Raw genomic sequence first — 137,901 nt, 5'->3', positions numbered from 1 at the left:
TAATCTCAGAAGTTGACGGGGAAAAAAATGGCATGGAAGCATTTCAGTGTAACATTAAAAATGGATTGCTGGAGGATCTGCTGTAACTTTTTCCACCTCCAATCATACTAATCAATATCTTTTTATTAAAATAAAGATTAGTCAATTCATTTGGGTAGAATTTGACGATCATGTTGGGGAAGACATCACACCATGTCAGCATCAACATGGTAATGCTAAGCAATGATGAACCATTTTTTCCCTCATATTCAGCAATATAACTGAAATACTTGTTGATTTTATCTTTTTTAATATTTATTTTTTTTTAGTTCTAGGTGGACACAATATCTTTATTTTACTTTTATGTGGTGCTGAGGATCGAACTCAGTGCCTCATGCATGCCAGGCAAGCACTCTACCACTGAGCCACAACCCCAGCCCCTGACTTTATATTCTTTAAAGTGATACTACTTTTCTGAATATAAAAGAATAAGAAACAAACAAAAGTGGGATGCTAATATCTTGAGCAACCTAAAGAAACCATGAGATAGTGCAGGTTGGGAGGCAGCCAGAACTAGATCTGGTGGGCACCAAAAATCAACAGATAGCAGTATTGATATCTGAGTCTTTTGAACAACAGGGTAGTGATTCAGATGATTTATGACTTTGGACTAACTAGTCCCCACCAAGTTTGATCTCATTAACATTTTTTTTTTTTTGCATTGGGATTGAACCCAGAGGCACTCGATCACTGAGCCATGCCCTTTTTATTTATTTGAGACAGGGTCTCGCTAACTTGCTCAGGGCTTTGCTGAGTTGCTGAGGCTGGCTTTGAACTCATGATTCTCCCACCTCAGCCTCCTGAATCACTAGGATTATAGGCATGTGCCACTGTGCCTGGCTGGTCTCATTAACTTTTTTTTTTTTTAATTTTTTTTAGTTGTAGTTGGACACAATACCTTTATTTTATTTATTTTTATGTGGTGCTGAGGATCGAACCCAGAGCTCGCATGTGCTAGGTGAGTGCTCTACCACTGAGCCACAACCCCAGCCCCTCATTAACTTTTTTAAAAAAACTTTTAAATAAAATATAAAAAGTTGCTACATGATTATGTCTGTGTGAACCTTGTCCTGGGCAGGCAAATGTTCACTGTATCTAAGTAGTCTATTTTCCCCTCCACATAACATACATTACCTTGTTTACAAAAAAACCTCAGATCTATATTTTTTCCATCTGGTTTAAATGTGAGCACTAGCATCTTGATGGCAGGGACCTTTTCTTTTCAAAAGTCCATGGACTTGATTTTACATTAATCAATTATCACTGAACAAACACAGGATAAGAACACGAAAGTGATTCCAGAAAGAATTCATGCAATCTTTCTAGAAACCATCTGATAAGTACCCTTTTAGTCAGTAATTCTACTTCTATATTTTTCCCCTAAATAAGAGCATGTTTAAAAATGTACAGGACATGATGACACAATAATGTAACCATTTAAAATCATACTTATAGAGAATACTTAATGACATGGGGAAATAGTCATATAATATTAGGTGAAAAAAAATCAGGATGTATAACTAAATAGACAAATGATTAAACACTGAGGTACATTATGATCCAGCAGATCTACCCAAGAGAAATGAAAATGTCCATGCACACAAAAATTGTATCAAAATGGTCACAACAGCATTATTCATAATAATGAATAATTATTAAAGATGAGAAAACCCTAAATGCCCATCAACTCATGCATGAATAAATAAAATGCAGTACATCCATATTATAGAATTTTTTAGTCATAAAAAGCATTAAAGCACAGATTCATGCTACAGTATGAAATCAACCTTGAGGACATTAGGCTAAGTGACAGAAGCCAGACCAAAAATCCACATATTAATTTATATGAGATGTCCAAAATAAGCAAATCTAGAGAGACATAAAATAGATTAGCTAGGTGGGACTGGGGCAGAAGGGTAGTCGAGTAAAAGAGAAAGGGGAGTGGTTGCTAATGGGCAATGGGTTTTCCCTGCAGGGTCGGTAGCAAAAATCTTCTAAAGTTGACTGTGGCAATGGTTTCTATAACTGAATATACCAAGAAGCACTGAGCTATATACACTTTCATTAGGTGAATAATACAGTATATGAATTATACCTGAATAAATCTGTTATCAAAAAACAGTCAGATCTAAATTTTATGTAAAAATTACATATAAAAAGAAAGAAAAGGGATACACAAAATTTTAAAGAGTGACATTTTGTGAGTGGTCAGATTTTAGGTGATTTTTATGCATTTATCCTTTTCTGTATCTTCTGTGATAAGCATGTATTGTTTTCATAATCAGAAAAGTTCCTACTCTAGTATTATTTCACAATAACCTATATACATGTAAGATATATACCTACTGAAAAATGACATGGGAAGTCAATCAGTCAACTTTCATCTTTCTTTGGGTAGGAGAAGATTATCTCTTAAACGTGGTTGTATTGGCTGGGCATGGTGGTAGCACATGCCTGTAATCCTAGGGACTCAGGAGGCTGAGGCAGAAGGATCACAAGTTCAAGGCCAACCTCAGCAACTTAATGAGACCCTAAGCAACTCAGTGAGACCCTGTCTCAAAATAAAAAATAAAAGTGGCTGTATCATCTGTGGCTTTGCATTCAGATGAGGGCTCACAGTTTCCTCAGAAGTTGATCACTGAATTGTAAACAGTTCTATATTCCCTTAAGCTTTGTCCCCCAATATGAAGAGGTAAGTTTCCACTGGTGTTTCCCAACTCACAGATGACCAAAAAGTCTGAATCTTGCCAATTTTACCACAAGAGAGAGAGCAGCAAGGTAGAAAACCTGGGCACTGGGTCTTTTTTGTTGTTGTTCTCATTGTTTTTTTTGTGTGTGTGTGTGTGTGGTCCTGGGGGTTGAACCCATAGCCTTGTGCATGCAAGGCAAGCACCAACTGACCAACTGAGCTAAATCCCCAGCTGTTGTTATTCCTTAGAGTCAGTTTAACAGTCACTCAGTGGGCCATCAATTTAGGATCTTAAAACAATTTTCCTAATTACTTAGAACTAGTACTCAAAGACAATTCTTTTTTCCTTTAAAAAAAAAATCAACTTTTCAAGACTGAAACCAGTAACAGAGATCTTCCTAAGAATCAAAGGCTCAATAAACAGAGAATAGGTATAGCACAGAGAAATAGCAAATACACACCCTCAATTGCTGAACACTTCTCTTGGCTTGTGTGCTTTAGATCTTGAGGAAGTCAAGCAGTTGAGTCACAGTAGTAAGGCTTCAAGCTGCTCAACACACCTGAACCCTGCCCCACTTGTTAGAAAGTTCCTTCACAAAGAGAAATATCCATTCTGCTTGTATTCTCAGCACACTTCTAGATTTTCCAGATGTTCAGAAAGGTGGCTAGTAAGAAAGAGACAGGCTTACATTGCCCACAAGTTGAGCAATATTTGACTCAGGTCAGAGTTTCCAAAGGGGAATTTGACCACAATCAGGGTTTCAGTGGTATGAAAGCAGTTGTTTGCTTTGCCAGCAAAATGTTTTTACCACTTGTATAAATCTACAAAAGTTAATGCATTCGTGTGTATAAAACCAAACAATTCTCTGCTCTTCATTTCAGTCCTTTTGTTTGCTACTATGAACATGAGTGTACAACTATCTCTTCAACTCCCTGCTTTTGATTCTTTTGAGTATGTGGTTTCCTTCCATACTATGCTGTCAATTCTTTCAGTACAGAGACCATCTCTTTAGGCTCAGCATCTAGCACATAATAAATTTTGTTGAGTGAACTAAGCAGAAATAAAATGGACACATACCTTATTTTTTTATGGAAACTCAAGTTGTGTGCCCTATTGCTTTCCATATTATGAAGTCCTGGGGCAAAAAATGCTTTAACCCATGTGATTGTCTCATAGGGAGAATAGAAAGTTTGACAGCATTGAAATGCTATTAAAAATACAAAGGTGGGCCATTCGTACTGGTGCACAACTGTATCCTAACGTATCCTAAGGCTAAGGCAGAAGGATCACCAGTTTGAGGACAGTCTTGGCAATTTAGCAAGGCCCTGTCTCAAATTAAAAAATTTAAAAGATCTGGGGATGTAGCTTAGGGTACTGTACACCTGGATTAAATCCCAATTCCTGGTTCCAAAAACAAAAATAGGGAGAATAATGGGAAAACAGTATGGGAGTTTCTTTGTTTTGAAATTTTTTTAGTTGTAGATGGACACAAATCTTCATTTTTATTTATTTATTTTCATGTGGTGTGGGAGATTGAACCCAGGGCAAGTGCTCTACCACTGAGCTACAGCCCCAGCACCAGTATGGGAGTTGCTTTAAAAATTAAAAACAGGCCAGGTGCAGTGTCATACACCTATAATCCCAGTGATTCGAGAGGCTAAGGCAGGAGGATTGCACATTCAAGAACATCTTCAGAAACTTAGTGAGGTCCTGCCTCAAAATAAAACATAAAAATGAGCTGGGTTTGTGGCTCAGTGGTTAAACACCCCTGGATTTAATCCCCAGTACAAAAAAAAAAAAATTAAAACAGAATTGCCATATGATCCAGCAATTCCACTTCTGGGCACATACTCAAAAGAATCAAAAGCAGGGAGTTGAAGAGATAGTTGTACACTCATGTTCATAGTAGCAAACAAAAGGACATAAAATGAAGAGCAGAGAATTGTTTGGTTTTATACACACGAATGCATTAACTTCTGTAGATTTATACAAGTGGTAAAAACATTTTGCTGGCAAAGCAAACAACTGCTTTCATACCACTGAAACCCTGATTGTGGTCAAATTCCCCTTTGGAAACTCTGACCTGAGTCAAATATTGCTCACCTTGTGGGCAATGTAGGCCTGTCTCTTACTAGTCACCTTTCTGAACATCTGGAAAATCTAGAAGTGTGCGGAGACAAGACATTGACAAGAAACTGGCCAATTATGTGTAGTGAGTCCATAAGGACAGATACAGGCCACTAGAAGAAACACAGAAGGATGGATACCAAACTCCATTTGGGTTCTCTATCAAATGGACAGATGCAATTTACTCTTGATTCATGGCACCTTGTTAGAGGGATCATCCTCTAGTACAGAACTCGGAAAGATATTCCTTCATTTTCCTGTTTACAGCTCTCCAGAGGTTCTCCTCTGCTCTCAAGATGTCACCCAACATCTTAAGGGCAAGGTGATGAAAAGAGACACTCTGGGCCTCCCTCTTGACTACTCTCAAACCAGAGATGGGTACTGCCCATTTCACAGCTATGGGCCCTGGCTCCAGCAGCTCCCTGAGCCTGGCCTCTTTCTTACCACAAGCGGTTCTCAGCCCTGATTGTATATTAGAATCATATAGGGAAATTAATAATGAAAACTAAAACAATGCCAGGGCCTTAACCCAGACAGAATGAATTAGAGTCTCTGAGCGCAGGGCCTAGATACTTATTTGTTCAGTTCTCCAGCTGGTTTTAATTTAAACCATACACAGACACAACCTCATTCCTTCCCCCACATCATTCCCCTCCCCCCACCAACAGCAGTAGGACTGCCATTAACCCCAAAGATATCTGCTCCTGGACCAATGCACAGTACCTCTCTGACTTCAGATTTTGCTAGATGAGTCCTATTAAATCAGAAAATACTGAAAACACTACTATGTACAAATCACCTGAGAACATTTACCAACTACAACAGGTGATTATAATGTTGTAAGCGTTATGATGTACACAATGCCTGATATTCACTTCCTCACTTACCTTTTAACAGAAGACAATGTACATTTACTGAGCAATTCTATGTGCCATGCAAATTCATGTCATCTCAATCCGAACAATAAGCCTGATATTCAAATACAGTTTATCTCCATCTTGCAAGTGAGAAAACCTGTTAAAACATCAAATAATTGCAGTGTTTTTTCATAGTGATTACTACATTTAAAAAAACATTTTTCTGTCTGCCTTCCCCACAAGACCATAAGAACTAGATCTGTTTTATTTACCTATAAATACCTTCCCAGTGCTTACTATTACTCGAGAAATATTTTGTTTTGTTAAACAAGTGAAAAGCAAGCATCCAGGAAGAGCTTCATTTCTTTTCACTGCAAACCAACTTGCTTGTACTCACTGTACCTAAGCCCAGTGCTCCTCAGCTTCTTCTCTGGGAGACAAATGCCATCTCAATTCTAGTTCAAAAATCATTCAAGAAATTCTAATTTAAAAACAAAAACAACAACAAAGAGTGGAGCATGTTGGCACACACCTGTAATCCCAATGAGTCAGAAGGGAAAGGCAAGAGGATTGCAAGTTTGAGGCCAGCCTCAGCAACTTAGCTGGGGATGTAGCTCAGTGGCAAAGCACCCCTGGGTTCAATCCCTAGTAAAAAAGAAAGAAAGAAAGAAAAAAATCCACACAACCACAAAGCAACAACAAAACAAAACCCCCAAAGAAACCACTGTGGGCTAATCAAATGGGTCTGAGAAGCAGGTCTTTTGGATTTGGAGGGTCAAAAAAGTATAATTGCCAGAAGTGAGGGGTGTTGAGCAAGTTGACTAAGATTCTTGGTCATCTTGTGTCTCAGTTTCTTCATCTATAAAAGGGGGAAATCCAATATTCTAAGATTAATATGAAAATTAAATTAGATGGTTTTTATAAAGTGCTTAGAATTATGCCTGTGGGTCTACAATTAAAAGTCTTATATCTACCATACCATGTATTGTTCCAGAGCAAAAGTTAGACACATATTTTATATTCTTCAGGCCTTATACTGTGTAGACTCCTCAACTCTACTACTCTTGTAGCAGGAAGAGTCGACACAGAAATACACATATGCATGGGCATGACTTGGTTCTGATATGACTTGTTTACAAAAGTAGGCAGATTGGATTTAGCCACAGGCCCTAGTCTGTTAACTCCTTTCTAGAGAAGTGCTGTCCCATAAAAATATAATTCAAGCCACAAATAAAATTTAAAAATTTCTAGCTGCATGCAGTGACCCATACCTATAATTCCAGTGACTCAGGAGGCTAAGGCAGGGGGACTGCAAGTTGAAGCCTCTGCAACTTAGCAAGACCCTGTCTCAAAAAAAAAAAAAAAAAAAAAAAAAAAGGTCTGGGGGTTTATGCCTGTAATTCCAGCAGCTTGGGAGGCTGAGGCAGGAGCACAGCAGGTTCCAAGCCAGCCTCAGTGAGTTAGCAAGGCTGTAAGCAACCTAGTGAGACCCTGTCTCAAACAAACAAACAAACAAACAAACAAAAAAGGATGGCTGGGGATGTAGCTCAGTGGTTGAGCGCCCCCTGGATTCAATTCTGAATATCAAATGAAAAAATTTTTAAATAAAATTAGGTGAAATCAATTATAATACATTTTATTTAGCCCAGTGTATAGAAAATATTTTCTTTCTTTTTCTGTTCTTTTAAAATGTGGTGCTGGGGATGGAACCAGGAACTGAGTTACACTCCCAACTACCCCAATATTTTCCAATATATAAACAAATTGGGGTACTTTAATTAAAAAGAATCCCCCCAAATTTGCCATTTAAATTCTGACTCATCACTGCAAGTTCTCAAGCCTTAATTAGTATCTACCTATTGGACAGCCAATTCTAGACCATATGCTAATATGAATAATGCTTAGATATACACCTGCACCTCTAGCTTCTGAATACACACCCAAAATAATTTTTTATGGTGCCAGCAAGAATGGACCCTAAATATTTGTTGAGTGAATGCATATAAAAGCTTCTAAATATTAATATTACATATTGGCAAGTTGCCCATATCTACACTAAAATTGCCTAAACCCTGAGAAGTACCAGATGAAAGCTCACAGTGAAAATTTCCGAGAGCTGGTAACAATCAACAGTAATTTAGATCTGGTTAAGTTTTCAGATTTTTTTTTTCAGACCTAAAGAGAAAATTTAACTTTCTAGCCCTAACCCATATACAACTCCAGCTTCAAGAGGAGCCCCTCCCTCAACCGAAGGAAAACGATACCAAATGTTGGCAGGGGTGTTGCATTTTCTGAACAGCCAACGCGACGCTACACTAGGACTCTTTTCCATAATGAAATTTCTAATAAAGGAGTAACGAGGGGAAGGGACCAGTCCTAGAACCAGGGTTCCGGTGGGTGGGGTCGAGCACTCAAGCAAAGCCTGCAGCTAAACATCCCAAAGTGAATGGCCTGGCAGTCGGCACAGGAGCAGACGCGGCCCCGAAGGTTCCGCCCACCCCGGCGACCTCAGACGAAGGGGAGGGGGCAGGACAGGGCCTACCCAGCCCGAGGCGCACAGGAGAGCCTCCCGAGCATGGCGGCATTCCGCTGGAAAAAGGGCTCGCCTTGCTGAAGGGCAGACGCGGGGGCGTTCCCGGAGCGTAGGCCAGTGAAATGCGCAGGCGCAGCCCCGGAGGCCTCAGCGCTTCCGCGTCCAGAGAGAACATCCGGTTCCCAGGACTGTATGACAGAAGCTCAGCCAATCTAAGTCCACGGACCGGAGAACGCGGGCGTGGGACCTAGCGCGTGCGTGCTGGGGAAATGGCGCCTGCGCGGAGCGGTTTGTGGCTGTGGGCTGACCTTCCGCGGTTCTCTGAGGGAGGAGCCAGCACACGCCAGGGCTTGAATTGAAACTAACTTGGCTGCTGGTTTTTTTTTTTTTTTTTTTAGTAGCGAGGTTTGTTGAAGTACTCTGCAACTTACCCTTTCTGCTTTCTATCAAAAGATAATTAAAGACAGTGCTCAGCTAGATGCTGATATAACGGTGGACATAAATGTGAATAGTTTGTTTAACAGTAATTAATCCAACACATATTTATTGCACAGTAGTAGACGTTCTTTAAATAGGTGCATCCTGAACTTCTTATCTGTACACATGTTTTGCCTGCAAGGATTCACTAAAACCATCCTTTGCTGATCCCCTACTGCAAGATAATTTGAGGCAAAGTTAAAGGAAGCAAAGGTGGATTGAATGTTGTTCAGAAAGCAGGGTGACTGTGATTGAATAATGTAATAAATACTTGGTCATTTTTTGTCTTTGGATAATGTTTATGTTTTGTTACTATTAAGACATGATAACAAAGGAGTCTTGTTTTTGTTGTGATCCATCACTGTCAGAGAATAGCCTCATCAGATGTTAATGTTCTGTGAAATTATTTATGTTCCATAGGCTCAGCCAATTTGGTGCTGTCAGGAGTTGCTTTTCTCTTTCTCTCCAGTCTTTAAACTACTACAGGGATAAACTGCTGCTTTCAACTTTAATGCAATTTGCATTTGAAGATTATTTTGCTAAAGAAAAAAATTATAATTTGACACTTGTTAAAACATGGTAAGGAAGACTGTTTTCCAGGACCATCTCTAGATATAGGGCTACTGCAACCAGGTCCCTGTGCCCCAAATACAGCATGGATAAGTGAGAGTTTATAGCCAAGGAAAGCAAGGGAACAGTGGCTGAAAAACTACCAAGAGGAAACATTAGGGGTAAGGGAGATTCTGGCTAAATTGACCTAATAGGATTTTTTCTGGAGATAGGCCAAGACCAGACATAACCTAGGGGAGGGGTTGAGGAGAATGAGGAACTAGATCAGATACTGAATGTGATCAGACATTGGGGGTAGGAGGGTCTTGCAAAACTGACTTAGCAAGGCTCTTTGCTCAAACTAGGTCTTAGAAGGAAATCACAGTTTGGCCTAGGAGAAGTTTCAGTAGCCTGATTATATTTTGGCCAACAAAAAATCTTTGTCAATCTTTACTTTGGCCCATTAAAAGAAAAACTGTAGATAATTTAAATTTAACATATTTCATTTGAGCAAGAACTTGTGATTCATGAATTGGGCAATGCTGAGATCCAGAAAAGGGTGAGAGAACTCCATGAGCAGTATCTATTAGAGAATGGAAGTAAAGTACAGAAATAGGTTGATTGGTTATAGCTTCACATTTGTCTTCTTTCTCCATTGTTACTTTTTTGAGTTCATTTTCCGAGTACTCTTAGTTCCCTTTGGAAATACCTGGTTAAATATTTGGAGCACTATAGGTCTCCAGAACAATAACCTTTGGTTTTGAACAGTGACCTAGAAGAAACCTTCCTTCATGATTGGATTTGTAACATTCAATCTTAAAATATTTGTCAAAACAATTGTACTGGGCTGAGGATGTGATTCAGTGGTAGAGCACTTTCCTTAACATATACAAGGCCCTGAGTTTGATCCCCAGCACCAAACAAGACAAAAAGTCCAATTTCATTCAAACTATGAAGACTAAAAATAAAGGGGTTAGTTTAGAAACTAGAAGTCACTTTAAAACTATCAGTGGAACCTTGTGGAATACAATAACCATTTTCTCATGAATTCTGAATTTAGGGAGGAAAAGAAATTAGGCAAGATTCTAAAAGACAAGAATAAAAATGACCCAGGCTTTCCTCTGGTGTGAAGAAAAAAAACATTATGTCATTTAAGAGGCAAATTAGTTATTGTGTAGTCCTGCCTTGCCCACTACAGTTTTCCACATGTGGCTAATTACATTTAGATACAATATAAAAATCAGTTCCTCAGTAGCACTAGCCAAATGTCAAGTTCTTAGTAGTACTAGTGTGGACCATATTAGATAGCACAGATTGAGAACATGTCCAATTGCTACAGAAAGTCCTGTTAAAATAGTGCTCGTTGGAATACAAAAAGGTTGCTAAGAAGTTCTTTTGGGCAATTTTAAGTAGACTATAAAAGTATTTCTATGATAATTTATCATACATACATATAAGTTTTTCAGACCTTTGTTTTAAAATAATCTTTTAGCTGTTCTGATACTCTAGAATTCTCTTTGATAAATTTCCTCTGGTAGAGCAGAAACCACTTTTCAATTCTTATTAAGTCTCAGAGTGGTGATGTTGATATTTTGAGCTCACATAAACAGCCCTTTCCTGAAAATTCCCTAGGAACAGAGGCAAAATCCCTTTATGGGTCCTCTCCAGAATCTAATGTTACACATTACTCAGGGAACAGTTACAGATGTTTTCCATGGAATGAAGTCAGAGAAACTACATCTTTCTGGGTTCTAAGTTGATGACTGATAAACACCAGACACAGCACCAGACATAGGACTTAACTGGGGATGTTCTTATAGGTCACAAAATATAATATGTGGGATAAAAAATGAACAGTTTCTATCAAATCACAGGAGTTACAGAATGTCAGGAAACATAATGAAAAAGCATAGAGTGTAGAAACAGAAATAATGTTTAAGTTCTGAAACATATACTTCAGACTTATATAGGTACAATGGCAGAAAAGTAGTGAACACACCTAGAATAAAGAAACTCAAGGGAAGAGTTAGTTTCTGCATAGATGAGGCAAAGATCAGCTGGGGGGGGCAGGGATTAATTAAATGAATGATTCTTCACCAGGAGCAGGGGAGGGAGGGTGTATACTAAGCATCTAGGAGAGCTTTTGTTAAACACAGAATCCAGCCTTTCTTCAAGCTGGGCAGGATTGGTGGGGGTAGGGTAGGGAGGGAGACTGGATTTCTGATTTAAAACCATTTTTTCCCTCCTAGATTAAGGATTCTTCACTTTAAAAAATTGTGTAGGAACTTCCTTCATTGGTATAGCCTTTTACATTTAATTATCATAGATAGATGCTTAAGTTGTGTTTTAGTTCACCTTTGTTGAGGAATAACTTAAACATAGTAAAGCACACAAATCCATGTTACATCTTGGTAAAATTAGATATATATCCAGTTATTCATCACCTAGATTACGATATAAACATATCCTCTACAGGGCTTCCTCTGTCTTCCCCTCCTACCACCCAAGGCAACTTCCATCTGACCTCTTTCTCCATAGCTTAGTTTTATCTCTTTGGGATAGATCAGTATGGACTCTTAGTGTATGTACCAGTTTGTATTTAGCTTCTTTCACTCAATATTATGTCAATGGAATTCACTCCGTTGTGACTTTTTATTCTGTGTAGTATTGGTCTGTATACATCTTCCATAATATATCCATTTTACTGTTAATGGAAATTTGAGTTGTTTTCAGTGGACTATTATGGAGAAAGCTGCTATGAACATTTTTATTCTATCATTTGGTGGATATATACACTTATTCTCGATTATATACCTTGGGATGGAATTGTTGAGTGATAGGGTAGGTGTATGTTTATTTTAGCCAACATTACCAAACAGTTTTCCAAAGTGGTGGTTCCAGTTGATACTCTAATCAGCGAGGTATTAGTTTTAATTGCTTTATATGCCCACTAATATTTGGATTGTCAGTCCTTTTAATTTTATCCATTGTAGGGTGACCTACCTATGTTAGTGTTTCTCAACCTTTTCTACATATTAGAGTCATCAGGTGAACTTCTAAAACTCCCAGTGGCCAGGCTGGATGTTTGCTGGGGGCCCCATCCTCATCCATTTGTTGGTTCAGATGATGCTCTGTCTGGTTGACAGGATAGTTGTCCTGCTTTGGTGGCAAGTGTCACATAGACTTTCTCTGCTGGGTCACCTCACCCACAGGGCAGGGTCTTTCCAAGACAACTGATGCCTACCTACGTGCTTGATATGTATGTAGGCCATGGGAAAAACCTAGCAGCTCTGCTCCCACGTAAGCCCCAGAAGAAGGGGTTGCTCCCTCTGCAGCCTGTCCCATTGCCATTATAGGCAGTCTTTTACAGCTGTAGCTGGCTTCTTGATTATTGAGTTTTCCAGGAAGAGTCAGGCACCATTCCAGACAGAGTGACCTGTCCATCTTTCTAAATGGTTCTCTCAATGTCCTCCTCCACTGCCTTGAGGAGGGGCAGGAAGAAATTTCTAGAACTCTAATAACATTCTTCCACTCTTGCCTACATAAGCTGAAGAGGGGTGAGGAACCATGGATGGCAGAAGTAGTTTTGGGTTCATCCTTGTGTTAATGGTCTAGCATGTCTCTTTAGAACCAGTGGACACTTAACATTGTATTCAGCTTTGGGGCATTGTATGAAACTCCAGGTTGGAAAAAGTTCCATTTATCAAACATCATCTTCTTTTCTGCACTTTTTGTTCATTTTACTCATTTCTGTAGAATGTGAGTTATTTCTCCCATAGATTTATGGCAACAAAATTAGCAGACAAATGACAGGACTAGTAAGTCAGGCTTCAGTCACTTCTTGGTGCATATCATAAAATGAAAATTCGGGGGCAATGCAACAACATTTTTACTATTGTGTTGCTAGGGATTCTTCAAAAACCCATTTAATCAGAAAACCATAGAAAAAGTATAAAAAGAAGTGAGACACAGGATGCTAACTCCACTCAAAGACTTCCACCTGCCTACTCAATGGCCTCTCTAATTGCTATTAAGAAATTCGAGCTGAGGCCCACCATCTGGGGTTTGGTTCCTCCAGCATGACTCACTTCCAGGAAGAGTGCAGATTGCCAGTGATCCTGATGTGTGCACAGCCCCAGGAAATGCTTCACTTCATTTTGGTCCTTGGGCTTTTTAAAGGGGATCATTTTTTAACAGCAGTTCATCAGAACAGTGAGTTATAAGTGCTCAACCACAAAGCATTGGTACAAACTGCTTCCTTATCTTTCATTCTTGCACTGTGTTGCCTCATAGCTCTTTTTCATGGACCAACACTGTATGCACCGTCCACAACCTCATTTTCATTGGAAGGTTATGGGTACTCAGAGAAAAGCATGAACTTACAAGACATGGAGGACAGGGAGAGAAGAGGCAGCAAGAGAGGCAGAAGAAATTCTGTCGGTTACTGGTGGCTGCCAACCACATGTTCATAGGCCGCCACAAGGAGGCGCTGCTGACTCTGAGAGAGCATTTAAAACAATAGGTGCTGCAAGTGAAAAGTCTCTGACACTCTGCAGGAGAGCTGAGTGACTGTAGCTTGGACTCATCTTAGGAGGAAAAACACATTTAAAAGGAGTTCTGGATAGAAAAGGGGATGTAGATTCTTTTAACACTACTCAGAAACACCAATAGGTGCAGAGCAGGTGAGAGTTTCAGACTCCTGAGCAAGTGGGACCTTTCAGCTCTGGGGACTGTTGCACATGTAACCTTGCTATCTCAAGCCCAATTCCAGGAAGTCCTTCCTCACACCAGGCCAAATTCTCACCACTGTACTTCTGCCTCCTGAGACATAAATTATTTATAAATTGTGTTACAGAATTTTTAATGTACATATTCATACTACAATTTTATGAAGCATTGATATGATGTTTAAAAACATCATATTAAGAAGTAGTCCCATCCTCCACATTAAAAAAAAAGAATCCTTATTTATGCACATGTACACAAATACTTAAGTTCATGATACCTTACCATTCTCTAACCAGACAGAATGAAGATGCATGCACACAGTACCAGGGCATTTTGAATGGAGAAAGAACACAGCTATTTGGCATTTATGATCATGGTCTGATGGAATGAAAGAGAAACATGATTGAATTCATTTAGATGAATTCAAGCCCCAGAGGGAATTTAGAAAAAAATCTCACTTAAAACCACTGAACTGAGATAAATTCACCAACATATAATAAAAAGATTCACCAACATATAATAAAAGCCAGTTTTTAACATAGAATGTGCCCTTCATTTCTTCTTGGAGAGTAACTCAGTGCTTTGGACTGCCATTTCATAGCATTCCATCTTCCACAAGAACTTGATTCACTCAAAAGGATGCTGAATAATCATTAGCCAATTTACCTTGTCAGGTTTCCAAGACACTTTAAATATTCTGAAAAGCAGGAGTATTGACACAAAACAACCCACTGTAGGTGCAGAGCATCAATTGTAACATGTTACCAAACTCTGATAGTTCTCCCTCAAAATATGGAAAAATTTCATTCCATGTTTGCTTATTTTGCAGAAGTTAAATCACCTAACTGCTATTTTATGGTTTGATTGAAGTAGTCTGGAAAAATAAGTTCCAGAAAGCACTAGCTGCTTTCGCTCAGACAAGGTGAACTGTAGCAAGGGTGAGAATGTTATTTGTAATATTGTGGATCAATAAGGAGCCAACATTCCTATCCAGTTTTTCTAATTCATTCTTTTATCTAACGGATTCCAGAAAGCTAAGAGTTTAATGTTGGGTGGGTTGGAGGTGAGTCTCTATGAATGCCACCCCCCATCTTCTGCACAAAGGCAGCGACTGCTTTTGTTTCATACGGTCTTTTCAAGGATATTTGTATAATGAACAGTCTGGGAGAATAGAGACAGTGCTTTCTTTTTGGAGGGCAGATTTTGTTCTTGGCCAAGACAACTGCAAAGTTTGAACAGGTTTTCTATGAGCCCTTTTATAAGATTGGGGGTTTCCTAAACTCAGGGTTACTCAGCTGTGACACAAACTCATTGTGTATAAAATGTCCAGTAAGATCCACCTCTCCATTGCCTCATCCCTGTGACACTTGGTTCAATGCCTTCATTGCTTTAGGTGACAGCAGGCATAGATCTGGGGACCCTTCTATTTGGGACCCATCTTGGATCTGTTTCTGATACAGAATCTCTGACAGTATACAGCTGCTTCTCCACTTACCATGGGGTTATATTCTTGAAAAAAAAAAACATCATATGTTTAAAAAAAATCACAAGTAAAAATACATTTAATATATTTCATCTACCAAACACTACAACTTAGCCTAGTCTACCTAAAATGAGCTCAGAACACTTACATTAGCCCACAGTAGGGCAAAATCATCTAATACCAATTCTAGTTTATAATAGAATGTCAAATATCTCATGTACAGACACAGATGAGTGTTTTGTAGATATGATAGGAAGTGAAAACACAAAGTACAACATCTAAAAGCCACTGGCAACATAACACGCTATAGAGATTGGGTTATTTCCTCTTGTGACACCGGGGCTGACTGGGAACTGTGGCTCATTGTCACTACCCTGCGTCACAAGAAAGTATCCTACTGTATATCCATAGACTGAGAAAAATTCAAAATTTGAAGGACAGTTTCTATAGGATGCATATTGCTTTCATACCATTATAAAACTGAAAAAACTTGAACCATTGTAAGTTGGGGACTGTGTAGTCATGTCTCCAAGGAATATACCCAGGATTAATTACCACATACAACTATTTTTAAGTTCAAAAGAAAGGAAATAGAAAAGAAAGCATAAGTCTTTTGTTTTTCAGTTCTGCTTCTTGATAATTTACTTTTAGGTAGTTCTCTGAGGCCTTCAGTTCAATAATTTGCATTATAGTTATGAGGCCTAATGAAGCAGTCATCTTTTCCCATAATACTAAATAATTTTAAGAATTTTAAAGAGCAAAAAGCATTTCCATAGAGAAAAGAATAAAAACTACATTTTCAGAAAAGCAATCATATACACAGTGAGCATAATCAACAACATATTTTCTTTCTTAGAAAAATTTAAACCATGACACAAGTTGATTATTTGGACACTATTACAAAAAATTTAAACATGCAAGCTAGGCTATGAAAGATCAGCTTGAGCCACTTTGGCAAAGTTTATGTTTAATATCATAGTTTCCAATAAGCACCATAGAAGTTAAACATTTCTCTGTTCTTTGTGGTTGTTGTGATTCTAGAAATATTGTATGGAGAAGTTCATCAACTCATGTTAGACAAATCAGATATGCTACATCGGAGATGAATTGGAATTTCCATATTTTATAATATAATGTAGAAAAATTCATAAATGAATGAGAAGACACAGAAGTACTATATTCAAAGCAAATATTGGCAAATCAGTTACAAAGAAGGCATCTTAAAATAATATTTCAGTTGGTACTTTATAATTTTTCAGCTTGATTTCTAAAATGGGGTGTGTCCTACAATATCAAAACACAGAGAACTGACATAAAAAGCCAAATAAAAAGATATAAAAGACAATAGTAACATTCAACCTTCCACAGAAAAAAGACCATCTGGACATAGGCCTGAAACCAGCAAGACACCATCAACAGCAATTTCGCCACTTGTGCCCTTGCCACGTTCTGCTTCAAAAATGATCTAATAATGGAAAAAGAATAAAACATTACTTCAAAATATTAAAAACAATGGTATAATCAGCTATTTAACAGTTATTAACAAGAACTAAACTCATGTGTCCATATTACATAGTAAAATATAAAGGATCCTGGAAAGCACCATAAACTGAGAGGGACAAGGTTTAAGAGGAAATTTCATAATTCCCATTTAAAGAAAAGAAGTGAAAACAAAAGAATTCATTTTTTTTATAAAAACCCATTTAAAAGGAATTTGATATTCCTTTCAACATCTAATGTAAAACTATTTGGTTGAAAGACCTGTAATCCCAGCGACCTGAGAGGCTGAGGCAGGAGGCTCTCAAGTTCAAGACCAGCCTCAGCAACTTAGCAGGCCCTAAGCAACTTAGTAAGACCCTGTCTCAAAAAAAAAAAAAAAAAAAAAAAATTAAAAAGGGCTGGGGATATAGCTCAGTGGTAAAGTACTCCTAGTTCAATTCCCAGTAACGTCTCCCTCCAAAAAAGAAAAAAATTGCTTGTGCATTTGGAAATTGTCTGAAATATTTTTCTCATGTGTTGAAATGTGTTTCATAAGATGCTACAATCATTTTTATTTAAGAAATTTATTCATAATCAAAAGAGAAAGAAACTTTATTTTAGAAATTTCCAATGTATAGAGAATAGAGGATGAAAACTAAAAAGAATTATCTTCAAATTGGATGCAAAATGACAGGAAACTCACTTAACAAAATTAAGGACACAGTGACTGTTTTATATTCACCCACTCATCTAAACACATTTTCAAATAAATATGATTAGAATAGATATTTGCTGAATGAATATTTATAAGTTTCTTTAGTATTGTAATGCTTTAAAAAATAGTTTGCATTGATTTTATAACCAGAAAAAAGTACTATACTTTAAAAACTCAATAATTATAAAAATAATGCTAGCTCTAATTTATGGAGCACCTATTCATTATAATTCACTCTAAGGAGGAGTATATCTCCCTCACTTCCCATATGTCTCCCAGAAAGAGGGGAATAGGCTTAGTGGAACACTTCTCAGTATTAGAAATATGCAGATTTGGAGGACAGAAAGATGATTCTGATTCAAAGACAATTAGGTTATCCTGTATCAAAAGCTTTTAAGAGAAAAGAGCATTTAATTTGGAACATGTTATTCTTCTTTAAAATGATACACACATATATTATGTCAAAATGGAATTCAACAACAGCTTAAATTAAAATTTAGTTTGTCCAACATGGGTATGACTAAATTAAAATATGTATTCATGTGGGAAGGAAAATGTAAAATATGAAAACACTCATGTCATTGTGATGTGATTAATGAATCTTTACTTTTTTCAATAAAGTAATTTTCCTTTGCCTTTCCTAAACATTTAAAAAATAAATTCAAATTTACAGAAAATTGACATTTCAAAGAATGATCCTTAAAGCATCATGCTCACAAGAATGGCATCATGCAAATAGTCACCATTACCAACAGCATCTTTTTTTGCTTTATAAACAATCATGAAACAGTTTTCAAGGTGACAGAGATAAAGCAATTTAAAGTTTATTGCCATCACTGTATCCAGCTTTCCTAGGCTCTCCAAAGAGAAAAGAGGAGACCTCAGGAGGACAAATGGGAGTGTCAAGAGCCTGTGAATACCAATTCCCAGACTGCTTGCTTTTGCTTTCAAACTGGGTACATTTTCTCAGCAACTGTTGGAAATAAGCTATTACTAAGCATCCAGAGAAAGTACACTAGATTTAGAAATGTTTTCTTCTTCTGTTTTCATCTCAGGAGGGAACTTCTTTTATGAAGATATCCCCTTTGGGTAAATTTTAAAAAAGTAAAGATGGGCCAAAAAGCAGATGGCTCACAGTTGCTGCAGTGGGCAGGATAATGAGGGTGGTATGTCTGCATCTTGGGATATGGAGTCTTTTCCATCACTGAAACCCCTGACTGAGATCCCCTGGATAACTAAGAATAAATGTCAGAATAATTATTTGTCATAGTAATTTATGTTTGCTTTTCACTTTTTTTTCCTACCTTGGTCCAAAAACACTTAGGCAGGCTTTTAGTATTCTCTTTTATCAAGGAGATTTGGGATATAATGATCAAACTCAAACTTTTCTGGAAGATAAGGCCCTTCCTGATATTTGTCCCCCAGAATGTGAGATTGAATCCAGGGCCTAACCCATGCTAGGCCAGCCCTCTACCACTAAGTTACACCACCAGTTATTTTGTGATGTTGAGGATTGAACCCAGGGCCTGTACATGCAAGGCAAGCATTCTACCAACTGAACTATATCCCCAGCCCACATTACCAGCTTTTAAAATTTTGAGACAGGGTCTCACTAAGTTGCTGAGGCTGGCCTGGAACTTATGATCCTCCTGCCTCAGTCTCCCAAGTAGCTGGGATTAGAGGTGTGTGCCACCATGCCCAGCTAAGCTTAACCTCCTTGAGGAGTTTATATTAGTAGAAGGTGGAGGGCCAAAAGGTGAAGCAGTGATGGGGAGAAGTAAGGATTATCCAGAACTATGAAGGCACACCATTGCTTTTCCCTAGCAGAGCTCTGAGTAAAAGATGGCTGTCTGATGTTCCACAGTAAAAAGACTCAGTAAAGGTTTCTGTGTCCCAGCCTGGCATGGTAGCTAAAGTGATAAATGACTTGAGGGGTCACATGGATGCAGGAAATATGGGTACCCATGGATCTCACAATTAAATCAAGATGTCTGTGGCACTTTTAGCCTTTGGGAAGCATAGCACATCCTAAAGAAGGGACTCCCTTGTAAGCAAGTACCTGAGATGGAATTTCTTCCCAGCCTAACAAGATTGGGCTTTGGATTCAGATAAAATTTTATTTAAAGAAGCAATGCAGCTTATCTTATATGCTCAAAATTATGGAATAAAAGTCACCATATGTTACAAATATCCATAGCCAATATGACATGCTAATCTGGAATACATGCTTTAGACTGAATTCTTCAGCTTCTTCAACTTCCAGTATCCCCCACCAAGGTTTCCAACAGAACTGAAAAATTCAGGACACAGGTGCTGAGGTGTGAGCATTCCTCTCAACCAAGCATTGTTATGTTATAGTGTGATGGCTGGCCAGGTTCTTTGGAAGCATGTTTTTAATATGTGCATTAAAAATCACTGTTTTGATGATGAATCTACCTCAAGCTACCATATTATATTACAAATAATCCCCAGCACATTAATTCAGTCAACATGGAGGTCACTGTGAATATTGTGCAGAGGCATATTTCAACATTTCAAATGGGTATGTCCCATATATATCATGGCTCAGTGCCACAGTCCCCAAAACATGCTATGAACACAACAATATAAACATGTGGATTGGATTTGTGTTGACTCAAATGCACTGTGATGAGAGTAAACTTGAATTGTTGTGTGTGTCAGTTCTGAACAAGCACTGGCTGCTTTTCCTTCAGAGGGGAAGAGTGATTAGGAAATTCATTAACTAGGGACCAACATACGCTTTCATTATAGTCACATCTTATGAGACATTTTTAAAATAAGATATTCTGTTTTAATTAAAATGTGACAAGTAAATGAAAAGATGTTAAATTTAATGTCTGACACTAGGGACTAGGCTCTCTGGTCTGATGCATAATGCCAAGAAATATGCCTTTACTTACATTAATCATCTTTCACAAGCAAAGTATTAATTAATTTCTAATTTATGGATCTACTAATTGTTCTTTCTTTGATCAACTCTTTATATACCTTGTAGCTTGCACCCTGTCTTATTTTTTTTCCTTCTCATGTTGAGCAAACTTTTCCCCATGGTCTACAGTGGCTCCCTCCAGGCTCTGTTCCATTCCCTCCTCATTTCTCTTTGATGCTTCCCTCTAAAGAAACAACTCCTGAAAAGGCTCTCTGTTTGACCAACTTGCTCTTAAAACTCTGTTTCCTTTTCCTTTATTAAATCCACTACACAGAGAAGAATTAACTCAGCAGGTCAGGGTTGTCCAGATGCTGCACATTCTAAAGAAAGTTTGGTCTATAGCTGGTTCTTGGGAAATAACCTCTAAGCCCTTGGAATATCCTACCTGATTAAGTTTTCTTTCTTCTTGGTATTGGGGACTGAATCCAGGGGCATTTTACCACTGAACTAAATAGCCATCCATTTTTAAAATTTTTATTTTGAGACAGGGTTTCATTGAGTTGCTTAGAGCTTCACTAAGTTGCTGAGGCTGGCCTTGAACTTGCAATTCTCTCACCTCAGCCTCCTGAGTTACTAGGATTACAGGTGTATGCTACTGCATCTATCTTATCCTACCTGATTAAGAGTGCCTTTGTTTACCTGGGATCTTTGACTAAGCCAGATGGTTTATACTAACAATGTGATTTATGGTGGGGGCCTTGTTTCATGGTAGCAAGTTGAGAGACTGGAGACTAGATAACTAAGGACAGTTATTCTGTGGTAACATGGGCAAAGTTTTAACCCATAAAAACTTTGGACACCAAAGCTTGTGTGAATTTCCCTGGTAGGCAACACTTTGGGAGTGTTGTCACAAATGATTACTGGGAAAATTAAGAGCTTCCTATATGACTCTACTGGGAAAGGAAAACTACAAGTTTGTGCCTGGGCCCTCGTGGATTCTATACTATGTGCTCTTTCCCTTTGCTTATTTTAGTATATGTAAGCTGTAATTGTCACTAGAATAGCTTTTATGAGTCCTATGAGAACTTATTTTAAGAATATTTTTTAGTTGTAAATGGACACAATGCCTTTATTTTATTTATTTATTTTTATGCAGTGCCTCACATGCTAGACAAGCACTCTACCACTGAGCTACAACCCCAGCCCCTCTGTACGAGAATTTTTAAGGGATCATTGAAACTGAGGGTGGTCTTGGGGACCCCTGACAATAGCCACTTTCTCAATTCAGTTAAAACAACATTCAACAAGTCATTTTCTGGCTTCCATCAGTCCCTTGATACATCTATTGTGCTAAGTTCTGCACATAGAATGGATGAGAAGGATAACTTTGATACATTAAAGAATGCATAGCCTAGTTGGGGAGGGAGCTGGTAAAGAAGAGCCAGACACTAAGAGGTCATTGTCACAGAATGTGATATCATTCACAACTATCCTCATTAGGTGTGCTGATTAATCACCATGCCTGTTCTGCTCTAGAATGTAAGCTTTCTAAATGGAGGGGAAATTCTTATTCATTCCTGTATCCCCAGTGCCTAGGCACTCTAGTAAGTGTTTTGTTGTTGAATCATTGAAAAAAGAATGTAAATATTCAGCTTAATCATTTTTTCCACTTACACTTTTGGTAGTATCAGTCCCTTGATACAACTGAATTTTCCCTGTCTTCCACCTTTCATCCTCACTCTTGGTCTCTTCCCATGCTAGGGCATTGTTACTATTTTTCACAAACACTCGAAGTTTCCCTATTTTGTCTCCAGTCAGCCGATAATCAAAAAGCAAGCATAAGTTGTTTTGGGGTTGCAGATCTGGGAGGAGAAGTTTCAACCGGCCAATATCCTTCTTGTGCCCTGCCAATGCTGGAACTGTCATATAATAGCCAACAGCTTTAAGAGAAGAAGAAGGTAAAAAGGCATAGTTAGTGAAGCCATTATAAAGGATTTGTCTATAATATATAAAATAGCGATGAAAATGAACAAGAGCATGCTATAGGGAAGGCTGATATCATTTTTGAAAATAGGAACAAAGTTTACATGCTAAAACAGATTTTAGAGATTACACAGTTAAAATCCTTTGCTATATGGAGAAGAAAATTGAGGGTCAGAGCAACTGTGCTTGCCCTGAATCTTTAGCAATAGTCCCACTTACACAACTGTTCTAAAAAGAATTCTTGTTAGTGGACATCCAAGTTTTCTGACTGTATGTGAGGGCTTGAAATGAAAGATCTCAGGGAGGAATTAGATCCAAGGTAGGATCTAGAAGGATCTTTTAACTGAAGCCTGAGTCTGTACATCCCTGAATAAAAAATCGGACTGGGAAGGAATTGGAGACCATGAGGTGTAATGGTTGTCCCTAGTTATATAGGCGGCCTTCAGGAGACAGAGGTTCAATATGTGCTCCAAATAAGAGCTGCAAGCCAAATGCTTTACCCAATGGGAAAATTAGGGTCCATCAATAGTGTTGGAGTACACAGTGGAAAGGACAGGAAATCCACAGCTTGGAGCTGAGGTTGAGCAAAATTCAAGGGCAGGTGGTCAGAAAGAAATCCTCCAACAACAGAATGGAAAGCTCAGTCCAAGAGTTCAGACTGCTAACTTGATACTCATCAGGTTTGTGATGCTTTGAGCAGTAGCTCAACTAAAACTACAGGTTTCAACAGAGGTCATATTTCCTTTTGAGATGGATTTCCCCTGAAAACACAAAACAAAACTACAGAGCATCATGACTGGAAAACTGAGAAAAAGTAACAACTTTTTTTTGCCTTTTCCCCAATACCCCTAAACTTTACATGAATCCCATCATTATCTTCTCTTGGAAGCAAGAGGGTAAATATAAAAGAAGTTTTCTGGAGCATCCTTTATGAGGGCAGGTGAGTGGAAAAGGGATTAAGGAAGGGAATATATACTGGACCAAGTTAATCATCCATCAGAGGAGACCTCAGAAGGTCTAAAGGTTTCCAACAATGACAAACTGTGACCTAAGGAGTAACAAGAATACTAACCTTCCATCATTGGAGCAACTTACTTACTTTTGGCCTATTGCAGAACATGAAAGAGTCAAATATAAATACCATTATCTCGATCAGCAGGATTCCAGTCAAAATCATCTTCTCTATCTTGTTTCCAGTCACAGACCCCATGATCAAAGCTGCAATCAGCTGAGATATTTAAATCTGCCAAAAAGCATATTTCACAAACATTAAGAACATTAGAAAGGTAGCTAATATTTAGAGCTTTGGAAGGCAATGCCATATTTTCAGTTGCATAGAGTATAGATCATGGCAACTTAAATGCCCTTGGGGATAATGTCTAACCAGACACCCTTTTTTTAAGTTAAATCTGTGACACCATTCTTTACAAATTTTGTTGTATCTTAAAGCACAATAACAACACTAAAAAAACCTGTTTAAAAAATAAGTAATGATCAAGAACCCCATGAGCAAAGCAAAACAGGGAATATAACCAATTGTTATATAAAATTCAGGCTAGAAAATAAATTCTCTTCTACAGAAATAAACAACCAAAGAGCTGGCCAGAACTTTTCAGATGATTTGTGGAATAGTAAGTTTCATGTAGTACATGACTCACTAACATTCATTTAGCAATAAATATATAAATCATGTTTTTTTATTTACTGTATTTTATGATGTCTTCACATCTTGGGGGACCTTGAAGACCTAGGGAGCAACTTCCCCCTTCCCCCTTCAGAGCCAGCTAATTCCAAGATAGTAACACTTTATTTGAGAGCATGCTTCTCATATGCAAGCCAATACCCCCTTCATCTAACTCTTATACACTATTATGGTTTGGATCTGAAATGTCCCCCAGTGGCCACGTGCTAAAGTTTGGTCTCCAGCCTGTGGTACTATTGGGAGATAGTGCTACTTTTAGGAGGTGGAGCCTAGTGAAAAGAAATAAGGTCACTGGGGCCATGCCCTTGAACAGGATATTAGGATTCTAGGCCCTTACTTTCTCTTTTTTTCTGCTTCTTAACTACCATGAGGTGAACAGCTTTGCTCCACCATATGCTCCCTGCCATGATATTCTGCCTCATCATAGGCCCAAAGCAATGGGGCCAAGTGAGCATGGATCAAGACTTCTGAAACTGTGATTCAAAATATATCTTTTCTCCTTATAAGTTGATTATCTCAGGTATTTTGTCATAGCAATAGAAAGATGACTAACACACACACCAAACCAATATTTCCCCTGCCTTAAATCATCCCAGGACCGGGCAACAGATAGGAACAGCCCCTGTGCCCCAAACCCTCTGCAGTTATTCAAACTAGCCAGTCCTAAGCAGTTTACCCTGCCCTGTCCTGCCTTTCTTTCCACAGAAACCACAATGGAGCTATGGCCTAGGTTTTCCCCTTGTTCTTGCTTCTTCCTGGATCCTAACCTGATGCTTTCCCTGTGGCCCTGTGTGGCATCATATGCCCCTTCTCTTGGGAACTGTAAGTAATAAATCCTTCTTTCAATGGCATTGGCCTCTTCATGTTGTCACTCAGTCACTTTCATCACTTAAAATCCCATAGGTACAAATGAGATATTAAGTGGACAAAATTGTCATTTCTTAACTTCATGATTCCAAAATTTCAGTTAGAAAATTGCCAGTGTTCTGGTGTTGCTGAAACACTGCTGGTTTCTAAATTGTTTCTGGGTTTTTATGGTAGAATGATTGCCATGTTTAGAAGTGTCAGAGAAATCTATAGTCAGCTAGTATAGGTTTTAAATTAGTGCCTCTGGTTACTTTTATGTGGGTCAGAGGTCATAAAACTAATATCCTGGCCTACTGCCCATTTTGGTAAAGTTTTATTGAAGCACAGCTTGCCCATTCATTTACATATCATCTATAGCTGCCTTTGAACTACAAGGATACAGTTGAGTAGTTGACACAGAGACCATATGGCTCATAAAGCCTGAAATATTTACTATCTGGCCCTTTCCAGAGAAAAGTTTGCCGACTCCTGGTATAGATAATAAAAAAATACAACTGTGAAATAGGGAGAAGACTGGGGTTGAGGCTGTGGCTCAGTGGTAGAGCACTCACCTAGCATGTGCAAGGTACTGAGTTCAATCCTCAGCACCACATAAAAATAAATAAATAAATAAATAAATAAATAAAAAATAAAGATATTGTGTTCAACCAATACTAAAAAAAGAAAGAAAATAAATAGGGAGAAGACTGAGATACTTCTGATTGAAAACAAAGCCTAGCTTCTGGCTCTGATTTAGGGGCTTTCACTGTTTTTGCAAAGGAATAAAGGAATGGAAAGGAAAGGAAATAAGCTCAAAAGCTGTTGATTCTTGACTCCTTTCAATGAGCCAAATATTTTCACAAACATTATACCATTTGATTTGATTGTCAAAAGTCTATCATCAGACCCATTTTTAGGAAAGTAACACCGAGGCTCACAAGTGATTTGTCCAAGTTCTGCAGACATTGTATGGTAGAACTAGACTTGAATCCCAAAGCAGACTGAAATCAGTAGTTGTCCATTCTGAACATATCCTAACTTAGTACAAGCACACTGCCCATTTTCTCACTATCCTTACTTCTTTTTATCGGGGGGAGGGATGACCAGAGATTGAACTCAGGGACACTTGAACACTGAGCCACAGTCCCCAGCCCTATTTTGTATTTTATTTAGAGACAGGGTCTCACTGAGTTGCTTAGAGCCTCACTAAATTGCTGAGGCTGGCTTTGAACTCTTGATTCTCCTGCCTTCACCGCCCTAGGTACTGGAATTACAGGTGTGCACCACCATGCCCATCTTCCTTTCTTTTTAACCCACTGTTTTTCCCTGTCATCAAAGACAGCTTATTTCTAGTCCTGATTTTAAAATAAAAAATAATGCCAAATAATATTTGCTTCTTCTTCAATACTCTTTAATGAGTGCTGTTACTAGTTTGAGAAATTGATGTTACCATTCCCATAAATAGTGGGACATCAATTTTTCAATTGGTTTATGTGCTGGCACATTTTCCCCAAACTCCCCATTCTTCCTCAACATGTGGGAAATGGGGCATGCAAACTGAGATTAGGGACCACTATACAGAAAAATTCCATAAAGAGGTATAACTCAAGTCTTTGTTCTCAAAGCATAAAGCATACTACTTCATTAGTTTAGCATTTCATGATTTGCAAAGTGTTTTCAAATATATTCTCTGATTTAATTCACACCAACCTCAAAGCAGATGCTGTTGGTGCTGCACCAACATCTGTCAGTACTTATGTTCCCTTGCAAGCATATGGATTTCTACTGCAAGTACCCACAACTCTCTATATGAAGATGTTCTCTGGCTGAAGCATGCTTGGCCCAAGCCAGGGATGTTAGAATGCTGGTGAGTTCCTTCCCTAGGGAGAGCTCTGAACCAGTGATGGACAGGAATTGGTAGATAAATACTTCTATGTCCTTGCTTTTGGATAGGACCCATAAGTGCTGGAAATGAATGCAGACTGAAGTCAGGAGGGTCCAGAAGCTGTTCAGTTCTGCAGAAGGGCTGAGGGGCATGGCAGTCCAGTGACCACAGTGGTGCCCTCCCTTACTTTCATGGCAGTGTAGAAGTGCCAGGGAATTAGCTTCTTCTTGGAGCAGTATTCACTCAATGTCAGATGGGACTCAGTGCATATATACCCCAGCTCCCTTATCCCTCCTCTAGGATAATTCTAAGCCTTGCATTTTGCACTAGTTCCAAGATTTCCCTAATTAGATTGAGCTCCTGTTCCCCATGGTGAAAACTTGCCTGATAACACACCATTTATTGCCTCTTTATATCCCTTGTCTAATTTCCTCATGCTCTATCCACTGCTTCTTGGGATGCCTCTCCCATTAACCAGTTGCACACAAATTCTTGTCTCAGTATCTCTTTTAGGGGAACCCAGCCTAAGATAGCAAGTAAGAGACGAATACTGTTCTCATTCCACCTTCATGTATGAAAGCAATGAAGCAAGCAAGTCTAAGTGACTCGCTCAAGGCAAATACCAAGTGGAATAGTTGGGGTGTGCATCTGAATCTTTTTTGGGGGAGTACCAGGGATTGAACTCAGGGGTACTCAACCACTGAGCAACATCCCCAGCCCTATTTTGTATTTTATTTAGAGACAGGGTCTCACTGAGTTACTTAGGGACTTGCCAATTTGCTGAGGCTGGCTTTGGACTTGCGGTCCTCCTGTCTCAGCCTCTCCAGCTGCTGGGATGACAGGTGTGTGCCACCATGCCCAGCCACCTGAATCTTTTGATTGGGACTGAGCTCTCTGAGACACTTTATTAAGACACTTGCAATAATAAAGCAATCATGAAATTCATATGGAAAAATAAAAGACCCAGAATAGCAAAAGCAATACTAAGCAGGAAGTGTGAATCAGGTGGTATAGCGATACCAGATTTCAAACTGTACTACAGAGCAATAGTAACAAAAACAGCATGGTACTGGTACCAAAACAGGCGGGTGGAGCAATGGTACAGAATAGAGGACACAGAGACTAATCCACAAAGTTACAACTATCTTATATTTGATAAAGGGGCTAAAAGCATGCAATGGAGGAAGGATAGCATCTTCAACAAATGGTGTTGGGAAAACTGGAAATCCATATGCAACAAAATGAAACTGAATCCTCTCCTCTCACCATGCACAAAAGTTAACTCAAAATGGATCAAGGACCTTGATATCAAATCAGAGACTCTGCGTCTGATAGAAGAAAAAGTTGGCTCCAACCTACATATTGTAGGGTCGGGCTCCAAATTCCTTAATAGGACACCCATAGCACAAGAGTTAATAACAAGAATCAACAAATGGGACTTGCTCAAACTAAAAAGTTTTTTCTCAGCAAGAGAAACAATAAGAGAGGTAAATAGGGAGACTACATCATGGGAACAAATTTTTACTCCTCACACTTCAGATAGAGCCCTAATATCCAAAGTATACGAAGAACTCAAAAAATTAGACAACAAGATAACAAATAACCCAATCAACAAATGGGCCAAGGGGCTGGGGATGTGGCTCAAGCGGTAGCGCGCTCGCCTGGCATGGGTGCGGCCCGGGTTCGATCCTCAGCACCACATACCAACAAAGATGTTGTGTCCGCCGAGAACTAAAAAAATAAATAAATATTAAAAATTCTCTCTCTCTCTCTCTCTCACTCTCTCTACTCTCTCACTCTCTCTTTAAAAACAAAACAAAACAAAACAAAACAAAACAAAACAAAAAAAAACAAAAAACAAATGGGCCAAGGACCTAAACAGACACTTCTCAGAGGAGGACATACAATCAATTAACAAGTACATGAAAAAATGCTCACCATCTCTAGCAGTCAGAGAAATGCAAATCAAAACCACCCTAAGATACCATCTCACTCCAGTAAGATTGGCAGCCATTATGAAGTCAAACAACAACAAGTGCTGGCGAGGATGTGGAGAAAAGGGTACACTTGTACATTGCTGGTGGGACTGCAAATTGGTGCGGCCAATTTGGAAAGCAGTTTGGAGATTCCTGGGAAAGATGGGAATGGAACCACCATTTGACCCAGCTATTGCCCTTCTCGGACTATTCCCTGAAGACCTTAAAAGAGCGTACTACAGGGATACTGCCACATCAATGTTCATAGCAGCACAATTCACAATAGCAAGACTGTGGAACCAACCCAGATGCCCTTCAATGGATGAATGGATTAAAAAATGTGGCATCTATACACCATGGAGTATTACACAGCACTAAAAAATGACAAAATCATGGAATTTGCAGGGAATTGGATGGCACTAGAGCAGATTATGCTTAGTGAAGCTAGCCAATCCCTAAAAAACAACTACCAAATGTCTTCTTTGATATAATGAGAGCAACTAAAAACAGAGCAGGGAGGAAGAGCAGGAAGAAAAGATTAACATTAAACAGAGACATGAGGTGGGAGGGAAAGGGAGAGAAAAGGGAAATTGCATGGAAATGGAGGGAGACCCTCATTGCTATACAAAATTACATATAAGAGGTTGTGAGGGGAATGGGAAAATAAACAAGGAGAGAAATGAATTACAGTAGATGGGGTAGAGAGAGAAGAGGGGAGGGGAGGGGAGGGGAGGGGAGGGGGGATAGTAGAGGATAGGAAAGGCAGCAGAATGCAACAGGCACTAGTATGGCAATATGTAAAACAGTGGATGTGTAACCGATGTGATTCTGCAATCTGTATACGGGGTAAAAATGGGAGTTCATAACCCACTTGTATCTAATGTATGAAATATGATATGTCAAGAGCTTTGTAATGTTTTGAACAACCAATAAAAAAAAAGACAGTTGCAATAGTAGGGTTATTATACTTCTGAACAAAATTTTCAACTTTCTGTGTTTCATTAAGGATCCTGGAAGAAAAAGTAAAAGAAGAAATCTGGTCAGTTTGGGGATCCAATGAGGACTCAAATAATTCCTTATGGGTGCTTAGCAAGTGTGAAGTAGAACTGGGTAGAAACTGTGAGCACTGGGAGGATTGTGCTATGGAACTCCTTTTTCCTAACCAGGAAAATGGACAATAAGATGTCTAAGGCTGAGAAATTTTTTATTTTTTTATTATTATTTTTTTACCCATAACATTGTGTTTATTAAGTTTTATTTTTTTCTAGAGCAAGCAACCATAAAAATTAAACAACTGGTTAAATAAGAACTGTTATTTTAGAGCATTGTACTGTCATTTTTTAAAAGCTAAACTTGGTTAATATAAAAACATCAATGTAATTGTGATGCTATTAATGTGCTCATATCTTCCAGGTATACTTGAATCTAATGTATGAAATATGATATGTCAAGAGCTTTGTAATGTTTTGAACAACCAATAAAAAAATAAAAAAATAAAGTTTCTACCTTACAGACTTGTATACCTGAGAAATTTTTTTAAAAGGAGGAAAACAAGATGTAGGAGCTGGGTGATGGGTTACTAGCCTTTGAAAAGATTTTAGGAGAAGATTCTCAGATCAAATTTGAAGGATGAAACCAGAGAAGCACTTTCTTCATGGTGGAGACCATTCCATAAACCAAAAAGATAAAACTAAAGAATGTACTTGCAGGGTAAACACAAAAGGGAATCTAATTAGCATAGGTTAGCACTACCATCTACAGTGGTAAGTGAAAAAAATTTGAAAAAGAAAGAGAGGACAAAGGCATTCATATTTACCACCAAGGGAAATCTGTGTAGAGATCTCAATTATAGCCACATATAATTTATCATGGGTAGTAGTTCTAAACAAACTGAAGAACTAGGTATTATGCCCAAGAAATTCCAGATAATAAAATTTTGGTAAACTTCACAAAAATGGTCCCAATTCTTATCTCCCCCTATAGCCACACCCTTTGTAACACAGGTTGAACATCCCTAATCTGAAATTCAAAATGTTCCAAAAAGCTGAAACTTTTTAAGCACTGACATGACTTCACAAGTGGAAAATTCCACACCATGAAACTGTTATATGCACAACATTATTAAAAATATTGTATAAAATTGCCTCCAGGATATGTGTATATGGTATATATGAAACAAATAAATTTTGTGTTTATATTTGAGTCCTATCCCTATTGATGTCTCATTGTGTATATGAAAATATTAAAAAAATCTGAAATTGCAAAGACTTCTGGTATTAAGCACATCAAACAAGAGATACTCAACCAGTATAACTTTGTAGACCCTTTCTTGACCTTTAAGTCTAGGCCGGCCTTGTGACTTGCCTTGGCCAGTGGAATATGGCAGAAGTGATGTGCCAGTTCTGGGCCTAAACCTCAAAAGGCCTGTTTGTCTCTGTTCTATTTCTTGGAAGTGTCTTTTGAGAACAACCCTGGACTAGACTGTTGAGGGATGAGAGGCCACATGGAACAGAGCTGAGCAAGTTCAGTTGTCCTAGATGAGGCCCAGACATTTGAGAGAGCACAGTTAAGATCATTAAAGTCAGAAAGCAGGCCTGCAACTGACTCCAGACATATGGCTGAGCCCACTCAGCCCAGCTCAGATTGGCACACTGCCTAGATGATCCAGGTTCATAAGCAAAAATCAACATTTACTGCCATAAGCCATTGAGAGTTTGTGGTAATTTGTTACACAGCATTATTATGGCAACTGGTAATGGATTCAGGGATGTTGGGCCAAATTTTAGTACATGGCAATTTTCAGGTTGTAGACCCTCAGGTGTTGGGGTAATTTTCTCCCATCTTCCCATAGTCTGCCTCAATTCTATCCTTTCAGTGTCAGGTGGGAGTGGCAAAGAGAAGAAAATAGTTATACTATATTGTAATTATTGGTACTAATCATGCAAGGACTTACTATTTTTTTAAAAAATTTAGATATTGATGAACCTTTATTTCATCCATTTATTTATATGCAGTGCTGAGAATTGAACCCAGGGCCTGACAAATGCTAGGCAAATGTTTTTGCCACTGAGCCACAACTCCAGCCCAAGGACCTACTACTTTAATATTGGTACTGGGTATCATGATGTAATGATTTTTCCCTCAGGGGTTGAAGCAGTGATTCCAAATCAATCATCTCATTCTATGAAAAAATGAAAAAGACATGGGACAATGTGAGAAAGCATATACTTTGGAAAAAGAATTATTTACCTTTGTGTTCCACTTTGGAATTTGGCACTTTTCTTTGGACAAGAAACAGACCAAAATCTCCTGCTTCGTTCACCTTAGGGGCTGATAAAGGACACTTGGTTAGTTAAGAAAAAAACCTAAAATCCCACATGGTCTGAAAGCAAAGATCAAATCACTGAACAAAGAAAGTCTGATCATGCATTCTAATCACAGAACGTATTAGAGCAGTGTCTGCCATTTCCAAATGAGTCACATTGATTCCAGTTTCCTTATTTAGAACATCTTTTTGCAGAGGTTCTCTTAGCATCTACATTCCTGAAACTTTCCTTATCACCAGGTTTTGGAAATATTTCCTTGAGATTTTTACTATTAAAGGAGATAATGTCACTGGTATGATATTTCTTGGACAGGTGGACTTGTGCCTACTTACTCTTTGATTAATTCAACCTGGCATTTGTATATTTGACCACCCATCATAGAGCGAAGAATAGACAAGGCAAAATACAGAGGAAGTGACAAGTGTCAAATAAGGACATAAGGAGTCTTAGTGTGGGGATCCAGGCTGGGTTAATATGGGAGCTGTTCTGGATGGGCTGAGACTTGTAGTGGGGTTCTGTATAGAAACTGATGAAAAGAGAGATATGGTGGTCACCTAGCTCATGCAGAAAACTTAAGCTCTACTATAACTTCCCACCACCCCCGTGATTTTTTTTATTTTGTCTTTTAAAAGCATAACCACACAACTGTGAAGTTCCCATTTCATAGAGTGGGCCAGTGAAAAGTATCTTTAAGAAGTAAAAAGGTAGAGCTTGGTCAATCCACATGGCAAGGGTCTCTCTGATTTGGGAGGTAGGCCTTATGGAGAGTTTGGCAGCTAGACATCTGTGCTTGCAGGACAAACAGCTTACTGGGCTGCTAGTGGGAAGACAGAGTCTGCCCCAAACAGGGAATGCTCAAGTATGCCCAGCATACTTGGTTTGGTATCTGTGGAAGGTGAACCTGACTTCTTAGGACTTAAGACCCATTCCCATTTTACTTAAGTTGTGAAACTGTCTATTCTTCTTTCATTTTTCCAGGAGGAATCACAATTCATCTTTCATGAAATGTATAAAGTAATAAAGGTGATACTCACAAAACACATCTCCTCGAAGGCTTTTCTCCTGCTCCACATAATTCTTCAGGGGTTTCTCTTCTCTTTTATCTTCTTCAAGCCCCTCTTTCATCCTCTCTTCATTCCTCTTATTTTCTCCATTAGAGTTCCCATTCCTAGAAACAGTCTCTTCATAGCTGAAGGGTTGCAAGTTAACCTTAGGGTGGCGAGTCCCAGTGGGTCCTGGGGTGACATTTTTAATTTTTACCTTCTTTTTCATGCTATTTTTGTGGGCGAGCAACTTCTTAATTCTGTCTTTGATGGTCCCAGGTGCTCTGAGGATTTCCCTTGCAGAATTTTCAGGTATAACTAAAACAAACAATAATAGGTAAGAAGTTCCAAATTGGTTGATAATTAGATCACTCATGAATGATGGAATATTTTAGAAGGATTAAAGTATAGTAGGTGACTGCATCCAAAATGAACCCATATGGGGCTCTAACATGTGAGATTTTAGGATAAACTATATTTGTCTGAAGGAGTTCTAATATAATGACACACTTCATTTTGCTTCAGGAACTACTTTAGTGAAATATTTGCTACTACCCAGTTGGATTACAGATCCTGAAGTAATGGATTTTCTAGATTCATCTAATATTTTTGCTTTCATGTGCACTTTCTCAATCCTGATATTGTTCAAGTAGCCATAGAGATTTTTTACAAATTTGATGTTCAAAGACTACGACTATAGCTTAGGTCAAAACATATATGCCATAATGGACCATTTGTGACTTACAAACATGATGATTTGTGGTTCAATGTCCTTCCCCTTTCTCTCTCCCCTTTTCATTTTCTTCAATTCAGCCAACTACTATCTAAAGCTGAATGATTTTGTTTATTGAATATTTCTAGAGAGGCTTCTATATTTACTAATTTACATCCATTTTTCTATTTCTTAACACAAAACTAAATTGCTATAAAAATATAGCTCTAGATTGACTCCTTCTATCCTGAACTGTGATCCACTGGGGTAAAATGATAACACTGGGGAAAAAGTGTTAGTGTAGAAAAACTTAAAAGGTAGGAAAAGGTCAGTTAGCGAAACAGTCTCATTTTGTAGATGAAGTAACTGGGCAATGCTAAATGACTTGACCAACCTCATTAGCTATCGAAGGCAGAGCTAGGGTTTGAGGGTAAAGCATATATAAATGACTCTTTTATCCAGTCCTGTTTCCATGGCAGGGTTATTCCTATTTTAAGGTTAAGGGTTATTTTTTCTAGACTGGTTCAAATTTCTGGAGATCTATGATCCAATGATACCTGTCCCTTTTCCAGGGCTATACTGAGGATAATTAAAATATCCAACTGATGTAAAAAAAGCAATTTATTTCTTAAAAATTAAAAACAATGATCTTTATTTATTTTTTTTTAAAAAGAGAGAGAGAGAGAGAGAGAGAGAGAGAGAGAGAGAGAGAGAGAGAGAGAGAGAGGAATTTTAATATTTATTTTTTAGTTTTCGGTGGACACAACATCTTTGTATGTGATGCTGAGGATCGAACCCGGGCCGCACGCATGCCAGGCGAGCGCGCTACCGCTTGAGCCACATCCCCAGCCCAAAACAATGATCTTTAAAATCAAATATTGTCTTGTTATAAAATATCTAGGCCCAAGCTAGTCTAACACTAAGCAAGAAAGACTGCAATAACACTTGACTCAATTCACTCAATTCTACTACTTAGAGACAGTGTAGAGGAAAGTGAAAGAAAGAAGTAGATATCAATTTTGGTGCCAAAATGAATATGATAAAAATAAACTGGATTAGGATGTTATTAGAATATTTTCTTGGCAATGTTTTAATCTCCTCTGCTTTGTTCCTTCTTCATCACTTGGCTAATTAGATCTGTACCAAAGTAGCAGCAAAATAAATAAGGAGAAATTCACAATATTTTGAGTAATCGAAAGGGGAAATAAAAATGCTTTGAGGGCTGGGGCTGTAGCTCAGTGGTGGAGCACTTGCCTCGCATGTGTGAGGCACTGGGTTCAATCCTCAGCATCACATAAAAATAAATAAATAAAAATATTGTGTCCATCTACAGCTAAACAAATATTTTTAAAAAATTCTTTGAAAAAAATATATTTTTTTGGTACCGGGGATTGAACTCAGGGGCACTTGACCATGGAGCCACGTCCCCAGCCCTATTTTGTATTTTATTGAGAGACAGGATCTCACTGAGTTGCTTAGCACCTTGTCATTGCTGAGGCTGGCTTTGAACTCACAATCCTCCTGTCTCAACCTCCCCAACCATTGGGATAATAGGCGTGCACCACCGGGTCAGCAAATATATATGCTTTTTTTGTTGTTACTGGGGAATGAATACAGGGGTGTTTAACCACTGAGCCACACCCCCAGCCCTTTTTTGACTTTTATTATTTAGAGACAGGGTCTCACTGAGTTACTTAGGGCTTTGCTAAGTTGCTGAAGCTGGCTTTGAACTCATGATCCTCCTGCCTCAGCCTCTGAGCTGCTAGGATTTATAGGCATGTGCCACCATGCCCTGCTATGTATGCTTTTGATTAATACATTGCTTTCACTTTGATATCAATCTGAGGCTACTAGGACAAAAGTGTGGTATTTCTTTCGATGAATATTCTAGTTATTTATCATTGTGACAGACTGTACTTATAGGTATGAAACAAACTAGTACTAATACCAGTGGTATGTCATTTCTAATTTTCCTGACCTTCACATGGCCTGTTTCAGCTCCTTTGCCAGAGGTCTTGATTTTAATGTGCTGATCATAATGTACCTTCCTCTGGAGGCCCCACTGTGTAATTCTGTCCACAGCTTTCTGAATCTTTTCTCGGTACCCAGCATGAAAAATTAACAGGAAACACCAATTCCCTGTAAATTTCCTTTGTGCAATCAGTAACATAAAACTAAGGACCTTTAATAAATAACCAGGAGAGGAGAGGGTTTCAACCCCATTGGGCAAACCTAAACATCTGTTTTCAGTTTTTGCTTTGAAGTTTCAAATTTTCCTACTGAAAAGAAAAAAAAATCAAAACATCATAACCTTTGTAATGCCAACAATTTCGTTCCCTTAGTGTGTAAAGAGAAAGCTGAGCGAAGATAAAAATGCAGTAAAAAGATATGCATATATATAAGCTTAACTAGATTTGCTTTTATGTAGGTACTGCTGTTTAAAATTTAACATAGTTGATGATTGTTTTCTCTTAACATTTCTTGATTATTGTATTTTCTTTTTGAGAATATACAGATGTGAGAGGAATTTGTAGTAAGAGAGTCTTAGGCCTGTTTGGAGCACTCAGACATAAAAATAGGGAATTTCAAAGTCTTTAGGTTTATGGGCCAGTCTTTTGTAGATGCAGTTAACAAAGTCTCTTGTGAAGGATTAGAGATTTCTCTAAAATCCATTTTGTCAAAAACTTCCACCTGAAAAACTTAGGTTTAATCTCATATCTCTGGAATAAGACTATTAATAGAAGATCACTCTTAGGTAGAATATCTAACCCAGAAGGAATATGACTTTGACATTCATTCACCTATACTTAGTTCATCAGATGACCCCATATCATGTGATAGTACAAATGTTCCACCAAATGAGCTTTGGACACAGTCCTGGGAGGAGTTGCTTAACCACAGGTGAGGGTGTACTGTACCAGGGGACCCAGGAAATAGGAAGGGCTAAGATGGGACAAAAGCTGATCCAGAACAGTTTTATGGGGAGGGCGACAGAAGGACTTCTCCATCACAGGGGATTAGCCACCCACCATGAACACAACTGCCCTATGCTTAAGCCCACTTTCCTGGACTTTACTCCTTCCATCTCTAGCCATATGTCCTCAAATTAATATCCAACTACTCTTAGCCCCAGTCTCCCCATTTAAAAAATTGGGATAAGAAGAGGATTTTGAAAGGTTTAAATGAGTGAATACAGGTCAGGCACTAAGATTAATGCCTGGCACAAACTCAGGATATGTTTGCTATTATTTTTAGAATTAATCACCAGAAGGTTTAAAATCTTTTACTGAGTTAAAAATAAAATTCCCAGGCCCTGCCTCCAAATTTCTGAGGTTTATGCTGTAATTGAAGAAAAAAAAAATTGGGACAGCCTGGTTTTCTCAAAACCTCTCTTATTAGGGCTGGGGATGTGGCTCAAGCGGTAGCGCGCTTGCCTGGTGTGCGTGCGGCCCGGGTTCGATCCTCAGCACCACATACCAACAAAGATGTTGTGTCCGCCGAGAACTAAGAAGAAATAAATAAATATTAAAAAAATTCTCTCTGTCCCCCTCTCTCTCACTCTCTCTTAAAAAAAAAAAAAAAAAAAAAAAACCTCTCTTATTGGGTAAATTGTGTATAAATTGAATAAGAAGTTGCTTTTCAATGGGAATGATTGTTAGATTTTGGTAAAGAAACCTTTGGCACTATTATTCCTATTACTAGCACATGCTTATTGAACATAGGTGGAAGGTAAGCCTTTTAGATTGATATTTGTTTCTTCTGCATGTATTGCTTCATTTAATTATAAAATTAACATCAAGGGCCAGATGCTACCATTCCTATTTTGTGGATGTGGAAACTGAGGTACTTAAAAGTTAAATAATTTGCTCTCAGGCCACAGGTAGTAAGCTAGGAAGCCAGGGATCTAATTAAGGTAACCTAATACCTGGTAACTTGATTGACATAGTTTCCTTTCATGAATTGACCATTACTGCCCCAACTGAGTACTATCCATGTTTTCAATTTCTTAGAATGAAGTATAGCTGCTGTCAAATCCAGACCAAAATATTTAGCAGTGTAATAATATTCACTTATCTTGTATTCCTTTTTCTTTTTGATATGGGGGATTGAACCCAGAGGGGATTAACCACTGAGCTACATCTCCAACCTTTTTTATTTTATATTTTGAGACAGGGTGTCACTAAGTTGCTTAGGGCTTTGCTAAGTTGCTGAGGCTGGCTTTGAACTTACGATCTTCCTACCTCAGCTTTCCGAGCTGCCGGGATTACAGGCATGTGCCACTACACCCAGCTCACTTATCTTAGTATGGTAAAAAACAAACATCTATGTATATAGGGTGCTTCTTCCTTTGGGCCCAGATGGTGTATAAGGATAATTGACCAACTCTTCTTTGTTGCTGCAGTGTAGCGTCTGAATTTTTCAAAACAATGAACTCATGATAAAAGTCACTATATTAAAAGCTGGGGGATGGGTAGCTCAGCAATAGAACACTTGCTTAGCATTGCCAAGGCCCTGAGTTCCATCCTCAGCACTGCAGAAAAGAAAAATAAAGGCTGCTACATCAATGCTCTATATTATATAGTAGCAATTCATGCACACATAAATGTATTTTGCAAGCTGACATTATATAATGCTGGATACACTTCTCTCATTTTTGTTTTTATAACTTCTATGCCCATAAGGGTAGAATTTTGGTTATCCTTTAAGCAATGGGTGTTAAGACTCATTAAGATCAATTTTCAACAGAAACATAGATGTTTGTTTTACAAAGAATGAAAGTAAAATTAAAAGGGAGGACAAATAATATAGTGAATGCTCCAAAGATGACTTTCTCCTTTAAGTAAACATTCTAGGGAAAGACTAGAGAAATAATTCAGCTGCACAATGGATGAATAACAAAATGCATAATTTTCAGATGTTGAATAGAATGGTGTGATAAATTTGAGGTTTCAAACAATAAAGAAAATTTTGTTCTACCCTCAAGTATGGGGGTAAATTTGAATCGTCAAAGAAAAATGAAAGTCTTCACATAAGAAATGTTTGCACTGATGTGGAATTTATAATTTCAAAGAGCTGAGTTACAATATAGAAAACATGGGCTGCAAACAATTGCCTAGTTGTATGCTTAAAGCGATTGGCTTCCTTTGGAAATGAATAACACATTGTGGTTTCAAGGGGTCCAAAGGATGATAAAGACGACTCCAGGTTTATTCTGGGAAATTCTTTCTAATCCCTTGATTCTTAGACCTGGGGGTAGGGGAGAGGATGCTGAGGGCCATTGCCAAGTAGGAATGACGCATCGAAATTTCCTTGCCAGCGTACCCCATGTTAAATGGACTTGCCTTGGAAATTCGCTGTGACATTGCATGTGTGTTTGAGAAAGGTGACCCTGCTCAAGGACCAGGGTGGATCCAGGATTAGGGTGTATCCTGCAGGTTTGAGGAAGTATCCCGCTCCTTGGGTTTAGGGCGTTCCCGGTTTAAGACAAGTTTAAGGCGTTCCCAGTTTAAGACAATATGGGTTTTAGGGAAGTTGGATGTTGAAGATTATTGCTGCTGGGAATAGGGCGTTCCTGCTGCTTGAGTTCCCGTTGAGTTCTCGTGAGATTCAAAAAGTATTGGAAAAGAAAGCCTCGTGGAGTAGGTGAATTGGGCGGCAGCAGAACTGGGATTTCCCCAGAATGTGTGTAGAGGCCGGTGTGAGTTCGGGAATAAAGAATTGCTGTGTGAATCTACAAAGCTGTGAGTGGCTCGTGATCTTGTGCTCAGCCAAGACTGTGGCAAGAGGATATGTGGGGGGGAGTTGCCCACTATTTTCCTGAGGCTTCTATATTGTATGCACAGTATTTTCCATTTACCTTTATAGAATTTCAGAGTAGCTGGCCTCTAACAACTGATTTAAATAATAGTAACAACAATAGTAACCATAGTTAACTTTATTGAGAAGCTAGTACTCTGTACCTAGATGAACTAAGTTCTCCATCTATATCACTTTGTTTAATCTCATAATGGACTTCTGAGAGAGGTATTTGTCTTAGTGTGGGTTCTCCAGGCAAAACCTAAGACAAGGGTTTGGGTGTAGGTGGTTTATTTGGGAGGTGATTCCAAGAGACAGAAATGAATGAGAGAAAAGGGACAGTGAGATAGGAAGGGAGGAAAAACAAAATATGGTATCTTGATGGGCAGGTTCACTGTGGGTAATGGGGTTCATTCCCACTGGGGATGTCTGGGAGTCAGTGTTGAAGACAACTTAGAATTGTTCTACCTTGTGATGGGGAAAGTAGTGTATTTATCCATAGACTCTTGTCCCTCGCTGGCTGGGGGCGGGGTTCTCTAGGGGTATTGACTTTCCCTATCTATGAGTTAAATCTTCAGGAGTCTGGGTAGCCTTTTAGAGAAAGTGTTGAGGCCACAGTCTACTGTACAGGGGCTAGAGATATGCATGGAACTGTCCATCCTGCCTCATTGGGGTTAGGGAGCTCTAAAGGACTGTGGTCTGACCCAATACTAGCACCTGTCTTATCTTGGACAGGAGAAACTGAGCTAAGAAAGGTTAAGAAACTTGCTACAAGTCACAGCCAGTGGAGGCAGAGCTCAGATTTAAATTCAGGCCTCCTGTTCCTGGAATGTACATATTCACATTTTGGTGGCACGAAAGAGTGTTAGGTATGGGTCTCCAAACATTTATCCAGTATGGACAATTGATTTATTCCATCTCCTCCCTGGAAGCCTCCCAAGGTTATGGCATCCTTCCCACCAAAGTACAGCTCTCTTTCTCTCTCTCTCTGAATCATGCTTCAGAAGGACATCATTGGGTACTTCTACCTAGAGTGATAGAATCCATAGCATTGAGTTGCTGGCAATTGAGTAGTCATTTAATCCTACCTTCAGCCCAATATAGGAATCTCTCCCAGAGCCCTTGGCCTTAAGGCATGTGGCAGTAAAATGCCCCTACTCTTTGAGGTTCCTTGTTCCATCATTTTAAAGAATGTACTTTCTACCCACTGGTTTTAGTCTGCTCTGGGAAGCCACTTTTATTTTGCATTTCTTAAAATATTTCCAGGCACAATTTATGCTTTTCCAGACTGAATGCTGCTCAGTTATTCTGCCAGTTCTAATAGAATTTGATTTCCAGACTAATTTTCTTTCTTTCTTTCTTTCTTTCTTTCTTTCTTTCTTTCTTTCTTTCTTTCTTTCTTTCTTTCTTTCTGCACACACTCTTGTCCAGTGGCATTCAACCACAGCCCAGTGGGTACTACAAAACTGTATGAGTCTGCTACTAAATATCCATCATGATAAATACAGTTTGTTTTTGCATGATTGAATCATCAGGAGCATTGGCTAAATGGGGACATAGGATGTGGGTGCAGGTCAAGGGACAACTTGCATCCATATTTATTGGAACATGTGGGAAGTCTGTAGGGCAGTAAACATAGTCAAATGATGAGCCAGTGCTAGAAGGAACGTGAGCAGAGGGATAAATCTGGCTGACTTTAAACACTGTAAGACACTGTTTACCAGGGGATGGCTTGTGTTGTAATCATGGCTGACTTGTGTTAGCAGATATTCCAGGTGTTCACAATGGTTCCTAGTTTTCTTCTCTCTCAGGGCACACAGCACAATTATTGTTTTTGTGCTCCTTGAAGTTAGACACTCACATACTGAATTAATTAAGATCTGGCACATGGTTGTTCATGCTTCTTTCCTGGTTGTGACAAATTCTAAGGCCCTGGATTTATGTCCTTGTACCATAAGATGGTGAGGCCTCAATCAGCTTGGGTCCCTAAGTGACTATATGGAGAAGAAATCTCCTGAAAACTCTTCAGACATACTGTGCATGAGAAATATACATTTATTATTGTTGTAGTTGTTCATAGCAGTAGCATTTTGTAGTTGTACATCTGGCTTATAAAGTTTTAACTAATAATCATTAAAGAATTCACCAGTGGCAAGAACAATGGGGCTCTCTGCTATACAATCAAGAAAGTGAATCCAGGCCTGTGGATGGCAGATAAAGTGATATCCACTACATTGTACTTTGTTTTGGTTGTGCATTCTGGAAAAAGCCCTGATTCACATTAAAGGATTGCTTATTACTACACCATAATGTAGCCTATCCTGACAGATAAATTTTCTTGGGGTCTTTTGTCCATACATCTTATTTTTCAGTATTTAAAAATATGCTGTGTCCAGAAAAATATGATATGTCCCTGCTGTTCTTTTAGTTTCGTGCCTACAATGTCATGAGTATTGGAAATATGATCTAACTAGCAAAGAAGACAAAGGTAAGGCAGAGTTAAATTTAAACACCACACACACACACACAGAGAGAGAGAGAGAGAGAGAGGAAGATGAGAGATATGAAGAAGAGAGAAAGGGAAGAAATGGAGATAATGCTTTAGTAGGAATAGCAAAAACACCATACTACTTACCAGAACACTGAAATCCATTGCCTTTATAACCCTGCTTGCATTTACACTTGAAGGATCCTTGGGTATTGAGGCAATTGGCATGGAGGCTGCACGTACGGGTATTCATGGAACATTCGTTTACATCTAAAAATGTGAACATTCCAGTGAACAACTTTATGGTAACAGGGATTGCTGAAAGACTACCCCTTACTTGAGCAACTCCAAGGCCAACCACTCAACACCCTCAACAAACCAAGTATTGCCTGAGAACTGAGAGGTGTTCAAAATTCCACGCACATTGGCTAAGAGCCCTGACTTTGCCTGATGCCTGCCTGGTATGTAGAAAGCATGTCAGCAGCTCACCTTCCCCACAGCAATTTCAACCCTTGCTTATGAATGCTATTGAAATCTGAAAGATATTTGGGTTTTTGTTTTAACTTTCTCATTTGTCTAATTTAGAACTCAATAACAGATTCAGAAAATAAAATCTATATTTGGAAGGGCTTGAAACTCTTAACTCACAAAAGATGAGCTCAGCCAGAAACTGTTGACATCATCTGAACTTATAGGCAGGGGCATTTGTTCAAAGCATGCCAGGAGGAAGGGTCAGGCTGGTCTGAGCTTGTCTGCTGGTTTAGAGGAGGAAAATTTGCCAAATTCCATCCAATCAAGAGGTTCCTTTGCTCTACTCCATCCCACTTTCTAGCTACATGTTTGTAGACATAAGCACACAAAATGGCTTATTGTTTTTAATTCAGCAAAAAGGGAGCTCAGATGCTAATCTTAATCACTTTAAACCTCAAAGATTTGTTTTCTTGTGAATCTCTCTATGTGAGTGCCTACCCTAACTGTGGAACTTCCCCTTGAGTGTCAGGAGACAAGATAACACTCTATAACATAGAGTTATTGGATTACAGAGCTAGATGGGTTTGCAGGAGGGTGCAGGGTCCAAGCTCACCACAAATATGGGTTTTATGAGCCTGTGTAGAATGGTCTTTGTGTTTGAGAAGATTTGAGGGAAGAACTGTGGAGGTTTCACAAGACTGTTCAAAACCCAGCAATCAAGGATTGCCCCAACACGATTGCACAAGACATGTCCTGGAAAGCCTGAGTGTGGGGTTGAAAACAACTCTGTTTTTCCCAACTGTTAGCTTTCCATGTTATGCACACACCTTAGTTACACATGCTATGTGAATATAAATCTAGAGGAAGCCCAAATTTCCCTTCACTGTAGGGTAGCATATCAAGGGCAACAGGAATTTATATGAGGGTTCTGTGAATACCCTACCTCATGTGCTCACTGAGGTTTAGAATCCCTTCACTACGGAATAAGATACTTTATTACACACAGATTAGGCCAATAGCTGACTGGTATGAGAATCTTATCAGAGAGTGATTTTTGGGGACTGTGGAAAGGGAACAATTTATTTGGAGCTCTAACTATGAAAAGGCTAAAAGAAGAGAGAGGAAAGAGCATGTGTACTCATATCCTTTATGTAATTTACTAAAGCCCCCCTGATGGAGACTTAGGAACAGACCACTGAGATCTTGTTTGTTCTCCATTACCAAATGTAACTATCATTTTATGATTCCCATTTTTAGATGTGTAGATGGAGACAGAACCAAAAAATGTAAACAAAACCAAACCTACCAAATTAAAAAAATCCCACAGAATCATCCAAAGATATTTGCCTCCTTAATAGAGATATAGTCCTTACTTTAAGTCTTTGTTGACCTGGTTTCCTAATTGATGTCACTAGAGTTTTCTAAGTGCCAGAAACTTGAATAATATCATCTTTGTTGTTGTTGTTTTGCTGACCAGTATAGTCAATGGTTTAAATAATAGATTGAATTGACATCAGAATTATCTGTAGAGAAGCTTTCAGGTGTGATGGGGAAAGGAAAAAAAGGAAAAGTGCCATTGAATCTTACCTATGCAGTCATATCGGCCACTGATATATTTCAGTTCAAAACCAATGTGACACTTGCAGTAGTAACTTCCAAATGTATTGACACATCTTCTATTGTAGGGGCAGACTGCTTTACTGGAGGCACATTCATCAATATCTAAGGTGTAGAACCAGAAGGTGTTAGTGATGGCAAGAAAACTACCCCTAGCACATGCTTGTGTGCACTCTCTCCTGCAGCATGTGCTGTGTATGCACATGCATGGTTTCCTCACCTGATAAATTGATTATCTGGTGTCAATGTCATCTTCTGGAAAGTATTCTAGGTCCTCACCAGTCACATGTACAGCTTTTCCCTTTAGGAGTTTATATCACTATGCACATCTTTTCTTAGAAACCTTGCTGTGATGCCACTACTTATCTTCATAACTGCTCTGATGTTAGTACTTGGCTCTTCTGGGGCAGGGTGTATGTGCCTGGCACTTGGTACTTATTCATTACTTGTGTGCTGAGTGGGTGCATATTTCTCCCACAGATTACATTGTACTACATATACAATTTTAAAAACAGAGTCAAAAAGAGTTTGCTATACTTTAAGCCAACCAAAATACATAGACATTTAAGATTTACAGTTTACAAAAGAATTATTCCATTTTCAAACTCCTCCAAGGCTTCTGCAAAATTAACTCAAATCACTGAAATGTAGTTACATAGGAATGAATTTCTGCATAAATAGTGGGTCTAGTGTAACTGTGGAAGGATGCAATTTTGGCCAATAATAGGCATAGTGCTTTTTTATTTTATTTTATTTTATTTTTTTTACCATTGAGGGTGATGTTATAGAAGGGCTGGCAACTCTGCTGACTAATCAACTAAGACTCAAGTTTTACTTTAACTTTCAGATATCAAATCAAGTAGATGATTTGTTATCTTTTTGGACCTGTGATTAAAAATGCAAGTTGGTGCTGGGTTACTGTTCGAATATCTTGCATTCTTAAACTAACAAATGTGTGTTAGATGGACCACAATCTCTTTTCAGTGATCACTTTCATACACATAGCTTTCTCTTCCAATTAAAATGGCACTCAACAAATCAAAGAAGTGGGTAGAAGTTTGGATTTATTGTGGCCAAGATTTAGCCTTGTCATGTATATATTACTATACCAGTGAGTACTAACTCTGTGAACCTAATTAAATCTTAAAGAGAAGACACAATTTTAATTCCTATGTATATGTACTTTAGAGTGCTTAACTGATATAGGACATATTTGGCTGTTTGAGTTTACTAAATGCAGTTTTCAAGTTATATACATTTGGGACAAATAAACATTCATTTCCTTGACTGAACCATATTTCTATTGCATTGAAGAAGTAAGGTTCTTAAATCATCTTGCTATTTGCTTATTTAAATCAGAGATTAAGAACTATTTCAACATTCTGATATGGTTTGATATCCCTTATTAAGGCTATGTGCTCACTTAATTATAACTATTATGTCTATTTGGTACAATACAATGAAGTTTTATGAGTATATACAATTTGGTGATTTAGCATAATTGAAATCCACAAAGAAACCAAAGCACAGAATAAATAGAGTGTGGCTTCCATCACTGAGGGTCCCCTTGAGTATTACATACATAGCCCTTCAGCTTTTAAAGTTTCCATACCTCCTATTTATTGCTTTCTGGACCTGTGATGTTCTGTTCAGACCCTCACTTGGGCCAGGCTGGGAATACTGGGGAATGATGTCCCAGAGCAATGTCCCATCAAAAAGGGGCAGAAATTGATGAAAAAATACCCAGTATTCTTGCTCTAGAGAGAAAATTCAGAGGCAGCTTCCCCCAGTCTCCCAGAGGTACCCATATATTATTTAACCTGTTCATGAAATTCACCTGACACTGGTACCTTCCTTTCCCTTGGCCATTTTTCTACTCTTCAACCAATGTTTCCTGGCATCACCTCCCAAATGGACTGCTCAGTCAGCTTCTGTCCCCAAATTACGATACAAAACAAGAGAAGGAGAGAGCAGGACACCAAAGTTCTTATGTATGGATTAAATTCAATACAAAGTTATGGATAAGTATCCTTCATTCATATCTTTAAATTTAATCAATCCTTGATTAATATTGATTTAATCTGCTCATTTTCTCTGATCAGAAAAAAACATGGGATATTTTAGTTTCTATAATTCAGAGAAAGTTTTAAAGACAATGTGAAGTTGGTTACCTGCTAAGTTATATAATGTAGACGGCATGTACTTTCTTTGTGAATGTTATAGCAAAAAATACTTTTTTCCAGGAAAATATTAAGTAGAACTTGGAAAAAAGCCCAGTGGCCTTTGGGATGTTACTCACTGAATGACAACATATGAGTAGGGGAGTTTCTATCTTATGGTAATTGAAGTGAAATATGCAGGGTAAATGTACTAACATAATATTACCTTTATCCTTTTCCTATAATGGCACTAGGCAATCAGAATACTAGAGAGATGTTCTTTCTAGCATCCCAAAGTATGTTTGGAGTATAAATGGCTAAAAACACCGTTTCAGAAATGGACATATATCTGTACTTTTGGAAGCTTGCAATTTCAAGTCAATAACCTGATTGTGATAAATGAAAAAGTGGGTTTAGGGGGCCAAGGGGTGATGAGTAGAAGTAGAGGCAATTCCTGATATTCTACCTAGACAGACTCTTCCATTTGAAGCCAGGTGGAGTCCTGAGGATGGACACAGGCACCGTGGCCCTTCCTCTGTGTCTTCACAGCCATACTGACAGTTTGTCCGGGCACATGTCCTAGAGTCTGAAAAAGTAGAAAAGGATGAGCCTGCCTCTCTTGAAATAAAAAAAACATGCTGACATAGAAACTATTTTCAAATTCTGAGACATTAAGTATACCATGTAGACTGGCATTGTGGGGCAAATTTCATTATATGGGTCCCAAATGTAGAGCCAGAAGGAATCTGAGCAAGGGTGGTCTCTTGGTGGCCCCTGGGCTGGATCCCAACTATGGTCTGTTTTGTTAGCCAACACATTGAACTTGTATGTAGGTAGGGCATACAGCCCTCATACTACATCTCTCTCTCCTCCTATGTGTGCTCCTGTCACTACTTTTGTCATTTAGTTGGTCTGTATAGGGTGAAAAGTCACTGTTAACATAGATCTCCCATGCATTTATAGCCTTAATGAGAGTCATTTGAATCATAAGACTTGGTCTTTCAGGTACCTATATTAAAACATGTGTGAGATACAGCTGCCTGAAAGCCATTCTGAATGCCCTTTTCTTTTGCCATTCTCACCACTGAGGCTGGAAAACCACATACTTGTCTTTTTCCCAGCTTCCTTTGCAGCAAGGAGTAGTCATGTGAATCAGTGTGGCCAAAGAAATATAAAGATAAATCTTTACCAGGGCTCCTGGTAAAGATGTTGTCTCATGATAAATGAGACAAACACGAAAGAAGTATTGATTCTTTGGCATCACCTCTATCCCCTTAGTTTTGCCTACCTTCAATGACATCTGGGGCTGAGGGAACCATATTGTCACTATGAGGTCACAAGCATGAGAATAAAATTAATGCTCTGAGGATGGCAGAGACTGAGTCTTCCTTGAGCAGTTCTGGAATGCTTGCCTCTAACTTTTTTAGTGACTTAGATAATTTCTTTGGATTTTTCTGTCATTTTTGCTAAAAATAATTTACGTCACAAACTACACTTACCTAATAGGGGTCCAGTCTATATGGATCATAAACTCATGGGGCTAATTCATCTCAATGTCTATAACAGCGGAGCACAGTGAGTATACTCCCTCCATTCACCCACCTCCACAACATGCCAATCACCCAGGACAAGACAGATTGTAAGGGACCAGGTGGAATAAAACCAGCATCCAGGAGAGAGGTATGCAACTACTTGGATACCTTAAGCTATAAACAGGGAGGTACAAGTAGTTCCTAGATATACAGAAGTAGAAAGAGGGTACATGGATAGAGGTAATGCAATAGATACCTACTGATTTTTATGACTCATTTTTGTTTCTTCTTTTTCTCTTTAGTCATCTTCTTTTAAACTTAATCTTCAAAGTTATCATAATTCTACCTTTCCTTTGAAGGAGATATATTTTGGCACTGATAGACCTCTTGTGGAATGTTTCAGAAACATCCATTAGCATATATCTTTTAAAAATAAGAACCAAATAGAACTTTGCCAGAACCTCCTCCCCTCAGCCCTCCCAAAATGGGACCACTATCTAGGCTTTTATAGTGATCACTTAAAATTTAAAAAAAAGATATATGCCTGTGCCTTCTTATAAGAATTCATTAAAGTATGTATTTGTTTAGTGTGGGTTTCTGTTTAATTTATAATAATGATTCTTTTAAAAAGACACTTCAAATGACTGGTTTATCTCTTAAGCTTGCTTCCTACAGGAGGATCTGAGTGACTGTTGGTGTGGGGGCACTTTGCCAAAGTGGGACAGGACAAAGAGGAGCCAAGGAGGCAGCGATCTGTGTAGTAGGCAAGATTTTATAACCTTGGGAAAGCCAAGGATGGTGATGGGGGGAGGCGGGGAGTCCAGGTGACTGCAACCATAGGAAGCTGACTGAAGGCATGGGCTCCAGGTTTGCTAGGGTCTACAGAGTGGAGGAAAGAGAGATGGGGAGAGAGGAGAGGAGGATGGAAGGTAGGCAGGGAGGATGGGTTTGCCTTTCAGCTGCAACATAAAACCCAAAAAGCTTTTTCCTCTCAATAAGTGAATGGATATAGATTCCTACCCTCCCACAGGACATGAGTTTTCTTTATCACAGAAGGGCTTTTCTTTTCAGGAATGTGAGTCAGAAATGTTTTTCCAAAGAGAGCCACTAATCTTTGGGTGTTGGACAAGGAGCGTGAGAAAGGTAGCTGGTGGGAAGGATTGATGTCCTGAGATGGCATGTAAACAATATGCTCATTTTGTTTAACATGCTTAGCTTCGTGATGAAACCCAATCCACCCCTGCATATATATAGATACAGACATAGTTATATAATTTATTGTTCCCCCCAGTTAGTCTTTTTATTTACAAAGTAAATGACCAGAAGAGGCAAATCCATAGAGACAGAAAGCAGATAAGCTGCTGCCAAGGGCTGTGAGGAGGGAGAGTGGGGAATGACTGCTAATGGCTAAGGTTTCCTTTTGGGGTGACAAAGATTTTTCTGAAACACGATAGTGGTGGTGGTTGTGTAGCATTGTGAAGATACTGAAGCCCATCAAATTGTATATTTCAAAAATGGTTAAAATGGTGAATTTCATGTCATGATTTTTTTGGTCATAAGTTTTAAAAAGAAATAAGTGCCCAAAGATGTTTTAGCTTAGGGTGATGTTAGAATTTTATTTTTTAATCACTCAAGTCAGCCTTTTCCAAAACATTAAATGTCAAGAGCCAAGCCTCAAACACTTATTGAGAGTAGCCTGGCTGCTCAGACTCAGACTTACTTGCACAGGTAGCATCTGGCATGAGCATGTGGCCACTGAGGCAGAAGCACTTGTAGCTGCCATGTGTATTCACACATCTGTGCTGACATGGCCGGGGCTTCCCTCCACACTCATTCACATCTGTAGGGGCAGTTAGAAAATGGAGAAAGGTTACCTGAAGCAGGAAACATCCAGATGGGGAGTACTTGATGCCAAGTTTTCTTGGGGAAAACAATTGATTGGCTACCCTGGACTCCACCACTTACTTCTCAAGGCTTGGTGAGGATGTGGGGCAATGGAATGACCATTCATTCACCATTGGAAGGAATGTAAATTGGTTAAAGCCCTTAGAAAAACTGGCAGAATGTACTAAAGTTACATAAACTTTATTCAACTACATCTATGACCTAGCAATCCACAGAAATGTGGATTTGTGCTCTCCAAAAAAAATGTACTAAAATGATCATAATAGCACTAGTGTTGGGGTGGCGTATGGCTCACTGCTAGAGAGCTTGCCTACCATGTACACAGCCATGGTTTGATACTCAGCACAAAAAAATGATTATTATAATAGCACTAGTGTTAATGTCCCAAACTGGAATTAAGCAAAACACTTCCCAATAGAAGGATAAATGATTTGTATTCATGTAATGAATACTATATAGCAATGAGACTGAAGAAATGAGGATATCAGGCAATGATGCATGAGTCTCACAAACATGATATTGAGTGGAAGAAGCTGGGTACATACATACATACTGTATAATTCCATTTTTGGTAAAAATTAAATAGATGCATTACACTATGATAGATGAGGCCAAGATATGGTTTTGTTGGGGTGTAATGTAAGTGACTGGATGGGGCATAAAAGTCCTTCTGGTGGGGCTGTTAACTTTCTGTTTTTTGATCTGGGTGTTTATGAAGATGATGTATTGAGTTATACATCTTGGGTATATGCACAATTCTGTGTATACTACTTGAATAAAAAGTTAGAAATATACAATTTAGATATTTCTGCCTTTCATGTTTTCCCAGGTAACCTATGACAGATGCTGACAGCACAGCCTCCTTTCAATCATTGTTATTTTGGGTGGCTCCAGACTGACCGAATTGCTTTGGTTCACACAGCTTCTAGAGGGATTCTTGTCAGGAAGTTGTTGATGGTAAGGTCAGAAGACCATGTTTAATCCCATGTAAAGATGTTCACAGGATGTTGTTAAGTGATAAGAGAAGTTTACAAAGCTCTGTGCATGCATTGACTCCAAATTTGTAAAAATATAAAAATGAAAATGTGTAAAAAAGAAAAAAAACCAGGATATGCTATAAATACTAGCCATGGTTGTAATTCCCTAACATTAGGGGTGTCTTCTTTCTTAGTGATCTCCAATGTTTTCTAAAAAATTGTTTAACCATTAAGAATAGGTACTATTTTGGGGGGCTGGGGATGTGGCTCAGCGGTTTAGCGCTCGCCTAGCACATGCGAGGCCCTGGGTTCAATCCTCAGCACCACATAAAAATAAGAAAAAATAAATAAAGATATTGTGTCCAACTACAACTAAAAACTAAATATTAAAAAAGAAAATAGGTACTATCTTTATTAAAATAAAAAACAATATGGAAAGAAAAGAAATCTTTAAAAGGGATCATTAGTAGAGGATCTTCTCTTTGGAAATGTGGTCATGTGTGGGGGCCTCATATCTTAACTCCCCCAAGGAAGATACAGAAAGAAGGAAACAACTAAGTTTTGTATAAGACAAAAATTCTGCATGGCATTGGGCAAAATGTGCCCTGGAAAAGATAGAAATGATTGTTTTGCTTCTGAAAAGATCCCTATATGGGGATTTCCCAACAGCCTAGCTGAACATTTGAAACTTCCTTCTCCATTGCTCAACCCTTCAACTCTGCCATCTCCCTAATGGATCCTAATGGCTCCCAAAGGGGTATCTGGAAAAAGCTGATTGGACATAATAGAAAACCCAGGAATACCCCATTATTTGGCCCTAACTCAGAGGTGACTCACTTGTCTCTTGGAAGGAACATTTTTGGGAAAGACATCAGTCAAGGGCTGAAGCCCGCCACCACAAATGGATATATGTGGACTTTGATCAGGATTACTTGAGCAGGGAGGCTGTAGGGAAAAGACAGCTCACAAACTGGAGCCAATTGGACCACTCCCTTCATGTTAATATTTTACTACGACTTGAAATTTAGCATGACAAATATGGTCTGAATTCCAAATCTCTTGAAAAAGTCTCTTGGTACAAAATCTAAAACATATGGAAAAGCAAATTTTCTGGTATGAAGCCTCTGGTAAGGGACACAGCTGAATTATCACTCATGAGCACATGATTCTTGATGCACCTCTCTCAAGCAGTTCTAAGGAGCACCTTCAGGCCTCTAGCCTCCATGTTCGTGGTAGGACTTAAAGAGATTCAGAGATTCATCTCTGAGGCTGCATGGCTGGCAGCTCAAAAAAGGCTACTTCAGTGTATATAGCTAAACTTTGGGTTAAGCAGCTAGGGTTGGGAATGGTAGAGTAGAGTGTGCCTGTTGCTGAAATGTCACCCTCCCTTTTAGAACCCTGGCAGCCTTTCTTTCTTTTTTAAATAAATACACGACAACACTGGACTGCATTACAATCCTTATTACACATATAGAGCACATTTTTTGTATCTCTGTATATAAAGTATGTTCATGCCAAGTTATGCCATATACATGTACTCTTTTTTTTTTCTTAAGGGCAACTTAACTTGATTTGCTGATCTTTGTTATAGGACAGGGGACACTTTCATAATTATAGCTTGTTTCTTCATGCCAGGGTTTCTCAACCTCTGTTGACATGCCAGATCATTGTTTGATGTATTGCAGGACATTTAGTACCATCCCTAGGATCCATCCAGTAGATATCAGTAGCACCCCTCACCCACTTGTGACAACCAAAACTGTTTCCAGACATTGTCAGTGTCTCCTAGGTGACAAAATCATCGAGGTGAAACCTCTTGTCTGCTCCAATTAGGAGATCCCTTGCTCCAATTAGGCATTTTTCTTCACCATAGATTTCTCACCATCAGCACTATTAACATTTCCATCTGCTCACTCTTTGATGTGGGAGCTATCCTGTGCATTGTAGGATGTTTAGCAGCATCCCTGGTCTTGACTCACTTGTATGAATGACAGCTCCAAAACTTGAGCTAATTGGATCACTCCCTCAATGTTAATATTTTTATTGGGACTTGAAAACTAGCAGGTATGGATTTCTCATTATGTGCAATCATAATTTTTCAATTCTCCCTTTTGAAACAGAGGGTCTGTGAGGAAGATGCTAGAAATATCCCTCCAAATATCTTTAAAAACTGCCAGATAGGGCTGGGGATGTGGCTCAAGCGGTAGCGCGCTCGCCTGGCATGCGTGCGGCCCAGGTTCGATCCTCAGCACCACATACAAACAAAGATGTTGTGTCCGCCGAGAACTAGGAAATAAATATTAAAAAAAAATTCTCTCTCTCTCTCTCTCTCTCTCTCTCTCTCTCTCTCTCCTCTCTCACTCTCTCTTTAAAAAAAAAAAAAACTGCCAGATATCCCTTGGGGTAAGGCTCCCAGATTTGGTAAATAAAAATACATGATTTTCAGTTGAATTTGAATTGCAGGTAAATGAGTAACACTTTTTTAATATTTATTTTTTAGTTTTAGGTGGAAACAATATCTTTATTTTATTTTTATGTGGTGTTGAGGATCAAACTCAGCACCCCGCGCATGCCAGGTGAGTACGTTACCACTTGAGCCACATCCCCAACCCGAGTAACACTTTTTTAGTATATGTATATCCCATACAATATTTGGAACATACAAGTACTATAAAATTATTTGCTGTTTATTTGAAATTTAATTTTAAGTGGGCATCTGTATTTTATCTGACAACTCTTCCTGGAGGGCAAAATCACCCAAGTTGAGGACCACTTTTCTAGATATTATAAATAAACACCTTCATGTCTTCAGAAAAACAGCCAAACACAAACATCACAGATTGTCTTTTCAAAATGTCTCTATTACAATAAAAATATGTATACTATTTAGTCCAACAATTCCATCTAGACAATTAGCTGACACAAATACTCAAAAGTGCAAGGATGTAGTAAAGTGATATTTGGTTTAGCAATGTTTGCAATGAAGAAAATTGGATACAATGTAAGTAATAATGGTTAAATGAAGCATTTGTTTCATAGATGATAAAAATATTCACTTTAAGTACTGGGATAGGGCCTTAACAAGTATGAAGTAGCTTTGCAAATGCTGACAGGTAAAGATGCCCATGAGAAATACTTACATTTTTTTGCATTTAGCAAAGGACTCTGAGGAACTAGATCAAACTGTTAACTATGGTTATAATAAGGATTATGGGTAGAGACTCTTAATTTTTAATTTACAACCTTTTGCATTGTTGGAGTTCTTAAGAATAAAAAACAAACATTACTCAGGTAGTTTAAAAACACAATAAAATTCTGTATTTTAAAAAAGCATTTTATTGGGTACTTGACAAAGACATAAGAAGTTTTACATTTATCGAGGAGAAAAGATTGGCTGAAGAATCTCATCCTGAAATCACATTCATTTAAAGATTTAACTAAAATAACCTAAGAAATCCTATGTACCATATTTCATTGCAACCCCACTGCTGATGGAATTTGTACTACAATCTTGGGTTGTTTTACTGACCTTGGCTGCAGGTTTTCCCGGTGTATCCTGGAAAGCATCTACATTTGTTTGGTCCCACGCATTCACCAAACTTGCATCCTGGTTCACATGTAGCTGTGAAGGAAAAAGAGGTCCTGACTATAACATAACAGAAACTGACAGGGTGAAATGTGTGTATGTCAAATTCAGTTACCTTCTGCTTGGCAGAAAACTTCTTGGGGACACATACAGGGTAATCTGCCCCCTCTCTCATTTGTTTTTACCTCTCAGATACTGGACAGAGTTTCCTTGTGATCAAGATCAACCCTTAAAGCTACCATCTGACAAATGTGAATTTATTGTGCTCATTTGCTTAGCAGCTGCCATGCCTCCAGTCGTATTCAAAGAAACATAAAGTCACCAGGACCATAGTCATAGTTTTATATGTCAACACAAAACATTTAATAAAAGAAGAGTAACATTTGCACTGGAAGAGACCCCACAGGAATCCTGGGGCAAGTGCCAAGGTTCCTTCCCTTTTGACTCTGGCCTATTCCCATCTCCTCCATATTTGCTTTCCTGTTTTTCTTTTGAATGATCAAATTCTACTAGGAGCTCAGGAAATAGCCTTGGTATGAAAGAATTACTCAGCAATTGCCTGTGAATGTTGCTTACTTCTCTGCCCACTCATTCCCCAGCTCATAGTAGGTCTACCTCTAAGCAAGCCTGTTCCTAAAGATCCCAGAATCTTTAACCAGAGACCCCATATTTTATTAATGTCACCATTTTCCTAGTTACCTAGACCCAAATCTCAGACTTCTTTTGTTTTTTGTTTTTTGTCCCCAACCCAATCAATCATTCTACTATCCCTCATTCTACTACCAATTCATTAACTGAACAAATACTCACCCAGGTAATGGAGACCACATTGCCTGCAGACACCTGGGACATCATGCAGGACTCTCTCCTTGCTTTCCCCATGATGATCTGATATCAGTGCCTCATCAATGTAGGGGTCTAACAGCTTATTTTCTTGGCAGCAAAACCCCCTGGTTCAATCAATACTCTGGAACTCCCTGTGAGATCAGTAAGAAGCTAGAATTCTCTTGAAAAGCACATCTCTACCTAACTTCTTCCCCTGCTCTCTCACTCACCTATAGATTTCTCCTTAGAACACTCAGCAATGGGATATTTATACAAAAATCCACCATGATCTGGCATGCATCTTTTTTCCAGTCTTAGTTTAGATGTAAGCGGCACTGTGGCCAAACTAAGATTGTCTACCATTTGCTTTCTGCCCCTTTCTACCATTGTCACCCCTCCCTGGGGGGCCTTTCAATCTTCCCTATCCTTCAAAGGCAACTACTTTCAGAAGACTTCATAAATTTCTCCAGCCATATGAGAAATTCAATCTAACTTTGAGAACTCCTTGGAAGTTTGGCAGGCATCACCTGTGCAATTCATTTGTCTTTGTTTTATTAAAAAATTAGGCATTATTTGACTTTGTCCTTAATTTCTGTCTATTACTTGATTTTTAAGTGCCTTCAGGACAGGGACTTAATAATCATTCATTGTTGTTTCTCCTACAGCATTTGATATAGTGCTGTGAACATGCTACACATGCAAATATTTTTGAATAACGAATGAAGTCATAGGTGTAGACCTTTTAACGGAGAACATTTTATGGCCTTGAACAAATAATTGAGAAGATAGGGGAACAATGCTTCCCCAGCAAAGTTTTTCTACTTTTACAGTCAAAAGAGATAGGTTTTAATTTCCAGTGTCTATTTTGTTATGGATATGTACTTGGTGATGCAGCTTTAAGTTCAGATGTTAGAAAAATAAATCTTTTATTTTTTTAAGCCCTGAAGACCTCTGATTGTTCCCTGGAAACTGATTTCCAATGTGATCCAGACAGGAAAGTCCAGGACAAATGCCAAATAGCACATAGGAGGAATGGTGAATAATATCCTTGCTCTAAGGTCAAAGCTTCAGAAAGATGTTTTCAATTTACAGTAACTGTGGATTTGTGATTTGAACAGCCAATCCACACAGCAAAGGGAAACTTAGTTTATGTCTGAAATGGCCAGAAATTGAAGCATGCTTTATACAAAGTGAAACTCTCTTGTTCAGTTCTCCCCAAAACTCCTCCATCTGCAGCTTTTCATTAGGGATTTGTTTATGAACAACTCTTTATTCCATCTCTCCACAGTGACATATATTTTAAGGTTAATGATATGTAGTTGATCTCAGACCCTCCCCTGGGAACAGATTTAGACAGGCCAGAGGCCAAGAGCTGGGAAGCTCCAGCATGCATGGAGATAGGGTTTAAGAGAACCAAAGGGAAAACAAATAGATGGAGGAGAAGGCCTGTGCAGATTGGGACTAGGGTCTGACCCTGCTTGTTTGGGCAGATTGATGTGTGCTCTTTTAACTGTGCAGCCCAAACTCTGGCTTAGAAATTAGAAACCCATCAATGAAGGACTAACTTCCTTTGTTATTTTGTGCTTCTAGGAGCATACAGCTTTACCATCAAGAGGAACCATGCAAATTGGAAAAAAATATGATACAGATTTTTAGGTAAAAATATCATTGCTGGGCTTGGGCTGTAGCTCAGCAGCAGAGCACTTGCCTAGCATGTGTGAGGCACTGGGTTTGATTCTCAGCACCACATAAAAAAATAAAATAAAATAAAGGCATGTTGTCCTTCTACAACTATAAAAAATAGAAAGAAATCATGGCAATTTAAAACTCAGACATTTGACTGGGGCAGTTAAGGAACCAACAATCTTTTCAGCTTGCAATATTTGTATGTTGAACATTTTGCTTAAATCTTCTGTGCTTGATCTTTGCACACCGTGGTTTAAATTCTTTCATTCCTGTGGTATAGAGTCCACTAAAGCATTGAGAATGTGATTATCTGTGCACATTGTGGACAAACTGCTCTGAACCAGTTAAAGCAAAGCCCTTCCAGAATGCCAAAGCTTTCTCTAATTTATTTACCACTGACGTGCTGTGTCTTACAAGTTTTATGGCAGTAAGTTCTGAGGTTCATGCAACTGTAAGAAAGATTCCAAATCATGTGTGTCACATGGTTTTTGCCCTTTCCACCTGACTGACTTCAAATAAAAATGTGTTATGTTGTGTCTAATAAAAGAATAAAGCTGCATTTAATCTTCTCATCATGGGTATTTTAATAGACAGAAGTCGATAGTAATTTATGAGGTATATTCCATGTGTACCAGGTAATAAGCAAACCTTTTAATGCTTACTCTTTGTATCCTCTGAGGCAGGTACTACTCTCTCCATGTTGCAGAGGAGAAAATGAAGCCATAGTGAGCTTACCTACCTTGCCCAAGATCACCCATGTTAGTCTAGTTCACAATATCCTTGATCATGACAATATAAACCAACCAAAGTGAGGATCTATCCACCCTTTTAATTGACACATGTCCCACAGTATGTTCTAGCTTCCTTTTTCTGAGTAGGCAATGATGATCATTTTTCTAGCATTTTAATGCTCTTGCCATCTCTTCCCATGGGAACCACGATGATGGAAGGTTTTATATAATATAGAACATGTGGGAGCACTATCATTGTCCTTCATTGTTTCATGGATAGATATTATCAAGTCCTTCCCTCACCTATAGTCAATCTATATATTTTTGCAACAGCTAGAGAGGAGGAGATTGGTGCATGGACAGACCAGCAAGAAGAAGGTAGCATTGTTATTCCTAAAAATAGCTAACATTTTAATGCTTTTACTGGGCATACAGCCATATTATTATCCCGCTTAGCAGATGAAGGACTGAGGCTCAGGCATTTTCCACCTGCTCAGGGATGGTAAGACCAGATTCTTACCCTGCATCCCTGTTCAGAAAGTTAGCTAGGAGGTATATAGATTTGATCCCTCTATACTGCAACTCATAGTCTTTGTGGCAAGTCATGTAAAATACAGAACAAGACAAAGCTCTGTGATTGTCTCTGTCCTCCCCAAACCTCTTGAAATTATCAAAGGCTTCTCTCAGAGTTCCTAACATGTTGTCTTTGAAACAATGTGTGAGGCAAATTATGGTTTAGTTTTCAATTTGTATAAGAGTATCAGAAAAATACTTAGAATTGTTGCATATATGTATGTATTTATTGCAGTTGTTTAGAAACTAGCCTTATAAAATTTAAAAATGTAAGTAGCAAGTCTATAAGGTAAAGGGTTTACTTTTCTGTGGCTAAAACCTACTGATTGAGTAATTAATATTTAAAAAATTTATTTCATTAGAAATCAGTTAGAAAAATTTGTAATTAGAAGAAGAAATCAATTGGCCTGTTTTTGCCCATCTCAGTTTCTCCACATTAAACAAAACTAAAACAGAAATAAACAACCCAGTTATACTTACTAAGATAGTAGCAAAAATAATTGACCAGAGAGTCTCCTAAGATAAACATGTCTAGTGTGATAATATTGGCCACATCCCAGATGGGAAGAGATCTCACTGGGGACTTTGAGTATTGGTAGTTATCCATGTTCCTACCCTGGGGAATTCACTGGCAATTTTGTGTCAGCCTGTGGTATCACAGATTAAAAACCTAAGGATACTGATCTGAGTGTAGTGTGAACTGAGATTTTATAAAATTTACCTTCACAGACTCCTTGGCTGTTCCTTCTCCAGCCATAGCAGCAGGCCAGTTTAGTTCCATAGTGACAGACCCCAGGCTGGCGTGCCAATGTTGACAACCCATGATCCCTTGGACTGTGGATAAAGAAGCACATGGTTAGTATTGAAAAACCAGAAAGGGCAACAGAAACTCTTCCCTGCTCCTAAAGGAACTGGAGAAATGTCAAGAACCTGGTTCATTTCAACAGACATGAGGAAGTGCTAAATTCCACTTTGAAAACCTGAATTTTGGGGTTGGCAGCCTCTGCTATCATCCCTCACCAGACTTCTCTAATAGTTTTGTCTGTTTCCTTCTTCCCCAGTGTTACATAATCTTTAAAGCTAGGGTACATGAAAATGACCCAAAATGTATGTTTTTGAACTTGGTAGAGTGACCCAAAAATGTATATTTTTTAACCTGGTAGAGTGCCACATCTCAAATTTGTTCTGTATGGGCACAGTGGCTATCCAGTTCTGGGGCTGTTTCAGTGCGGAGTGTGATAATGTGACTCACTAGCTGTGTGGCTTTAGTGCATTGGAGAGCTCTGCACTTTTACCTCATTGGCCACCTGGGAACTCCTGAACAGACTGGAATCACTGCACACTATGGACAGTTAAGAGCTAGAGATTTTTCCATTAAGCCCTCTCATGTTACAGAGGCAGAAACTCCTGCTCATTTGAGTAGATCCCCAGTAGAGCCAGCTGTTGGGGACTCCAGCCGAGGGTTTGTTCTCATCCCACATGGCCTCCTGGAAGTACAATTTGCTAAACTCTTTAACTATGGAGGAGAAGTCATCAAACGTTTACTGTTCATTGGCCAGATGGTCAATATTTTAGGTTTTGTGGGCCTTGAAGTCCCTGTCCAGGAGGAAAAGCAGCTATAGGCAATAGTAAACAGATGGGCATAACTGTTCCAATAACATTTCATTTATGGACACTGATGTTCAAATTTAATATGGTTTTCATGTGTCATATATACATAGTATTCTTTTGATTCATCATCAACCATTTAAAATATGAAAACTGGTCTTAGCGCATGAGTTGTATAAAAATGGGGCCACTCTGCCTTGGGCTGCAGATTGTAGTTTCTGACCCCTGATTTAGAGCCCTGAAAGAGTGAGCTCCCTGTCCCCTGGTAGTGTAACCAGTGAGGAAGTTCCTTGCACACTTACCTATTTAACTGTCTTGGCATTGGGCAGGGTTGGTATCAAGACTAGAAAAGAAGACTTCCATTACATATTTTGTGGAGAGCTGGCTATATTTGATATTTCTCAGAAATATTAAAAACACTATAAAATGTTTCCTGGGTTCTTTAATCAGATAAGGAATGTACATTTTACCATGTGCTTTCTGTGACAGGACTTTTATGCCAGTTAATAATATCTTAGTCATGGTCAGACAGTTAAACAAGCTTATAGAATTCCCTCATAGTCTGCCTTTCCTACGAACTTAGTTTCTCAGTTAAGAGCTACAAAGATATGGTTTGGGATATTTTATTGTCAGAACCAATTATAAAGTTGACTTTATTATTTACTTCTTTTTAAATGGAACTTTTAAAAGTTTTTAAATGACTCATAAATCATTCGCTCAACCACTTAGTATACAGTTTCTCAACATTTTACATGACTGTTATTTTGGGCCAGATAATTCTTCATTGTTGGGAGCTGTCCTGTGCATTGTAGGACATTAAGCAGCATCCCTGGTCTCTATCTATAGGTGTCAACAGCATATACCCTCCAGTTTTGACAATCAAAGATGTCTCCAAACATTGCCAAATATTACCTGGAAGGCAAATTTTTCTTACAGCAAGTACTCTTAGTTTAAAATAAACACCCATTAAATACTTGCTTTTTTCTAAGCATTGACTTAGGCACATGGAATGTAGCGATGAGAAAGGGAGCTAGGCTTGCTCTCTTATGTTTGTGGTGTTGTGCACTACAATATAGGGCACCATAGTAGGTATCATTACAATGCTTTTAGAAAGAGTTGCTTTATTTTATTTTTTTCAGTGGTGGGGATAGAACACAAGGCCTTGCACCATGCCAGGTAAGTATTCTGTCACTGAGCTCTATCCCCCAACCCTGCCAAACAGCTTTGACTGAGAAATAATGCAGCCATCTGTTACAATCTAATCTGTGTATTACAGTTCTACAAGGGACACTACAATCTTGACCTACAATCTGCAGATAACTATGTCCGAAGAAGAACCAAGGAATGTGAGCTAAGTAAATGAGTACTAGTCTAAGTACAGTGAAGTCCTTAAGATTTTTTTCATTTTACCATTTAAAAAATTGGGATATAAAATTTGCCATTTGAAAATGTATGCTTCAGTGAATTTTAGTATTCTTACTATGTAATACATCCACCAGTACTATTTAATTCCAGAACATTTACATTACTTCAACAAGAACCAACTATAATTCCCCTGTCCTGCCATCCCTTGGTAACCAAAAATCTACTTTTTATCTCTGGATTTTTCTATTTTGAACATTTCAGATAAGCAAAATCATACAACATGTGTTTTTTTTGTGCTTAATTTCTTTAATAAAGCATGTTTTGAAGGGAACTTTGAAAGTTTGTGTTGTAGTACCTAATAAGAATTTGCTTCTTTTATTGCTAAATAATATTCCACTGAATAGAAATAACATATATTGCGTATCAATTGTCAGTTGATGGATATTTGGGTGGTTTCCAGCTTTGGCCATTATGAGTAATGTCTCTATGAGCATAGGTATACATTTTTCTGTGGAAATAGATTTCATTTGTCTTGGTTATACACTTAAGAGAGGAATTGCTGAGACATATGGTACAATGGACTGAAAATTTGTGTCTCCAGAATTCCATATGTTGAAACACTAATCCTAATGTGATGGTACTTGGAGGTGGGGCCTTTGGGATCTAATTAGACCTTTGGGGTCTAATTAGGGTAGAGCCTCATGAATGGTATTAGTGTCCTTAGAAGAGGCAAGAATGGCTAGCTAGCTTGAGAAGTCTACAACCTTGGAGAGAGCCCTCACCCAAACCTGACCATGCTGGCACTCTGATCTTGAACCTCCAGCCTCCAGAACTGTGAGAAATTTGTTTATGTTGTTTATAATCCACACAGTCTATGGCAATTTATTGTAGCAACTTGAACAAAGACATATGGTAATTGTATATTAAATATCTGTGGAACTCTCAGACTGCTTTTCAAGATGATTGTATCATTTCATATTGTACCAGCAGTGTAAGAGAGTTTTAATTTCTCCATATACTCTACAGTACTTACTATTTATTTTTTAAAGTTATAACCATCCTTATGAGAAGGGATATCTTGTGATTTTGATTTGCATTTTCTTTTGATGGCTAATGAATGGAGCATCTTTCTTGTGTTTAAGGGCCGTTGTATGTTTTCTTGGGAGAAATGTCCATTCAGGTCTTTTGCCCATTTTTGATTGGATTACTTGACTTAATGATTAGAACACGAGATTGAAATTAGTTGGTAAAACCAACTATCCCATACCTTGATGAACAAGGTAATGTAACGTTTTCTTATTCTGCAAGAAACCCATCCACAAATTGAGTACTCAGAGAGTCCATTTCTTAACTACACTCATCTGTAATAAACCTTAATAATGCAGTGAAACCCATTTTCACTTCTTATTTTAATAACACAAAGCTAATGTTTTGGGAGCAGAATGAATGGAGGAACTATCTATCTGGGAAAGAGGAGGAAGGTGTCATATGGAGGTGACATTTGAGATGGATTTAAAAAGAAAACATGGGAAACAAGAAAGTTGTATAGGAGAAAATTCTGCCTATGTGATTTTTATTCCATATTTCTTATAAGAAACGTGGGATGCAGTTAATTAGATTATAATCTAGCAACAAAATCTTAGAGATTACCTCTCAACTTCTTAACTGCAGGCTTGCAAGCAATATGCTGTGCAGTACCAATAGGAAGGGCCTTACCTATTTCCTGATGTCAAAAAAGCCACTGTAATCCTTAATGGGCATTGATATATATTGATCATTGTGCTAGGTTCTGGGGATACAGAGGTGAACTTGGAATACAGGGTCCCTGACTTATGAACTTTTAGGCAAAGGAGTAGGAGTAATAATGTCACTAGACATAGTCTAATACAGAAGCTTAAAGTAAGGAAACATAATTAATCCATTATAGGGGTCTGAGGTGTTCTCCTTGAGAATGCAACTTTTAAATGAGACTTAAGGTGAACAGAAGTCAACCACATGGAGTAAAAGAAAGAATATTATTAGCAGAGAGAACAGAATGACTGTAGACTAAGATATAAGGGATGTCAGGCTTATGTTTGAAGAATCCATAGAAAACTAGAGGACTGGAGCAAAAAGAGAGAGCTGGTAGGGGATGAGCTGAAAGAGGTGGGCAGCAGCTATGTCATAGAGGGTCTTGTGAGTCAAATTAAAGTCATGGGGCTTATATACTAATGGCACAGCTCCGAAGGGTTATAAATAGCAAGGTTATTTGATAAGATTTTCCTTTAGAAAAACATCACGGCAGGAGTCTGGAAAATAGACTGGAGGGAGGAAAAAAATGGAAGTGGGTATACCAGTTGTTTCAAAAGATAGAATCTGGTTGCTTGGACTGGAGTAGGGGAGGTGGAGGTAGGGAGAAATGGATGGATTCCCGGTAGAACCAAAATACTTGGTAAGGGATTAGGGTCATTCATTCATCCAACAATTATTATTGAATATCTACAATGTATCAGGCACTGGGCTAACTTCCAGAGGTTCATCATCAACTAAGAGGGGAATACGATCTCTGAACTCATGGAACATCAGTTGGATGTGAAGTATGAGAAGAACAAACCATCAGGTAAATGGCATGAGACATTTCTGGAATGAGGACTATGGATGGAGGAACATATTAGCAAATAGGGTAAATGCTGAGTTGTCTTTGGCACATGTTGATTTTGAGTGCTTATTAGGCAGATAAGACATTGAGTAGAAAGCTTGATACTTGGGCTAGAAGTCTAGGAAGCAGGACTCAAATTGGGAATCATTTGCAGGTAAAGGAGTGGATGTAATATAAGAGGAGGCTTAGGGCACAGACATAAGGAAATCAGCATATAAGAGGTGGGCCAAGGAAAAGGATGGTCCAGAAAGAGACCTAGGCAATGCTCAGAGGAACACCAAGTTAGTACAGTGCCAGGAAAGGAAAATGAGGGGATTGTTTCTAGAAAGAGTTGAGGAGCAACTCTGGATGTTGAGAAGCTATGTAACATGATGGTTAAGACTACAGTTTACTTCCTGGGCTTGAATTCTGGCTCTACATATTTTAACTCTGTGACTTTCAGCAAGTTACATCATCTATCTGTGCCTTAGCTATCTCATTTCTAAATGGGGATAACAAAAACATTTACATTAAGGGTATTTGTGGCAATGAAATGATTTAATATATGTAAAGGGCTTTGAACAATGACTAAAACAGTAAATGCTCCCTAACTGATTGCTTTTATTAGTACTACTAGTAGGGTCAGTATTAGTAGATGTGTTGACTTCAGAGAAGAGCCACATTTCCCACAGAAGGGCCTGCTGTAGTATTTTTGACATACTCTGACATTGGTGGGAACATCCTGTAGGATTTGTAGCCCCACTTAAAAGTGGTGAGGGATTTCCAAGAGCAGTGTAATTAGGGGCCTTTGGTCAATAATACTCCTTACCTATGAGGCACATTCTCATGGATGTCATGGTTTCCATGTGATTTAGGTTTTTAAAAATGTCTATAGGAACCAATTTTCACTGTAAGAGGAGAGTACCACATAATTTCACCTTAAGGAAAGTGACCTTAGATATTATTCAGCTATAACATAACTACTTACACATGAAGAAACTAAGGCCAAGAAAGACTAAGTATTTCATCAGTATCAAAAGCTAGAAGAGAACAAATTTTACCACACTATCCATCTGGCCAGCTATCCTTTTTTGTACCCAAAGCATATTAGGCAATTACACATCTAAGTTACTGTACTAGACACTGAGACTATTAGGTTGTGTATTGTTATGGTTTGGATGTGAGGTGTCCCCCAAAAGCTCATGTGTGAGGCAATGCAAGAAGGTTTAGAGGAGAAATGATTGGGTTGTGAGAGCCTTAACCAATCAATGAATTAATCCCCTGATGGGATTAACTGAGTGGTAACTGGAGGTAGGTAGGGTGTGGCTGAAGGAGGTAGGCACTGGGGATGTGGATATGGAGTATATATTTTTGTGTATAGTGAATGGAGTCTCTCTCTCTGCTCTCTGATCATCATGTGAGCTGCTTCCCTCTGCCACACTCTCTGCCATGATGTCTTGCGTCACCTCGAGTCCTGAGGAATGGAGTCTGCTGTCTATGGACTGAGACCTCTGAAACTGTGAGCACTCAAATCAATTTTTCCTCCTCTACAATTGTGCTGGTCAGATCTTTTAGTCACAGCAGTGAAAAAGCTAACTAGAACATGTAAAACAGCCCTTGCCCACAAAGAATGTATATTCTAGGGGCAAAAATGTATAAAAGAGGTAATTATGCTCCGACATACGAACCCTACCAAAGGTGTGAATTTTTCAGAAGATAGGTAAAAATGCAGGAATTATTAGGTTGGGATGGGTTTGTAATAAATTTTCTGAGTGAAATAGTGTCTAATATGAACTTTGGTGACTGGTGGAACCTACTTAGGTGACATTGGAGGAGGCTATATGGTGAGAAACCTGTGATGAGGATGCAGTCACTCAGAACATGAGGAGTTGGTGGCCTAAAAATGTGAGCATAGACAGTGATATATGTTTGGAGCAGGGGAGTGGGAAGGGAAGCTAGAGGAATGGTGGGATGGAGAAGAGCCAGAAAGATAAGCAGGAGCCAGAAAGAAAAGGCCTGTGTGCACAGGAATAATTTTGTCCATCTTCAAGTTTCCAGAGAGTTATAGAAGGATTTCAAGCAGCTAAAAATATCAAGGATTTTGCAATATAGGCAACAGCTTCCATAGAATTAGAGTGAGCTCAATAAGCTCCAACAAGATTTCCGAAATGGTTAGATGTGAAGTCACACAAAAACAAATTGAAATTTGTTGAAATATGATATTTTTAAAAAGCCTAATTAGAAACCAGCCCAGAGTCTCTGGTATAGGTGGCCAAACTTATTTCATATGTACCAGTCAATGTTAATTAGTTTGAATTGCAAAGAATACTGCCTGGGGTTAACTAAAAGGAGAAAGTTACCAGAAGATGAAATTCATATACCATTTGCACATTACCACAGCTCTCCAGAGAAATCCTCTTTCTTTTGAGCTTTATTACTTTCACATGCCTGCTTTCAGGTGAAAAGGTGAAACCAAGAAATCTGAGGTGTATTTATTTCTCCCAAGTCATCGTTTTTGACATTGTACAAAATGTCACTTATAAAACTCTAAGACATTAATGACTAACACTTGGGCCATTAAAAACTTGTGAATAAAGTAATATTTCTTATTCACTACAAGGAATTCCTTCTCCAGTCACAAATACAACTTAAGATTACAGCTCAGTTGGAAGGCATCAGAAATTTGTCATCAAATCTAGCCTTACTCTCATTTATTGGAAAAATGCAAATGCTAGTTGTTTAAAAATCAACTCAACTCATGATTGAGAACTGTAAAATGGATTCTGATATTTAAACAACTACACAAGTCAGGCAACACCAGTTCTGCCTCTGGCTGCTCTGTGGATGCAGTAACATGTTCTGTGCATATTTCCTAAAGGAAATCAAGCAGCTTAAACCAGCACTGTAGGAAAAAAAAAACATCAGAAGAACACGAGTCCTAAATGAATAACATGCCTTTTAATTAATGGTTGTGAGGTCCATGTATTCACCCAATTTTGAGAGATAGCTTTAAAGGGCCAGTCACAACTGGAATTTTATTGTTTCAATAATCAAATTATACATTTGGTCATGAAGATGGAAAAAGAGTTTCATGGGGGAAAATCATTAGTAGATAGAATTAATTGCTAATCATTAACTTGCTGATTTGTAGATGCTAGAGGAAATTGATCTAGTACACCAATAATCCAGTTTATGTTTTACACTGGAAGTTTTTCAAAATGCATATATGCAGCTATTCTAAATTATACATGAAAAGAAAATTAATTATTAAAGTTTTTTTTATTTTTAAGTTGAAACAATATGATCCAAGGAGAGGAAGGAATCCAGCACAAGCAAACATGGTATTGGCAATAATAGCAGAGCACACATTACCTTGTAAAAAATTTTCAAGTTGCTTAGAAAAAAAGCTTTATCTTTATTTCTACACATTCTTCAGTCACAGAAGTGTCAACATAGCTGACCAGGTCTGTGTGGAAAGGAGACCCTGAGCTTTGGAGTCTGAGCTAAATGCTGAGTATTGCCTAGAGTTCCTTTAATGCATTATACATACCAAGTGAATGTTTGAAATTATTCAGATAATTTTTTCAAGTGTCATCTCTGACCTGCCCTTTGCACTTGCTAGCTTTCCCATCATTGATTCAATAATCTTCCATTTTAATACCTGGTTGTAAATATTATGGATAATGAAATTTCCACTTTTCTAGGTTAAAAGATGACCCAAAATCTGTGATTTCATATGCTGCAAGTAACAGATGTAGAAGAGAAGATTAAGTGCTTACCAAATCAATATCTATGTCTCCTGGGCTCAAAACTATACTACATTTCCCAGCTTCTTGCCAGTCAGTGGTGGCCATGTAACTAATTTTGGTCAGTAAAATGTGGGTGGATAGGATGTGGGCTACCTCTGCTCCTGGTTCAGAAAGCTCTCCTGGGATCCTCACTATGATTCTTCCTCATCAGCCCATTGAATAAAGTAGAGTTTTGGGACCTGGAAGAAGATGGTGCCCCAAGAAAGATGGAGGCTGGCACCATGTGAAGGCATGCAGCAGAGGCTCTCTAAACATGCCTTATATCATAAGACAGGCAAAGAAATAAGCTTTTACTGAATTCAGTCTCTGAGATTTTGAAGTGGTTTGATGTAGTAACCTGTCCTGATCAACAAAGGAGGATTACAAAAGTCATTTCTTTTCCTAAAGTCAAGTATACATCACGTTATCCTTATATGTGAATCCTCTTGTACAAAAATAACTCAAAAAACTGTTAATATGAATTGCATTTGGTTCTATGTTTGTGAGGCATGCACTTTTTAAAAATGTATGAAATTAGACCAGTGTGTCCTGTAATACCAAAGATGAATGGTTAAGGCATAAATATCAATGATTGGAATTTGATATACATCTGGTAAACTTTTGGTTTGATTGACCCAGTACCATGGAACCTGATAAAATGAATTCATTGACAAAAATATTTTTAATCCAGAAAGAGAAAGTCTGACCTTGGACTGAATCAATCCCACCAACATCCTCTGCTACCTTGGGAGGCCTGTATGGGCTGACCAGTCTTTCTTTTCTTCCTTCCCTCCTTCCCTTCTTTCCTTCCTTCCTTCCTTCCTTCCATCCTTTCTTCCTTCCTTCATTTCCTTTCTCTTTATTAGATGTCTCTTCCTAGACAATATTTAGCAAATGTAAGACCCAGAGAACCCAGTCTTCAGTCACAGAAGTGTCAACATAGCTAACCAGGTCTGTATGGAAAGGAGACCCTGAGCTTTGGGAGTCTGAGCTAAATGCTGAGTGTTGTCTAGAGTTCCTTTAATGCATTATACAGCTTGCTGTCTACATTGATCAAATTAATCAGAAAATCACTGTCTCTACAGCTGAAGTTAATTTAAAAAAATTCCAGGGATTGTGTAAGTAGTATAGTATTTCTGCATAGGATTCCTTATTTTCTGCAAAAATATACTGTGCCAGAATTCTTAATATGCTTGTTTATGGTTAGGTTCCAGGAAACTTCATGATAGCCTCCAAGACAAATTGAAAAGTTAAACCTCTTTTGCTGATGTTTAAATACATTTAAATATTGCCATACAAATAAAATAAAAGTTTTTTTTCTAAATAGGGATAACAAGGTCCAGCCATGAGGTTTTTGCTATTGTTGTTTTTCTTGATTTTTAAATAATGGCTCCCAATATGGCAAATTCATTGTACCCAAGCAGTTAAAATTAATTTCAGGTTCTCATTGATATTTAAGAGACAGAGCCCAACTCCAAAAGGCCCAGGGATACCCCAAGTCACCTCACCTTCCCAGATGTGTAGAAGTTTAAGAACAAGAGCCCAATAAAATCTGGTCCAGGCTACCAAGCTCTGGTATTCCAGTGGATGTTGATGTGTCTTCAAATTTCCCATGACATGACTGGCAGGGATAGTAGTAAATCTCAGGCAAAACTTGGAACTTGTCATTGCTTCTATTTCTCTCACTTGACTTCCAAGCTCAGGAGTTAGATGGAGATTGGGGACGGGGGGAGTACTGTAGTTTGGACTCATCCAAAAGAAGACCATGACATAAGGATTTGAGTGCAAGTGGTTTATTTAGGAGGTAAAGGGAATATTGATGGGGGAGTGGGGAGTAAGAAAAAGAAAATAAGGCAGCCAATAAAGGAAGTGTTATCAAAATAACTACATTTATTCTTCTTCTTTCTCACTCATTCCTCATTAATTCACTGTGGGGAATGATACAAGATGGAGCTGGGGAAGTAGGCAAAGTCTAGATCAATCAGGATCCTTTTTATGCTATTTTAAGTAGAATGGATTTTATTCTTAATCTGGTGACAAGTCATTGAAATGTTTTACGAAGAGGGCTAATGGTATGATTTAAGTTTTAAGAGAAACACTTTGGGGTGTGGACTTGAAGGGACAAAAGAAGAAACAAGGAAACTATTATGGTGGTTCTAGTGGGAGATGATGGTGGTACGCCTGGGTGTTGGCAGGCCGTGGGAGAATAAAATGGATTTGAGACGTGGTTTGTTATAGTGCCAGATTGAAAGAGGGAAGAAGTGTTCCACTTGTCAGAAAAGATGCCAGAGATTTTTTGGTATGAGCCAGTTTGAATGCTGTTTGTTTCATGATGGAAAGAAGAGGTGAATTCTGGAGTGATGATCAAGAGTTCTGTCTTGGATGTCTTCAACTCAGTGAACCATCAGAATGCATATGTCAGGAATGTAGCAGAAGGATGCTAGACTTTGAGACTCTCACTTTGAAGTCATCTACACATAAATGACATTGAAAATTTAAGGACTAGAACAATCACTTGGAGAGACTGTAATTAAGGAAGAAAACAGGTTCAGAGCCAGAACTCTGGAAATCCAACACTTTAAATCTGATAGAAGAAGGGAAGCTGGGAAAAGAGACTGGGAAAGAGTAACCAGTACAGGATGGAAACTAGAATGTGTGGGGTGGTAGATTCTCTGATACTTTTCCTTTCAAAAGATGAAGGCTTAATTTACCTCCCCTCATGTGGATCTCAACTTAGCAACCAGCTTCTAACAGAGTTCTGTAGGAGTAATGGAGGGTAACTTCTGGGATCAGGACACAAAAGGCACTGCAGCTTCTTCCTTCTTCTCCTTTTGAATTAGATACTACAGGAGAAGTCGGTTATTATTTTGTGAAGATACTCAAGCAGCCCTATTGAGAATCCACATGGAAAGGAGCAGAGGCCTCCTGCCAACAGCCAGGAGAGTGTGCCATCTTGGAAGCAGATCTTCCAGCCAGAGTCAAACCTTCAGATGACTGTAGCATTGGCCAACAGCTTGACTGAAATCTTGTAAAAAAACACCAAGCCCTTTTGCTCTGAGCCTAAAACTGCTTTAAATAAAATAAAACCTATTAAGAAATTCCTGATCTCTGTTCAGCTAAGCTGCTTCTGAATTCCTCACCCACAGAAACTATGTGAGACAGTGACTATTGTTTTAAGCTACAAAGTTTTGAATTATTCTGTAGCATACTCATAGATAACTAATATATGCAGTACCCAGAAACCAAGCAAAGGGAATACTGAAGAGTGAGATGATGATCTTTGTAAAGATATTTGCAGTTTTGGTATTTTATTTTATTTTATTTTTTGCAGTGCTGGAGATTGAACCCAGAACCTAGCACACGCTAGATAAGTGCTCTTTCACTGAGCTACATCCCAAGCCCTGCTTCAGTATTTTGAGTTTTGATTTTACATTTGTATTTATTGAATCTGAAACACTGTGGATTATGAGCATGCTATCATTATGAGCATTAGGAAAGACAAAATGCTACCAATTAAACTAAACTATGGTTTATTACCTTAATGATAATTCTGTGCTATTGTGTCATAATTTTGTGCATGAATTTTGTGCTAGCTTTAAAGAACACAATGGCCTAATTTGCTTCCTGTTACTCTCAGAATGAAGTCAAAGCTCTTTGGTTTGATATACCAGGCTCCTCACAGCCTGGTTCCAGTCTGTTTTCTTTGCCTCTGACAGCCCCTGGGCTCATGACCACTGGGCTTGTGTGGGCAGTCTACTCTGTTTCTTGGGATGATGCCTTCCTTCTTCATTATTTTTGCAGGGATGTATCCATCCACCCATTCATTTATTCCTATGCAAAACCTACTACCAGTTAGGCACTATATTACTTGCTTTTTTCCCCTCCCACATTTTATACCTGTGGACTTACATGTATCCATAAAGATAGTTTATATGTCATGCCCTATCTTCAATTTTTCCTGACTCTTGCAGACAGACTCAATATGTCTCTTCCTTGTATTCTATAAGTGTTTTATGAATGTTTTATATATGCAGATAAATAAGTACAACACACATTCATTCCTTTGAAATAATGCATTCATTATTCCTATATAAATAACATTATTTGCCTCTTCTTCATCTCCTTTCTTTAGTCATTCATTTACCCATCATATTTTTTTCAACACCTACTATGTGTCAGGTACTGGGCTAGAAGCTGGAGTTATAATGCTCCATACTGACTCTTCCACCTAAAAAGGAAAGACATTTTTCTGGTCCTACAAAGTTGTCTAGTGGGGGAGGCAAATAGATACATCTCTCTGGCATTCAGGAGAATGTTGGGACATGTCAGCTGCTCTGTTAGTGTTGTTGAATTGGACTGAATCAATTTCAACACATTTTAGAATATTTCTTTTTCATAATTTTAAACCTGAAGATTTAAAGTTGTTTGAAACTGATAACTGACCTAGTAAGGTAATTGATGAAACTGGAAGTATAACTGATCCCTCTATACAAAGTACTATATTTGATGGAAAGTGATTTAAATATTCTGGGAAGATAACCATAGCCTTTAGATATGCTAGTTATTCACTATGAAATTCTTGGCAAATCAACATAACCAATATTGCTCTTGAAATCCAGTTTACTTATCTGTAAAATTAAAAATGTGATGTGAAACTTACACATAGGACATGTGATCTGTAATTTACACTCAACATTGTGAGTGGTATCCCAATATCTATTCTCCCTTTTTGTCTTACTGAGAACCCTATTATATAGCCACTCAGAATAAAGGTTGCATTTACTTTGTGAGTCATGACCATAGAACTAAGTTTGGGCCAATGGGATATAAGCAGATGTGCCATGTGCAATTTCTAGGATATGGTTGTAAAAAGAGGAGCAATGTTCTTTATATTTCCTCTTTTGGGTCAGAATATGAACATGATTTCTGGAGCTCAAGAAACCAACTTAGGCCAGGAGGGGAGAGCCTTTTGATGGAGCACTAAGATAGCAGCAGACTTCTTGGAGTGCCATACCAGTCCCACTGCCACTCCTATGTGTGAGACAAATACATGTCTATCTTGTTTAAGCCAAGGTTCTGTGGATTTTCTATCACAATCAATTTTGAAGAATTAAGAAGCATCATTATTACACTCACTAGCTACTACAAGCTCTCTACTCATTTTCTTTTTACATTTCCTGATTCAAACCACCAATGTTGAGTGATTTGTGAGGCCCAGTTTTTCAGTTTGCATGCAACTCAAAATCAAGATTAGGTGAGTGAAATTTGATTCTTTGGCTCCATGAAGTGTCTATCTTTTTTGAACTTGCTTTTGCTTGCTAGGTCTGCCATAGCAAAGTATCACAGATTTGGTTGCTTCAATAACAGAAATCTATTTTCTCAATCCTGGAGGCTGGAATTCACAGCGTTATTGTATAGGCAGGGTTGGTTCCTTCTGAGACCTCTCTCCTTGACTTGAGAATGCTGTCTTCTTCCTGTTTCCTCACATGGTTCATCCTGTGTGTGTGTCTCTGTCATAATCCCCTCTTCTTATAAGGTTTTAGTCATATTCGAGAAGGGCCCCCCATAATAGCTTTATTTTAACTTACCCCATTGGGGACCCCATCTCCAGATACAGTCACATTTTGAGGTACTTGGAATTAGGGGATTCAACATATGGATTGGGGGGACATAATTTAGTCCATATCACCTTAGGACAACTGCATGTCCTGTTTCCACTGTCCCCAAAGGAGTTTATGTTCTAGAAATTGTCACTAGGAGTAAGAGTTCCTCAGAGGTAATTCCCTGTCTCACCAGGTCCGTGAAAAATGGGTGCATTGTGGTATATGGCCAATCTCATTTCTTGATACCCAAGAGCTTCTCCATTGGTGAGAGCCTGCTCTGCCTTGTGTACATAGTAGGCTGAAAGTGTAGAACCCCCTCCCCAAAGCCCTCAATCAATAACTGATAGGAGTATAAGTACCCTAGCTCCCATGTCTTCAGAAGGGATAAGTGAGGCTCATGTCCAACTGTTCCCTAGAATTCCTCAGCAGGATTAAGTCATAATGGTAACTTAATAAAAAAAATCTGTTTTATGGCATTGAGGATCAAATCCCAGGGGCTTATACGTACACTGAGCTATATCCCCAGCCCTTTCTAATTTGTATTTTGAGACAAGGTCTCACTAAGTTACACAGACTGGCCTTCAACTTGCAATCCTCCTGCCTCAGCCTCCTCAGTAGCTGGAATTACAGGTGTACAGCCCCATATCCAATGGTAACTTATTTTTGTATTTTTCTGTCACATTTCCCCTCTTCTATATCAGAACTTCCTAATTAACAACCTCACAAATTAACAACGCAGTCTGTTTCAGGGAGAATACAAACTTAGAGAGGAAGGTGGTGGTGTTAAGAGGGGGAACATACTCTACACGAGTCCCTTGATTATAACGGACTAGCATCAAGTGAAGCAGGATCATTAGTGATGATGTGTGAGCAAGCACTTTGCAAAAATGCCTGCTTTTCTGTATTCTTTTTTTTTTGAGGAAATAAATTTAATATTGGAACATCACTGACTGGTCTTAGAGTATAAAACCAAATCAAATGCAGTTTGTAAGAAATCACCTACTTTCTTCAAGTTTCTCTGTCCCTTTGCTTGTCAAATGGATATAATACCTATTTCTTTGGTTTGTTGAAAGAATTGATTGAAATAATATTGAAAAGGATTACCATACGGTCTCAGTATCTATTGAATGCCAATCTGATTTAGGGAGACCAGATGATATACTTATGATTTGGGGGGTATATATTTACAAATTCTGGTTGTAAGAATATAGAGATGAATGACATGACAACAATTAAAAAATCACTAAAATTGTATTAAAAGATGAAATATAGCCCATAAAAATAGGAGTGACAGATTCATAGCTCAGACTTCCTGTGGAAGGCTGAATCATGCCCCCTCCACTGAAAAAGATGTCCAAGACCTAATCCCTGGGATCTGTGAATTTTACTTTATATGACAAAAGGGACTTTGCAGATGTGATTGAGGTAAGAATTTTAGATGGGGAGATTATCCTAGATTATATCAGGTGGGCTTGATTATCCTAGATTATATCAGAGGTTCCTCTTAGAGGAGGACAAAGAAGATTCAGAGAGAAGACAAGGTGACAAAGGAAGAAGAGATTAGAGCAATGTGGTCACAAGCCAAGGATTGTTGGCGGACTCTAGAAGCTGAAAGAAATGAGAATCAGATTCTCCCCTGCAGACTCCTGAAGGAACCACTCCTGCCAATACCTTAATTTTAGCCCCATAAGACTTATTTAGACTTTTGACTTCCAGAACTGTAAGACAATAAACTTGTGTTGTTTTAAGCCATGAAGTTTGTGGTAATTGTCATGATGGCACTTCCCTAACAGGGCTCTGAGAAGAACTGATTCCTCATGTAGTGTGTTGTTTGCAGTAAGCAGGCCTCTCTCTGTGAACATGGCCCCTTAGCATGAACCCAGATGTTCCCTCATCTCTCACATGAATTTTATTTGAATTCAATAGAGAAAAAAATGTATCATAGAAATATGTTGCAAGTAAAGAATTATTTACTTCATCTCAAGAATACAAAGTAAAATTAGCAAAGAGGAAGGGGATCAGGTAGGGGGTTGGGGGTAAGGTTAGGTAATAGGGGGTAGAAATGATCAAAATATCTCATATATGAATATGACATAATGAAACACATTATTTTTTTAATAATAAAAATTTGGAAAAAAGAACATCAAAGTTAACACCATTTATCTTATGTGCCCAAGGCAAAAAAATTTGCAGTGTTACCAATAAAAAAAAATAAAATTAAAAAAAAATAAAAAAAAATAAAAAAAATGTATTTGGTGGGAGAAAAAAAATTTGCAGTGTTTGGATCAGGAGTGCTAGAAATGAAACTCAGGTTAATAAATATTCTAGATCAGCATTGTCGACTAGAAATGTAATAACTACATGGCATGCAATTTTTTTCTAGTAGACACTTTTAAAAAATGTAAAATAAGTGAAATTTATTTTAGTAACTTTTTTTATCCAATGCAGCATATTCACAACATTACATTTCAAAATGTACTCAATGTAAAATGATTAGTGAGATATTTCCTATTCCTTTTTTCCATACTAAGTCCTGAAAATCCAATGTGTATTTTACACTTATAGCACATCTCAACTTGGGCTGGCCACATTTCAGGTACTCAATAGTCACCTGGATCTCCTGACTATCATATTTGCTGTATCAGCAGGTCCAGAGCATCTAAATAGCCTAAATACCAAAGAGAATAAAAAAGTATAAGGCAAGTCAAATTCTGATACTTAAGAGCAGGTAAATGCATACAGTGAATGAGTTATTCATTTGATGAATGTTATTTGTTTCCCACAAACTAGCTCCATTTAAGAGGCATATGATTTTCCAGGTATAGTGTGTCAATTAAAAGCATTGGTTAAATAAATAAATAAATAAATAAATAAATAAATAAATAAATAAATAAATAAATAAATTCATGCTTATGTTAGAAATCTGTCCCAGTCAATTGTGAAATATTGGGAAATAACCAGTATGTGTACTTTGTAGTAATGGGTGCCTTGCCTTCTCTGTACATGTCTTGTCCTTGAGGTGAAGTCTGGAGTTAATTATATATGGTCCCTCGGCAGTTTCCAAAGAGCAACCACTTGACATTACAGAGCATGTTCAGCATATAACAAATACACCAGCTCATGAACCCAATACTGTAAAGAAACCACGCTTCACATCTTGAAAACTGCAGAACTGCAGAATCCTGACATGGATTTTTTTTTTTTTTGGTTTATTGGGGTCTTTTTGCCTTTTAATTTAATTTAGTGGAACTTTGAAAGTGAAGCTCCTGGCAGTTGTATTGCCTGCCTCTAAAGAACTATTATCTCATCTCCAAGAGCACTTGGTTTTTCTTAAGTGGGCTTTCCAGCAAGACAAGAACCTCCAACATTCAAGGAAAATGTGATCACGAGCAAATTGCATCTGCTTACATTTTTATCATGGGAAGGAAATTGAAACTTGCGACCATACATTCTAAGAACCTGGTTTGAGGTTTGTTCTGTTTGAACTTCAAAATCCCTTAATACCAAGACTGACTCTGATGAAAGATTTTTTCCTGTAAGTCAAACAAAGTCAATCAGGCTCACCTCTAAGAAGCCTGAGCCAAACCAAAACTCTTCTTCTGTTCTAACCAGAAATCAGCACTGAAATATCTCACTCAGCTGGGGGAGATCCTACCCCTCAGGGGACTTTGAACCATATCCGGAGAGGTTTTTTTTTTTTTCCTTGTCACAGTTTGATGGTGGGTGTCAGGGTTGTTACAGGCATCCAGTGGGTAAAGGTCAGGGATGCTGCTAAACATCCTATAAAGCCCAGGACAACTGCTACCCCAAGCCTCAACAAATAATTATCTAACTCAAACCAAAAGGTGGAGAAAACTTATGTTAGCAGACACCTAAGAAGAAAGCAAGAGTTTACAGCCAGAGAACTAGGAAACCTTTGTCCTATGTCTTTTCTAGAAGGCTGCCCACCCTACTGCATTGATGAAGAGCGGGGATGGTGGGCCACACTGTCCAAGTTTGCATATGGGATCTATCACTTACTGCTTGTGCCTCTTTGAACAAGTTACTGGACGTCTCTGTGCCTCATTTTTCTCCTCTACCAAAGTAGTTATGGGCATTTGGTGAATTCATAGTTCTAAAGTGCTAACTTAGAACAGTACCTGGTCTACATATGTAAGAACATTTGCTAAGTGGTTTTGCAGATCTCTGGAAAAATAAATTTCAAGGCTCAGAAATTCTATGGGCAGTAAGGAAGTAGCTTCAGATCCTGATTGCTGTAGCAAGAATGAGAATAGTTGTCATCTGACAACCATCTCTTTTCTTTCCAGTTCATCAACACTAATCAGAAGCCATCCAAGACAGGAGCCCAGCAACATGGCAGGCTACCTGCAAGAACAGTGAAGGCTCAGTCTCTTTCCCTCCTTCCCCAGCAAAACTATCGACTGACAACCAGTTAGTGCCCTTCGGACACAGTGGAAAACACAAAACTGCGCAGGTAGAACCCACTCAGCCACACACATGGGGACACTCACACACCTGCTGCTACTGTAGATGTCTGCAGACCACCGTGCCAGCAAACACCGACGGGACTGTGTGCAAAGCCTCCCTCCTCCTGTAACCCGCCCCAGAGACCCTTGCAGCCAGGTAGGGGCCAGTTGATTGAAAGGCAACTGGATGCAAAGCTCCACCAAAGGGGCATGAGGAGGAAAGAAAGCCCGTGGGTGTCCCAGGCCTGACATCCTGGTTACATCCCGTCGCATAGACACCCACAAACGTTGGGATTCCTGGAGGGATGGGTCACAGAGAAGGAGCTGCAAAGAGGACGTTCAGGAGGGGGCAACCAGATACTCACCTGGCCGCGTTCCCTAATCCACCTGCCACCCAGGGGAGCAGCAGCGGCAGCGCGAGGCCCCAGGACGGCTGCATGTAGGCAGGGTCGTCCCTCCTTCCTCCTGCGCCCCTCGGAAGGCGTCTGCTGGGACCCGTACGCAGCGGGACCTCTGCCTCCTCTCTCTTCGGAGGTTCGGGGCCTCGGCTGTTCCCGTGGCTCCCGGGTGCTGTAGCGATCGCGGAGGGCGCTCGCTGCTGCTAGTGGCTGGGCAGCCCCGGTTCCTCTGCGGGTGAAGCCCGCGGGGTGAGCGAGGGAGGGCGGGGCGGGCGCGCACATCTGGCTGGGACCCGCCTCCAGCACGACAGGCGCGTCCTCCGCAGTCTCAGTTCCCCCAGAAACTTTCCCCAGACTCAGTTCACTTCGTGGTTGTTGAGGTATATTTTGGGGACCGGACATGTCGGTGATACCTGAGCTGGAGGGATTAAGAATTTAATTGGGAAATCAACGCTGGACCAAGGGTTCAGGTTCATAATGACGGGCTATCTCACTTTTGTTTAGGTTTTCTTACTCTGCCAGGTTTTCTTCCACAAACTGTATATCATGGGATGGTAGAGCTGGAAGGTCACCAAGTCCTGTGCAGCTCAGCCATTTCACAAGTGATCTCTCCTGGTCATTTCTAACAGCATGCTTAGATGGAACCCCAAATGATATTGAAATACAGTGACCAGTGCAGAAACCAATGGCAAAAAGAGGGATGACATATGAGCTCAGAGAATTCTTTTGGTTACTGATGCATGCTCTTTGTTCTGACAACTTATTACAATAGAAGGAATGATTGGTTCCCTCCTCCTTCTCCCACATCCACACCCTTGGCTTCATGGTGGTCAGAGCCCCTGGCTTCACACCTTGGCTTTGGACTTGGCTGTGTTACTTGCTTGAACACATGATATAAGGGCAGAAATTGCAATATTCCGGTTCCAAGCCTAGGCTTTAAGATACTTGAGCCTCTATTGTGGACATGGGAAGACTTTTTGCCAGTTAGTTGAGTGGCCCACGGAGGATGAGGAACAGATAGAACAGAGCTACCCAGTCAACTTGCAGGTCTCTAGTTTGAAGTACAGCCATTCAGTGGACCCTAGTAGATATCAGCCAACCCCAGATGTGCCAATGAGTGGAACTAAAGTTAGAAGCATAAACCAAGCTACTGAGGCTTACTGGGATCATTTCTTACACAGAAATAGCTCTCTGATACACCTGTGACCTAGTGTTAGGAATAAAATGAAGACTATAGAGAAAGACATTTGTCTTCATTTTAAACTTGATTCAATTTTATGGGCATATATATGCCTTAATTCTGGTGAGAAGTAGGGCTGAATAAGATTCTTACTGCAGATTCTTGCTTTGTACCATATTATCAGTGCAAGCCATGTTTAGTTGGGTCCCTTTTTTTTTTTTTACCATTGGAGGCATCCCCATGGATTCAGTACTCTTGGTCAGTAAACAATCAGAACACTGAGCGGTTTCATAACTAATCATGACAGGCGTTGTCTTAAACACTTTATATACATTATCTTATTGAACATCCACAACTCTATTATGTGGAGACTATTAGTTCCCTAGTTTGGAAGGTCAAAAAACTGATAGAGCAATTAAGTGGCTTGCTCAAGGTCACATAGTTAAATTTGTAGAACCAGCTTGGAAACCAAGACTCTTTTCCAGTGGGCTCTGCTGCTGTTATGTCAATCTTTTCTGTTGTTTTTGTTTTGATCTCCTTACTCCTTGGCAGTGTCATATGTCAAAAGAGTCTCCTGAGTCAGGCAATAAGATGATTTCTTCAAAGCTCTTACCAAAATCAAAAGGAAGGGATGTAAGATATGAACTCTGTACCTGCAAATATCTTAAAGAAAATAGAATGTAAAATGTATCTTAGTATGGATTTCCCCACAAGCAGACACCAAGTCAAGGATTCCAACTGAAGTAGGTTATTCTGTAAGTACAGAGAGCACTGGTAGAGGAGTGAGGGAGTGAATCAGGGCAGAAGATAATTATCAGGCATGTATTAAGTTATCATGGGCAACTGGAGTTTCACACTGCTGGGGACCTCCCAGAGCTTGCATGGAACATGCATCTCCAAATGAATTTATCCCTCAAATGAGGAAACTGGGGTATATATATCATTTCAATCACTGCCTGACAGCTTCAACCTGGGAGCTGATCCCAGGACTTCTGCCTTCTGTGCTGAGGGCAGAGCTAGGGGCATACAATCAAAGCCCTCAGGCAAAGGACTGTAGATACTGACTATGGAAAGCCCTACTGAAATGTAGGGACTGAGAGGACAAGAGCAGGATGGCACATTGACTGCCACATAATATCTAGAAATTGAATTGAAAATTATGAGTTTTTGCCCATATTACTTCTCCTTAGATATTCAGATACAAGCGACTTCCTCCTTCAAATGAACCATTATTTTAAAAAGTCCTAATTAAACATTATTAGCCTAAAATATGAGGCTCATCCTGCCTTCTTGGGCATCATATACAAGGATCAGAATGGCATCTTGAATTAATGTTCATCTGTTGGGTTCTAGCTATAGTTTCAGCAGTTTGACACTGTTTCGGGCTTTGTTTTTCAGAGCCAAAATCTATTCTGTAGGCTTAAGGAGGTGATGAGCATTACAACAGATAACTTCAGAGGAGGTCAAACACTTCTCAGCCAATCCACCTATTATTTCCCGGAGGGAGCTGTGGACAAAGGAGCTGTCATTTAGTGTGAGAAACAGAGAAGGAACCTGGAAATGATGTGTTGCCAGGTGAGATGTCAGATACAAATTGCCACCTGGAGGCAGGTGTTTTTAATAACCACACAGGTGCTGCTGACTTTGAAGAGAAATTTGGCAACTGCTCTTTAGGGGGTCTACTCTGTTCTACAAAGGAAAAATGATCTTTGATCAGAATCTCATAAAATTGTCTGCATCTCGGGCTGCATTTTTTTCCCAATCTATTTCCACTCAGCCCCTGCATGAAGCAGGTGTGATGGTATTTTTTCATGCTTTCTGAACACACACATGCATAACTTTTAACAAATGTGCCTGGCACTGAAATGCAAAAATTATTTAAGTGGCCCCCAGTGTTGCTCTTGCTGCTTGTCTGAGGACCATACTTAGGGTGGTGAGATTTAGAGGTCACCTGGATTAGTGGTTCACAAGTTGAGCTGCACATTGGCAAACTTTGACAGTACCAATGCCTGGGCTATGGAATGGGCATGGACACTTGCAGCAAGTTTCCAGGCTATCTAATGGAGAGCCACTAATACGAACCAACAGTCACATTTTACAGCTGAAAAACTCAGTCCCAGAGTGCAAAAGCAAATTTATCCAAGGTCTCAACACAGAATGAGTTAATGTCCCTGTGTTTCTATCACATAGTCCTCCTACTCATACTTCATGATGTTTTCTTGATCACCATTCCTACTGAAGACAAAATGGCACTGCTTAATTCTTAATATTTTATGTTCATCATAGCTCAGCACCATATTCTAGAAATGCATGTGTTTTCCCAGTCTGTTTTTTCCATCTCTTCTTATTCAATGAAAGAAGTCAATGAAGAAGTGTATAAATCTCAATGCAGATACTGGACTTATGGATATGAAGGTCTGTCTTGAGGTATACATTGATTTTTTTCTTCCTGTGCTCTGTGATAGAAGAAAATTCACAATAACTTTATATTTCTTTCCTTCTTTTCCTTTCCTTTCCTTCCTCCTCCTCTTTCCCTCTTTCTTTGATCTTTCCTTTCTTGTTTGCTCACATATTTATTGGGGTCCTAGTCAGTGTCAGGCCCTGTGCATTGCAGTAGGGGCTACTTGATGGACAGTTCATGTTTCTTTAGTCTCCCTGGCATAGTGGGCTGGACAACCTAACATGTAGTTTATGGAAAGTTTGAACTTCTTTAGCAATATGATTCTTACCTTTCAGTGTAGAAAAAACTAAGGCAAAAGTAAATGGGGAAAAATGATAGCTTGGTAAAATTTCCCTTCAAATTTTGGTAATCCTTAGAACTCTGCACTCGGAAATTGAGAAAGAGAAGGAAATGGATGCTTGTGAAGTGATTTTTATAAGCCAGATATTTTATAGAGTAACTAGTGACTATTAGCAACATTTTTATAAAGGCATTATTACCCCCATTTTATAGATGAGGAATGTGAGGTTTAAAGCAGTCAAATATCTTGTCTAAGATTATTTAGAAATGTAATGGAAAAAGCATGGGTTTTGAAGTCATAGATTAATTTTGCCACTGGATTTCATTCTTTATAACAGAAATATGTAAATTGGTAGTAATATTAGAGTAGGGTCAATTCATCAGGGTGCAGTCTAGTGAGGGGCAACATGGTTTACATCTGATTTTTAAGGGGACCTATAACTCTTTAAATGTCATGACTAAACAGAAATATCCCCTTGCCTGTGAATGAAATCTCATTGCCTGTATGTTAGCTCCCTTGACTTTTGACTAAATTCACAAGTTTCCAACTGAAGGCACTCAAGGGGCAGGGACTTTTCTTTTTGTCTTGGGAGGTAGGGAGGATTATAACCTGAGTCCATCCTGTGGATTTCCTTCTTGGTCTCTGTATAAGTATACTTTGCTATTTTTCTGTTCATCAATGAATGTAATAATTTGACATACCACTGTCTATTTATTTTTTCTACATAAATCCTACACAATGATTTGTGAGACCTCAACCCAGGCAACACAGTTTAGACAAGCCTTAAAAGCAAATACTCTTACTCAATGTCTCTCCAACTTAATTTGGGAAAGTTTGGTTGAGAAATGTTCTGTGGACTGTAAATTAGGAACTGCATTTGTAATCCCTTCACTTTTAAAAAAAGAATAAAAAACAGTAAAATTAGCTAGAATAAAATTCTTTCCTTTTTAATAAAAATATACATATTACCATTTTAGAAAGTTTTTACATAAGGTTTATAGGCTTGTTCATTCCTTTAACAAACATGTATTTTTACCTTGCCAATCATGTGCTGGACACTATGTTTGGTTGGAATATAAAGATGAATAAGACATAATCCTTTTCCCTGGGTGGCAGAAATGCAAACATATTATTACAATTAATGACATAAGTGTTAACAGAAGTATTTCAGGGTGCTGTGGAAACAAAGAAGGAAAAAAATGCAATTCTTTGTATTCTACACATTTAAATGTTTGTCCCTGTTTTATCCCTTACTTTCATAAATCACTTAATAAAACAACTTATGGATGGCAAAATTTTTAGAAAGTAGGAAAACTAGAAAATTACATTGTTTCAGATAATAACTTGCTACAGACACATTATCCCAATACACAGAAATTCTGCTATTTTCAAGTAGAACTAAAAATTAAGAGAATCAGGATTTAGCTCAGGGATCTACCAACGAATTTCCTCAACTTGAATGGATCAGTTCACCTCTTTGGGGCTTATTTCTCTCTCTCTCTCTCTCTCTCATCTATATTTTCAAAAGATTCTAGATTCTTGTGTAACATTGAGGGTCTCCTACCATTTCCATATGTTTTCCCTTCTCCCTCCCTTTCTCTCCCGGATGTGAGGGGAAAGGGGGGGGAAACAAGGGAGAGAATTGAACAACAGCAGATGAAGTAGAGAGGGATGATGGGTGGGGAGGGGAGGGGGGATAGTAGGGGATAGGAAAGGTAGCAGAATACAACAGTCACTAATATGCCATTAGGTAAAAATGTGAGTGTGTAACTGATGTGATTCTGCAATTTGTATTTGGGGTAAAAATGGGAGTTCATAACCCAATTGAGTCAAATGTATGAAAGATGATATATCATGAGCTTTGTAATGTTTTGAACAACCAATAAAAAAAGATTCTAGATTCTTAAGTGTCTTCATCCAAAGTTCTGTGATTGTAACATTTTATTTGGCAGAAAGGTGGGGAAAAATCAACTATGACCCCAAATCTTGTATTTGAAATAACAAAGTTGGATTAATTTCAGTAAAGAAGGAATGTTGATCCAATGAATGAATGATACCCTCACCCATTTTATTAACTAGTTTTTACAATCCTATTGAGATGGTTTGCTTCTATAGTGTTTTGTGCTGTGTGGCTGACTCATTCTAGGCCACAGCTGACTCAACCAGGATGGATATTTTGGACATATTGTTCCTGTCAAGGAATGTGGAGTTTGGACACTAAGAACTATAGTCAGTCAGTGGAGAGGGGTGGGGGTGGGGCTGAAGAATTGTGATGAGAGAAGTCAAAGGTGTATTTAAGCTAATGCCAGGGCAGGGGACTGATGGGGAAGCAGGAGGGGCCAGGCCATATGGGCAAGAAGAGAACTAATGTTCAGGGACTGGGTAGCCCCACATATATCCATATCTGGGCCTGTATTTGTGTGTATGTGTATATATCTTTATATATTTGTATTCAGAGAAATTTGTATATCTGTCTAAATATCTATAATTCTATCTCTATATCTATAAATATATCTCTGTAACTATCACTATATCCATACTGTTATACCTATACAGCTCTATAACTATGTCTCTCTCTCTCTAATTATTCTCTCTATAACTATATCTCTATATCTCTATGTCTCTTTCTGTATCTTTATCACTCTATCTGTATCTATGGGTATGTCTATAACTCTACCTCTATCCATATATCTATACCATTATATGTATAATTATATCTTTATCTTTATATCTGATGTTACCTATATTGCTATGCCACTATCACTGCACCTATATTTGTATAATTATATCTCTATTGCTATAACCACAACATATATACATCTATAACATATATATATATATATATATATATATATATATATATGTGTGTGTGTGTGTGTGTGTGTCTATTTTTCACTCTGTGTCTATCACTCTCACTACCTCTGTACCCGTCTCAAGTTAGTTTTGTGGTCCTTCTCTTCCATTAGGCCTGTATCTACTAGCTGTCCTCCATCTCTGTGAGAGTCCCTGAATTCTTTTAATATATTTCCTTTGAAGGTGAGCTAGTTTGAATGAATTTCTGTTTCCTGCCTCCAGAGGAGTCCTGACTGGAAACTTTCTTTTTGCATAGGCTAGCCAGCTGCACTAACTATTCAAGCAAAGGGAAGAAGAGATCCACTTACAGAAAACATAGAATTTTACAATAGAAAAAAATGCTCAAGATCATGTGGCCTAGACCTCCCATTTTACAAATGGGAAATCATACAGAGAGGGCTCAGTTGCAGCCTGGAGTTGGTCTTCAAGTATTATGTGTAGAAAGATATGAAAATGGGGATAGAACGACGCTACCTGGTCAGTGTTATTCCTAACACCTCAGTTTATATTCATCAGGAAAACATAAACTGCAATTCTTGCATTGAAGAATTGAAAGACCGAGTTTCACGCCCATGGACTTTAAAACCTATTGCAGTAGATGCTATCAGTGCCCCCCCCCCATATCTTCTTGTCATTCTCCACTGATTGCCAAGTGCTTACCTGAACACTTGCAACTCTGAAGGATTTTTAATCTCTGATGGCAGCCCTAAACCAATGATGGACAGGGATTTTATGACTAAATATCCACCTCACCTCTGATTGAGTTCCAGGCACCCATAGTGGAAACTTGCTTGGTAATTCTCCCTTTACTGGCTTCCTCTCCTTCCCTTCCCTTCCCTTTTCTCTATTTCCTGGGATTGCCTTCCAAAGTACCTTGGTACTTACCTCTTTGCCTCTGAGGAAACCCCAAAAAGACACCTATATATACTAATAAAAATAATTTCCATATGAACATTGAACTACTTCTTTTTTATTGATTTCAAAAAATAAATGACAGCAGAATGCATTATGATTCTTATTATACATGTATACCACAATTTTGCATATCTATTTGTATATAAAGTATTTTGACACCCAATTCAGGTCTTCATACATGTACTTTGGATAATGATGTTCATCACATCCCACCATCCTTGCTAATCCCCTGCCCCTTCCTTTCCCTCCCACCCCTCTTCCCTATCTAGAACTCATCTATTCCTCCAATGCTCCCCCTCCCTACCCCACTATGAGTCAGCCTCCTTATATCATTCGGCATTTGTTTTGTTGAGGATTGGCTAACTTCACTTAGCCTTATCTTCTCCAATGCCATCCATTTACCTGTAAATGCCATGATTTTATTCTTTTTTATTGCTGAGTAAAATTCTATTGTGTATATTTTTTATCCATTAATCCATTTTTTTTAAATCCATGAATCCACTGAAGGGCATCTAGGTTGGAGTTTAGCTATTGTGAATTCTGCTGCTATATTTCTTATAGTAGATTTGGAAGGGAATTTCTTTTTAAGCCCATTTATCCTAAATTCTATTGATTGCCTGAGATCTGAGGTTCCTCATGACCAAGTTGAGAACTGTGGGCTATTTTGCTTTCCTTTAGATGGATAACTGGCTATTTCAGAATGATATATCCATTTCTCCTAGACCCAATGCAACCAAGGGATAAAACCTCTGAGTCTCACCCTCACTCATTCCTTGCTCCACACCTTTCACTTTACTGAATTTGTAAACTTGCAGTTTTTGATTCTGTATGGTGTGAAAATGAAGAAAACATGTCTTTTGAATTTTATTCTTAGTTCAACAAAGTAGACTGTAAATTCTCTAAATGACAGATTTACAATGTATGTAAATTCTAATATTTCATTCTTTGGTCAAAGGCATTGAACTGCTTGTATGCCAGGGATAAGAATTTATGTAGAAATTCTTATGGTAGAAACACGATATGATAATAGTTATATCATTCCTAGATACAATTATCTTTGCCAAACAGAAAAACAATAATTGTTTTGTTGATGTCAAATAGTATGGATTATGAAAATAAAATGCCCAGTATTTGCCACTGGGTTCTATTAACATCACTAAAACACATTAGATGATTGCACATATTCAGGAATTATAATACAACATAGTCCTGTTGGGAATATTTGGCTTTGCTTGAAGTTCACAGTTAAAAGTTAATTTGGTTTGTTCTTTCATTCAATAAAGGTTCGCTTAATGCCTATCATATGCTGGGCACTGGGAGATGAAGCAGGGGACAAAAAATACTGCTCTAAGAGAATTTCTTTACAATGGGAAGACAGACAAGTAAACAAAATACATAAGTAATATGGCTTATACATCTAACTGTACAAAGATTTTGTTTAAAGTTTCACATTCCTAATTTGGCTTTGTAATCACAGAAAAACAAAATTGGAGATTTTAGTGAAGTTGCTTGTCTGCATTTAGCTTTATTCATCATTTATTTAAACCACATCTGCTTTCTGAAGCATTTTCAAAGCAACATTTTTCTAAAGATTTTTTTTTGTAGTGAAGCATTCATTTGGTCTCCTTTGGATAAATGGGGAGGGGTATTAATTGCAGAATGTGTGTCTTGCAAATGGGACTTTGGAGTTCATGCAAAACATCTGTCCAAGGTCTAATATTAATAAATCCTGAATGATCAAGGGATCTTTCAACATTAGGAAATGTGGAAAAATAATACAAGTGTGAACTTTGGCCATAAAGCAGCAAGAGCTATTCTACTTCTCAAAGGAAGAAAAATACTTTTATAATATTGTGCTGAATTGTTCTAGTTTAGGGGAGCTAAGTAAGAATCTCTTATTACCTACTATTATTTATGAATTGAACCAGAGACTTATCCCCAACCTGCCAGTAGATATTACCAGATGTACATGCTACTATTGAAGGGCAGCCCAGCTCCAACATCATAACCCTGAATTTTTCATGACTTATTTTCTTGTAATAGAGTCCCAAGCATGTATTTATGAAATCAAATATAGCTGAACTTCTAAGGCTCAGAAAGCAAGTGATTTGTCTAAAGCTGCTATTAGTTCTTGGTAAAGGTGAATCATTCAATGACACATTTCTTCATTAGTCTCAGAAGGCCCATAAAAATATTTTGAAGATTTAAGACATTTAGAAAGATTTTATTCTAATTTGAGTTGTGAGAAAAGATTCTCCACATCACCTTTATAGGAAGTGGGTCAAAGTCTGCCATTCATGGTATTATGCAGTGAGTCTCTTCTGGTGTCTTCTTTCTGTCCAACTCAGATTTATTCAAGACCAATTGAGAACTGTTTTCCATTCTTAATCATAAATGTTATAGCCACGAGAAACGATGAATTATAAGACAAGTTTTGGAAATCGAACTTTTAAAGAAGTAGAGCCCCTTATAATTGGTATTTCCCATCTTTGTTTAGGCTTTCTCTGTTTTACAATATAAAATCAGAGATAGATGGGACCTTGTGAATGATATGAGTCATTTGCACAAATGTGAATACCTAGCTGTATCAAGTGGGATGAGCTAAATTTCTGTTTCTTATTTTCCTAGGAAAAGGAACTTCCACGGTCATTGTGAAGTTAAATGAATTAATATCCTCCCAGCCCTTAGAATAGCATCCAGTACAAGTTAAGCACCACCATGTGTTAGAAGTCATTGGGGTTGAAATTATTAATATTATTATTTTGGTGCTAGGGATTGAACCCAGGGCATTGAGCACACTAGGCAAGTGTTCTACCACTAAGCCACATCCCCAGTCCTGAAGTACTTTTTATGAGAGTAGCAAACTCAGAATGGCGACCAGGGCTTCAGACTTTCAGTTCATTGTTCTTTCTGCAACATCATACTATGATCCATGGTCAAACAAATATGCCATAATGAATTCCACTCATACACATAATGATAATGCAATAATTAAAATAATAATAGAAGAGAGATCAGTAAAGTAGAGCAAATAGAATGGGCAGGGAGGAAGAGAAAGAAAGGGAGGGTACTGGGGAAGGGGATTGAGCAAATTTTATGAGCAAATCATGTATAAATATGGCATAATGAATTCTACTATGATGTATAATTATAATGCAATTATAATTAGAGCCCCATATAAACTTGTGAAACTTATAATAAAAAGTTGTTACCAGGGATTGAACTCAGGGGCACTCAACCACTGAGCCACATCCCCAGCCCAATTTTGTATTTTATTTAGAGACAGAGTCTCACTGAGTTGCTTAGCACCTCGCTTTTGCTGAGGTTGGCTTTGAACTCGTGATCCTCCTGCCTCAGCCTCCTGAGCTGCTGGGATTACAGCTGTGTGTCACTACATCCAGCCAATAAAAAGTTTTTAAAAAATCAACATTGAAGTTGGATTTTGGGAGCTAAATCTCCCAGTTATATTGCTGATTAACATAGCAAAGAAGAAAGACTAGTTTTATGCATAATGACAAATAAAAAATCAGTGTTTATTATAAGAATTCTGTTAATGCTTTTTAACATACAAAAGCTTATTAAAAAGACATGTTTCATTTAGTCTTCTGTTTTCTATAAAATAAGAAAAAGAAAAAGAAAAAGAAAAGAAACTCTCTAAGGCTTCATTCCACAGCTATGTAAGATCCCCAACATTCACAATCATGCCAATGGAGAAACTCAGTACAAAACATGTTTGTGGCATTGTGTGCTGGTGTAGGGAAACATTCTTGCTTCAATGAGAAGCAATGCATTGTTTAGATCACAGTGTCTCTAATTCTCTGATTCTAGCCATTTTTTGCCTTTTTTGGGGGGAGGTGGGTACTGGAGATCTAACCCAGGGGCGCATTACCACTAAGCTATATCCAAAGCCCTTTTTGTTTTTTATTTTGAGGCAGGGTCTCACTAAATTGCTTAGGGCCTTGCTGAGTTGCTAAGGCTGGCTTTGAACTTGTGATCCTCCTGCCTCAGCCTCCAAAGCTGCTAGGATTAGAGGCATACACCACTGTGCCCAGCCTTTTCTTGCTTTTGAAATATTTTATGTCTCTGAAAAGTTTTGACTCTGAAAATTGTAGATGACTGATAGCAACACAAATCATTTTTATTTGTAGATATGTACATCCTGTATTCTATAAGTTCAAGTGACCTTCCTCTCCCACTGTGGAAGTGTCCAGTTTTATCTTCATTTGCACATTGACTTCAATATTCCTCTTCTACTATGTCTATTATTTCATTTTTCCTTTATACTAGTCAAAACATCTTACTAACCTGGGTGCAGTGGCACATGCCTGTGATCCCAGTGGCTTAGGAGGCTGAGACAAGAAGATTGCAGTTCAAAGCTAGCCTCAACAATGATAAGTCACTAAGCAACTCAGTGAGACACTGTCTCTAAATTAAATACAAAATAGGGCTGAGGATGTGGCTTAGTGGTTGATTGCCCCTGAGTCCAATCCCTAGTGCCACCCTCCCCCAAAATATCCAAAACACCTTGCTAGTTCCCTCAGTAATAAGTAAAATAAATCTTCAATGAGTTCATCTTACATCTTTAGGAGTGTTGATGTTGCCTTTTTGAAAATTATACCTTAATAAAAAAATTCAGAGCTAACCAATATATGGTTTAAATGTTTAAAATACATAATACAAAAATATGCAATAAAAGACATAATTTTAAAATATAATTTCTCTTTGATACCTAGCACATTCCTGTTTGCTGTTACTCTAGTCTTTACTACTTTCATTAATTTGGATTTCAAAACCATTTTTCCCCCACAGTTTATTCCCACTTATCTCCAATAGAGTTTTTAAATTTGAGCAAAACAAAGTATTTTCACCAAATAGAAATAAGGAAATTATTCATATAGAAATAAGGACATTTAATGTTAAAATGAAGATACCAGGACCACCATGTTGACAGGGGAGGGATATTAAAAATTAGATGGTAATGACAGTGATAGATTGATTTCTCATCAAAGTAGCTAGAGATGACTAATATGATATGCTATGACACATGACTAAATCAGTCAGGGTCACTCCAGGTGAACTGGGCTGGCATGAAATAATCACACAAAGACAGAGAAAATACCTTTTGCTTGGGATTCTTCTGCGACAGCTCCTCTGATCCAGCTTCCACAAGGGGGGAAGAAAAAAGAGAGAAGGAGGACATTCTGAAGCCCCTTTATATTGAGGGGAAGACACTACCCCAATGAGGGGGGTAAGGTTTCAGGAGGTTGAGTCTAGCTTCCTGAAGGCTTGTGGTCAACAGATTGACTGACTTCTTGGAGGCCACACCCATCTAAGGTGCTGTGTGGGGATCATAGGCAGAGCAGTGAAAAGGACACATTCATCTCCAGCCCAAATAGAGAGGCAACGTCAGTCCAGTCCACTCATGTACTCACGCTCATAGTTCACACACACACACATGGCTGGCTTGCTATAATGATATAGCTAGTTGTTATTTTTACTATCATTTTATGTCACTGTGCATGAAGTCAAAGCAATTTTATGGGTCACTGAGATTAATATTAGTTTCTTTGGTGGTGGGGAGGGAGGACTTAGGCCTGATTATATAGGGTGAGTAACTCATCCCAATTACTTGGTGTTGGGTGTGTGGGAGACTCCCCGCTGAAGTTAGGTTTCCATCTTGTCTTGGGAGAACATCACGCAGTCACCCTGCCAATAAGCACCCGCCACGTTGCCTGCACAACCCTTCTTAAGCCTAAGCTTGCAAACTCACACTCTCTGCCCTCTTCCTCTTCTTTCTCTCCACTCTCTGCTCTCTTCCTCTCTGCCTCTCCTTTTCTTCCCCTTTGGGCAGCCCTCCAATAAATCTCTTAGTTGAATCTCCATCTTGGGTGAGTCACTGGCCTTTCACTTGGGATTTTTTTGGTTGAACAGTGAAATCTCCCTGTCTTAGGAAAGCTCTCAGTTTGGGGGCAAACTGGAATGATTGGTTACCTAATGTTTGGACCACCAAAAATACTAATGATATTGAATATAACCATGTTATCTTTTTAATGATCTTCATATTATAGTGGAAAGAGAATGATCTTTGAAATCTGCCCTGAGGTCAAATTCTGGCCCTGCTTCTTACCAGTTAAGTGCTTAGCAATTTCCTAACCTGTCTGATGCTCAGGTTTGGGAGGATACACTACTTGAATCCCAATATGGTTGTGAATATTACTGCATGGACTCCAAAGATGTTTGTGCCACAGCAAGCCTGCCATGCCATGCCCCATACAAAATTTCAGAGAGACATTTTTCTCTTTCCATTAATTCTGAAGGAGCAAATAATCCTGGAAGTGCTGCAGTGAAAGGTGCAGGGTGCTGTGGATTTCCCATCAACAAAACGAAGGCAACTAGCACAATGTAACAACCAGCTTCAGCAGCAGCTCACCTTTGTGGAGGACTGTGGGCTGGTTACTAGTCTCTGTCCTTTGCTTGAATTAACTAATTTAATCCTCACTCCTCATAGCAACCCTAAGAAGTAGATACTGCTGTTTAACCTCATGTTGCAGGTGAAGAAACCAAGGCACAGTGAGGTTAAGTGACTGACCCAGGATGTCATTGTTAACAAACAGAAGAGCCAGGACTCTAGTCAGGAGACTGGGGACAGGTCAAATTGGAGGGGCCTATATGTGTTTAACAGATGGCTAGAAATATACATTGTGGGTTCACAAAGAAGTTAGATCTATGGTTAAGGATGTGTGGGGGATTTCACAGAGCAGCCATATCTAGGAGGATAGGGGAACAAGGGCAACAGTGAGGGAGACTGAGTTGGAAAGAGCATGGAAAGAGAGAAAATAAAAATAAAGAAAATGGCCAACAATGTCAATCTATCCAATGAGATCAAGGATGATAAGAGAAATACTAGTGTTTGGAGGTCCCATGCAAATGTGAACATTTTGTAAACAATCTCTTTGGATTGGTCTGCATGGTATAATTTAACTCAGGCCACACTTGGGTCAGAGATGCCCTGGATTTGAGGAGCCTAGGTTATTTCTTAGGCTGGAGAAACTCCAGAAAGCCTTTCTCTTGTGTAAGCCATGGAGCATCTGGAACCAGGTCTATAATCAGCATGTTTTTGGACTGTGTCATAGCAAATGCTAAGTGTTAAATAAGGATCATTTGATGGGATGCTTTGAGAGAGGACAACTCTGTTTCTGAAAACTCAATAGCTCAAAGCAGGAATAGTGTGATGTTTTAAATTTATATTTTAGAAAATTTCAACACAGTGCACAACATATCACTCATATGTCTGTGGTGATACTGGTATAAACAAATCCGTTACAATGCTGGTCAGATAAAATTATAGAACATGCAGTTATGCACAGTACATAATGGTTGGCAAAGGCAATAAGTGACTATGTTACCAGTTTTTGTATTTATTGTACTATACTTCTTATCATTATTTGAGAGTATACTCCTTCCACTTATATAAAACATGTTTATGGTAAACCAGTATATAGTGTTACACCAGCAACAGCCTCATAAGTCCTGTGTTGAGTACAACTCTTGATTGCACCAAGAGGCCATATCAAATGATTGATCTTTACTGTCTGACCTCGTGTAAGTACACTCTATGATGTTCATATGACAAAATAGCCTAGGCATGTTTTTCTCAGGGCATATCCCCTTCATTAAACACATGTGACTATATTTTTTGTGTGTGTTGCATTGTTTGTTGGTTGTTTACTAAAAGATAAATTCCATAAGAACTCTGTTCAACTTGTTCACATATATATTCCTAGAACTTATACAGTATCTGACTCCATAATTACTGTTGAATGAATGATGTCATTCAAGATTCATTGATTCATTTTTTCCCATTAGTACCTTCTTACTGATTGCTTCAGTGACTGTCCCTTTATACAATAGGAACTCAACTGTAACACTAGGGCAATGCTACTCAAGTGCTGGTCCAGGAACTGCTAGTTGCTTGTCCATGCTGCAATAAGAACCTTGAACTAGAATGTCAATCTTCTATATCACTAAGCACAGTGCTTAATTAGGATGACATTTTACTTATCAGGATAATTTGCAATGGTTTATTTATTGCTAAAATGCCTTTTCTAGTGTACATCAAGAATAGATGACTTTTATTTTAGTAAATTACCTCAGTGTATAAAAAAGCAAGTTTATGTTAAGTGACTCAGTGTTATAAGTTGTGTATGATACAAAAATTAAAGTTTCACATTTTACAAATATCAGGCATTCAAAATCAATTGGTGAAGAAGCTGAGAGAAGTTCAAGGAGCCACTAGTGTTTAAATTGCCAGAAGGAATATATGTCTGCAGAAGAATATAGTGACAAGGTTATATTTATAGACATTAGGGAGTTAAAAAGGTTTTTTTTTAGTGAGTTTGGCATTGACTGAGACAGGACTGCTGTTTTTAAATAAAGTATTGATTTTGACAGCAGCTCATATTTTATATGTTGTAAAGATGCTATTTTTGAATTTAAAGCTGAGAGCCAAGGAATTTTTTTTCTTGCATTTACTTCTGGAGAAACACAGGATGGTCCATCACTCTGAAATCCAAGAGAAGATAATGATTCTAAAAAGACACACTGAAATGTCCTGTTCTATCTTACATTTGGAGTTGAGAGACTGTGGTACATAGGTATAGGGAGCCTAAACTCACTGGAAAAAAATGCAGGCATTAGAGTTCTGACAGTAGGAATCGAGGGGAAAAAAGTCAAAGGGGGAAAAAGCATAATATTTGGTAACAAAGTGGATATTAATGATAAAATAAAGGGAAAATGCCAAAGATAAGTGAGCAGTTAGAAAAGTCATCACAATAATATAGAGTTAAGTCTTAAATAGGTTCAACTATAGGTTAAAGAAACATTCAAAGAGCCACACTCTGTGTGCATCTAGAGGAATGGAAATGGAGTTAAGATAAGGACTTGAAAAAGACATCATGTGCAAAGAATGATCTTTGAGTGGTAAAGTAAATAAAAATTAATTTTTAGATGTTTATGAGAAAAGACCCTGGATTATCATTAAAAAGCAAAAAAGAAGTCAGATGTGGGGTTGCACACCTGTAATTATAGTGATGCAGGAAGCTGAGGCAGGAGGATTCCAAGTTCAAGGCCAGGCTTAGTAACTTAGTGAGATCCTGTCTCAAATAAAAAAAAAAAGAAAGAAAAAGAAAAAAAGAATGGATAATCCTTGTCAGTCTTTAACCCGGCAGTACATTACTTTGAAGAAAAGTGGCATTTATTTCAGAGTGAGAGGGAGCTCTGGTCCTTAGTATAGACATGTTTCCTCTGAGTACAGATGTGAAGAAGCCTAGTGAACCCAGGAAGAACTTAAAGAACACGAAGCTTTAAAGATATTCCCTGGTCATATCTTTATCCATTTAGGCCTTAGCAAAGACTGCAAAGTTCATGGGCAGTACTGGCAAAGAGTCAAGAGAAGGTCTCTAGGCACAATTTGAGAGTGGTGAAGAGTAAAGTTGAGAAAAACAAGTTCTCTTTCTTATCAAGGAAAATAACTCCTTAAAAATCCTTCTATGGGGAGATCCAACATGGCGGCGGGTGCGGAGAGATCAAGTCTCTGATCTCTTCAGCTGCGTGGGCATAGGAAGTCATAAACTGTCTAAATGCTGTTTGCTCAGGATCACTAGGCAATGCTGAGCTGATGTGGATCTGGGGCGAACAGTCTGAGCCTCTCAGAACACACACCAAGGCCAGATCGGCTGCATTCAAGCTCCGGTTCGCCTGCTTCTCATGACTCAGCACTAACGATCCCACGGAAATAAATGGTCAGCCCTCCTGAACTTACAGAGGTAAAAGCCAACCGAGCCTTCATAGGCAGTGGCCACAGGATTGAAAAGGGACTTGGGAGAGACAGTCAGGACCCACCCGTTGCATTGGTCACCCGGCAAAAGGAATGAACGGTCACCATTTGCATGGGATACCACCATGGCAGAGAACTGACGTCACGGGCAGAGGAGATAACTTCATTGAAACCAGAGGCGACAGCATCAAATAAATGTATAAGAGTAAACAGTAACTCAGCAGTCAAACAGAACAAAAAGTAACATGAGCAGCATAAAAAAGCAAGGAAGAAAAGGAGCACAAACAATGAAGGACAGCTTAAATATTCAGGAGGACCTAGAGTCATCAGAAAAATGGTCATATAAAGAACTCAAGGAATACCTTAGACAGATGGAATGGAACCTTAAAGAGGATATGAGACAGCAAATCCAAACAGTGAAAGAATACATTGGAAATGAATTACAGAAACAGATAAAAGAAGAAATTAAGCATCTTTATCAGGAGATAGAGATTATTAAAAAATCAAACAATAATTCTAGAAATGAAGGAAACGATAAACCAAATTAAAAACTCAATTGAGAGTACCACTAACAGAGTGGAGCAAGTAGAAGCCAGAACGTCAGATAATGAAGACAAAATATATCATCTTGAGAAGAGTCCAGCCAACTCAGAAAGGCTGGTAAAAAATCATGAGAAAAACACCCAAGAGATATGGGATAACATAAAAAAACAAAACTTATGAAGGTACAGAGATTCAAACCAAGGGAATGAGTAACCTGCTGAATGAAATAATTACAGAAAACTTTCCAGAAATAAAAAAGGAAACGGATATACAAATTGTAGATGCATACAGGACACCGAGCACACAAAATCACAGTAGACCAACACCAAGACACATTGTTATGAAGATAGCCAATATACAGAACAAAGAGAAAATATTAAAAGCTACAAGAGAAAGGAGGCAGATTACATTCAGGGGTAAACCAATAAGGTTAACAACGGATTATTAATCACAGATGCTGAAAGCGAGAAGATCCTGGAACAATGTATTTCAAACACTGAAAGACAATGGATGCCAACCAAGAATTCTGTATCCAGCAAAATTAAGCTTCAAGTACAACAACGAAATAAAAATCTTTCATGATAAACAAAAGCTAAAAGAATTTGCAGCCAGAAAACCAGCATTGCAAAGCGTCTTGAGCAAAACACTACACGAGGAAGAAATGAAAAACAACAACCAAAACCATCAGTGGGAAGTGCCTTGGTAATGACAGAGGGCGGGGGAAAAGCTAATCATGGAGAAACAAACTAAATTAAAAAAAAAGATAAATAATCAAACATGGCTGGCAGTACAAACCATATATCAATAGTAACTCTGAATGTTAATGGCTTAAACTCTCCAATAAAGTGACATAGACTGGTAACATGGATTAAAAAAACAAATCCAATAATATGTTGCCTACAGGAGACACATCTGATTGGAAAAGACATACACAGGCTGAAGGTGAAAGGTTGGGAAAAAATATACCATGCACACGGTCCTCATAAGCAAGCAGGGGTGGCCATCCTCATATCGAATAAAATCGACTTCAAGACTAAGTTAATCAAAAGGGATAAGGAAAGACATTATATACTGTTAAAAGGAACCATTCACCAACAAGACACAACAATTATCAATATTTATGCACCAAATAATGGTGCTGCAACGTTCATAAAACAAATTCTCCTCAAGTTCAAGAATCAAATAGACCACAACACAATAATTATGGGTGACTTCAACACCCCTCTCTCACCATTGAACAGATCCTCCAAACAAAAGTTGAATAAAGAAACTATAGAACTCAATATCACAATCAATAACCTAGACTTAACTGACATATATAGAATATATCAACCATCATCAAGTGGATATACTTTTTTTCTCAGCAGCACATGGATCCCTCTCAAAAATAGACCATATATTATGCCATAGGGCAACCCTCAGTAAATATAAAGGGGTGGAGATAATACCATGCATTTTATCTGATCATAATGTAGTGAAACTGGAAATCAATGATAAAAGAAGGAAGGAAAAATCCTACATCACATGGAAAATGAACAATATGTTACTGAATGATCAATGGGTTACAGAAGACATAAAGAAAGAAATAAAAAAAATTCTTAGAGATAAATGAAAATACAGACACAACATATCAGAATCTATGGGACACAATGAAAGCAGTTTTAAGAGGGAAATTCATCGCCTGGAGGTCATTCCTCAAAAAAAGGAAAAACTAACAAATAAATGAGCTCACACTTCATCTCAAAGCCCTAGAAAAGGAAGAGCAAAACAATAGCAAATGTAGCAGAAGGCAAGAAATAATTAAAATCAGAGTGGAAATCAACGAAATTGAAACAAAAGAAACTATTGAAAAAATTAACAAAACTAAAAGTTGGTTCTTTGAAAAAATAAATAAGATCGACAGACCCTTAGCCATGCTAATGAAGAGAAGAAGAGAGAGAACTCAAATTACTAACATACGGGATGAAAAAGGCCATATCACAACAGATGCTACAGAAATACAGAAGACAATTAGAAATTATTTTGAAAACCTATATTCCAATAAAATAGAAGATAGTGAAGACATCGATAAATTTCTTAAGTCATATGATTTGCCCAGACTGAGCCAGGGGGATACACACAATTTAAACAGACCAATATCAATGGATGGAATAGAAGAAGCAATCAAAAGACTACCAACCAAGAAAAGCCCAGGACTGGATGGGTATACAGTGGAGTTTTACAAAACCTTTAAAGAAGAATTAATACCAATACTTTTCAAGTTATTTCAGGAAATAGAAAAAGAGGGAGCTCTGCCAAATTTATTCTATAAGGCCAACATCAACCTGATTCTGAAACCAGACAAAGACACCTCAAAGAAAGAAAACTACAGACCAATATCTCTGATGAACCTAGATGCAAATATCCTCAATAAAATTCTGGCGAATCGGATACAAAGGCACATCAAAAAAATTGTGCACCATGATCAAGTAGGATTCATCCTTGGGATGCAAGGATGGTTCAATATATGGAAATCAATAAATGTTATTCATCACATCAATAGACTTAAAGATAAGAACCATATGATCATCTCGATAGATGCAGAAAGAGCATTCGACAAAGTACAGCATCCCTTTATGTTCAAAACATTAGAAAAACTAGGGATAACAGGAATTTACCTCGACATTGTAAAAGCTATCTATGCTAAGCCTCAGGCTAGCATCATTCTGAATGGAGAAAAATTGAAGGCATTCCCTCTAAAATCTGGAACAAGACAGGGATGCCCTCTATCACCACTTCTATTCAATATAGTTCTCAAAACACTGGCCAGAGCAATTAGATAGACGAAAGAAATTAAAGGCATAAAAATAGGAAAAAAAGAACTTAAATTATCACTATTTGCGGATGACATGATTCTATACCTAGAAGACCCAAAAGGGTCTACAAAAAAACTACTAGAACTAATAAATGAATTCAGCAAAGTGGCAGGATATAAAATCAACACACATAAATCAAAGGCATTTCTGTATATCAGTGACAAAACTTCTGAAATGGAAATGAGGAAAAACACTGCATTCACAATATCCTCAAAAAAAAAAATACTTGGGAATCAACCTAACAAAAGAGGTGAATGATTTATACAATGAAAACTACAGAACCCTAAAAAGAGAAGTAGAAGAAGATCTTAGAAGATGGAAAAATATACCCTGTTCATGGATAGGCAGAACTAACATCATCAAAATGGCGATATTACCAAAAGCTCTCTATAGGTTTAATGCAATGCCAATCAAAATCCCAATGGCATTTCTTGTAGAAATAGATAAAGCAATCATGAAATTCATATGGAAAAATAAAAGACCCAGAATAGCAAAAGCAATTCTAAGCAGGAAGTGTGAATCAGGCGGTATAGCGATACCAGATTTCAAACTATATTACAGAGCAATAGTAACAAAAACAGCATGGTACTGGTACCAAAACAGGCGGGTGGACCAATGGTATAGAATAGAGGACACAGAGACTAATCCACAAAGCTACAACTACCTTCTATTTGATAAAGGAGCTAAAAGCATGCAATGGAGGAAGGATAGTATCTTCAACAAATGGTGTTGGGAAAACTGGAAATCCATATGCAACAAAATGAAACTGAATCCCCTCCTCTTGCCATGCACAAAAGTTAACTCAAAGTGGATCAGGGAGCTAGATATCAAATCAGAGACTCTGCATCTGATAGAAGAAAAAGTTGGCTCCGATCTACAGATTGTGGGGTCGGGCTCCAAATTCCTTAATAGGACACCCATAGCACAAGAGTTAATAACAAGAATCAACAAATGGGACTTTCTTAAACTGAAAAGTTTTTTTCTCAGCAAGAGAAACAATAAGAGAGGTAAATAGGGAGCCTACATCATGGGAACAAATTTTTACTCCTCACACTTCAGATAGAGCCCTAATATCCAGAGTATACAAAGAACTCAAAAAATTAGACAATAAGAAAACAAATAACCCAATCAACAAATGGGCCAAGGACATGAACAGACACTTCTCAGAGGAGGACATACAATCAATCAACAAGTACATGAAAAAATGCTCACCATCTCTAGCAGTCAGAGAAATGCAAATCAAAACCACCTTGAGATACCATCTCACTCCAGTAAGATTGGCAGCCATTATGAAGTCAAACAACAACAAGTGCTGGCGAGGATGTGGGGAAAAGGGTACTCTTGTACATTGCTGGTGAGACTGAAAACTGGTGCGGCCAATTTGGAAAGCAGTATGGAGATTCCTGGGAAAGCTGGGAATGGAACCACCATTTGACCCAGCTATTGCCCTTCTCGGACTATTCCCTGAAGACCTTAAAAGAGCATACTACAGGGATACTGCCACATCGATGTTCATAGCAGCACAATTCACAATTGCTAGACTGTGGAACAAACCCAGATGCTCTTCAATAGATGAATGGATAAAAAAATGTGGCATTTATACACCGTGGAGTATTACGCTGCACTAAAAAAATGACAAAATCATGGAATTTGCAGGGAAATGGATAGCACTAGAGCAGATTATGCTTAGTGAAGCTAGCCAATCCCTAAAAAACAAATACCAAATGTCTTCTTTGATATAATGAGAGCAACTAAGAACAGAGCAGGGAGGAAGATCAGGAAGAAAAGATTAACATTAAACAGAGACATGAGGTGGGAGGGAAAGGGAGAGAAAAGGGAAATTGTATGGAAATGGAGGGAGACCCTCATTGTTATACAAAATTACATATAAGAAGTTGTGAGGGGAATGGGAAAATAAACAAGGAGAGAAATGAATTACAGTAGATGGGGTAGAGAGAGAAGATGGGAGGGGAGGGGAGGGGGGATAGTAGAGGATAGGAAAGGTAGCAGAATACAACAGTTACTAATAGGGCATTATGTAAAAATGTGATGTGTAACCGATGTGATTCTGCAATCTGCATTTGGGGTAAAAATGGGAGTTCATAACCCACTTGAATCTAATGTATGAAATATGATATGTCAAGAGCTTTGTAATGTTTGAACAACCAATAAAAAAAGTAAAAAAAAAATCCTTCTATGGCTTCATATTTTACTTAGAAGATATGGAAACTTCTTCCCATGGCTGAAGACATGATCCAATCCTCACTGCAGTCACTCTGTGAAGGCCACACTAAATTTTCCTTCCTCATGCTGATCTCAGAATGCTGTCCTTTATTTCTCCCCTTGTCTGGACTCCTTTTTGGCCTGATCTTCACATGGCTGAGTCCACTTCATCCTTTAGGTATCAGATAAAATTTCAACTCTTTAAAGATCTTTTCTGATGACCACATCTGTGGTTGTATCCAGAGCTTCTCAATCTGTACCATGTATGCTGACCACCTGGGGAGTGTGTTGGATTGCAAAGTTTAACTCAGTGGTTCTGGGGTGAAGCTCGATTCTGAATTTCTAATGAACTTCCAGGTGAGGCAAACCTGGTGCTCCACAGAACATACTTTGAGTAATAGCATTACTTCTCAACCTCTGTCATATTTCTTCTTTCATTTTCTTCATGATGCTTCTCACAATTTGAAATTACAGTCATGCACTGCACAGTGATTTTTGGTCAATGATAGATTGCATGTATGACAGTGGTTCCACAAGTTTATAATGGAATTAAGAAATTTCTACAATGTTTTGGTGTTGTAGTCATGGTAACATGATAGCAAAACACATCACTCAAGTATCTGTGTTGATGCTGCTGTAAATAAATCTATTGCACTGCTAGTGAAATAAGAGTATAGCACACACAATTACTTGAAAATGGTAATAAATGACTATGTTACTGGTTTATGTATTTATTATATTATACTTTAATAATTATTTGGGAGTAGACTCCTACTAATTATAAAAAAGTTTACTGTAAACCAGTATGCTGTAACACTGGCAGAAGCTTCATGCATCTTTTATTACTACATTCTTGATTGCATAAAGAGGCCATGTCAAGTTAGTGAGTTATGCCACCTAGGTTTATGTAAGTACACTCTATGATGTTTGCACAACACTAAAATCACCTAGTGATGCTTTTATCAGAACACATTCTCTTTGTTAAATACACAAGTCTGTATCTCTTTGCGTAGTGGATTGTTCATTGTTTGGTTAATTTATTTGTTTACTAGAAGGTAAATTCCATCAGAGCTTGTTTGCCTTTATATTCCCAGCACTTATGGTACACTTTTGGTATCTAACTTCACAAAGCTGTTGAGTGAATGATGGTATTCAAGATTCATTTTTTCAGGTTGGAGATGTATTTCAGTGGCACATTGCTTCCTTAGCATGTGCAAGGCCCTGGGTTTGATTAGCCATACCACAAAAGTCATTGATTCATTTATCCCTTTGATACCTGACTACTGATTGCTTCAGTGACTGCTCCTTTATACAACAGGACTTTGACTGTAATGGTAACGCAGCTGGTCCAGGAACTAATGGTTACTTGTCCATGCTGAGCTAAGAAGCTTGTACTAGAATGTCAATCTTACTATTAAGCACAGTATTTAACTAGGATGACATTTTTTTTCAAAGCAAAAAAAAAAAAAAAGCTTTCTAGTACAGGCTCCTCATGTCCTCATGCACTGGTAATGGTGTTTGAATAGCACCCATGGGCAGATTGCATTGTGGATACCCCAATATAGAAGATTAAAAAAACTTAAATAAGATACATTTTTCAATTTTAGAAAAGTCAGACAAGTAAGAGAAGTACATATTAAAAGATTATGCTGGGGGTAGTGGCATTACACCTGTAATGCCAGCTACTCAAGAAGCTGAGGCAAGCAGATTACAAGTTTGAGTCTAGCCTTGGTAACTCAGCTAGAGCAGTACTCAAAAAATGAAAAGGTATGGGGATATAGGTCAGTGCTAGAGCACCCCTGTATTCAACCTCAGTACAATAAAAACAGAAAGACATAATTATAAAATTTTGCATCAAGTGCTATAATAGAGAATTATGGGAGAGAAAACAAATGTATGAGAGAGGGATTATGGAGAGAATGAGAATTATGGGAAAGGGATGGAACTATGGGAGAAAATGAAGGATGTGGAAATAATATGGAATTGTGGAAACATTACAGAATTATGGGAGAGAATGAAGGATTGTAGTAAACATTGGAAAAGAATGAGAATTGTGAAAGAAAATGGAGAAAGAATGGGAAATTATTAGAAAAGAAAATAATGAGAAATAATGTAAAATTTTGAGAGAAAATGAAGAAGTGTGAAAGTAAAGGGAAATCTGCATGGGAGAATAGAGAAATTCAAAGACTACACAGAAGATTCTGGGGAAAATAGGAAATTGTGAGAAAGGCAAGGAATTATAGGAAGAAACAAATTGCAGGAGCCTTATGAAATTGTGGGAAAGAGGAGTTGTGAGAGAGAATTATGGGAGAAAATGAGAATTATGGGAAAATATAGACTTATGGGAGAAAATGTAGGATTGTTGGAACCACATGGATTTGTGGGAAATAAGAGGAATTATGGAGAGATGAGAATTGTGAAAGAAAATGGGAGTTGTGAAAATGGCTTAAAATTATGAAGATTAGAGTATTATGGGAATCATGTAGAATTGTGTGAAGGAAGAGGTATTGTGGGACAGACGAGGAATTGTGGGAAAAAATGAGCGCTATGGGAAAAGCATGGAATTATGGGAGAGAATGAAGGATTGTGGAAATCATATGGGATTGTGAGAGAGGCAGGGAAATGTGGGATAAAATGGGAATTATGGGAGACAACAGAGAATTATTGGAAAGCATGGAATTATGGGAGAGAAGATAGAATTGTAGGAGCCACATGGAATTGTGGAAATAAAGAAGCATGTAGGAGCCACATGTACTAATGGGAATGAGTAAATGGGAATTATGGGAAATACATGGAATTGTGAGAAAGAATGGAGGATTATGGGAGTCATCTGGAATTGTAGGAAATTTGGAAAATTATGGAAGGGCTTAGAACGTGACTCACTGGTAGAGCGTTTGCCTAGCCTGTGGGAGATCCTGGATTCACCCTCCAGTACTGCAAGAGTGGGAGCAGTGGAACAAATTATGGGAAAGTGAGAATTACAAAACTAGAGAATTGTGGGGGGGGGAATGGGAATTGTGCAAGAGAATGCGGAATACTGAGAGTAAATGTGTAATTGTGAATGAAAGGAGAATTGTGTGGAACAATGGGGATTCTAAAAGAACATGAGGGCTTGTAGGAGAATGAGAGAATTGTGGGACTAGTAAGGAATTATGGGAAAGGCATGAATTATGGGAGAGAATGAAGGATTATGGGAACTACATGGAATTGTGGGATAGTCATGGAATTATAGGACACAATGGAGAATTGGGGAAACAGAAAATTGTGTGAAACAATAAAGAATTGTATAAATGAATAAGAATGGAGGGGGACAAAGAATTGTGTGGAAGAATGGAAAATTATAGGAGAGAGTCATAGGAGAGACAGAGAAATATGGAAGACATTAAGAATTACAGGAACGCAGAGGATTGTGGAAATGAATGGTGATTTGTGGGAGCCATATAGAATTGTGGAAGACAATGGAGTTGTGGAAGTGACAGAGAATTATGGAAAAAATATAAACTGTTCAGGAGGAGAGAGAATTGTGAGAGAGACTGGGAATTGTGAGAGAGCAGGGAAAATTGTAGAAGAGAATAAAGAATTGTAAGAGAAAAAGATTTACAGACCTCTGAGAAATACAGAAGCAGTAGTGATTTTAAAAAAGATGAGAAACTGTATGTTTGGAAAGGTGACTCATTTTGCCAGGACCAGCTGTAAATTCACTGTTACTCTGAGATTGTGGCTGATTTATATGCTCTGCTAAAACCTGGGTTCTTCCAGCAGCAGTTCACCTCATATGACTATGGACTGTAAGCTTGCGGTCACTATCTCCTATGTGCTAGTTCCAAGATCTAAAATTATGTTTCCAGACCATCTCCATTCTCTCCCCACAGGGCTTGCTCTGCCACATCCAGGAAGTTAGACTCTGTGGCTCAGTGGTTCTTACCTTTGCTGTGCCTGTGAATCTTCCCTTAGGAGCCTAGAAATGAGGTGTACTTCATGCAATTATGAGGCACTCATTTTTCATGCCATTTTTTTTGGTAGTCCATTCAGAAAGAAAAGAAAAAAAGCAACATTTAAGTAAGTTTTGCTGAGAGACTTTTCCTTCTCTTGTACTTCATTTTCCATCGAATACCAGGAAGTCTTCTCATTCATTAGGAAATGGACTGTTTATCATTTATATGAACAAATGTGATGAGAATGCTAGTTTCATCTTGGAAGTATTATAAATATAAATCATTGGCTTTAGAATGAAAAAGGAGACTCTTTGCTCTCCTCTGGCTAAGAGTGGAGGGTTTCATATTGCTTGCATTTATGCATTGGTAATTTAGTCCTTCATTTCATAAGGGTGTATAATTATAACCAGGGTGATCTCCTGGAAGTAATTCAGGACTCTTTCACCCCTCAGTCTATAATACCTTCCATATGTTGCCTTAGAAATGTTGTACATCTCTTATTTCTCCCTTTAAAAAGCCATCAGCTTTTAAAGACATTCAGGGATATTTTACTTTTTAAATGAGAAGAACATTGTAATGTTCCAGGTAGTTGATTTCTCTTTGAGGTACTTTTGTACCTTACTTATATGTGAACTTTAAAAGACTTTATTATCTTTAGCTGAAAACTGACAATTATTGGAGACAAAAGTTATTAATTTAATTCCTTTTCACAGAAGTCAACAAGTGAGGCAGAAAAGTGAGAATTAAATTCTATATTATTGATCATCTTCTCTAGCAATTAGAGAAATGCAAATCAAAACTACTCTAAGATACCATCTCACTCCAGTCAGAATGGCAGCTATTATGAAGACAAAGAACAATAAGTGTTGGTGAGGATGTGGGGAAAAAGGTACACTCATACATTACTGGTGGGACTGCAAATTGGTACAGCCAATTTGGAAAGCAGTATGGAGATTCCTTGGAAATCTGGGAATGGAACCACCATTTGACCCAGCTATCCCTCTCCTTGGCCTATACCCAAAGGACTTAAAAACAGCATACTACAGGGACACAGTGAAAGGCGAGTGACTCACCTGAGATGGAAATTCAACCAAGAGATTTTATTGGAGGGGCTGCCCGAAGATGAAGAAAAGGTGGGGAAGAGAGCAGCAGGAGCATGAGGCTGCAAGCTTCAGCTTAAGAAGGGTTGCTTTGGTGACGTGGTGGGTGCTGATTGGCAGGGTTACTCAGGAATAGGTGAGCGGACATTGTGTCCCACGGGGATTGATGGAGAAAACTTTTGACTTTGGCGCCCTTTGGATACAAGGGGGAGGGGTAAGGGATTACGTGATGTTCTTCTCGAGAGAAGGAAACTTAACTTCAGTGGGGAGAAACCCGATGGGGGAAATAAAACCAAAAGGCAAGGTTTCCCACACACCTCACACACAGGCACATCAATGTTTGTAGCAGCACAATTCACAATAGCTAAACTGTGGAACCAACCTGGATGCCCTTCAGTAGATGCATGGATAAAAAAATATGGTATATATTATGGTATATATACACAATGGAATATTACTCAGCAATAAAAGAGAATAAAATCATGACATTTGCAGGTAAATGGATGGAGTTGGAGAATATAATGCTAATTCTAAGTGAAGTTAGCCAACCCCCCCAAAACCAAATGCTGAATGTTTTGTCTGATATAAGGAGGCTGATTCACAGTCGGGTAGGGATGGGGAGCACAGGAGGATTAGATTAACTCTAGATGGGGCAAAAGGGTGGGAGGGGAAAGGAGGGAGCATGGGGTTATAAATGATGGTGGAATGAGATGGACACCATTATCCAAAGTACATGTATTAAGACACGAATGGTGTGACTCTACTTTGTGTACAACCAGAGATATAAAAAATTGTGCTCTATATGTGTATTATGAATTGTAATGTATTCCACTGTCATATATAACAAATTAGAATTAAAAAATTTTTAAAAAAGAAAAAAATAGTACTTGTTTGGAGTTTTGATTTTCTGTAATTCAGAATAAAAGATACTTTGTGCATGAAAAAAGTTATACCTAAGTTAAGAAGGTATGGCAGCCAGTATTTTTTCCACTTTATACCAAAGAATAAAGGATGGAACTTTCTGGAATTTCTTAAATCTGTGCTGTAACAATTATGGCTAGCAGAATTCATATCATAAAAATAAAATCAACAAGGACTGTGAACTCTATGAACATAAATCACAGAGAAAACCCTAAGATGTATTTATAATTGGGGCATCTAAAGCAGCTGGCTATAAGAAACTTACCAATAAGGCTGACATAAGATGTAAAATAGTATGGGATATGAGACAAGAAGGACCCAAGATTCACAATCAGGCCAGCAACAGAGGCAAGACCTGGACAGGGCTATGGATTAGCCTAATGTCTTCCATCATGCATTCTCCAAGATATGTTAGTTATAAGGATTATACTATAAGGATTATTATACTATGGAGAAAATAGGGGAAAAAACTGGGTAAAGCTGGTAAGGAATCCCAGACTGCTGTGCTGACTAATGAAATTTTGACGAAGCTGCCTGAAAGTCTTATAGTCAGAGTTCACCCTTAGAGGAGAGTTGTGTGTCCCTGCAATGGCCTGCCTGAAGCTCCTAGCCCACTATCATCATCATGGCCTTAGCAAAAGCTCTGTGATGGATTTCAGATGCTAGGGCTCTCCCTTGATTACTCATGCTCCCTACAATTAGAGATCTGCAAAGAAAATTCTAATGGTCATTGTATGCCAACATATGTATTTCTCTTAGGCCCTCCTGCTTAAGAATCATCCATTTCTAGGTTTTCTTTATTCATTCAAGAATGGGATCCTAAGTAGATCCTAAGATATACTCCGTGTACGTATAATATGTCAAAATTCACTCTACTGTCACATATATCTAAAATAACAAGAAAAAGAATCTCCCATTTCTACTTGGAGTTGGAAGATGCACAGACATCTCCAGCCTTGTCTTTTTTTTTTTTTTTTTTTTTTTTGCCAGTCCTGGGGATTGAACACAGGGCCTAGCACACAGTAGGCAAACACTGCCACTGAGCCACACCCCCAGCCCCAGTCTTGTCTTGCTTATCTCTATTTGCTTAAGTTAACTATTTAGAAAGCTGTGCAGCATTCATCTCATGAGGGTGGATTTAATCATTTTGAACTAACTTTTTGGTTGTCACTGTATTGTTAGAAAAGCAACTCCTTTGTTTTTTTTTTTTTTGGGATTGACTAACTTCACTTAGCATTATCTTCTCTAACTCCATCCATTTACCTGCAAATGCCATGATTTTATTCTCTTTTATTGCTGAGTAATATTCCATTGTGTATATTTTCTTTGATATAAGGAGGCTGACTCACAGTGGGGTAGGGAGCAGCGCATGGAAGGAATAGACAAACTCTAGATAAGGCAGAGGGGTGAGAGGAGAAGGGAGGGGGCAGGGGGTTATAAATGATGGTGGAATATGATGGACATTATTATCCAAAGTACAGGTATGAAGACATGAATTGGTGTGAATATACTGTGCATACAACCAGAGTTATAAAAAATTGTGCTCTATATGTGTAATAAGAATTGTAATGTATTCCACTGTCATATATAAATAAATAAATAAGAAGGAAAAAAAAGAAAAGCAACTCCTTCAATTGTTGTTAAGAAAAGTCAACTGGTGAACTTTGATGATTAAAATCCAGTTTCAGGTACTCAGAAAGAGGCAAATCAAGTGAATAAATTCTCTACACAACATGGGTTCTGATAAAGCTTGCATCTTTTGGTGTATAAATGTGGCCTAAGCACCTGTATAACAAAAGGCCAGGGCCAAAATCTGATAGAGCAGTGGCAAGCTGATGAAGGAATGGGAAAAGTAGACTTCTGGCTGAAGCCAAAAATATATGAGAAAAATAGCAGACCCCAGTCATGAGAAAAGAGTCTCCAACTCTGCTAAATCTCCTGTTTGCCCCAAGGGACTAGTGTGACAGAATTGCCCTGCTTCAGCAAAATCTCTTTGAGCAGAGGGAGAGGATACTCTATTTGCATATATTTGAGTTGCACTTTGTCTCCTGTTTCATGGTTTATTCTTCTAGTCTGTATAGGAAGTGGAGATTAGAAAATTGAGCACATTCATGAGAATGGATACAATGCCTGCCTATGAAATTAAACCCAGGGAAAGATCAGGGCTGTTTCTCAGTGTGGAATGCTGGCTTTACTCTTATGGCTTCCCTGATACCTCTAAGGCTGAAACTCAGACCAACTTATCAAACACTGGAAAAGTCTCTTACCTTTCAGCACTTACACCAAAGTTTCAACAAATGCAGCTCAAATCTTTCCATATCTAAATCCATTTTGGAAAAAATCTCTAATCTGCAGTAAGAAAAGAGCTTTCTGGAATTTATGGTTATCCATTTATTTATTTAAAATTTATTTACTTTAAAATTTGGGGGTTGTTCAACTTTTTGTTTTTGGACAGATAAAATTCAAAATGTAAAAAATTATATACCATGGAAATCCTGTTCCTTCTCTGTCCAACGACAATAGGGAACTTTACCTGAACCCTGTGTGTCTGGAAAACAGCAGGAGGCTCAGAAATCACCCACCCTTCTGTGTTCCAGGAAATGGCTTATTACAAAGGACCACCTTTCCCCACATCACTTGATAAGCCTCTTGGATGACCCCTTTACTTACCCAGGATGAGGCCAGCCACACACTCCAAGTTCCCAGTCTTTGCCTTAAAAATAAATAGCTGAACCCTTTTGTTCCCACAGATCAATTAGGACAAAATACTTGTTAACCAAAGTTTGGTCTGGCTTCCCTCCTCCCAAGTCCCAGAACTTTGGCCCAGCCTCAGCCTGAGTCAGCACACAGCCCTTCCTGTGAATGAGCTGGCTTTAGGGTAAAACCTTCTCTGATCTACTGGTTGATGGTGCCATTCTCAATCATTCTCTGTCCCCACCTATTGTTCTTCCCAGGCTTATTACTCCTCCATAAAAGATTTTTTTTTTTTGCCTAAACCTTGAAACATTTGTAGATCTCATGGTCAGCATGTTCTCCCTATTTCAGTAGTCCCTTTCCAATTTGTGGTAATAAAATTTTAAAAAGTAATAATTCTAGTAATCTCTAATTACTAAATCTGGATTTGTTTTTTTACTTGATACCAGTTTCCTAGTCTTCCCTGGACTTTGTTAACCAGTTTCTTATAGACCCTTCCCTAGAGATTCTATTTATGAAAATATATTTGTGAATATTTACATTGGTCCTACCTTTCTTATTTCCACTTAGCAATGGAGTTTACAGATTGTCCCCTATTATTTTTAAAGGCTATCAATTCTTCCATGGCATTTTGTGGGTGCACCATCATTTATTTAATCAGTTTCCTGTTGATGGACATTTATGTTGTACAAACTCTAGTGCAATTAATTTTGTCTACATTTGTCACATGTGTATGTCCACAAAAGGAACACCAACTGGGGACTTACCAGGTCCAGGCATACAGGCAATTTTAATTTTGGATGGTGTTGCAACTGGGACCTGGCTGAGATTTATTGAAACAAAATTTGTATTTGGTCAATGCCCCAAGTGATTTGCAGGTTCATTAAAGTTTGAGAAGCTACCTCTACAGAAGCAGTTCTTGCACCAAGCCACTTGCTTGGAACCCATGGGGAGTAGGTGGGACAGAATATGCTAATGAGGGTCTTGGCATCTCAAATTGGGAGGGAGGGCTGAGCAAGTGGATCCTGAGAATACACTTGGAATGATAATACACCTGTTCTTCCTTATTCCAGTTATTAGTTGAATGAACACAGTTGAATGGAGTTCAAGAATAAGTACTATTTTAAACAGCAATAATAATGTACTTTATTACATCGTCCAGTAAATATGGAATCTAAGTAGCTATTCTTAGTACTGCATGATATTTAAGGGTATTTAAATATGAAAAGTGAGAGAGATAAATGGATGGAGTTGGAGAATATAACATTAAGTGAAGTTAGCCAATCCTAAAAAAACAAATGCTGAATGTTTTCTCTAATTTAAGGATGCTGACTGACTCATAATGGGGTTGGAGGGGCATGGGAGGATTAGATGAACTCTAGATAGAGCAAAGGAGAGGGGAGGGGGTATAGGGGTAGGAAAGACGGTGGATGAGATGGACATTATTACCCTAAGTACATGTATGAAGACAAGAAAGGTGTGACTCTATTTTTTGTACAACCAGAGATAGGAAAAATTGTGCTCTGTATGTGTAATATGAATTTTAATGCATTCTTCCGTCATATGTAACAAATTAAAATTTTAAAAATAACATCTGTATTGAATATGTACAAATTTTTTCTTGTCAGTATTTTTTTTTCAATTTTATTTATTTTTATTTTTTTTATTTGTCAAATGCATTTTTTTTTTATTGGTTGTTCAAAACATTACATAGTTCTTGATATATCATATTTCACACTTTGATTCAAGTGGGTTATGAACTCCCATTTTTACCCCGTATACAGATTGCAGAGTCACATCAGTTACACTTCCACTGATTTACATATTGACATACTCATGTCTGTTGTATTCTGCTGCCTTTCCTATCCTCTACTGTCCCCCCTCCCCTCCCCTCCCCTCTTCTCTCTCTACCCCCTCTACTGTAATTCATTTCTCCCCCTTGTATTATTTTTCCCTTTCCCCTCACTTCCTCTTGTATGTAATTTTGTATAACCCTAAGGGTCTCCTTCCATTTCCAAGCAATTTCCCTTCTCTCTCCCTGTCCCTCCCACCTCTCATCCCTGTTTAATGTTAGTCATCTTCTCATGCTCTTCTTCCCTACTCTGTTCTTAGTTACTCTCCTTATATCAAAGAAGACATTTGGCATTTGTTTTTTAGGGATTGGCTAGCTTCACTTAGCATAATCTGCTCTAATGCCATCCATTTCCCTCCAAGTTCTATAATTTTGTCATTTTTTAATGCAGAGTAATACTCCATTGTGTATAAATGCCACATTTTTTTATCCATTCGTCTATTGAAGGGCATCTAGGTTGCTTCCACAGTCTTGCTATTGTGAACCCTAAAGAGAGAAATTGAAGAAGACCTTAGAAGATGGAAAAATATAGCCTGTTCATGGATAGGCAGAACTAACATCATCAAAATGGCGATATTACCAAAAGTTCTCTATAGGTTTAATGCAATGCCAATCAAAATCCCAATGGCATTTCTTGTAGAAATAGAGAAAGCAATCATGAAATTCATATGGAAAAATAAAAGACCCAGAATAGCAAAAGCAATTCTAAGCAGGAAGTGTGAATCAGGTGGTATAGCGATACCAGACTTCAAACTATACTACAGAGCAATAGTAACAAAAACAGCATGGTATTGGTACCAAAGCAGGCGGGTGGACCAATGGTACAGATTAGAGGACACAGAAACCAACCCACAAAACTACAACTTTCTTATATTTGATAAAGGGGCTAAAAGCATGCAATGGAGGAAGGATAGCATCTTCAACAAATGGTGTTGGGAAAACTGGAAATCCATATGCAACAAAATGAAACTGAATCCCTTTCTCTCGCCATGCACAAAAGTTAACTCAAAATGGATCAAGGACCTTGATATCAAACCAGAGACAAGGCATCTGATAGAAGAAAAAGTTGGCTACGACCTACATACTGTGGGGTCGGGCTCCAAATTCCTCAATAGGACACCCATAGCACAAGAATTAATATCTAGAATCAACAAATGGGACTTGCTCAAACTAAAAAGTTTTTTCTCAGCAAAAGAAACAATAAGAGAGGTAAATAGGGAGCCTACATTATGGGAACAAATTTTTACTCCTCACACTTCAGATAGAGCCCTAATATCCAGAGTATACAAAGAACTCAAAAAATTAGACAATAAGATAACAAATAACCCAATCAACAAATGGGCCAAGGACCTGAACAGACACTTCTCAGAGGAGGACATACAATCAATCAACAAGTACATGAAAAAGTGCTCACCATCGCTAGCAGTCAGAGAAATGCAAATCAAAACCACCCTAAGATACCATCTCACTCCAGTAAGATTGGCAGCCACTATGAAGTCCAACAACAACAAGTGCTGGAGAGGATGTGGGGAAAAGGGTACACTTGTTCATTGTTGGTGGGACTGCAAATTGGCGCAGCCAATTTGGAAAGCAGTATGGAGATTTCTTGGAAAGCTGGGAATGGAACCACCATTTGACCCAGCTATTCCCCTTCTTGGTCTATTCCCTAAAGACCTCAAAACAGCATGCTACAGGGACACTGCTACATCGATGTTCTTGTCAGTCTTAATCCCCTAAACAGTACAATATAACAATTATTTTTGCAGCAAAAAAAAAAAAAAAAAAGAGAAAGAACTGGGGTTGTAAAATAGACTTTCTTTCTTTTTCTTTTGCAGAAAGAGATCACAAAAGCAGAACTTGTGCAGTGGAACCTGGGATAAAAGTAAGGGTGTCAGTGATATTGCATCAAACTCCTGTGGCAGACAGAGTGGAGAATGGTCTCTAATGATTCTTGCTTCTAGGTATGCATGTCCTTGTGTGCTCCCTCTCCTTGACTGTGATTGAGACCCATGACTTGCTTCTAACCAGTAAATGAATGCTTACAAGGGGCCTTAACTTAGAAGACTTTCTAAGGCAAATATTTCCATTATGTAATTTCTAGTGTCTGTCTTATTTTACAATGAAAATACCTTAAAAACCCTGACCCTGTGGTAAAAGGTTAAATCTTCATAAGAACATTTATTGGGCCTGGTATAGAAGTCATGGTTCCTGTCGATGTTTGTTATGATTTGGATGTGAGGTGTCCCCCAGAAGTTCACGTGTGACACAATGCAAAAAGGTTTAGAGGAGAATCGATTGGATAGTGTGAGTCTTAACCCAATCAGTGAATTAATCCCCTGATAGGGATTAACTGTGGTAACTGAAGGCAGGTGGGGTGTGGCTGGAGGAGGTGGGAATCGGAGGCATGGCTTTGGGGTATTTATTTGTATCTGTCAATTGGAGACCTTTCTCTGCTTCCTAATCACCTGTGAGCTGCTTCCCTCTATCACACTCTTCAGCCATGATGTTCTGTCTCATCCAAGGAATAGAGCTCATCTTCTATGGATTAAGACCTCTGAAACCATAAGCCCTCAAATAAACCTTTATAATTGTTCTGGTTGGGTCCTTTAGTCACAGCAGTGAAAAAGCTAACTAAACAATACTATAAACTAGGGCCAGAGCATTGGTCATTTATGGTTTTTTCAGAACTATGAAATACATGCATGCCAACGTATTTACAACAATTTTACAGGTTTCCCCCCTCTTGCCACTCTTCAAGGTAGTAAAAATAGGAATTTTAAATAATTTCTCATGAACCATATCAGCATAAATATTCTCACTTTCCCCCAAACCAGGTCTTTGAAATGGAAATAGGAAATTGAATCTGATGGAATGTGCTCCCACCCATTATTTAATCCATGAAAGGAATTTTTATTGCAAGTGGCACCAGAATTCTGGACCTGCCTTTTAATGAAATTATAAAGTCCATCTCTTCCCACCTCCTGTCTAAAGGCTTTATCTATCCCAATATTAACAGAGATAACCTCCCAGCAAAAGATGTAAGCCCTCAGATTTCTTTATATACCCCTAGAGGAAGAAAAAATATAGTACCTTAATCTCAAGTAATTTCTGAGCTATGCAACTAAGAGCAGAAAGTTGAATAAAATGAAAACTCATCTTTTCAAAGTGGCAACAATTTTTTCAGTGGAAATCCATGTTATTTCCATTGGAGGATGACCGAGTGAATTGCCCCCAGATGTGTAGTTTCCTTCTCTATTATCTGATGACATGTCATTCATATCATTATTATTATCATATTGTTTTTATATAAGAATTTAATTCAAATCAACTCAGTAAGCACCAAGACTATTACATATATAAACTATTACAAACAAACTATTATATATTTGTGTGTATGTGTGTCAGATTTTTAGGCACCAAATATACAATATCAGTATGATATATTTTTTCCAATAGCATTTCAAGCGGGGCTTAGATGTTGTTATGGTTTGGATGTGAGGTGTCCCCCAAAAGCTTACTTGTGAGATAATGCAAGAAGGTTTGGAAGAGAAATGATTTGGTTATAGCCTTAACCTAGTCAGTGAATTAATCCCTGATGGGATAAGGTGGCTGGAGGAAGCGATTCATTGGGGGAATGGCTATGGGGTATATATTTTTTATCTGGTGAGTGGGGTCTCTCTCTGCTTCCTGATCACCACGTGAGCTGCTTCCCTCTGCCACAGTCTTCTGCTAGGAGCCCGAAGGGATGGAGTCTGCTGTCTATGGATTGAGATCTCTGAAACTGTGAGCACCCAAATAACCCTTTTATCCCCTGTAGTTGTCTTGTTGGGTCCTTTAGTCACAGTGGTGAGAAGCTGACTAAAACAGAAGTATCAAGCAAATTCTCAAAGCAGAGAGCATGTCAGGTCAAGGACTTAAAAAAAAAGATGGGGTCTGGACTCTAACCAATCAAATATTTTAGCTCTCTCCAGAGACACATGGGTAGGCAGAGGAGGCAAACTGCTCATTATGAATGCCCCTTTGTTGGTTTCCCTTACTTAATCAGCAGCCACATCTGCCATGTCAGGTGAACTAACTGTTCAAAGCATCACAAGACTGATTAACTGGAAGTATGGAATGGCATTCCAGGTGTGCTCACTGGGGAGTATAATTTGGGAGTCATTCTTTTTGAAAAATCTTCTTGAGGAAAATGTTTAGGAAGGGCTGGGGATGTGGCTCAAGTGGTAGCGCGCTCGCCTGGCATGCATGCGGCCCAGGTTTGATCCTCAGCACCACATACAAACCAAGATGTTGTGTCCACCAAAATCTAAAAAATAAATATTAAAATTCTCTCTCTCTCTCAAAAAAAAAAAAAAAAGAAAATGATTAGGAAAGTTTACCCAAAAAGCATATAGATCATCCATTGTTCTAGTGCTAGAGTTCTGCATCATAACTATCTCATAAGGGAGTTAAGAATAGATGTATCAGGGCACCATTGAAAAGACAATGAGCCTTAGGTCTAGGTTGGAGTCTAGACAGACTGAACTTGGAGAAAGCTCCCTGGATGGCTCTTATGGCTGCACCTAGTTATGGAAGATTCCATTCTTCATGAGGTTCCCACCTAAATCATGAGAGGGATTCATTGCAAATCCATTGTTAATATATTTGGAGCCAAACATGAAATTTCAGAGGAGGATGACAATGGAAAGGGAACATGTTTATATGGTTTGAAATAGCTCTCCATTTGCTTCCAATGGGTTTTCTCATTTCCCCACCTGCACCAAGAATCACAGCTCTGGCAATTTATCATCAGACTAAACAATCAATCAGAAATCCATTTAACTGGGCAAAAATATATTGATCCCCATGTCCTTTGCCTAAAAATTGCCATTTGAAACATTCAGAGTTGCATATTTCCATTGGCTTTAAAAGATGAACAAGTGTATCAGGTTTTGTTTTTCATGGGTCATTGGTGAGGTCTTCATTTATCATTTTTGCACCATCCTCTTTGCTAGAACTGGGGGAGAACAGAACTCCCTAGGAATTGGTTCATGCTTTATGGAGACTGAATCATGTAATTGCCTGCATCTCTTTGTGTTGGCTTCCTGAAAGTTCAGAACCAAATTTGTAGCCATAGTATGCATGTCAATCAATTCACTCATGGCTGTTGTTTATTTTTCTTCTATTTTCCTTTGTCTAATTTCTTTGCTTATTTTTAATGTAACTTTTTTATGTTTAAACATTGCTTCAACATATTTAAGAGTACATTTGCTATCAGTAATACATTTGATACAATGTATAAAAAGCACACAATATATTAATGATTGAAAATTTATAGCAATTGATGAGTTTATAAAATATGAAACATATATATGTATATATTTTTGGTTCTGGGGATTGAATCCAGGGGTACTTAGCCACTGAGCCACATCCCCAGTCCTTTTTGTTTTTTATTTTGAGTCAGAGTCACTAAGTTTCTTAGGGTTTTGCTAAGTTTCTGAGGCTGGCTTTGAACTTGTGATCCTTTGCCTCAGCCTCCCCAGCTGCTAGGATTTCAGGCATGTGCCATGGTACCTGGCTATATTTGTCTTTAATCCATTACTAGAAGATAGTCTTGTATTAACAAACAAACAAAACCAACAGACACTATTTTCTGGGTGTACTGATGATATAGTTGGTAATTTTAAAAGAATGTGGCTGTCTGTTGGTAGAGGAAGTGTGTCAAACATGTGATTACTTTAGTTAGTGGTGTTTCCAAATGTTTTTTATGTAGGGCCTCCCCAAAAAGGATTAGTTGGGGAAACTGAGACATGTTGATTCATTTTACATCTAAAGTAACTCAGGTATGTCTGCTCAGCAGATAAATGTCTATTCATCACTGTCTATACTGTTTTCTCAATATTAATGGGGAGCCCAGAAACAAAAATCTTTCACTTTTTCCACACATACCCAATCACCCACACATATACATACATATTTATTTGTTATTTGAACTATATTTTAAGAAGCATGACATTTTAAAAGGATTCATTCTTCTTTATTAATTGTTCTTTCTATTCCTTCTCCTTACTCCTGAATTTGTCCTGAACTATTCTTTAAAAACGAAAGAATAGCCATTCTAGGAATATGTACTTTAAATCTGGGCTTATTTTTGTTCTCTACTCTGGTGAGATCCTTTATAATTTGCTATAAAATGAGGCCCCAATTTCTCCAACCAATAAAATAACTAGAGGTATTCAAAGCTGCCTTCAAAATGCTGGAAACTATAGTATATGAGACCCAGAGAAGTGGCCTGGGCCTCACATATAGGATGGTTGTTAAAAATCCCATGTCAGAACTGCATGGTTTTCCTTCACTCTAGAAATCCTGCTTTCATTTGTGTGAAATGTGTCCTGGTGGAAATAGACTGTGTGAGGCTGATTAGGGGATGCTGAGACATGGGGAATTGGCAGTGAAGTCAGATGGCCGGTGCTGCTGGGACTTGAATTTGAAGGTGAGAAACTTGCACTGCAGGTTCACTTGCTTAGTCAGTGCTGAAGCCCTTCCGTTTCATTCAGAGAACTGGCCATAATAGGCAAAGCCCCCTAGAATGTGTCCAAAAACAACCAGATAGAAGGCTCTAGGGACATCTTTAGTGAAAAGAGCACAAAACACTATTCACTCTTAGATCAATGCTGTACAATAGAACTTTCTGTGATGATGGAAATTCTTTATCCATGCTGTGGTGGCCACTAGCCATATGTGACTATTGAGCACTTGACTTGTGGCTAGTGCAACAGAATAACTGAATATTTCATTTTCTTTTACTTTAATTAATATAAATTTAAATAATCCCATGAGGGTAGTGGCTACTGTGTTGGACAGTGCAACCTTAGACAATTTCATGGAGATAATGGAGCATGATTTGGCTGGCAGACATGCAAAATGCTAGGCCTGCTCAGGAAGTTTTTCTTAGCTACTTTCTATGTGCCTAAGGCTGTGGTCCTTTAGGATTTGCATCACTCAAAGTAAGTATGTCTGTGCTCTAGCTTGTCCATCTTTGTCATTCCTGCTATAGATTCTTCCTCTGCAAACAAACTTTTCTTTCTTTCCAGCCTACTTCTTGCACAAAGAGTCAGAAAACAGGGCTGCCTGCCAGTACTCTATCCCCTGGCTTAACTCAGAGAGGATGAGAGCTAGTCCCTTGGGGAGGATTTGCTGAGACAGATCTCTCCAGCAGTGAGGACTGGAGCAGTCTGCCTCAACACGACTCAGCTACCTTCTCCAAACAAAATGCCAGGTGAATATAAATTACTTACAGATGGGGAATGTAGGTCAGTGGCAAAGCAAAGTCCTGAATGCATTCTAAACTTAACACCTCCTTTGAGTTTAACTCTGGCCAGGCCTAGGTGGCTGTCAGAAATCAAACACAGGACCCTAAATTTGGGGTTGCTCACTAAATCACTTTTAATGCCCTGCAAGTGGTAATACCAGTGGTCTTATGCCTTTTAGGAACTTGGCCCGGAATACAAGCTGTGGTAAACCATTGTGACCACATTTTGCAGCCCTGGTTTGGGTCACAGCATGGCTTCCAAATCACAAAATTGGATGGTAGCACCTAAAAACTAGACCTATGGTGCATGAAAAAAGAGTAGATCTGAATCTATTAATATAATGATTAATAAATGATCAATATAATCTATTAAAAATAATTCATTAAAGGTATGAATTAAATGGTTATTATTATTTTTTGGCCCTTGCTAGTTCTCTTACCTGCCTGGTCCTTCTCACTCTCCCATGGATTTGGCACCTCTAATTCCAGCATCCTCCAACCCTTATGTGGCTATCTTTTTTGGTCATAGTATACTTTAGGGTCATCAAATTTCTTCTGTAAAGGAGTGCTTAGTAAATATTTTAGGGTTTGAAAGCCAGACAGCCTTGTTTTCAGTCTACCATTATAGCAAGAAAGCAGTGATAGGCGATACGTAAATGAATGGGCATGGTTGTGTTCCAGTGAAATTTTACTCATCAAACAGGAAGTAAGCCAGATTTGGCCTGCTGATCACAGTTTGTTCTACGTCCAGTTTTGGTTAAACCTAGTAACACCTTAGAGAGTCATATTTAAATTAATTGGCTTTTAGAAATTCCTTGCTACTTATATGTGCTCCACCCTACCCGGAATCCAGAAAGTTTATATTCTCAATCCAGGTCACTGTAGCCCAAAGAGAATTTATGAATCTGTTATAGTCTCAGCTGGCTTTCCTGAGGTAAATGATCTAAAAAAACAGTCTACTTCTCACTCTGATTATTTTACTTTTTCCTCCTTTGTCCATAGCTGTTGCCATTCTCTTGCTTTTCTAGATTGTTCTCTTGTTAATATGGTTAAACTAGGAAGTACATTGCCCAGAAGAACATTCTGTATATGCTTGTAGGTTAGATTTGGTCCAAAGAGAAATTTGTGTGAGATTTGAAGGGAATAAGTGAAGTATTAGCCCTTGCCCTCAAAAGTCTTTAAGGCCAGAGAGAGCAATGGACAGAAATGAAAGTGCCCAACAGCTCCAGCTTTTTCTTCTTTTACATACTTGCATTTAGCTCCTCTTACAACTCCTAGATGTTGAACATCATTAGTCCAAGGCCACTACCAGGCACTGATCTGCAGACTCACAACCCAAGGCAGCTGGTTCCCCTAGACCTCACTGTGGTCTCCCCCTTGGCACCCTGACATTTTGTACTTGGATAATCTTGGCTTCTCAGCTTCCCTGGTTAGTATCTCCTCAGCTGATCCTCTGACTTCCCTTTTGGCCCTCCCCTTACCTAGTCAACCCTTCCTCACCATGATGCAATGTTTAATTCTTCTAATAAATTTCTTATGCCCAAAATTCTTATTATCTATTACGGTTGCTGGAAAATTTCCCTTCCTTCCAGGTTTCTTCAAGTTGTATACATGAATAAACTCTAATACACCCACAGTCACAAGATGTGGTAGGAAATATAAATGGAACACATGGATTAAGAGAAGTTTCTGGATTAGATTAGCTATCACTGATGTTTGCTCTTCTCTCTAGATTCCTATCTATATCCCCTTGATGGTCCCATCTATATTGGTCTTGAGTCCTAGCCTCCTCCTGTAATCTTTAGGTGTTACTCCTTGGTCTTTGGGGGCTAGGCAGGGTGCTGGGGATGGAACCCAGGACCTTGGGTGTGCTAGGCAAGTGCTCTACCTGAGCCACATTCCCAGCCCTCCTTGGTTCTTTTCTCCCAAGAGCTTGCTGTTTCCTATCTCTTCATTTGCTCAGACATATGTCCGCATTGGTGTCTATATCCTAACTCATGTTGTTATTCTAAACTGGGCATCACTATCATATCTAAGATTTCCTATGTTAATGTGAACCATGCAAAACCATTCCAGAGGCAATAAATAGATTTATTATTTTCTTGAGTGTGATTTCCATAGACTGCTTGGCTGTTGGCTCTATCCACAGGATAACACAATTCTTTTTTTTTTGGCACTTACTTAGACCTTGGCTGAACATTTCAGATACTTTGGTGATTTCCCTCTCAGAGAATCAGGGGCTTTAGTGAAGCCTTCAGTAAAACTAGGTTCATGCATACTAAGCAGTGAGAAGATGCCTGAAACTGAATCCAGATATACCAAGAATTACCCTAATCTGACATTTTGCTGTTGTATAAAATGTATAGATGTATACAGATTTCAACTTTAAAGGAAAGATCTTCAAAAATAAAATGTGTTAATATTTATAATCCATCAGTTGGTCTACCCTAAGTAAGAGTCTGAGAGGTATAACTCACAGCTTAACCAAGTTGGCCAAAGAACAATGCAGTGTGTAGGTGGAGATGGGTGAGTTTGTGGGAGGGGAGGTGGGATGGCTACAACTAATGAAGAGAAAAGTGAAATACAGAAGCTAGAGATGTGTACAAATGTGTGTGTGTGTGTGTGTGTGTGTATGCGTGCATATCTGTGTATTTCAGAGGTAAGCATTGTTTTGCTCATGTAGATGATTCTGAAATCCAGCAGGATATACACTATTACTTATCCTAAAGAAAGAATTCAATTACCTACTTAAAAAATCATAATATTTGGGGCTGGGGTTGTGGCTCAGCAGTAGAGTGCTCACCTAGCACATATGAGGCCCTGGGTTTGATCCTCAGCACCACATAAAAATAAATAAATAAATAAATAAATAAAGGTATTGTGTCCAACTACAACTAAAAAATAAATATTAAAAAAATCAGAATATTTGTACCTAGTAGATGATTTCTCAAAATCCATCTCCACTGTAGGAATGGAAGTATTTCTGTATCAGGAATAGAAACATTGTTAGCTTTGACATACTACTCATTGTCCCTCTTATCATGTAATGGCACCAAGTCTGTAACACAAACCTTTAACGTTAGGTCACAGTGATGCCTCTATGGCTATTGAGTGTTGTGGATTGATCCTAATAAATATAAATAGAAAGATTAAGAAAATAACCCAAGTTCAGCTTCTTATCAGCAGTATGGCCTGTGGTTTGTTAATTTCATAGACTTAGGGGTTGAGTGTAAAATTCTTTGCAACAAAATGTCACATTATGTGGCTTAATCTTAATCTTAACATGCACAGTAAAGGAAGCTAGATAAAAAGACCATATATTATATGATTCAATTTATGTAAAGTGTCCTAGAAAGGCAAATCTATAGACAGAAAGTAAATTAATAGTTTCCTGAGGCTAGATAGGTGACTACAGTTGAATACTGTGGACGTTTTGGGGGTGATAGAGATGTTCTTAAATTGGATTGTGGAGATGGTGACACAACTAGTAGATTTAGTAGAAATTATTGTATCGTGCATTTAAAGTGGGAGAATTTGATGATATGAAATTATATTTTAATAAAGCTGCTAAAAAATTCACATTGCTATACTCCCCTATCAGTAACACAATGGTAATTTTCTTTTCGGGCTCATTAACATTGTTGCTGCTCACCTCAACCTTTTAGCAACCTTTTGATCACCACATTTACCTAAATGCAGTAAAATGAACACTAAATGCAGGGTGATTTGGGATTTGGGGAGGAACAGTGAGATTGGAGATGTATCTTCTATGTCAGTTAATGCAGTATATAGTGGATTTCTAGAATTCAGGTGTGATAGTTTGAATGGGTCCCCCACAATTCATGTGTTGGCAACTTAATTCCCAGTGCAGCAGTGTTGGGATGTGGGCCTAATTAGAGGTGTTTAGGTCATGAAGGCTCTATTCTCATAAATGGATTAATGCCACTTTCCAAAAAGGGCTCACAGGAGTGAGTTTGAACTCTTCTGTTCTGCCATGTGACCACACATCCTCTCTCTTGACTTTCCACCATCCTTCATGTGAAGACACAGAAAATAAAGCCCCCACTAGATGCCACCACCTTAGTATTGGACTTCCTAGCTTCCAGAATTGTGAAAAATAAATTTCTACCCTTTATAAATTATCTAGTATCAGTTATTCTGTTATAGAAGTATAAAAAGTACTAAAATATCTGGTACTATTTCATTATCAACTTATTGGATCAATAAATGAGAAGTGGAAAATAAAATTCATTCTGTCAGTCGCAAGTCGCTTTGATCCATTTTGAGTCTTGAATTTGTAGTTCACCAGATAATCTCCCACTTACTCTCTCTTTTCTGGAAAGAAAGCACAGAAAGTCATAAGATACCTGATATACACAGTTTCCTTAATTCTTATTTTCTTTTGAAAACTTGTCAGTCATACAACTGAACTAGTTGTGAATTTGGAAAGACTTGTGGAAGATCCTGATGCCCAAATTTCACTATATTTTTCCACCACCATTGTTAAAAATGATGTGTTACTTAAAGATTAAATACAATCTGTAGAAGCTATTTTGTTCTCCCTTCCCTGGTGTGATTTGTCAAGGGGCTTGGCTGTTAAATGTTTTTCCATTTTTTGTGCATAATTGTATAGCACATAAGAACAAAAGATAAAAAACTTAGAATGGCTTAACTAATAGTGCAGAATATGTGCCAGAACCCATTTCATAGCAAATAAAAATTTTAGATAAGACAAGCAGTTTTAGAACCCCTATGGAACCTCTTGACATGTCCTTAATTCAATCCAGCAGTGCTTTCAACTTGTCTTTTTTAGTGCCCTGAAATGTTTAGCAATAGCTGCATGAATTTTTTTTTACTTAGTTGTTGTAGGTTTAAAAAGACTCTTGAGTTTAATCTCATCAAGATGACAATGCTTAGCACTTGATGAAATCATCATTTTTTGGTGCTCCTGATAACCAAAGGCCTCCAGAGATCAAGTCAACCATTGAAACTGGGGGACAGTCTGAGACTGTTATCCACTTATAAGCCAATAAATTTTGCCTGTCATGATTTCCAGAGGTGGACATAATACAGACCCTGAATCAGAGACAAAGAACTTCATTACTATGGCACAATAGACAGCATGAACTTCCTTTTTGCATCAGTCCTTTTTGTCCCCTAAGTCCCTAATAACTCATAACTGCCACCCACACACAAAAAAAAATGGTCCACAAGACATTCTCCTTTGCTTCTAAAGGCTTTACAATGCAGTCTTTTACTATTTTTTTTAATTGGTTGTTCAAAACATTACAAAGCTCTTGACATATCATATTTCATGCATTAGATTCAAGTGGGTTATGATCTCCCATTTTTACCCCAAATACAGATTGCAGAATCACATCGGTTACAACAGTTATTAATATGGCATTATGTAAAAATGTGGATGTGTAGCAGTCTTTTACTATTAAACTTAAATGGCCAATTGAGACAAACAGTTCTAAGACCGATCTTCCCCACTGTTTAAGACTGGGGTGACAGGTGGCAGGTGGCAGGTGGCAGGACTATGTTATGTCAGCAATCTGTTGCAGCTCAGGATATCTGGATCATGCTACATTCAGAAAGATCCTGACAATTTTGAATTCTAACAGTCTAAAGCAGATGCCTAATTTCAGCCTTTTTGTGGCAACAACACAGAAAGGGAAGGGACAGACTCTAGGGCTTGTGTTTCTGGAGAAAGTTCAAGGTTCCAGTAACCAAATATCCAGCACTCCTAACTATTAGAAACCTGAGGTTGGGCACAAAATGCCTTGGGAACTACTTTATGATGGTATAGAAAGCAGACAACACACAGGCTCAAGAATTTAAACCAGGACATTGACATTTATGAAAACTTTAGTATAAAGAAGGAGAATATTCACTAACTGGAGATAGGGAATTCCAAACTCTGATTCCTTAACAGTCAAAATTAGGAGTTGCATTACATGGAAATGGAGGGAGAGCCGCATTGTTATACAAAAATACATATAAGAGGCTGTGAGGGGAATGGGAAAATAAATAAGGAGAGAAATAAATTACAGTGGATGGGGTAGATAGAGAGGATGGGAGGGGAGAGGAGGGGAGGGGGGATAGTATAGGATAGGAAAGGTAGCAGAATACAACAGTTACTAATATGGCATTTTGTAAAAATGGGGATATGTAACTGATATGATTTTGAAATCTGCGTTGGGGGTAAAAATGGGAGCTCATAACTCACTCAAAGCTTATGTAAGAAATATGCTATGTCAAGAGCTTTGTAATGTTTTGAACAACCAATAAAAAAAAATAAAATAACAAAGAACAAGAAAAAAAAAATTAGGAGTTGCTTTTAATGGCTGAGTGTAACCTAAACACCCATCATACCCCTAACACCTTTGTTTTTAAAAATTTTTATTGGTACATATTATTTATACAGAATAGTGGGATTCATTGTGTCATATTAATACATGTATATAACATAAGTTTGATCAATTCCACTCCCTAATGCCTTCCCTTCCCCCACCCTCCTTTCTTTCCATGATCCCCTTCTTCTATTCTAGTGATCTCCTTTTTATCTGCACAAGAACTCTTTTTCCTTTTTACTCTCTAACTTCCCCATATGAGAGAAAGCATAAGGCACTCATCTTTATGAGTATAGCTTATTTTGCATAACATAATGCTCTCCGGTTCCATCCATTTTCTTACATATGATATAATATCCTTATTCTTTATGGATGAATAAAAATTCCAAGAATATAACATATATATATATATATATATATATATATATATATATATATATATATATATATATATAATATTCCATGATGAAATTGCTTTCCTGATTTCTTTCTCTGCAGCTTCATTATTGGTGTATAGAAGAGTTATTGTTGTTTTTTTGGTGTTGATTTTGTATCTTGCTGTTTTGCTGAATTTGTTTATCAGCTCTAAAAATCATCTGGTGGAGTTTTTAGGATCTTCTAAGTATAAGTACATGTCATTTGCAAACATGGACAAATTGACTACTTCCTTTCCTATTTGTATCTTTTTGATTTCTTTCTCTTGCCTGATTGCTATGGCTAGAGTTTCACAAACTATATTGAATAGGAGTAGTGAGAGTGGACATCCTCATCTTGTTCTGATTTCAGGGGAAATGCTTTCAGGTTTTTTCCCATTCAGTATGAAGTTGGCTTTGGGTTTGTCATAATATAGACTTTGCAATGTTGAGGTGAGTTCTTTTAATCCCTAGTTTCCTTAGTTTTTTAAAAATCATAAATGAATAATGAATTTTGTCAAAGGCTTTTTCTGCATCAATTGAGATGTTATGAGACCTTTTTGTCCTTGATTATGTGGTTTATTACACTTACTGATTTATGTATGTCAAATCATCCGGTATCCCTGGAATGAAACCAACTTGATCATTGTGTAAAATTTTTAGTGTATTTCTGAAGTTGATTTGCTAATATTTCATTAAGGATTTTGCACCTATGTTCATCAAGAATATTGGGCTGTGATTTTCTTTCTTGGAGATGGCCTTATCTGGCATTGATATCAGCCACCTCCTTGTTTAAGAATGACTTTGGATTCATAAATAAGCTTCAAAAAATTAAGTTGATATTTTCATTGAAAACAAAGGGAGTCACAGGTACTTCCTCAGAAAAACAAAGTGTGATAGTTATTAAGCTATTGCCCCTGAGCCTCCAAATCACTATTTTATCTTTCAGCTTTGCAAATTCCCTCAGGTTGGGCTCTGCCAAGAAGGGATGCTAGGGGACACTAAGGAAATATGTCAAGACTGGAGGAAAGGTAAAGTTGCATTTCTTCCTGTTTGAGATTCCTGTTAATGTCTACCAGTGGATGATTTCCCCCAGAAGTTGGTTTCCATTCATGGCTTTCCCCCTATATCATAACTGGTTTTATCTCACCCACCCAGCCATATCAGAACCTCAGAATACTTCCCACTTCAGGACATTGGGTGACGGCCATGTGGGATCCTCCTCCAGTATTCTAGGTTCATATAATACCAACCTTTCCCTCCTGTTCCCACCAAGCCCTAGAGGTAGGGGCTGCTTCCTGAAGTTACAATCTCTGACATAACTCAGGCTTTCCTTTCCTTATTTTTAGTCCTCCAACACCAGTTTGATCAATTCCTTCTACTAAATTCACTCTAATAAAATAACTGGTATGGATTCGGTTTTCCTGATGGGACTACAGCTGAAATATGGAGTTATGAGTTTCAGGATTGGCAAAAGATCATGGTATTTGATCACATGAGTAAAACATTAACAATCTTTTGTTAGTTGATCTCTTTACGTTTTTGGATACATAACAAGAAGCACAAAACTATTGATTTTGGAGTTATTGACTTCATTACCAATGGTAGCAACATCCTTTCATTACCCTGAACTGTTTTCCCTTATTTCATTGAATCAGTGAATAAGTGACTTTTGAGTAAGTGGGATGCAAGCATAGAATCCTATGGTCTAGTTATCATAGTTTCAATACATAAGTCTTCCATTATAAAAGACCATGCATTTTTCATCATATCACAAAGAACTGTGATCTGTGCCAGATGTCACTATGTTCTATTTAAAGTTTTTCTACATAACAGGCACTTCTATAACAAATACAAAACTAGTGGGAAGGGGGAAATTATTTACAGAAATGTAAGGGAAAAGAGGCATTTAGCACAATTGCAACTTTACATTCCCAATTCTTTGTATTCCAAGAAGGCTTCCTCCACAATATTTTCTAGGTTTCCTCTGGGCAGTATTACCTAATCATAGCTGGTCTCCTCGGGGTTTGGAGATTGGTATTTTAGTCAATATTTCATATCTGAAAACAGATAGCAGATATTTTTCTTATAAAAATAGCTCAAGAGACAACAAGATGTATGTATGTATATATATATATATATATATATATATATATATATATATATATACCTCCTGAGAAAAGAACATAACACCACCTACAGACTTGCCAAAGTCATTGAACTTGAGTCCATTTAGACCTCTGGATCCAGATGTCAGTGGGAGGGAGTAAGAGAACAAAGGTCAGGATTGAATAACTCATGATAGGAAATAGCAAAATCCAAACACTAAGAAACTTTATGGGTCAAATGGCCTTTATTTTTCAATAGATAAATTATAAGAGAGGGATGAGACGAAATTTATGGATTCAAAGAGTTTTAAAAGATCTATCAAGTTTCTACAAATGAGCAAGCTCAAACTTCAATGTATAGGGAAAGCCACTGTGTGGCAACGATGATATAGCAACATAAATAAATGATGACTATGTAAGTCAGTATATTGGCTACTTTGGGGCTGTGGATGAGTCAGGATTCATGAAGGGCTCCTGGGATGTCTGACAAAACTCCATTTCCTGACCAGTATAGGAGTTACAGGGTTGTTTATCTTGTAAAAATTCATTAATCTATGCCTCTGTTGTGTGTGGATATTTTTATATATATTTTATCTCATGGTAACAATTGAAAAAGAGAAGAGAGGGCTGGGGTTATAGCTCAGTGGTAGAGTACTTGTCCAGCACATGTGAGGTATGTGGTTTGATCCTCAGCCCACATAAAAATAAATAAATAAAATGAAGGTATTGTGTCCATCTATATATATATAAAAGAGAACTCCCTGACAGCCTGGTACTATCAGCTAGGCCTTGCTGTTTCTAGAAGCTGGCCTGGTACTTCCAGTTGGGTCTTGGAGTTTTCCTGTTGAACATAAATATTTTATAGGCCATCAATGTCAGACAAAGCCACTCTATAACTGTGATGGATAAAGACAAAACAAGACTGTCCTGTAGTTCATGTGTTACAAGAAACAAATCATGAGGATTGTAAGGTAATAGAAGTGACCAAACATGTACCTCTCCTGGCTAATAAGAATGACCAGCCAACTGTAGGTTTAGTCTCAATTTACTCCATTTGCCTCATAAATAAGATTTAATTATATCAAAATGTCATGTATAACTAAAAAGAACCAATAAAAAAGGAAAAGATGCCAAATAATAAATTAGCCCCATTTCTTAACAACGTCTACTCTAAAGCAAAACCCCACCTCCTTCAACCTTTCCTCAAATCATTAAGCACAAGCACATATCCCCAATAAGCCCTTTCTAAAAACTTCTTAATGAGATACTCAGGGATTCCCTATGGTGGGCAGTCTTCCTTGTTGTAAAGAGTAACAAACCCAACACATTCAACTACAGGTGTTTCTGAAGGTCCCAAGCTGAGGGCTGGTGAAAAATTTAAAAACAAAAACAAAAAATGAAGAACGAAACCAAAATGAGAGAGAAATAGCTCAGAAGTTCATAGTCCCTATTAGTCTGGGAAAGAATGCTCCAAGCATCCAGAAACCTCTCCAACTCAATGTGCATGCTTGATGCGACTGAGGGTATACAATGCTGTGTCCCAAAACATTTCTATTTCCTGATTCTTTGGGGAAATGTAGAAATACCACTGCAGCTGAGTGTAAATTAGAAAACATGTTGAAAACATCTGGATGTAAGTTCCAGAAATATCTGGCTTCTTTGCTGGTTTCATCCAGAGGGAGGAAGCCAGACTGCTTCAAACTAATCAGCAAGTCACTCTGAAATCACCTGATGATTCTCAAATGTAGGAATTCGAGTTAGTCCAAGTCCCAGCACAGACATTTCCTGAAATATTTACATTTATTTCAGGTTGGAAAAGGTATGTGCACGTGTCATAACCTCAATCCCTTATTTTTGTGGACTTTATAAGTCATAAACAGCTTGCATATACCTTGTATTATCATGCCTTTAGAACAATCTTGAGAAAAGCTGAAAATACATGAAATCCCTATTTTACAGATAGAAGAGAAACATGAAATGACAATTTCAAACATACATAACAGCCAGGACACAAGCCAGGCCCTTGAATCTCTTCTTACTTTTGGAAATGCTCAGTTATGGCAAGCCTTGAGCCTTTCAGAGTTGATTTGATTGTTCTAAAGAGTCACATTTCATTTCAATAAAGTCTGGTCAATGGGTGAGGAATACTTTTTATGATTAAGGACATGTAGAAGGTGTCATAGTTAAGAGTAAGGTTAATTTTTTTGTGTGTGTGATGTTTTCTGGCTGCTTGGTCAATTCTCTTTCCAAAATATCAAATTATCTCCAGGGGGATAATTTAAACTTTCTGCTTTGGGGTAGTATAAATATAGTTCAAGGGAATGGAAGATTCACATGGAAACATGTTGAACACATTATCACTTCATTGCTCTTCAGGGATTTGTGAACATGAACCCACATAGTAAAGTCTATGGAAACAATATGATGGTTCAAAATTTGCTTCTGCTTCTAGAACTTTCTTTTCACCCACGCAAGGAACTCAGTGTGACCAGGCCATACTAAGAAGCCCTTTGTGTTCTGTGGTGCCTGTGAGATCCTTAGACAAATTTTGTAACTTTGCTAAATCTCAGTGTCCTTGACTATGTTGTGGGAGGTGGGACTAGAGGAGTCCTGGATGGTTTCCAGCCCTGCTATGCAAGGACTAGCTCAGCAGGATTTCACTGCCCTCCCTCATCTTTGATGGAAGTGTGGCTTAGGTGATCATTCTCCCTTTATGCCAAGACTCACTGCTGGATGGTACTTCTCCATCTGATTGGACCTTTAGTCTCTTTTATGACAAATATTTCACAATACTCACTTTCCTATCCTTATAGGAAATTCCAAGACAATATAACTTAACTTTGGATTCTAATTAGAATAAAATATAATCTGTGCTTATGTAAATATGTCAAAAATTGACTGTACTGTCATGTATAACTAAAAGGAACAACAACAACAACGACAAAAAAAACCCCTAAAGGGAATAAAATGAAAGTAATCCATAATAAAATTTATTTCAACATGTAAACAGTCAAAGATGACAGCCCTGGAAGCATTTTTTTCTCTGCTCATCAGAAAAAGATTTTTTAAGATTCCATGATCAAATAGATTTGGAAAATTTTGGAATTTATAAGTCACAAAGAGCTTGCATATACCTTGTATTATCATGGAAAGTCATGATGAACTATTTCTTTTTTCTAGTCTAAAATATATCCCTGCCGGGTTCGATCCTCAGCACCACATACCAACAAAGATGTTGTGTCCGCCGATAACTAAAAAATAAAATATTAAAATTCTCTCTCTCTCTCTCTCTCTCCCTCTCTCCCTCTCTCTTTAAAAAAAATAAAATAAAATATATCCCTGTTTTCTAGAAAAATCTAAATAGTTCAGCTCTTCATAGTCGAGGTTAAGGGTGAATTACAGATAGTCAGGTCCTGCAAGTCTGGGTGCCCTTGACCATCATTTCCTCCTTGCTTCTTACACACTTGTTCTATTCTTTCTTCTCCTTCTCCTGTTGCTTGCCATCAGGAAAGGACTAACTTCAGCACATTGCTAAAAAGAAAAAAGTTCTCTATCCACTCCAAATTTTCTTCTCCAGATAATCAAGTATAAATCTTAGCATTTGAATGAAGCTTCAAGTAATGTAATTTAACCTCCCTTGGGTCCTTTTCCTTTGAGGATGGGAACTCATTCCTCCATCTTTTGCTTCTTTCTTTCTTTCTTTCTTTCTTTCTTTCTTTCTTTCTTTCTTTCTTTCTTTCTTTCTTTCTTTCTTTCTTTCTTTCTTTCTTTCTTTCTTTCTTTCTTTCTTTCTTTCTTTCTTTCTTTCTTTCTTTCTTTCTTTTTAAAATATTTTTAGTTGTCAATAGACCTTTACTATTTTTGTTTATTTTTATGTGGTGCTGAGAATTGAACGCAGTGCCTCACACATGCTAGGCAAGTGCTCTACCACTGAGTTACAACCCCAGTCCTTGTGCTCCTATCTTAGGATGAGTTTATGTTGAATCTGATTATGGTATTTAGAGGTGGAGATTTTGGTAGGTGATTAGAATTAGAGAAGATCTTCAGGGTTAGAGGGAGAGAGACCCAAAGAGACACACAAATGCATAGGCACACTCCATGTTTCTCACCATATGATGTCCTGTACCACCTTGGGATTCTGTCATCAAGAAGGCCATCACCAGATATGAACCATTTAACCTCCAGAGCTGTGAGATAAATAAGTTTATTCTTTAAAACATACTCAGGCTATGGTGTTGTGTTATGAGCAACAGAAAACCTACTGACACATCTGGGTTCTGAGTGACACCTGGAGGCTGCCTTAGACTTCCAGAAGATACATAAGTCTTCTGATCTCACAGCAAGTAGGTACAGGGAACACTGTGGTCTTCCCCCACACTTCAGCTTTAACCATGAACAGGAAATAGGTCCTCTGTACATTTAGGTCCCCAAACCTAGGATGTTCTTCCATTATTTCCTCTTGTATGGGGCATAGGGCCCCTCAGGGAGCTATTGGCATCTAAATGATCCTCATGTACCTTCTGTGATTGCCTCTTGCACTTCTCAGATAATTTTTTCTAGATATGAATATGGAGCAACTGTGCCCTTCTTGACCATATATTCTTACAGATCTTTTGGATCATATCCAGGATGGGATTTATGGAACTCAAAAACTTATCCACTTGGTTAACAGCTTTTGCCTGTATCATATCATCCTTGGGGCAACAAAAGCTAACTGCACAGAAGGAAGTAAGGGCAAGCCTAGTAAGAATGAGTCAAAAAGAAAAGAACAAGAGAAAAGAAAAGAAAAAAAGAAGCAGAGGTTAATAATAAAATATCATACTATCACATGATTAAAATGTTCTGATCATACTATGGGGTTCTGATCATACTGTGAGAGAACAAAGAACCATGAATCAAAGTTTGCTGGCTGCCCTTAGGAAATAGGAGCTAATGCAGAGATGGTGGTGGGAACCTGGGTGTATAACAGCTATGATTAGTAATATTATTAGTCTAATATTATTTTAGCAATATTAAATAAGCATTGCAAATTTAGTTACAGTAGCAATAAGAGTTACATTGTAGCCCCCAAATGAAGCTGAAGATGCTGCTGTAAGAGGTAAATGTCACTGAAAACAGATCAATAGCTTTCCTGAAGTGGTAGACTGAGATTTTGCTCTTTTTATTTACTTGAGTATGGAGCAGGTGGAGGGATGGTGACTATATGTGTGGAGCAGGATGTAATGGTATTTTTGTTGTTGTTTACAGTTGTATCTATGAGTATTAGTGATCTCATTGGCCCAGGAAGTCACTCTTTCAGGACTCAGCTCCTGAGATGAACCATAATGATTTGTGGGGTCTGGTTTGCTTTTATTGCAACTATATTTAAAGTTTTTATATCCACAGCCACAGCTTTTCAAACAGGATCCCAGTAGATGGCAATTTGTGAATGTGGTTTAAAATAGGTCATCATTATTTTAAGAGGTTGCGCTGTATTAGTGTAAGAGTTTTGAAGGCAAAGTATAACTACCACTTTGTTTTCATGATATGCAAAGCACTTTGATTAAATAAGTCATTCCTTATGGTCTTGAAGTGGGGCTTGGGTTCAGGGTTGGGATTCAAGTTGCTACATCAAGCAGTGGTCAGGGAGCTGGCATGACTTTGGCGTTCATCCATGGTCCTCTATGCATTGGTGACAAATTCCTGGAAGCACAAAGGAAGCTGTGATCAAGTATGTTTAGTGAGAGAGGTGAGAGAGAGAGAAGGCTGGGTCTTAGAAAACCTATACTTGATACTGTTATAAGTTTGAGAAGGAGATAGAGCAAAATGGCCTTCTAGGCTGATACTTCTATTTCCAGTCCTCTTTGTCCCAAGGCTTCTGATTTTGTATGTTACAGAGCTCTGCAAATTTTGTATGTAAATGGACAATGGGTAAACATTTGAGGCTCTGTGCATCAGATAGTATCTGTTGCAACCGCTCAACTCTGACATTGTAGGACAAAGGCAGCTGTAGGCACTATGTAAATTAATGACCATAACTGTGTTCTAATAAAACTTTGTTATGAACACAGTTGATGGGCAGGATTTGGCTATAGGCCATAGTTTGACTGTCTCTGTGATAAGTCATGGGTATGCTGCAAGCACTTCTTTTGCTCAAGCCACAAGCAGGCCTAAGCAATGATCAAAAGTCACCTTCTTGGTCTCTTTTCTCTTGGTCTACACCTCAAATGTAGCCCTTTTGGTCTATTCTACTCTCTTTTGTGGGAGAAGGCAATGACTCACATGGAAGTTCTCCAAGAGAAAGAGTTGTTCCCTTGCCACTGGCAGTCTGGCCATGCTCTCTACCCCAGGCCTCCACATGGGTTTCTCCATGGATTTCAGAGAATGGAAGACCCTGGCCTTCTTGCCCACACTGGCTCCATAGATGAAACAAGATTTTAGTAAAAGTGACTCCACACAAAGGTTAGAACCAAACGTTGAAGCCAATGAGAGATTACAGCATTTAGAAAGCTGGACTCATCATGTTGCTGATCCTAATCCCCATATTACAGCCCCAAAAACCATTGAGGAATGTACATTCTTCTTGACCACCTCATGCATGGAGTATAAGAAAAGAACATAAGAAAGAAATATGGTGGTTCCCAAACATTTAAACCATGGTAGTTGATATTTAGTCTTATCTAAAATGCCCTCTGCTATCTTCCATTCTTTCTTAGTTGTAACCCCAAAAATGGCAACAAATAATGTACCAGGACTAGACATCAGAGAAGCTTGAACTCCAGGGACTCTCAGAGTTTCTACTCCTTCCTGGTTTCAGAAAAGTCAGGAGATCCTTAGTTCCTTCGAATCCTTGGAGCTGGGCTTCCAACTGATGGTTCATCCCCAACCAAAATCCTATCTATTCAGCATTTGAGACATGGAGGAATTGGTAGCAAATCCTGAAGCAGGGTGACCAGCTGGAAATTTACCCTAATTTAATAGGTTAACTGATATTTTAGTTAGCTCTATTGTTGGAGAAATTGAGTATATCCAACCATTTGAGCTTCAAGGGCCTATAAGAGCAGAAGTAATTGAGTTGTACTTAATCTACCAACATCCCCACCCACACACCTGACTGGAAAAGGGAATAGTGGCTGCATGTACCAAGGATGGCATCCATTACCTGAACCAGGCCCGGACAGTGGTCTTTCATGACAGCACAAAGTAGCAATTGAACCAACTTCAGGAAACTAAGAATGAATGAATGCAAATATCCTCTGAATAATTATAATCCCACATCTGAAAAGCTATATCCCACCAGTTCTCACATGCTTGGGTGGTCTCTCCTAGAGCAGTTAAAGATCAAAGTGTCAGTTCCTTAACACATATGAGATTATTTTAACCCCTGAGGGATTTGAATTTTCTGCATTTCCCACAGGAAACATCATGCTGGTGAGAGTGAAGAATACACAAGGCCCAGACAGATCTGAGGCTCATTAATCAGACACTGCTGCTAATATATATATATATATATATATATATATATATATATATATATATATATATGCATTTCCCCCTAAAGTTTGCCTTTATTTTAATTACCTAATTCCCCAAGATAGATGCAAAATTTTTCTAATTCATACTGATCTGGATTTGACTTTCATGTGGCCAACAGATGTGTTGCTCGGTTACAAAATACATTTTCTAAAATAAATCCATGCAATGGTAAAAGAAATTAAAAAGTGCATCCCTGCTTCAGCATGCTGACTCCCACCCCCAGCAAAGCTTTCTCCATGTAGTTCTCTTCAGGTCTCAATTCAACATTAAGCAAGCCCAGCATGAATTGAATATGAAATTGGCAGGAATCTGCATATTGAAACATATTTTTGTGACTCTAGTAAATCATTTGTATGGAGCTTCCATCAACCCTTCATTGGAGGTACTGCTTTGAGAAATTGGACAATTCAGTCCTGTGAGTGTTCAAACTGCATGAGCTTTGATAAGCTGGGGTTCTGGATGTTGTTTGGCCCTTATGTTTACTAACAGACCACCTGTGGTGTGGAAACCATCCAACAAAAGAACACACAGGCTTTTCCTCTCTTGCCAGGGCCCACCCAGGCAATCTGCAGTAGGGAGCATGTGCTCCGGATTCTGGAGGCTCAGACAGTTCCACTCAGGAAAACTGCTTTATTTTATAAACATAAACAGAATTATTTAGAACTGCAGGAGGAAGGCTGTTTCTGTTTCCATGCATGGTCAGACTTCTCAATAAAAGTTTTTTTTTTTTTTGGTCATTCTCCAACTTTCTTTCTTTCTTTCTTTCTTTCTTTCTTTCTTTCTTTCTTTCTTTCTTTCTTTCTTTCTTTCTTTTCTTCTTTTTTTTTGTTTTTTTTTTAAATCTCTAGGTGTTGAGATGCTTAGGCACTTTGTCCCAGACCATCTGCTCTTTGCTTTCAATGTAAGCATCTTCATTGGAAAATATAAGTGGAACCATTTCTTTCTTCCACTTGAAATCCATCAGTGTTTTCTTATTGCACAAACAGATCTGAAGCTCACAATTGGGTCAACAGAAACTTGCAAAAGGAAGTTGCTTATCTTCAACCTCCTTTAGTGTTTAGCTTAAAGGATCCTCAGTACTACAATGCTTTGCCTCAAAACTGCCACTTCTATGAATTTATCTATAGATAGACTCTATGCATGTGCAATTGGTAAATTCAGTTACATATTATAACATTATTTGAAACAGCAAAAGACCGAAAACAATCTAAATGTCAAGTGATAAAGTAACCAGTTAACAAATTATTATACATTCATGGAATGCCATGCATCTGTGAAAAAAAAGAATGGGGAAACTCTTTTTATTTTTTAATTTGTTGTGGTTCAGGGGATTGAACCCATAACCTTGCACACACTGGGAAGGTGCTTTACCAAATAAAAAGGTACAGTCCTTTTTATTTGATTTTAAGATAGGATCTTAGTAAGTCATCCAGTCTGGCTTTGAATTTGCCATCCTTCTGCATAGCCTCCTAAGTCACTGGGATCACAGGTATGTACCAACATGCTCAACAAGAATGGGGAAGCTCTTTATATAACCATGTGGTAAGAACTTCAAACTATTACACCTGTCCCCACCTCCTGGGACTGAAGCACTTATTCCTTTAGCTGCTGGAAATGTTGGCAAATGACATTTACAGTTAAGTTCCCCTCAGTCCTTAACTAAAAAAAAAAAAAAAAAAAAAAAAAAAAAGAACAATTCAAGTTCATGACCCCTTTCCTGGCCTAACTAAACTCATCTCTAATGACTGAGCAATGTGGAGGTATAATTTGGGACAACTCTTCAGGGCCCTCTCAAGCCCAGAATTTCCAAGTCTTTGTTGTGAGTATTGCAGCCTCAGTTGTCCCTCTGCACAGTCCTACTTCCACCTCTCTCCCAGAAATGTTGATCTTCAGGGCTCTTGCCAATGGACTCTGCATGCAAATCTTCTTCTCTCAGTAAGCAACCTGTGATGATAAATAGGTGCAAAAGATAGGCAGTGGGTACTGAATGCCACCATTTGGATTAAAGAGGAGGGGGAAAGGTTCTAGGAACCTGTGTCATGGCCTTAACTTCCCCTCCTTCACACTTTTGTAGCTCCCAAGGGTTCTAACAAACTGAACTACTTCCCCAGTCCTTTTTGTTTCATTTTAAGATAGGGTCTTGCTGTATCAAAATGTCAGTATGTCCTCATTATTCTTTTTAGAATGACCTCTTATTTTGAAAAGCAGCCTGTAAATCTGGAAAGTATGAGAAATTGGATGCAGGCCAGAGTGATTCTTGCATGGTTGGCCCCAGGAAGCACCCCAGGATGTTCTCACAGCCTGCTACTGTCCCCACGGTCTCTCCTTGGAGGATACTGG

At 38.3% G+C, this 137,901-nt stretch overlaps 2 protein-coding genes across 9 annotated transcripts in view; both read right to left on the bottom strand.

The window, feature by feature from the left end:
* Positions 1-8,352, bottom strand: part of TCEANC (transcription elongation factor A N-terminal and central domain containing) — an 11,820-nt gene extending 3,468 nt beyond the window's left edge. The window contains exons 1-4 of one of the 7 annotated variants that reach the window (XM_081276557.1): positions 8,256-8,284; positions 6,985-7,056; positions 6,246-6,358; positions 5,744-5,870 (exon numbers count right to left, since the gene is read on the bottom strand). The gene's annotated coding sequence lies outside the window, so the exon portion shown is untranslated. The other 6 variants (XM_081276562.1, XM_081276558.1, XM_081276560.1 and 3 more) reach the window with 6 other exon arrangements.
* An 8,046-nt stretch (positions 8,353-16,398) lies between these two features.
* EGFL6 (EGF like domain multiple 6) lies at positions 16,399-78,447 on the bottom strand. 2 transcript variants are annotated; one of them, XM_081277008.1, is made up of 12 exons: positions 78,199-78,447; positions 59,108-59,220; positions 54,515-54,607; positions 49,824-49,943; positions 47,038-47,157; positions 44,383-44,517; positions 42,472-42,594; positions 33,320-33,646; positions 32,209-32,289; positions 23,692-23,793; positions 22,242-22,507; positions 16,401-16,948 (listed from the first exon to the last, which is right to left on the bottom strand). In XM_081277008.1, exons 1-12 carry the CDS (start codon positions 78,270-78,272, stop codon positions 16,838-16,840), a joined length of 1,665 nt encoding a protein of 554 aa, XP_081133134.1. In that variant the 5' UTR covers positions 78,273-78,447; the 3' UTR covers positions 16,401-16,837. The 2 variants fall into 2 exon arrangements, with proteins under 2 accessions (XP_081133135.1, XP_081133134.1); XM_081277009.1 differs by lacking the exon at positions 49,824-49,943 and having other exon boundaries at positions 16,399-16,948.
* Positions 78,448-137,901: the final 59,454 nt, after the last annotated feature.

The sequence above is a fragment of the Spermophilus citellus genome (genome assembly GCF_964194105.1).
Source record: "Spermophilus citellus genome assembly, chromosome: X".
Lineage (NCBI taxonomy): Eukaryota > Metazoa > Chordata > Mammalia > Rodentia > Sciuridae > Spermophilus > Spermophilus citellus.
The sequence above is the reverse complement of the archived record's forward strand: the minus strand, read 5'-3'. Positions and strand labels throughout refer to the sequence as shown.

Bases quoted from the DNA above. Each gene is read 5' to 3' on its own strand.
- EGFL6 (XM_081277008.1), bottom strand. From the start codon at position 78,272: ATGCAGCCGTCCTGGGGCCTCGCGCTGCCGCTGCTGCTCCCCTGGGTG. The intron at 47,158-49,823 runs GTAAGTCTGAGT...CTACTTTTTCAG, and splicing joins GCCAGATGCTACCTGTGCAA to ACTCTAGGACATGTGCCCGG. The intron at 22,508-23,691 runs GTATTTATATTT...CTTCTCTTAAAG, and splicing joins TCCTGCTGATCGAGATAATG to CTGTTGGCTATTATATGACA.